Source organism: Struthio camelus, chromosome 2 (assembly GCF_040807025.1).
Source record: "Struthio camelus isolate bStrCam1 chromosome 2, bStrCam1.hap1, whole genome shotgun sequence".
Classification (NCBI taxonomy): Eukaryota; Metazoa; Chordata; class Aves; order Struthioniformes; family Struthionidae; genus Struthio; species Struthio camelus.
The window spans coordinates 115,116,372-115,257,530 of NC_090943.1; positions in this window are offsets into that span (position 1 = coordinate 115,116,372).

The following is a 141,159-nucleotide window of genomic DNA, read 5'->3' on the forward strand; positions in this document are numbered from 1 at the left end:
CCAACGGGGACCCTAATGTGAGGCGGGGCCTGTACCAGAAGCCTGGGGCATGCTTGTTGTCGGAAAGGCCCAAGTGGTGTTGGGAGGAATGTTGTTGTAGTTCCACATGTGCTTTGGCATGGCCTTTGCAGCCCCACACCACACAGGGCTCCACGCTTATTCTCTTTCCTAACCCTAACCCTAACCCTAACCCAAATGGGGTCCCTAATGTGAGGCGGGGCCTGTACCAGAGGACTGGAGCATGCTTGTTGTCGGAAAGGCCCAAGCGGTGTTGGAAATAATGTTGTTGGAGCGCCGCATGTGCTTTGGCATGGCCTTTGCAGCCCCACTCCACATGGGGCTCCACGCTTTCTCCCTTTCCTAACCCTAACCCTAGGCCTAATGCCAACGGGGACCCTAATGGGAGGGGAGGCCTGCACGGGAGCCATACAGCGCCCTTGTTTTTGGAGAGGCCCAAGCGGTGTTGGGAGGAGTGTTGTTGCAGCGCCGCATGTGCTTTGGCATGGCCCTTGCAGCCCCACTCCACATGGGGCTCCACGCTTTCTCCCTTTCCTAACCCTAACCCTAGGCCTAATGCCAACGGGGACCCTAATGTGAGGGGTGGCCGGCATGGAAGCCATACATCGCCCTTGTTTTCGGAAAGGCCCTAGTGGTGTTGGGAGGAGTGTTGTTGCAGTGCCGCATGTGCTTTGGCATGGCCCTTGCAGCCCCACTCCACATGGAGCTCCATGCTTTCTCCCTTTCCTAACCCTAACCCTAGGCCCTAACACCAACGGGGACCCTAATGTGAGGCGGGGCCTGTACCAGAAGCCTGGAGCATGCTTGTTGTCGGAAAGGCCCAAGTGGTGTTGGGAGGAGTGTTGTTGCAGCGCCGCATGTGCTTTGGCATGGCCTTTGCAGCCCCACTCCACATGGGGCTCTCCGCTTTCTCCCTTTCCTAACCCTAACCCTAGGCCTAATGCCAACGGGGACCCTAATGGGAGGGGAGGCCTGCACGGGAGCTATACAGCGCCCTTAAGGTCGGAGAGGCCCAAGTGGTGTTGGGAGGAGTGTTGTTGCAGCGCCGCATGTGCTTTGGCATGGCCTTTGCAGCCCCACTCCACATGGGGCTCCACGCTTTCTCCCTTTCCTAACCCTAACCCTAGGCCTAATGCCAACGGGGACCCTAATGTGAGGGGAGGCCTGCACGGGAGCCATACAGCGCCCTTGAGGTCGGAGAGGCCCAAGTAGTGTTGGGAGGAGTGTTGTTGCAGCGCCGCATGTGCTTTGGCATGGCCTTTGCAGCCCCACTCTACATAGGGCTCAACTCTTTCTCCCTTTCCTAACCCTAACCCTAGGCCTAATGCCAACGGGGTCCCTAATGTGAGGCGGGGCCTGTACCAGAAGCCTGGGGCATGCTTGTTGTCGGAAAGGCCCAAGTGGTGTTGGGAGGAATGTTGTTGTAGTTCCACATGTGCTTTGGCATGGCCTTTGCAGCCCCACACCACACAGGGCTCCACGCTTATTCTCTTTCCTAACCCTAACCCTAACCCTAACCCAAATGGGGTCCCTAATGTGATGCGGGGCCTGTACCAGAGGACTGGAGCATACTTGTTGTCGGATAGGCCCAAGCGGTGTTGGAAATAATGTTGTTGGAGCGCCGCATGTGCTTTGGCATGGCCTTTGCAGCCCCACTCCACATGGGGCTCCACGCTTTCTCCCTTTCCTAACCCTAACCCTAGGCCTAATGCCAACGGGGTCCCTAATGTGAGGTGGGGCCTGTACCAGAAGCCTGGAGCATGCTTGTTGTCGGAAAGGCCCAAGCGGTGTTGGGAGGAATGTTGTTGCAGCGCCGCATGTGCTTTGGCATGGCCTTTGCAGCCCCACTCCACATGGGGCTCCACGCTTTCTCCCTTTCCTAACCCTAACCCTAGGCCTAATGCCAACGGGGACCCTAATGTGAGGGGAGGCCTGCACGGGAGCCATACAGCGCCCTTGAGGTTGGAGAGGCCCAAGTAGTGTTGGGAGGAGTGTTGTTGCAGCGCCGCATGTGCTTTGGCATGGCCTTTGCAGCCCCACTCTACATAGGGCTCAACTCTTTCTCCCTTTCCTAACCCGAACCCTAGACCTAATGCCAACGGGGTCCCTAATGTGAGGCGGGGCCTGTACCAGAAGCCTGGGGCATGCTTGTTGTCGGAAAGGCCCAAGTGGTGTTGGGAGGAATGTTGTTGTAGTTCCACATGTGCTTTGGCATGGCCTTTGCAGCCCCACACCACACAGGGCTCCACGCTTATTCTCTTTCCTAAACCTAACCCTAACCCTAACCCAAATGGGGTCCCTAATGTGAGGCGGGGCCTGTACCAGAGGACTGGAGCATGCTTGTTGTCGGAAAGGCCCAAGCGGTGTTGGAAATAATGTTGTTGGAGCGCCGCGTGTGCTTTGGCATGGCCTTTGCAGCCCCACTCCACATGGGGCTCCACGCTTTCTCCCTTTCCTAACCCTAACCCTAGGCCTAATGCCAACGCGGACACTAATGTGAGGGGAGGCCTGCACGGGAGCCATACAGCGCCCTTGTTTTTGGAGAGGCCCAAGCGGTGTTGGGAGGAGTGTTGTTGCAGCGCCGCATGTGCTTTGGCATGGCCCTTGCAGCCCCACTCCACATGGGGCTCCACGCTTTCTCCCTTTCCTAACCCTAACCCTAGGCCTAATGCCAACGGGGACCCTCATGTGAGGGGTGGCCGGCATGGAAGCCATACATCGCCCTTGTTTTCGGAAAGGCCCTAGTGGTGTTGGGAGGAGTGTTGTTGCAGTGCCGCATGTGCTTTGGCATGGCCCTTGCAGCCCCACTCCACATGGGGCTCCACGCTTTCTCCCTTTCCTAACCCTAACCCTAGGCACTAACACCAACGGGGACCCTAATGTGAGGCGGGGCCTGTACCGGAAGCCTGGAGCATGCTTGTTGTCGGAAAGGCCCAAGTGGTGTTGGGAGGAGTGTTGTTGCAGCGCCGCATGTGCTTTGGCATGGCCTTTGCAGCCCCACTCCACATGGGGCTCCACGCTTTCTCCCTTTCCTAACCCTAACCCTAGGCCTAATGCCAACGGGGACCCTAATGGGAGGGGAGGCCTGCACGGGAGCCATACAGCGCCCTTGAGGTCGGAGAGGCCCAAGTGGTGTTGGGAGGAGTGTTGTTGCAGCGCCGCATGTGCTTTGGCATGGCCTTTGCAGCCCCACTCCACATGGGGCTCCACGCTTTCTCCCTTTCCTAACCCTAACCCTAGGCCTAATGCCAACGGGGTCCCTAATGTGAGGTGGGGCCTGTACCAGAAGCCTGGAGCATGCTTGTTGTCGGAAAGGCCCAAGTGGTGTTGGGAGGAGTGTTGTTGCAGCGCCGCATGTGCTTTGGCATGGCCTTTGCAGCCCCACTCCACATGGGGCTCCACGCTTTCTCCCTTTCCTAACCCTAACCCTAGGCCTAATGCCAACGGGGACCCTAATGGGAGGGGAGGCCTGCACGGGAGCCATACAGCGCCCTTGAGGTCGGAGAGGCCCAAGTAGTGTTGGGAGGAGTGTTGTTGCAGCGCCGCATGTGCTTTGGCATGGCCTTTGCAGCCCCACTCCACATGGGGCTCAACTCTTTCTCCCTTTCCTAACCCTAACCCTAGGCCTAATGCCAACGGGGACCCTAATGTGAGGCGGGGCCTGTACCGGAAGCCTGGAGCATGCTTGTTGTCGGAAAGGCCCAAGTGGTGTTGGGAGGAGTGTTGTTTGAGCGCCGCATGTGCTTTGGCATGGCCTTTGCAGCCCCACTCCACATGGGGCTCTCCGCTTTCTCCCTTTCCTAACCCTAACCCTAGGCCTAATGCCAACGGGGACCCTAATGGGAGGGGAGGCCTGCACGGGAGCCATACAGCGCCCTTGAGGTCGGAGAGGCCCAAGTGGTGTTGGGAGGAGTGTTGTTGCAGCGCCGCATGTGCTTTGGCATGGCCTTTGCAGCCCCACTCCACATGGGGCTCCACGCTTTCTCCCTTTCCTAACCCTAACCCTAGGCCTAATGCCAACGGGGTCCCTAATGTGAGGTGGGGCCTGTACCAGAAGCCTGGAGCATGCTTGTTGTCGTAAAGGCCCAAGTGGTGTTGGGAGGAATGTTGTTGCAGCGCCGCATGTGCTTTGGCATGGCCTTTGCAGCCCCACTCCACATGGGGCTCCACGCTTTCTCCCTTTCCTAACCCTAACCCTAGGCCTAATGCCAACGGGGACCCTAATGGGAGGGGAGGCCTGCACGGGAGCCATACAGCGCCCTTGAGGTCGGAGAGGCCCAAGTAGTGTTGGGAGGAGTGTTGTTGCAGCGCCGCATGTGCTTTGGCATGGCCTTTGCAGCCCCACTCTACATAGGGCTCAACTCTTTCTCCCTTTCCTAACCCTAACCCTAGGCCTAATGCCAACGGGGTCCCTAATGTGAGGCGGGGCCTGTACCAGAAGCCTGGGGCATGCTTGTTGTCGGAAAGGCCCAAGTGGTGTTGGAAATAATGTTGTTGGAGCGCCTCATGTGCTTTGGCATGGCCTTTGCAGCCCCACACCACACAGGGCTCCACGCTTATTCTCTTTCCTAACCCTAACCCTAACCCTAACCCAAATGGGGTCCCTAATGTGAGGTGGGGCCTGTACCAGAGGACTGGCGCATGCTTGTTGTCGGATAGGCCCAAGCGGTGTTGGAAATAATGTTGTTGGAGCGCCGCATGTGCTTTGGCATGGCCTTTGCAGCCCCACTCCACATGGGGCCCCACGCTTTCTCCCTTTCCTAACCCTACCCTAGGCCTAATGCCAACGGGGACCCTAATGGGAGGGGAGGCCTGCACGGGAGCCATACAGCGCCCTTGAGGTCGGAGAGGCCGAAGTGGTGTTGGGAGGAGTGTTGTTGCAGCGCCCCATGTGCTTTGGCATGGCCTTTGCAGCCCCACTCCACATGGGGCTCCACGCTTTCTCCCTTTCCTAACCCTAACCCTAGGCCTAATGCCAATGGGGACCCTAATGTGAGGGGAGGCCTGTACGGGAGCCATAAAGCACCCTTGAGGTCGGAGAGGCCCAAGTGGTGTTGGGAGGAGTGTTGTTGCAGCGCCGCGTGTGCTTTGGCATGGCCTTTGCAGCCCCACACCATACAGGGCTCCACGCTTATTCTCTTTCCTAACCCTAACCCTAATCCTAACCCAAATGGGGTCCCTAATGTGAGGCGGGGCCTGTACCAGAGGACTGGAGCATGCTTGTTGTCGGAGAGGCCCAAGTGGTGTTGGGAGGAGTGTTGTTGCAGCGCCGCATGTGCTTTGGCATGGCCTTTGCAGCCCCACTCCACATGGGGCTCTCCGCTTTCTCCCTTTCCTAACCCTAACCCTAGGCCTAATACCAACGGGGACCCTAATGGGAGGGGAGGCCTGCACGGGAGCCACACAGCGCCCTTGAGGTCGGAGAGGCCCAAGTAGTGTTGGGAGGAGTGTTGTTGCAGCGCCGCATGTGCTTTGGCATGGCCTTTGCAGCCCCACTCTATATAGGGCTCAACTCTTTCTCCCTTTCCTAACCCTAACCCTAGGCCTAATGCCAACGGGGTCCCTAATGTGAGGTGGGGCCTGTACCAGAAGCCTGGGGCATGCTTGTTGTCGGAGAGGCCCAAGTGGTGTTGGGAGGAGTGTTGTTGCAGCGCCGCATGTGCTTTGGCATGGCCTTTGCAGCCCCACTCCACATGGGGCTCAACTCTTTCTCCCTTTCCTAACTCTAACCCTAGGCCTAATGCCAACGGGGTCCCTAATGTGAGGCGGGGCCTGTACCAGAAGCCTGGGGCATGCTTGTTGTCGGAAAGGCCCAAGTGGTGTTGGGAGGAATGTTGTTGTATTTCCACATGTGCTTTGGCATGGCCTTTGCAGCCCCACACCACACAGGGCTCCACGCTTATTCTCTTTCCTAACCCTAACCCTAACCCTAACCCAAATGGGGTCCCTAATGTGAGGCGGGGCCTGTACCAGAAGCCTGGAGCATGCTTGTTGTCGGAAAGGCCCATGTGGTGTTGGGAGGACTGTTCTTCAAGGGCGGCATGTGCTTTGGCATGGCCTTTGCAGCCCCACTCCACATGGGGCTCCACGCTTTCTCCCTTTCCTAACCCTAACCCTAGGCCTAATGCCAACGGGGACCCTAACGGGAGGGGAGGCCTGCACGGGAGCCATACAGCGCCCTTGAGGTCGGAGAGGCCGAAGTGGTGTTGGGAGGAGTGTTGTTGCAGCGCCCCATGTGCTTTGGCATGGCCTTTGCAGCCCCACTCCACATGGGGCTCCACGCTTTCTCCCTTTCCTAACCCTAACCCTAGGCCTAATGCCAACGGGGACCCTAATGGGAGGGGAGGCCTGCACGGGAGGCATACAGCGCCCTTGAGGTCGGAAAGGCCCAAGTGGTGTTGGGAGGAGTGTTGTTGCAGCGCCGCATGTGCTTTGGCATGGTCCTTGCAGCCCCACACCACATGGGGCTCCACGCTTTCTCTCTTTCCTAACCCTAACCCTAGGCCCTATCACCAACGGGGACCCTAATGTGAGGCGGGGCCTGTACCAGAAGCCTGGAGCATGCTTGTTGTCGGAAAGGCCCAAGTGGTGTTGGGAGGAGTGTTGTTGGAGCGCCGCATGTGCTTTGGCATGGCGTTTGCAGCCCCACTCCACATGGGGCTCCACGCTTTCTCCCTTTCCTAACCCTAACCCTAACCCTAACAGCAACGGGGACCCTAATGTGAGGTGGGGCCTGTACCAGAAGCCTGGAGCATGCTTGTTGTCGGAAAGGCCCAAGTGGTGTTGGGAGGAATGTTGTTGCAGCGCCGCATGTGCTTTGGCATGGCCTTTGCAGCCCCACTCCACATGGGGCTCCACGCTTTCTCCCTTTCCTAACCCTAACCCTAGGCCTAATGCCAACGGGGACCCTAATGGGAGGGGAGGCCTTCACGGGAGCCATACAGCGCCCTTGAGGTTGGAGAGGCCCAAGTAGTGTTGGGAGGAGTGTTGTTGCAGCGCCGCATGTGCTTTGGCATGGCCTTTGCAGCCCCACTCTACATAGGGCTCAACTCTTTCTCCCTTTCCTAACCTGAACCCTAGACCTAATGCCAACGGGGACCCTAATGTGAGGCGGGGCCTGTACCAGAAGCCTGGGGCATGCTTGTTGTCGGAAAGGCCCAAGTGGTGTTGGGAGGAATGTTGTTGTAGTTCCACATGTGCTTTGGCATGGCCTTTGCAGCCCCACACCACACAGGGCTACACGCTTATTCTCTTTCCTAACCCTAACCCTAACCCTAACCCAAATGGGGTCCCTAATGTGAGGCGGGGCCTGTACCAGAGGACTGGAGCATGCTTGTTGTCGGAAAGGCCCAAGCGGTGTTGGAAATAATGTTGTTGGAGCGCCGCATGTGCTTTGGCATGGCCTTTGCAGCCCCACTCCACATGGGGCTCCACGCTTTCTCCCTTTCCTAACCCTAACCCTAGGCCTAATGCCAACGGGGACACTAATGGGAGGGGAGGCCTGCACGGGAGCCATACAGCGCCCTTGTTTTTGGAGAGGCCCAAGCGCTGTTGGGAGGAGTGTTGTTGCAGCGCCGCATGTGCTTTGGCATGGCCCTTGCAGCCCCACTCCACATGGGGCTCCACGCTTTCTCCCTTTCCTAACCCTAACCCTAGGCCTAATGCCAACGGGGACCCTAATGTGAGGGGTGGCCGGCATGGAAGCCATACATCGCCCTTGTTTTCGGAAAGGCCCTAGTGGTGTTGGGAGGAGTGTTGTTGCAGTGCCGCATGTGCTTTGTCATGGCCCTTGCAGTCCCACTCCACATGGGGCTCCACGCTTTCTCCCTTTCCTAACCCTAACCCTCGGCCCTAACACCAACGGGGACCCTAATGTGAGGCGGGGCCTGTACCAGAAGCCTGGAGCATGCTTGTTGTCGGAAAGGCTCAAGTGGTGTTGGGAGGAGTGTTGTTGCAGCGCCGCATGTGCTTTGGCATGGCCTTTGCAGCCCCACTCCACATGGGGCTCTCCGCTTTCTCCCTTTCCTAACCCTAACCCTAGGCCTAATGCCAACGGGGACCCTAATGGGAGGGGAGGCCTGCACAGGAGCCATACAGCGCCCTTGAGGTTGGAGAGGCCCAAGTGGTGTTGGGAGGAGTGTTGTTGCAGCGCCGCATGTGCTTTGGCATGGCCTTTGCAGCCCCACTCTACATAGGGCTCAACTCTTTCTCCCTTTCCTAACCCTAACCCTAGGCCTAATGCCAACGGGGTCCCTAATGTGAGGCGGGGCCTGTACCAGAAGCCTGGGGCATGCTTGTTGTCGGAAAGGCCCAAGTGGTGTTGGGAGAAATGTTGTTGTAGTTCCACATGTGCTTTGGCATGGCCTTTGCAGCCCCACACCACACAGGGCTCCACGCTTATTCTCTTTCCTAACCCTAACCCTAACCCTAACCCAAATGGGGTCCCTAATGTGAGGCGGGGCCTGTACCAGAGGACTGGAGCATACTTGTTGTCGGATAGGCCCAAGCGGTGTTGGAAATAATGTTGTTGGAGCGCCGCATGTGCTTTGGCATGGCCTTTGCAGCCCCACTCCACATGGGGCTCCACGCTTTCTCCCTTTCCTAACCCTAACCCTAGGCCTAATGCCAACGGGGTCCCTAATGTGAGGTGGGGCCTGTACCAGAAGCCTGGAGCATGCTTGTTGTCGGAAAGGCCCAAGTGGTGTTGGGAGGAATGTTGTTGCAGCGCCGCATGTGCTTTGGCATGGCCTTTGCAGCCCCACTCCACATGGGGCTCCACGCTTTCTCCCTTTCCTAACCCTAACCCTAGGCCTAATGCCAACGGGGACCCTAATGGGAGGGGAGGCCTGCACGGGAGCCATACAGCGCCCTTGAGGTTGGAGAGGCCCAAGTAGTGTTGGGAGGAGTGTTGTTGCAGCGCCGCATGTGCTTTGGCATGGCCTTTGCAGCCCCACTCTACATAGGGCTCAACTCTTTCTCCCTTTCCTAACCTGAACCCTAGACCTAATGCCAACGGGGACCCTAATGTGAGGCGGGGCCTGTACCAGAAGCCTGGGGCATGCTTGTTGTCGGAAAGGCCCAAGTGGTGTTGGGAGGAATGTTGTTGTAGTTCCACATGTGCTTTGGCATGGCCTTTGCAGCCCCACACCACACAGGGCTCCACGCTTATTCTCTTTCCTAACCCTAACCCTAACCCTAACCCAAATGGGGTCCCTAATGTGAGGCGGGGCCTGTACCAGAGGACTGGAGCATGCTTGTTGTCGGAAAGGCCCAAGCGGTGTTGGAAATAATGTTGTTGGAGCGCCGCGTGTGCTTTGGCATGGCCTTTGCAGCCCCACTCCACATGGGGCTCCACGCTTTCTCCCTTTCCTAACCCTAACCCTAGGCCTAATGCCAACGGGGACCCTAATGGGAGGGGAGGCCTGCACGGGAGGCATACAGCGCCCTTGAGGTCGGAAAGGCCCAAGTGGTGTTGGGAGGAGTGTTGTTGCAGCGCCGCATGTGCTTTGGCATGGTCCTTGCAGCCCCACACCACATGGGGCTCCACGCTTTCTCTCTTTCCTAACCCTAACCCTAGGCCCTATCACCAACGGGGACCCTAATGTGAGGCGGGGCCTGTACCAGAAGCCTGGAGCATGCTTGTTGTCGGAAAGGCCCAAGTGGTGTTGGGAGGAGTGTTGTTGGAGCGCCGCATGTGCTTTGGCATGGCGTTTGCAGCCCCACTCCACATGGGGCTCCACGCTTTCTCCCTTTCCTAACCCTAACCCTAACCCTAACAGCAACGGGGACCCTAATGTGAGGTGGGGCCTGTACCAGAAGCCTGGAGCATGCTTGTTGTCGGAAAGGCCCAAGTGGTGTTGGGAGGAATGTTGTTGCAGCGCCGCATGTGCTTTGGCATGGCCTTTGCAGCCCCACTCCACATGGGGCTCCACGCTTTCTCCCTTTCCTAACCCTAACCCTAGGCCTAATGCCAACGGGGACCCTAATGGGAGGGGAGGCCTTCACGGGAGCCATACAGCGCCCTTGAGGTTGGAGAGGCCCAAGTAGTGTTGGGAGGAGTGTTGTTGCAGCGCCGCATGTGCTTTGGCATGGCCTTTGCAGCCCCACTCTACATAGGGCTCAACTCTTTCTCCCTTTCCTAACCTGAACCCTAGACCTAATGCCAACGGGGACCCTAATGTGAGGCGGGGCCTGTACCAGAAGCCTGGGGCATGCTTGTTGTCGGAAAGGCCCAAGTGGTGTTGGGAGGAATGTTGTTGTAGTTCCACATGTGCTTTGGCATGGCCTTTGCAGCCCCACACCACACAGGGCTCCACGCTTATTCTCTTTCCTAACCCTAACCCTAACCCTAACCCAAATGGGGTCCCTAATGTGAGGCGGGGCCTGTACCAGAGGACTGGAGCATGCTTGTTGTCGGAAAGGCCCAAGCGGTGTTGGAAATAATGTTGTTGGAGCGCCGCATGTGCTTTGGCATGGCCTTTGCAGCCCCACTCCACATGGGGCTCCACGCTTTCTCCCTTTCCTAACCCTAACCCTAGGCCTAATGCCAACGGGGACACTAATGGGAGGGGAGGCCTGCACGGGAGCCATACAGCGCCCTTGTTTTTGGAGAGGCCCAAGCGCTGTTGGGAGGAGTGTTGTTGCAGCGCCGCATGTGCTTTGGCATGGCCCTTGCAGCCCCACTCCACATGGGGCTCCACGCTTTCTCCCTTTCCTAACCCTAACCCTAGGCCTAATGCCAACGGGGACCCTAATGGGAGGGGTGGCCGGCATGGAAGCCATACATCGCCCTTGTTTTCGGAAAGGCCCTAGTGGTGTTGGGAGGAGTGTTGTTGCAGTGCCGCATGTGCTTTGTCATGGCCCTTGCAGCCCCACTCCACATGGGGCTCCACGCTTTCTCCCTTTCCTAACCCTAACCCTCGGCCCTAACACCAACGGGGACCCTAATGTGAGGCGGGGCCTGTACCAGAAGCCTGGAGCATGCTTGTTGTCGGAAAGGCCCAAGTGGTGTTGGGAGGAGTGTTGTTGCAGCGCCGCATGTGCTTTGGCATGGCCTTTGCAGCCCCACTCCACATGGGGCTCTCCGCTTTCTCCCTTTCCTAACCCTAACCCTAGGCCTAATGCCAACGGGGACCCTAATGGGAGGGGAGGCCTGCACGGGAGCCATACAGCGCCCTTGAGGTCGGAGAGGCCCAAGTAGTGTTGGGAGGAGTGTTGTTGCAGCGCCGCATGTGCTTTGGCATGGCCTTTGCAGCCCCACTCTACATAGGGCTCAACTCTTTCTCCCTTTCCTAACCCTAACCCTAGGCCTAATGCCAACGGGGTCCCTAATGTGAGGCGGGGCCTGTACCAGAAGCCTGGGGCATGCTTGTTGTCGGAAAGGCCCAAGTGGTGTTGGGAGGAATGTTGTTGTAGTTCCACATGTGCTTTGGCATGGCCTTTGCAGCCCCACACCACACAGGGCTCCACGCTTATTCTCTTTCCTAACCCTAACCCTAACCCTAACCCAAATGGGGTCCCTAATGTGAGGCGGGGCCTGTACCAGAGGACTGGAGCATACTTGTTGTCGGATAGGCCCAAGCGGTGTTGGAAATAATGTTGTTGGAGCGCCGCATGTGCTTTGGCATGGCCTTTGCAGCCCCACTCCACATGGGGCTCCACGCTTTCTCCCTTTCCTAACCCTAACCCTAGGCCTAATGCCAACGGGGTCCCTAATGTGAGGTGGGGCCTGTACCAGAAGCCTGGAGCATGCTTGTTGTCGGAAAGGCCCAAGTGGTGTTGGGAGGAATGTTGTTGCAGCGCCGCATGTGCTTTGGCATGGCCTTTGCAGCCCCACTCCACATGGGGCTCCACGCTTTCTCCCTTTCCTAACCCTAACCCTAGGCCTAATGCCAACGGGGACCCTAATGGGAGGGGAGGCCTGCACGGGAGCCATACAGCGCCCTTGAGGTTGGAGAGGCCCAAGTAGTGTTGGGAGGAGTGTTGTTGCAGCGCCGCATGTGCTTTGGCATGGCCTTTGCAGCCCCACTCTACATAGGGCTCAACTCTTTCTCCCTTTCCTAACCTGAACCCTAGACCTAATGCCAACGGGGACCCTAATGTGAGGCGGGGCCTGTACCAGAAGCCTGGAGCATGCTTGTTGTCGGAAAGGCCCAAGTGGTGTTGGGAGGAATGTTGTTGTAGTTCCACATGTGCTTTGGCATGGCCTTTGCAGCCCCACACCACACAGGGCTCCACGCTTATTCTCTTTCCTAACCCTAACCCTAACCCTAACCCAAATGGGGTCCCTAATGTGAGGCGGGGCCTGTACCAGAGCACTGGAGCATGCTTGTTGTCGGAAAGGCCCAAGCGGTGTTGGAAATAATGTTGTTGGAGCGCCGCGTGTGCTTTGGCATGGCCTTTGCAGCCCCACTCCACATGGGGCTCCACGCTTTCTCCCTTTCCTAACCCTAACCCTAGGCCTAATGCCAACGGGGACACTAATGTGAGGGGAGGCCTGCACGGGAGCCATACAGCGCCCTTGTTTTTGGAGAGGCCCAAGCGGTGTTGGGAGGAGTGTTGTTGCAGCGCCGCATGTGCTTTGGCATGGCCCTTGCAGCCCCACTCCACATGGGGCTCCACGCTTTCTCCCTTTCCTAACCCTAACCCTAGGCCTAATGCCAACGGGGACCCTCATGTGAGGGGTGGCCGGCATGGAAGCCATACATCGCCCTTGTTTTCGGAAAGGCCCTAGTGGTGTTGGGAGGAGTGTTGTTGCAGTGCCGCATGTGCTTTGGCATGGCCCTTGCAGCCCCACTCCACATGGGGCTCCACGCTTATTCTCTCTCCTAACCCTAACCCTAGGCCTAACCCAAATGGGGTCCGTAATGTGAGGCGGGGCCTGTACCAGAGGACTGGAGCATGCTTGTTGTCGGAAAGGCCCAAGTGGTGTTGGGAGGAGTGTTGTTGGAGCGCCGCATGTGCTTTGGCATGGCCTTTGCAGCCCCACTCCACATGGGGCTCTCCGCTTTCTCCCTTTCCTTACCCTAACCCTAGGCCTAATGCCAACGGGGACCCTAATGGGAGGGGAGGCCTGCACGGGAGCCATACAGCGCCCTTGAGGTCGGAGAGGCCCAAGTGGTGTTGGGAGGAGTGTTGTTGCAGCGCCGCATGTGCTTTGGCATGGCCTTTGCAGCCCCACTCCACATGGGGCTCCACGCTTTCTCCCTTTCCTAACCCTAACCCTAGGCCTAATGCCAACGGGGTCCCTAATGTGAGGTGGGGCATGTACCAGAAGCCTGGAGCATGCTTGTTGTCGGAAAGGCCCAAGTGGTGTTGGGAGGAATGTTGTTGCAGCGCCGCATGTGCTTTGGCATGGCCTTTGCAGCCCCACTCCACATGGGGCTCCACGCTTTCTCCCTTTCCTAACCCTAACCCTAGGCCTAATGCCAACGGGGACCCTAATGGGAGGGGAGGCCTGCACGGGAGCCATACAGCGCCCTTGAGGTCGGAGAGGCCCAAGTAGTGTTGGGAGGAGTGTTGTTGCAGCGCCGCATGTGCTTTGGCATGGCCTTTGCAGCCCCACTCTACATAGGGCTCAACTCTTTCTCCCTTTCCTAACCCTAACCCTAGGCCTAATGCCAACGGGGTCCCTAATGTGAGGCGGGGCCTGTACCAGAAGCCTGGGGCATGCTTGTTGTCGGAAAGGCCCAAGTGGTGTTGGGAGGAATGTTGTTGTAGTTCCACATGTGCTTTGGCATGGCCTTTGCAGCCCCACACCACACAGGGCTCCACGCTTATTCTCTTTCCTAACCCTAACCCTAACCCTAACACAAATGGGGTCCCTAATGTGAGGCGGGGCCTGTACCAGAGGACTGGAGCATACTTGTTGTCGGATAGGCCCAAGCGGTGTTGGAAATAATGTTGTTGGAGCGCCGCATGTGCTTTGGCATGGCCTTTGCAGCCCCACTCCACATGGGGCTCCACGCTTTCTCCCTTTCCTAACCCTAACCCTAGGCCTAATGCCAACTGGGTCCCTAATGTGAGGTGGGGCCTGTACCAGAAGCCTGGAGCATGCTTGTTGTCGGAAAGGCCCAAGTGGTGTTGGGAGGAATGTTGTTGCAGCGCCGCATGTGCTTTGGCATGGCCTTTGCAGCCCCACTCCACATGGGGCTCCACGCTTTCTCCCTTTCCTAACCCTAACCCTAGGCCTAATGCCAACGGGGACCCTAATGGGAGGGGAGGCCTGCACGGGAGCCATACAGCGCCCTTGAGGTTGGAGAGGCCCAAGTAGTGTTGGGAGGAGTGTTGTTGCAGCGCCGCATGTGCTTTGGCATGGCCTTTGCAGCCCCACTCTACATAGGGCTCAACTCTTTCTCCCTTTCCTAACCTGAACCCTAGACCTAATGCCAACGGGGACCCTAATGTGAGGCGGGGCCTGTACCAGAAGCCTCGGGCATGCTTGTTGTCGGAAAGGCCCAAGTGGTGTTGGGAGGAATGTTGTTGTAGTTCCACATGTGCTTTGGCATGGCGTTTGCAGCCCCACACCACACAGGGCTCCACGCTTATTCTCTTTCCTAACCCTAACCCTAACCCTAACCCAAATGGGGTCCCTAATGTGAGGCGGGGCCTGTACCAGAGGACTGGAGCATGCTTGTTGTCGGAAAGGCCCAAGCGGTGTTGGAAATAATGTTGTTGGAGCGCCGCATGTGCTTTGGCATGGCCTTTGCAGCCCCACTCCACATGGGGCTCCACGCTTTCTCCCTTTCCTAACCCTAACCCTAGGCCTAATGCCAACGGGGACACTAATGTGAGGGGAGGCCTGCACTGGAGCCATACAGCGCCCTTGTTTTTGGAGAGGCCCAAGCGGTGTTGGGAGGAGTGTTGTTGCAGCGCCGCATGTGCTTTGGCATGGCCCTTGCAGCCCCACTCCACATGGGGCTCCACGCTTTCTCCCTTTCCTAACCCTAACCCTAGGCCTAATGCCAACGGGGACCCTAATGTGAGGGGTGGCCGGCATGGAAGCCATACATCGCCCTTGTTTTCGGAAAGGCCCTAGTGGTGTTGGGAGGAGTGTTGTTGCAGTGCCGCATGTGCTTTGGCATGGCCTTTGCAGCCCCACTCCACATGGGGCTCCACGCTTTCTCCCTTTCCTAACCCTAACCCTAGGCCCTAACACCAACGGGGACCCTAATGTGAGGCGGGGCCTGTACCAGAAGCCTGGAGCATGCTTGTTGTCGGAAAGGCCCAAGTGGTGTTGGGAGGAGTGTTGTTGCAGCGCCGCATGTGCTTTGGCATGGCCTTTGCAGCCCCACTCCACATGGGGCTCTCCGCTTTCTCCCTTTCCTAACCCTAACCCTAGGCCTAATGCCAACGGGGACCCTAATGGGAGGGGAGGCCTGCACGGGAGCCATACAGCGCCCTTGAGGTCGGAGAGGCCCAAGTGGTGTTGGGAGGAGTGTTGTTGCAGCGCCGCATGTGCTTTGGCATGGCCTTTGCAGCCCCACTCCACATGGGGCTCCACGCTTTCTCCCTTTCCTAACCCTAACCCTAGGCCTAATGCCAACGGGGTCCCTAATGTGAGGTGGGGCCTGTACCAGAAGCCTGGAGCATGCTTGTTGTCGGAAAGGCCCAAGTGGTGTTGGGAGGAATGTTGTTGCAGCGCCGCATGTGCTTTGGCATGGCCTTTGCAGCCCCACTCCACATGGGGCTCCACGCTTTCTCCCTTTCCTAACCCTAACCCTAGGCCTAATGCCAACGGGGACCCTAATGGGAGGGGAGGCCTGCATGGGAGCCATACAGCGCCCTTGTTTTCGGAAAGGCCCTAGTTGTGTTGGGAGGAGTGTTGTTGCAGTGCCGCATGTGCTTTGGCATGGCCCTTGCAGCCCCACTCCACATGGGGCTCCACGCTTTCTCCCTTTCCTAACCCTAACCCTAGGCCTAATGCCAACGGGGTCCCTAATGTGAGGCGGGGCCTGTACCAGAAGCCTGGGGCATGCTTGTTGTCGGAAAGGCCCAAGTGGTGTTGGGAGGAATGTTGTTGTAGTTCCACATGTGCTTTGGCATGGCCTTTGCAGCCCCACACCACACAGGGCTCCACGCTTATTCTCTTTCCTAACCCTAACCCTAACCCTAACCCAAATGGGGTCCCTAATGTGAGGCGGGGCCTGTACCAGAGGACTGGAGCATACTTGTTGTCGGATAGGCCCAAGCGGTGTTGGAAATAATGTTGTTGGAGCGCCGCATGTGCTTTGGCATGGCCTTTGCAGCCCCACTCCACATGGGGCTCCACGCTTTCTCCCTTTCCTAACCCTAACCCTAGGCCTAATGCCAACGGGGACCCTAATGGGAGGGGAGGCCTGCACGGGAGCCATACAGCGCCCTTGAGGTCGGAGAGGCCGAAGTGGTGTTGGGAGGAGTGTTGTTGCAGCGCCCCATGTGCTTTGGCATGGCCCTTGCAGCCCCACACCACATGGGGCTCCACGCTTTCTCTCTTTCCTAACCCTAACCCTAGGCCCTATCACCAACGGGGACCCTAATGTGAGGCGGGGCCTGTACCAGAAGCCTGGAGCATGCTTGTTGTCGGAAAGGCCCAAGTGGTGTTGGGAGGAGTGTTGTTGCAGCGCCGCATGTGCTTTGGCATGGCCTTTGCAGCCCCACTCCACATGGGGCTCCACGCTTTCTCCCTTTCCTAACCCTAACCCTAGGCCTAATGCCAACGGGGTCCCTAATGTGAGGTGGGGCCTGTACCAGAAGCCTGGAGCATGCTTGTTGTCGGAAAGGCCCAAGTGGTGTTGGGAGGAATGTTGTTGCAGCGCCGCATGTGCTTTGGCATGGCCTTTGCAGCCCCACTCCACATGGGGCTCCACGCTTTCTCCCTTTCCTAACCCTAACCCTAGGCCTAATGCCAACAGGGACCCTAATGGGAGGGGAGGCCTGCACGGGAGCCATACAGTGCCCTTGAGGTTGGAGAGGCCCAAGTAGTGTTGGGAGGAGTGTTGTTGCAGCGCCGCATGTGCTTTGGCATGGCCTTTGCAGCCCCACTCTACATAGGGCTCAACTCTTTCTCCCTTTCCTAACCTGAACCCTAGACCTAATGCCAACGGGGTCCCTAATGTGAGGCGGGGCCTGTACCAGAAGCCTGGGGCATGCTTATTGTCGGAAAGGCCCAAGTGGTGTTGGGAGGAATGTTGTTGTAGTTCCACATGTGCTTTGGCATGGCCTTTGCAGCCCCACACCATACAGGGCTCCACGCTTATTCTCTTTCCTAACCCTAACCCTAACCCTAACCCAAATGGGGTCCCTAATGTGAGGCGGGGCCTGTACCAGAGGACTGGAGCATGCTTGTTGTCGGAAAGGCCCAAGCGGTGTTGGAAATAATGTTGTTGGAGCGCCGCATGTGCTTTGGCATGGCCTTTGCAGCCCCACTCCACATGGGGCTCCACGCTTTCTCCCTTTCCTAACCCTAACCCTAGGCCTAATGCCAACGGGGACCCTAATGGGAGGGGAGGCCTGCACGGGAGCCATACAGCGCCCTTGTTTTTGGAGAGGCCCAAGCGGTGTTGGGAGGAGTGTTGTTGCAGCGCCGCATGTGCTTTGGCATGGCCCTTGCAGCCCCACTCCACATGGGGCTCCACGCTTTCTCCCTTTCCTAACCCTAACCCTAGGCCTAATGCCAACGGGGACCCTAATGTGAGGGGTGGCCGGCATGGAAGCCATACATCGCCCTTGTTTTCGGAAAGGCCCTAGTGGTGTTGGGAGGAGTGTTGTTGCAGTGCCGCATGTGCTTTGGCATGGCCCTTGCAGCCCCACTCCACATGGGGCTCCACGCTTTCTCCCTTTCCTAACCCTAACCCTAGGCCCTAACACCAACGGGGACCCTAATGTGAGGCGGGGCCTGTACCAGAAGCCTGGAGCATGCTTGTTGTCGGAAAGGCCCAAGTGGTGTTGGGAGGAATGTTGTTGCAGCGCCGCATGTGCTTTGGCATGGCCTTTGCAGCCCCACTCCACATGGGGCTCCACGCTTTCTCCCTTTCCTAACCCTAACCCTAGGCCTAATGCCAACGGGGACACTAATGTGAGGGGAGGCCTGCACGGGAGGCATACAGCGCCCTTGAGGTCGGAGAGGCCCAAGTGGTGTTGGGAGGAGTGTTGTTGCAGCGCGGCATGTGCTTTGGCATGGCCCTTGCAGCCCCACACCACACAGGGCTCCACGCTTATTCTCTTTCCTAACCCTAACCCTAACCCTAACCCAAATGGGGTCCCTAATGTGAGGCGGGGCCTGTACCAGAGGACTGGAGCATGCTTGTTGTCGGAAAGGCCCAAGCGGTGTTGGAAATAATGTTGTTGGAGCGCCGCATGTGCTTTGGCATGGCCTTTGCAGCCCCACTCCACATGGGGCTCCACGCTTTCTCCCTTTCCTAACCCTAACCCTAGGCCTAATGCCAACGGGGACACTAATGTGAGGGGAGGCCTGCACTGGAGCCATACAGCGCCCTTGTTTTTGGAGAGGCCCAAGCGGTGTTGGGAGGAGTGTTGTTGCAGCGCCGCATGTGCTTTGGCATGGCCTTTGCAGCCCCACTCCACATGGGGCTCCACGCTTTCTCCCTTTCCTAACCCTAACCCTAGGCCTAATGCCAACGGGGTCCCTAATGTGAGGTGGGGCCTGTACCAGAAGCCTGGAGCATGCTTGTTGTCGGAAAGGCCCAAGTGGTGTTGGGAGGAATGTTGTTGCAGCGCCGCATGTGCTTTGGCATGGCCTTTGCAGCCCCACTCCACATGGGGCTCCACGCTTTCTCCCTTTCCTAACCCTAACCCTAGGCCTAATGCCAACGGGGACCCTAATGGGAGGGGAGGCCTGCACGGGAGCCATACAGCGCCCTTGTTTTCGGAAAGGCCCTAGTTGTGTTGGGAGGAGTGTTGTTGCAGCGCCGCATGTGCTTTGGCATGGCCTTTGCAGCCCAACTCCACATGGGGCTCCACGCTTTCTCCCTTTCCTAACCCTAACCCTAGGCCTAATGCCAACGGGGTCCCTAATGTGAGGCGGGGCCTGTACCAGAAGCCTGGGGCATGCTTGTTGTCGGAAAGGCCCAAGTGGTGTTGGGAGGAATGTTGTTGTAGTTCCACATGTGCTTTGGCATGGCCTTTGCAGCCCCACACCACACAGGGCTCCACGCTTATTCTCTTTCCTAACCCTAACCCTAATCCTAACCCAAATGGGGTCCCTAATGTGAGGCGGGGCCTGTACCAGAGGACTGGAGCATACTTGTTGTCGGATAGGCCCAAGCGGTGTTGGAAATAATGTTGTTGGAGCGCCGCATGTGCTTTGGCATGGCCTTTGCAGCCCCACTCCACATGGGGCTCCACGCTTTCTCCCTTTCCTAACCCTAACCCTAGGCCTAATGCCAACGGGGACCCTAATGGGAGGGGAGGCCTGCACGGGAGCCATACAGCGCCCTTGAGGTCGGAGAGGCCGAAGTGGTGTTGGGAGGAGTGTTGTTGCACCGCCGCATGTGCTTTGGCATGGCCCTTGCAGCCCCACACCACATGGGGCTCCACGCTTTCTCTCTTTCCTAACCCTAACCCTAGGCCCTATCACCAACGGGGACCCTAATGTGAGGCGGGGCCTGTACCAGAAGCCTGGAGCATGCTTGTTGTCGGAAAGGCCCAAGTGGTGTTGGGAGGAGTGTTGTTGCAGCGCCGCATGTGCTTTGGCATGGCCTTTGCAGCCCCACTCCACATGGGGCTCCACGCTTTCTCCCTTTCCTAACCCTAACCCTAGGCCTAATGCCAACGGGGTCCCTAATGTGAGGTGGGGCCTGTACCAGAAGCCTGGAGCATGCTTGTTGTCGGAAAGGCCCAAGTGGTGTTGGGAGGAATGTTGTTGCAGCGCCGCATGTGCTTTGGCATGGCCTTTGCAGCCCCACTCCACATGGGGCTCCACGCTTTCTCCCTTTCCTAACCCTAACCCTAGGCCTAATGCCAACGGGGACCCTAATGGGAGGGGAGGCCTGCACGGGAGCCATACAGTGCCCTTGAGGTTGGAGAGGCCCAAGTAGTGTTGGGAGGAGTGTTGTTGCAGCGCCGCATGTGCTTTGGCATGGCCTTTGCAGCCCCACTCTACATAGGGCTCAACTCTTTCTCCCTTTCCTAACCCTAACCCTAGACCTAATGCCAACGGGGTCCCTAATGTGAGGCGGGGCCTGTACCAGAAGCCTGGGGCATGCTTATTGTCGGAAAGGCCCAAGTGGTGTTGGGAGGAATGTTGTTGTAGTTCCACATGTGCTTTGGCATGGCCTTTGCAGCCCCACACCATACAGGGCTCCACGCTTATTCTCTTTCCTAACCCTAACCCTAACCCTAACCCAAATGGGGTCCCTAATGTGAGGCGGGGCCTGTACCAGAGGACTGGAGCATGCTTGTTGTCGGAAAGGCCCAAGCGGTGTTGGAAATAATGTTGTTGGAGCGCCGCATGTGCTTTGGCATGGCCCTTGCAGCCCCACTCCACATGGGGCTCCACGCTTTCTCCCTTTCCTAACCCTAACCCTAGGCCTAATGCCAACGGGGACCCTAATGTGAGGGGTGGCCGGCATGGAAGCCATACATCGCCCTTGTTTTCGGAAAGGCCCTAGTGGTGTTGGGAGGAGTGTTGTTGCAGTGCCGCATGTGCTTTGGCATGGCCCTTGCAGCCCCACTCCACATGGGGCTCCACGCTTTCTCCCTTTCCTAACCCTAACCCTAGGCCCTAACACCAACGGGGACCCTAATGTGAGGCGGGGCCTGTACCAGAAGCCTGGAGCATGCTTGTTGTCGGAAAGGCCCAAGTGGTGTTGGGAGGAATGTTGTTGCAGCGCCGCATGTGCTTTGGCATGGCCTTTGCAGCCCCACTCCACATGGGGCTCCACGCTTTCTCCCTTTCCTAACCCTAACCCTAGGCCTAATGCCAACGGGTACCCTAATGTGAGGGGAGGCCTGCACGGGAGGCATACAGCGCCCTTGAGGTCGGAGAGGCCCAAGTGGTGTTGGGAGGAGTGTTGTTGCAGCGCGGCATGTGCTTTGGCATGGCCCTTGCAGCCCCACACCACATGGGGCTCCACGCTTTCTCTCTTTCCTAACCCTAACCCTAACCCTAACACCAACGGGGACCCTAATGTGAGGCGGGGCCTGTACCAGAAGCCTGGAGCATGCTTGTTGTCGGAAAGGCCCAAGTGGTGTTGAGAGGAGTGTTGTTGCAGCACCGCATGTGCTTTGGCATGGCCTTTGCAGCCCCACTCCACATGGGGCTCGACGCTTTCTCCCTTTCCTAACCCTAACCCTAGGCCTAATGCCAACGGGGACCCTAATGGGAGGGGAGGCCTGCACGGGAGCCATACAGCGCCCTTGAGGTCGGAGAGGCCCAAGTGGTGTTGGGAGGAGTGTTGTTGCAGCGCCGCATGTGCTTTGGCATGGCCTTTGCAGCCCCACTCCACATGGGGCTCCACGCTTTCTCCCTTTCCTAACCCTAACCCTAGGCCTAATGCCAACGGGGTCCCTAATGTGAGGTGGGGCCTGTACCAGAAGCCTGGAGCATGCTTGTTGTCGGAAAGCCCCAAGTGGTGTTGGGAGGAATGTTGTTGCAGCGCCGCATGTGCTTTGGCATGGCCTTTGCAGCCCCACTCCACATGGGGCTCCACGCTTTCTCCCTTTCCTAACCCTAACCCTAGGCCTAATGCCAACGGGGACCCTAATGGGAGGGGAGGCCTGCACGGGAGCCATACAGCGCCCTTGAGGTCGGAGAGGCCCAAGTGGTGTTGGGAGGAGTGTTGTTGCAGCGCCCCATGTGCTTTGGCATGGCCTTTGCAGCCCCACTCCACATGGGGCTCCACGCTTTCTCCCTTTCCTAACCCTAACCCTAGGCCTAATGCCAACGGGGACCCTAATGGGAGGGGAGGCCTGCACGGGAGCCATACAGCGCCCTTGTTTTTGGAGAGGCCCAAGTAGTGTTGGGAGGAGTGTTGTTGCAGCGCCGCATGTGCTTTGGCATGGCCTTTGCAGCCCCACTCCACATGGGGCTCCACGCTTTCTCCCTTTCCTAACCCTAACCCTAGGCCTAATGCCAACGGGGACCCTAATGGGAGGGGAGGCCTGCACGGGAGCCATACAGCGCCCTTGAGGTTGGAGAGGCCCAAGTAGTGTTGGGAGGAGTGTTGTTGCAGCGCCGCATGTGCTTTGGCATGGCCTTTGCAGCCCCACTCTACATAGGGCTCAACTCTTTCTCCCTTTCCTAACCTGAACCCTAGACCTAATGCCAACGGGGACCCTAATGTGAGGCGGGGCCTGTACCAGAAGCCTGGGGCATGCTTGTTGTCGGAAAGGCCCAAGTGGTGTTGGGAGGAATGTTGTTGTAGTTCCACATGTGCTTTGGCATGGCCTTTGCAGCCCCACACCACACAGGGCTCCACGCTTATTCTCTTTCCTAACCCTAACCCTAACCCTAACCCAAATGGGGTCCCTAATGTGAGGCGGGGCCTGTACCAGAGGACTGGAGCATGCTTGTTGTCGGAAAGGCCCAAGCGGTGTTGGAAATAATGTTGTTGGAGCGCCGCATGTGCTTTGGCATGGCCTTTGCAGCCCCACTCCACATGGGGCTCCACGCTTTCTCCCTTTCCTAACCCTAACCCTAGGCCTAATGCCAACGGGGACACTAATGTGAGGGGAGGCCTGCACGGGAGCCATACAGCGCCCTTGTTTTTGGAGAGGCCCAAGCGGTGTTGGGAGGAGTGTTGTTGCAGCGCCGCATGTGCTTTGGCATGGCCCTTGCAGCCCCACTCCACATGGGGCTCCACGCTTTCTCCCTTTCCTAACCCTAACCCTAGGCCTAATGCCAACGGGGACCCTAATGTGAGGGGTGGCCGGCATGGAAGCCATACATCGCCCTTGTTTTCGGAAAGGCCCTAGTGGTGTTGGGAGGAGTGTTGTTGCAGTGCCGCATGTGCTTTGGCATGGCCCTTGCAGCCCCACTCCACATGGGGCTCCACGCTTTCTCCCTTTCCTAACCCTAACCCTAGGCCCTAACACCAACGGGGACCCTAATGTGAGGCGGGGCCTGTACCAGAAGCCTGGAGCATGCTTGTTGTCGGAAAGGCCCACGTGGTGTTGGGAGGAGTGTTGTTGCAGCGCCGCATGTGCTTTGGCATGGCCTTTGCAGCCCCACTCCACATGGGGCTCTCCGCTTTCTCCCTTTCCTAACCCTAACCCTAGGCCTAATGCCAACGGGGACCCTAATGGGAGGGGAGGCCTGCACGGGAGCCATACAGCGCCCTTGAGGTCGGAGAGGCCCAAGTGGTGTTGGGAGGAGTGTTGTTGCAGCGCCCCATGTGCTTTGGCATGGCCTTTGCAGCCCCACTCCACATGGGGCTCCACGCTTTCTCCCTTTCCTAACCCTAACCCTAGGCCTAATGCCAACGGGGTCCCTAATGTGAGGTGGGGCCTGTACCAGAAGCCTGGAGCATGCTTGTTGTCGGAAAGGCCCAAGTGGTGTTGGGAGGAATGTTGTTGCAGCGCCGCATGTGCTTTGGCATGGCCTTTGCAGCCCCACTCCACATGGGGCTCCACGCTTTCTCCCTTTCCTAACCCTAACCCTAGGCCTAATGCCAACGGGGACCCTAATGGGAGGGGAGGCCTGCACGGGAGCCATACAGCGCCCTTGTTTTTGGAGAGGCCCAAGTAGTGTTGGGAGGAGTGTTGTTGCAGCGCCGCATGTGCTTTGGCATGGCCTTTGCAGCCCCACTCTACATAGGGCTCAACTCTTTCTCCCTTTCCTAACCCTAACCCTAGGCCTAATGCCAACGGGGTCCCTAATGTGAGGCGGGGCCTGTACCAGAAGCCTGGGGCATGCTTGTTGTCGGAAAGGCCCAAGTGGTGTTGGGAGGAATGTTGTTGTAGTTCCACATGTGCTTTGGCATGGCCTTTGCAGCCCCACACCACACAGGGCTCCACGCTTATTCTCTTTCCTAACCCTAACCCTAACCCTAACCCAAATGGGGTCCCTAATGTGAGGCGGGGCCTGTACCAGAGGACTGGAGCATACTTGTTGTCGGAAAGGCCCAAGCGGTGTTGGAAATAATGTTGTTGGAGCGCCGCATGTGCTTTGGCATGGCCTTTGCAGCCCCACTCCACATGGGGCTCCACGCTTTCTCCCTTTCCTAACCCTAACCCTAGGCCTAATGCCAACGGGGACCCTAATGGGAGGGGAGGCCTGCACGGGAGCCATACAGCGCCCTTGTTTTTGGAGAGGCCCAAGCGGTGTTGGGAGGAGTGTTGTTGCAGCGCCGCATGTGCTTTGGCATGGCCCTTGCAGCCCCACTCCACATGGGGCTCCACGCTTTCTCCCTTTCCTAACCCTAACCCTAGGCCTAATGCCAACGGGGACCCTAATGTGAGGGGTGGCCGGCATGGAAGCCATACATCGCCCTTGTTTTCGGAAAGGCCCTAGTTGTGTTGGGAGGAGTGTTGTTGCAGTGCCGCATGTGCTTTGGCATGGCCCTTGCAGCCCCACTCCACATGGGGCTCCACGCTTTCTCCCTTTCCTAACCCTAACCCTAGGCCCTAACACCAACGGGGACCCTAATGTGAGGCGGGGCCTGTACCAGAAGCCTGGAGCATGCTTGTTGTCGGAAAGGCCCAAGTGGTGTTGGGAGGAGTGTTGTTGCAGCGCCGCATGTGCTTTGGCATGGCCTTTGCAGCCCCACTCCACATGGGGCTCCACGCTTTCTCCCTTTCCTAAGCCTAACCTTAGGCCTAATACCAACGGGGACCCTAATGTGAGGGGAGGCCTGCACGGGAGCCATACAGCGCCCTTGAGGTCGGAGAGGCCCAAGTGGTGTTGGGAGGAGTGTTGTTGCAGCGCGGCATGTGCTTTGGCATGGCCCTTGCAGCCCCACACCACATGGGGCTCCACGCTTTCTCTCTTTCCTAACCCTAACCCTAACCCTAACACCAACGGGGACCCTAATGTGAGGCGGGGCCTGTACCAGAAGCCTGGAGCATGCTTGTTGTCGGAAAGGCCCAAGTGGTGTTGAGAGGAGTGTTGTTGCAGCGCGGCATGTGCTTTGGCATGGCCTTTGCAGCCCCACTCCACATGGGGCTCGACGCTTTCTCCCTTTCCTAACCCTAACCCTAGGCCTAATGCCAACGGGGACCCTAATGGGAGGGGAGGCCTGCACGGGAGCCATACAGCGCCCTTGAGGTCGGAGAGGCCCAAGTGGTGTTCTGAGGAGTGTTGTTGCAGCGCCGCATGTGCTTTGGCATGGCCTTTGCAGCCCCACTCCACATGGGGCTCCACGCTTTCTCCCTTTCCTAACCCTAACCCTAGGCCTAATGCCAACGGGGTCCCTAATGTGAGGTGGGGCCTGTACCAGAAGCCTGGAGCATGCTTGTTGTCGGAAAGCCCCAAGTGGTGTTGGGAGTAATGTTGTTGCAGCGCCGCATGTGCTTTGGCATGGCCTTTGCAGCCCCACTCCACATGGGGCTCCACGCTTTCTCCCTTTCCTAACCCTAACCCTAGGCCTAATGCCAACGGGGACCCTAATGTGAGGGGAGGCCTGCACGGGAGCCATACAGCGCCCTTGAGGTCGGAGAGGCCCAAGTGGTGTTGGAAGGAGTGTTGTTGCAGCGCCGCATGTGCTTTGGCATGGCCTTTGCAGCCCCACTCCACATGGGGCTCCACGCTGTCTCCCTTTCCTAACCCTAACCCTAGGCCTAATGCCAACGGGGTCCCTAATGTGAGGTGGGGCCTGTACCAGAAGCCTGGAGCATGCTTGTTGTCGGAAAGGCCCAAGTGGTGTTGGGAGGAATGTTGTTGCAGCGCCGCATGTGCTTTGGCATGGCCTTTGCAGCCCCACTCCACATGGGGCTCCACGCTTTCTCCCTTTCCTAACCCTAACCCTAGGCCTAATGCCAACGGGGACCCTAATGGGAGGGGAGGCCTGCACGGGAGCCATACAGCGCCCTTGAGGTCGGAGAGGCCCAAGTGGTGTTGGAAGGAGTGTTGTTGCAGCGCCGCATGTGCTTTGGCATGGCCTTTGCAGCCCCACTCCACATGGGGCTCCACGCTGTCTCCCTTTCCTAACCCTAACCCTAGGCCTAATGCCAACGGGGTCCCTAATGTGAGGTGGGGCCTGTACCAGAAGCCTGGAGCATGCTTGTTGTCGGAAAGGCCCAAGTGGTGTTGGGAGGAATGTTGTTGCAGCGCCGCATGTGCTTTGGCATGGCCTTTGCAGCCCCACTCCACATGGGGCTCCACGCTTTCTCCCTTTCCTAACCCTAACCCTAGGCCTAATGCCAACGGGGACCCTAATGGGAGGGGAGGCCTGCACGGGAGCCATACAGCGCCCTTGAGGTCGGAGAGGCCCAAGTAGTGTTGGGAGGAGTGTTGTTGCAGCGCCGCATGTGCTTTGGCATGGCCTTTGCAGCCCCACTCTACATAGGGCTCAACTCTTTCTCCCTTTCCTAACCCTAACCCTAGGCCTAATGCCAACGGGGTCCCTAATGTGAGGCGGGGCCTGTACCAGAAGCCTGGGGCATGCTTGTTGTCGGAAAGGCCCAAGTGGTGTTGGGAGGAATGTTGTTGTAGTTCCACATGTGCTTTGGCATGGCCTTTGCAGCCCCACACCACACAGGGCTCCACGCTTATTCTCTTTCCTAACCCTAACCCTAACCCTAACCCAAATGGGGTCCCTAATGTGAGGCGGGGCCTGTACCAGAGGACTGGAGCATACTTGTTGTCGGATAGGCCCAAGCGGTGTTGGAAATAATGTTGTTGGAGCGCCGCATGTGCTTTGGCATGGCCTTTGCAGCCCCACTCCACATGGGGCTCCACGCTTTCTCCCTTTCCTAACCCTAACCCTAGGCCTAATGCCAACGGGGACCCTAATGTGAGGGGAGGCCTGCACGGGAGCCATACAGCGCCCTTGTTGTCGGAGAGGCCCAAGTGGTGTTGGGAGGAGTGTTGTTGCAGCGCCCCATGTGCTTTGGCATGGCCTTTGCAGCCCCACTCCACATGGGGCTCCACGCTTTCTCCCTTTCCTAACCCTAACCCTAGGCCCTAACACCAACGGGGACCCTAATGTGAGGCGGGGCCTGTACCAGAAGCCTGGAGCATGCTTGTTGTCGGAAAGGCCCAAGTGGTGTTGGGAGGAATGTTGTTGCAGCGCCGCATGTGCTTTGGCATGGCCTTTGCAGCCCCACTCCACATGGGGCTCCACGCTTTCTCCCTTTCCTAACCCTAACCCTAGGCCTAATGCCAACGGGGACACTAATGTGAGGGGAGGCCTGCACGGGAGGCATACAGCGCCCTTGAGGTCGGAGAGGCCCAAGTGGTGTTGGGAGGAGTGTTGTTGCAGCGCGGCATGTGCTTTGGCATGGCCCTTGCAGCCCCACACCACACAGGGCTCCACGCTTATTCTCTTTCCTAACCCTAACCCTAACCCTAACCCAAATGGGGTCCCTAATGTGAGGCGGGGCCTGTACCAGAGGACTGGAGCATGCTTGTTGTCGGAAAGGCCCAAGCGGTGTTGGAAATAATGTTGTTGGAGCGCCGCATGTGCTTTGGCATGGCCTTTGCAGCCCCACTCCACATGGGGCTCCACGCTTTCTCCCTTTCCTAACCCTAACCCTAGGCCTAATGCCAACGGGGACACTAATGTGAGGGGAGGCCTGCACTGGAGCCATACAGCGCCCTTGTTTTTGGAGAGGCCCAAGCGGTGTTGGGAGGAGTGCTGTTGCAGCGCCGCATGTGCTTTGGCATGGCCTTTGCAGCCCCACTCCACATGGGGCTCCACGCTTTCTCCCTTTCCTAACCCTAACCCTAGGCCTAATGCCAACGGGGTCCCTAATGTGAGGTGGGGCCTGTACCAGAAGCCTGGAGCATGCTTGTTGTCGGAAAGGCCCAAGTGGTGTTGGGAGGAATGTTGTTGCAGCGCCGCATGTGCTTTGGCATGGCCTTTGCAGCCCCACTCCACATGGGGCTCCACGCTTTCTCCCTTTCCTAACCCTAACCCTAGGCCTAATGCCAACGGGGACCCTAATGGGAGGGGAGGCCTGCACGGGAGCCATACAGCGCCCTTGTTTTCGGAAAGGCCCTAGTTGTGTTGGGAGGAGTGTTGTTGCAGCGCCGCATGTGCTTTGGCATGGCCTTTGCAGCCCAACTCCACATGGGGCTCCACGCTTTCTCCCTTTCCTAACCCTAACCCTAGGCCTAATGCCAACGGGGTCCCTAATGTGAGGCGGGGCCTGTACCAGAAGCCTGGGGCATGCTTGTTGTCGGAAAGGCCCAAGTGGTGTTGGGAGGAGTGTTGTTGTAGTTCCACATGTGCTTTGGCATGGCCTTTGCAGCCCCACACCACACAGGGCTCCACGCTTATTCTCTTTCCTAACCCTAACCCTAATCCTAACCCAAATGGGGTCCCTAATGTGAGGCGGGGCCTGTACCAGAGGACTGGAGCATACTTGTTGTCGGATAGGCCCAAGCGGTGTTGGAAATAATGTTGTTGGAGCGCCGCATGTGCTTTGGCATGGCCTTTGCAGCCCCACTCCACATGGGGCTCCACGCTTTCTCCCTTTCCTAACCCTAACCCTAGGCCTAATGCCAACGGGGACCCTAATGGGAGGGGAGGCCTGCACGGGAGCCATACAGCGCCCTTGAGGTCGGAGAGGCCGAAGTGGTGTTGGGAGGAGTGTTGTTGCACCGCCGCATGTGCTTTGGCATGGCCCTTGCAGCCCCACACCACATGGGGCTCCACGCTTTCTCTCTTTCCTAACCCTAACCCTAGGCCCTATCACCAACGGGGACCCTAATGTGAGGCGGGGCCTGTACCAGAAGCCTGGAGCATGCTTGTTGTCGGAAAGGCCCAAGTGGTGTTGGGAGGAGTGTTGTTGCAGCGCCGCATGTGCTTTGGCATGGCCTTTGCAGCCCCACTCCACATGGGGCTCCACGCTTTCTCCCTTTCCTAACCCTAACCCTAGGCCTAATGCCAACGGGGTCCCTAATGTGAGGTGGGGCCTGTACCAGAAGCCTGGAGCATGCTTGTTGTCGGAAAGGCCCAAGTGGTGTTGGGAGGAATGTTGTTGCAGCGCCGCATGTGCTTTGGCATGGCCTTTGCAGCCCCACTCCACATGGGGCTCCACGCTTTCTCCCTTTCCTAACCCTAACCCTAGGCCTAATGCCAACGGGGACCCTAATGGGAGGGGAGGCCTGCACGGGAGCCATACAGTGCCCTTGAGGTTGGAGAGGCCCAAGTAGTGTTGGGAGGAGTGTTGTTGCAGCGCCGCATGTGCTTTGGCATGGCCTTTGCAGCCCCACTCTACATAGGGCTCAACTCTTTCTCCCTTTCCTAACCTGAACCCTAGACCTAATGCCAACGGGGTCCCTAATGTGAGGCGGGGCCTGTACCAGAAGCCTGGGGCATGCTTATTGTCGGAAAGGCCCAAGTGGTGTTGGGAGGAATGTTGTTGTAGTTCCACATGTGCTTTGGCATGGCCTTTGCAGCCCCACACCATACAGGGCTCCACGCTTATTCTCTTTCCTAACCCTAACCCTAACCCTAACCCAAATGGGGTCCCTAATGTGAGGCGGGGCCTGTACCAGAGGACTGGAGCATGCTTGTTGTCGGAAAGGCCCAAGCGGTGTTGGAAATAATGTTGTTGGAGCGCCGCATGTGCTTTGGCATGGCCCTTGCAGCCCCACTCCACATGGGGCTCCACGCTTTCTCCCTTTCCTAACCCTAACCCTAGGCCTAATGCCAACGGGGACCCTAATGTGAGGGGTGGCCGGCATGGAAGCCATACAGCGCCCTTGTTGTCGGAGAGGCCCAAGTGGTGTTGGGAGGAGTGTTGTTGCAGTGCCGCATGTGCTTTGGCATGGCCCTTGCAGCCCCACTCCACATGGGGCTCCACGCTTTCTCCCTTTCCTAACCCTAACCCTAGGCCCTAACACCAACGGGGACCCTAATGTGAGGCGGGGCCTGTACCAGAAGCCTGGAGCATGCTTGTTGTCGGAAAGGCCCAAGTGGTGTTGGGAGGAATGTTGTTGCAGCGCCGCATGTGCTTTGGCATGGCCTTTGCAGCCCCACTCCACATGGGGCTCCACGCTTTCTCCCTTTCCTAACCCTAACCCTAGGCCTAATGCCAACGGGGACACTAATGTGAGGGGAGGCCTGCACGGGAGGCATACAGCGCCCTTGAGGTCGGAGAGGCCCAAGTGGTGTTGGGAGGAGTGTTGTTGCAGCGCGGCATGTGCTTTGGCATGGCCCTTGCAGCCCCACACCACATGGGGCTCCACGCTTTCTCTCTTTCCTAACCCTAACCCTAACCCTAACACCAACGGGGACCCTAATGTGAGGCGGGGCCTGTACCAGAAGCCTGGAGCATGCTTGTTGTCGGAAAGGCCCAAGTGGTGTTGAGAGGAGTGTTGTTGCAGCACCGCATGTGCTTTGGCATGGCCTTTGCAGCCCCACTCCACATGGGGCTCGACGCTTTCTCCCTTTCCTAACCCTAACCCTAGGCCTAATGCCAACGGGGACCCTAATGGGAGGGGAGGCCTGCACGGGAGCCATACAGCGCCCTTGAGGTCGGAGAGGCCCAAGTGGTGTTCTGAGGAGTGTTGTTGCAGCGCCGCATGTGCTTTGGCATGGCCTTTGCAGCCCCACTCCACATGGGGCTCCACGCTTTCTCCCTTTCCTAACCCTAACCCTAGGCCTAATGCCAACGGGGTCCCTAATGTGAGGTGGGGCCTGTACCAGAAGCCTGGAGCATGCTTGTTGTCGGAAAGCCCCAAGTGGTGTTGGGAGGAATGTTGTTGCAGCGCCGCATGTGCTTTGGCATGGCCTTTGCAGCCCCACTCCACATGGGGCTCCACGCTTTCTCCCTTTCCTAACCCTAACCCTAGGCCTAATGCCAACGGGGACCCTAATGGGAGGGGAGGCCTGCACGGGAGCCATACAGCGCCCTTGAGGTCGGAGAGGCCCAAGTGGTGTTGGGAGGAGTGTTGTTGCAGCGCCCCATGTGCTTTGGCATGGCCTTTGCAGCCCCACTCCACATGGGGCTCCACGCTTTCTCCCTTTCCTAACCCTAACCCTAGGCCTAATGCCAACGGGGTCCCTAATGTGAGGTGGGGCCTGTACCAGAAGCCTGGAGCATGCTTGTTGTCGGAAAGGCCCAAGTGGTGTTGGGAGGAGTGTTGTTGCAGCGCCGCATGTGCTTTGGCATGGCCTTTGCAGCCCCACTCCACATGGGGCTCCACGCTTTCTCCCTTTCCTAACCCTAACCCTAGGCCTAATGCCAACGGGGACCCTAATGGGAGGGGAGGCCTGCACGGGAGCCATACAGCGCCCTTGTTTTTGGAGAGGCCCAAGTAGTGTTGGGAGGAGTGTTGTTGCAGCGCCGCATGTGCTTTGGCATGGCCTTTGCAGCCCCACTCCACATGGGGCTCCACGCTTTCTCCCTTTCCTAACCCTAACCCTAGGCCTAATGCCAACGGGGACCCTAATGGGAGGGGAGGCCTGCACGGGAGCCATACAGCGCCCTTGAGGTTGGAGAGGCCCAAGTAGTGTTGGGAGGAGTGTTGTTGCAGCGCCGCATGTGCTTTGGCATGGCCTTTGCAGCCCCACTCTACATAGGGCTCAACTCTTTCTCCCTTTCCTAACCTGAACCCTAGACCTAATGCCAACGGGGACCCTAATGTGAGGCGGGGCCTGTACCAGAAGCCTGGGGCATGCTTGTTGTCGGAAAGGCCCAAGTGGTGTTTGGAGGAATGTTGTTGTAGTTCCACATGTGCTTTGGCATGGCCTTTGCAGCCCCACACCACACAGGGCTCCACGCTTATTCTCTTTCCTAACCCTAACCCTAACCCTAACCCAAATGGGGTCCCTAATGTGAGGCGGGGCCTGTACCAGAGGACTGGAGCATGCTTGTTGTCGGAAAGGCCCAAGCGGTGTTGGAAATAATGTTGTTGGAGCGCCGCATGTGCTTTGGCATGGCCTTTGCAGCCCCACTCCACATGGGGCTCCACGCTTTCTCCCTTTCCTAACCCTAACCCTAGGCCTAATGCCAACGGGGACACTAATGTGAGGGGAGGCCTGCACGGGAGCCATACAGCGCCCTTGTTTTTGGAGAGGCCCAAGCGGTGTTGGGAGGAGTGTTGTTGCAGCGCCGCATGTGCTTTGGCATGGCCCTTGCAGCCCCACTCCACATGGGGCTCCACGCTTTCTCCCTTTCCTAACCCTAACCCTAGGCCTAATGCCAACGGGGACCCTAATGTGAGGGGTGGCCGGCATGGAAGCCATACATCGCCCTTGTTTTCGGAAAGGCCCTAGTGGTGTTGGGAGGAGTGTTGTTGCAGTGCCGCATGTGCTTTGGCATGGCCCTTGCAGCCCCACTCCACATGGGGCTCCACGCTTTCTCCCTTTCCTAACCCTAACCCTAGGCCCTAACACCAACGGGGACCCTAATGTGAGGCGGGGCCTGTACCAGAAGCCTGGAGCATGCTTGTTGTCGGAAAGGCCCACGTGGTGTTGGGAGGAGTGTTGTTGCAGCGCCGCATGTGCTTTGGCATGGCCTTTGCAGCCCCACTCCACATGGGGCTCTCCGCTTTCTCCCTTTCCTAACCCTAACCCTAGGCCTAATGCCAACGGGGACCCTAATGGGAGGGGAGGCCTGCACGGGAGCCATACAGCGCCCTTGAGGTCGGAGAGGCCCAAGTGGTGTTGGGAGGAGTGTTGTTGCAGCGCCCCATGTGCTTTGGCATGGCCTTTGCAGCCCCACTCCACATGGGGCTCCACGCTTTCTCCCTTTCCTAACCCTAACCCTAGGCCTAATGCCAACGGGGTCCCTAATGTGAGGTGGGGCCTGTACCAGAAGCCTGGAGCATGCTTGTTGTCGGAAAGGCCCAAGTGGTGTTGGGAGGAATGTTGTTGCAGCGCCGCATGTGCTTTGGCATGGCCTTTGCAGCCCCACTCCACATGGGGCTCCACGCTTTCTCCCTTTCCTAACCCTAACCCTAGGCCTAATGCCAACGGGGACCCTAATGGGAGGGGAGGCCTGCACGGGAGCCATACAGCGCCCTTGTTTTTGGAGAGGCCCAAGTAGTGTTGGGAGGAGTGTTGTTGCAGCGCCGCATGTGCTTTGGCATGGCCTTTGCAGCCCCACTCTACATAGGGCTCAACTCTTTCTCCCTTTCCTAACCCTAACCCTAGGCCTAATGCCAACGGGGTCCCTAATGTGAGGCGGGGCCTGTACCAGAAGCCTGGGGCATGCTTGTTGTCGGAAAGGCCCAAGTGGTGTTGGGAGGAATGTTGTTGTAGTTCCACATGTGCTTTGGCATGGCCTTTGCAGCCCCACACCACACAGGGCTCCACGCTTATTCTCTTTCCTAACCCTAACCCTAACCCTAACCCAAATGGGGTCCCTAATGTGAGGCGGGGCCTGTACCAGAGGACTGGAGCATACTTGTTGTCGGAAAGGCCCAAGCGGTGTTGGAAATAATGTTGTTGGAGCGCCGCATGTGCTTTGGCATGGCCTTTGCAGCCCCACTCCACATGGGGCTCCACGCTTTCTCCCTTTCCTAACCCTAACCCTAGGCCTAATGCCAACGGGGACCCTAATGGGAGGGGAGGCCTGCACGGGAGCCATACAGCGCCCTTGTTTTTGGAGAGGCCCAAGCGGTGTTGGAAATAATGTTGTTGGAGCGCCGCATGTGCTTTGGCATGGCCCTTGCAGCCCCACTCCACATGGGGCTCCACGCTTTCTCCCTTTCCTAACCCTAACCCTAGGCCTAATGCCAACGGGGACCCTAATGTGAGGGGTGGCCGGCATGGAAGCCATACATCGCCCTTGTTTTCGGAAAGGCCCTAGTTGTGTTGGGAGGAGTGTTGTTGCAGTGCCGCATGTGCTTTGGCATGGCCCTTGCAGCCCCACTCCACATGGGGCTCCACGCTTTCTCCCTTTCCTAACCCTAACCCTAGGCCCTAACACCAACGGGGACCCTAATGTGAGGCGGGGCCTGTACCAGAAGCCTGGAGCATGCTTGTTGTCGGAAAGGCCCAAGTGGTGTTGGGAGGAGTGTTGTTGCAGCGCCGCATGTGCTTTGGCATGGCCTTTGCAGCCCCACTCCACATGGGGCTCCACGCTTTCTCCCTTTCCTAAGCCTAACCTTAGGCCTAATACCAACGGGGACCCTAATGTGAGGGGAGGCCTGCACGGGAGCCATACAGCGCCCTTGAGGTCGGAGAGGCCCAAGTGGTGTTGGGAGGAGTGTTGTTGCAGCGCGGCATGTGCTTTGGCATGGCCCTTGCAGCCCCACACCACATGGGGCTCCACGCTTTCTCTCTTTCCTAACCCTAACCCTAACCCTAACACCAACGGGGACCCTAATGTGAGGCGGGGCCTGTACCAGAAGCCTGGAGCATGCTTGTTGTCGGAAAGGCCCAAGTGGTGTTGAGAGGAGTGTTGTTGCAGCGCGGCATGTGCTTTGGCATGGCCTTTGCAGCCCCACTCCACATGGGGCTCGACGCTTTCTCCCTTTCCTAACCCTAACCCTAGGCCTAATGCCAACGGGGACCCTAATGGGAGGGGAGGCCTGCACGGGAGCCATACAGCGCCCTTGAGGTCGGAGAGGCCCAAGTGGTGTTCTGAGGAGTGTTGTTGCAGCGCCGCATGTGCTTTGGCATGGCCTTTGCAGCCCCACTCCACATGGGGCTCGACGCTTTCTCCCTTTCCTAACCCTAACCCTAGGCCTAATGCCAACGGGGTCCCTAATGTGAGGTGGGGCCTGTACCAGAAGCCTGGAGCATGCTTGTTGTCGGAAAGCCCCAAGTGGTGTTGGGAGTAATGTTGTTGCAGCGCCGCATGTGCTTTGGCATGGCCTTTGCAGCCCCACTCCACATGGGGCTCCACGCTTTCTCCCTTTCCTAACCCTAACCCTAGGCCTAATGCCAACGGGGACCCTAATGGGAGGGGAGGCCTGCACGGGAGCCATACAGCGCCCTTGAGGTCGGAGAGGCCCAAGTGGTGTTGGAAGGAGTGTTGTTGCAGCGCCGCATGTGCTTTGGCATGGCCTTTGCAGCCCCACTCCACATGGGGCTCCACGCTGTCTCCCTTTCCTAACCCTAACCCTAGGCCTAATGCCAACGGGGTCCCTAATGTGAGGTGGGGCCTGTACCAGAAGCCTGGAGCATGCTTGTTGTCGGAAAGGCCCAAGTGGTGTTGGGAGGAATGTTGTTGCAGCGCCGCATGTGCTTTGGCATGGCCTTTGCAGCCCCACTCCACATGGGGCTCCACGCTTTCTCCCTTTCCTAACCCTAACCCTAGGCCTAATGCCAACGGGGACCCTAATGGGAGGGGAGGCCTGCACGGGAGCCATACAGCGCCCTTGAGGTCGGAGAGGCCCAAGTGGTGTTGGAAGGAGTGTTGTTGCAGCGCCGCATGTGCTTTGGCATGGCCTTTGCAGCCCCACTCCACATGGGGCTCCACGCTGTCTCCCTTTCCTAACCCTAACCCTAGGCCTAATGCCAACGGGGTCCCTAATGTGAGGTGGGGCCTGTACCAGAAGCCTGGAGCATGCTTGTTGTCGGAAAGGCCCAAGTGGTGTTGGGAGGAATGTTGTTGCAGCGCCGCATGTGCTTTGGCATGGCCTTTGCAGCCCCACTCCACATGGGGCTCCACGCTTTCTCCCTTTCCTAACCCTAACCCTAGGCCTAATGCCAACGGGGACCCTAATGGGAGGGGAGGCCTGCACGGGAGCCATACAGCGCCCTTGAGGTCGGAGAGGCCCAAGTAGTGTTGGGAGGAGTGTTGTTGCAGCGCCGCATGTGCTTTGGCATGGCCTTTGCAGCCCCACTCTACATAGGGCTCAACTCTTTCTCCCTTTCCTAACCCTAACCCTAGGCCTAATGCCAACGGGGTCCCTAATGTGAGGCGGGGCCTGTACCAGAAGCCTGGGGCATGCTTGTTGTCGGAAAGGCCCAAGTGGTGTTGGGAGGAATGTTGTTGTAGTTCCACATGTGCTTTGGCATGGCCTTTGCAGCCCCACACCACACAGGGCTCCACGCTTATTCTCTTTCCTAACCCTAACCCTAACCCTAACCCAAATGGGGTCCCTAATGTGAGGCGGGGCCTGTACCAGAGGACTGGAGCATACTTGTTGTCGGATAGGCCCAAGCGGTGTTGGAAATAATGTTGTTGGAGCGCCGCATGTGCTTTGGCATGGCCTTTGCAGCCCCACTCCACATGGGGCTCCACGCTTTCTCCCTTTCCTAACCCTAACCCTAGGCCTAATGCCAACGGGGACCCTAATGTGAGGGGAGGCCTGCACGGGAGCCATACAGCGCCCTTGTTGTCGGAGAGGCCCAAGTGGTGTTGGGAGGAGTGTTGTTGCAGCGCCCCATGTGCTTTGGCATGGCCTTTGCAGCCCCACTCCACATGGGGCTCCACGCTTTCTCCCTTTCCTAAGCCTAACCTTAGGCCTAATACCAACGGGGACCCTAATGTGAGGGGAGGCCTGCACGGGAGGCATACAGCGCCCTTGAGGTCGGAAAGGCCCAAGTGGTGTTGGGAGGAGTGTTGTTGCAGCGCCGCATGTGCTTTGGCATGGCCCTTGCAGCCCCACACCACATGGGGCTCCACGCTTTCTCTCTTTCCTAACCCTAACCCTAGGCCCTATCACCAACGGGGACCCTAATGTGAGGCGGGGCCTGTACCAGAAGCCTGGAGCATGCTTGTTGTCGGAAAGTCCCAAGTGGTGTTGGGAGGAGTGTTGTTGCAGCGCCGCATGTGCTTTGGCATGGCCTTTGCAGCCCCACTCCACATGGGGCTCCACGCTTTCTCCCTTTCCTAACCCTAACCCTAGGCCTAATGCCAACGGGGTCCCTAATGTGAGGTGGGGCCTGTACCAGAAGCCTGGAGCATGCTTGTTGTCGGAAAGGCCCAAGTGGTGTTGGGAGGAATGTTGTTGCAGCGCCGCATGTGCTTTGGCATGGCCTTTGCAGCCCCACTCCACACGGGGCTCCACGCTTTCTCCCTTTCCTAACCCTAACCCTAGACCTAATGCCAACGGGGACCCTAATGGGAGGGGAGGCCTGCACGGGAGCCATACAGTGCCCTTGAGGTTGGAGAGGCCCAAGTAGTGTTGGGAGGAGTGTTGTTGCAGCGCCGCATGTGCTTTGGCATGGCCTTTGCAGCCCCACTCTACATAGGGCTCAACTCTTTCTCCCTTTCCTAACCTGAACCCTAGACCTAATGCCAACGGGGTCCCTAATGTGAGGCGGGGCCTGTACCAGAAGCCTGGGGCATGCTTATTGTCGGAAAGGCCCAAGTGGTGTTGGGAGGAATGTTGTTGTAGTTCCACATGTGCTTTGGCATGGCCTTTGCAGCCCCACACCACACAGGGCTCCACGCTTATTCTCTTTCCTAACCCTAACCCTAACCCTAACCCAAATGGGGTCCCTAATGTGAGGCGGGGCCTGTACCAGAGGACTGGAGCATGCTTGTTCTCGGAAAGGCCCAAGCGGTGTTGGAAATAATGTTGTTGCAGCGCCGCATGTGCTTTGGCATGGCCTTTGCAGCCCCACTCCACATGGGGCTCCACGCTTTCTCCCTTTCCTAACCCTAACCCTAGGCCTAATGCCAACGGGGACCCTAATGGGAGGGGAGGCCTGCACGGGAGCCATACAGCGCCCTTGTTTTTGGAGAGGCCCAAGTGGTGTTGGGAGGAGTGTTGTTGCAGCGCCGCATGTGCTTTGGCATGGCCCTTGCAGCCCCACTCCACATGGGGCTCCACGCTTTCTCCCTTTCCTAACCCTAACCCTAGGCCTAATGCCAACGGGGACCCTAATGTGAGGGGTGGCCGGCATGGAAGCCATACATCGCCCTTGTTTTCGGAAAGGCCCTAGTTGTGTTGGGAGGAGTGTTGTTGCAGTGCCGCATGTGCTTTGGCATGGCCCTTGCAGCCCCACTCCACATGGGGCTCCACGCTTTCTCCCTTTCCTAACCCTAACCCTAGGCCCTAACACCAACGGGGACCCTAATGTGAGGCGGGGCCTGTACCAGAAGCCTGGAGCATGCTTGTTGTCGGAAAGGCCCAAGTGGTGTTGGGAGGAGTGTTGTTGCAGCGCCGCATGTGCTTTGGCATGGCCTTTGCAGCCCCACTCCACATGGGGCTCCACGCTTTCTCCCTTTCCTAACCCTAACCCTAGGCCTAATGCCAACGGGGACACTAATGTGAGGGGAGGCCTGCACGGGAGGCATACAGCGCCCTTGAGGTCGGAGAGGCCCAAGTGGTGTTGGGAGGAGTGTTGTTGCAGTGCGGCATGTGCTTTGGCATGGCCCTTGCAGCCCCACACCACATGGGGCTCCACGCTTTCTCTCTTTCCTAACCCTAACCCTAACCCTAACACCAACGGGGACCCTAATGTGAGGCGGGGCCTGTACCAGAAGCCTGGAGCATGCTTGTTGTCGGAAAGGCCCAAGTGGTGTTGAGAGGAGTGTTGTTGCAGCGCGGCATGTGCTTTGGCATGGCCTTTGCAGCCCCACTCCACATGGGGCTCGACGCTTTCTCCCTTTCCTAACCCTAACCCTAGGCCTAATGCCAACGGGGACCCTAATGGGAGGGGAGGCCTGCACGGGAGCCATACAGCGCCCTTGAGGTCGGAGAGGCCCAAGTGGTGTTCTGAGGAGTGTTGTTGCAGCGCCGCATGTGCTTTGGCATGGCCTTTGCAGCCCCACTCCACATGGGGCTCCACGCTTTCTCCCTTTCCTAACCCTAACCCTAGGCCTAATGCCAACGGGGTCCCTAATGTGAGGTGGGGCCTTTACCAGAAGCCTGGAGCATGCTTGTTGTCGGAAAGCCCCAAGTGGTGTTGGGAGTAATGTTGTTGCAGCGCCGCATGTGCTTTGGCATGGCCTTTGCAGCCCCACTCCACATGGGGCTCCACGCTTTCTCCCTTTCCTAACCCTAACCCTAGGCCTAATGCCAACGGGGACCCTAATGGGAGGGGAGGCCTGCACGGGAGCCATACAGCGCCCTTGAGGTCGGAGAGGCCCAAGTGGTGTTGGGAGGAGTGTTGTTGCAGCGCCGCATGTGCTTTGGCATGGCCTTTGCAGCCCCACTCCACATGGGGCTCCACGCTGTCTCCCTTTCCTAACCCTAACCCTAGGCCTAATGCCAACGGGGTCCCTAATGTGAGGTGGGGCCTGTACCAGAAGCCTGGAGCATGCTTGTTGTCGGAAAGGCCCAAGTGGTGTTGGGAGGAATGTTGTTGCAGCGCCGCATGTGCTTTGGCATGGCCTTTGCAGCCCCACTCCACATGGGGCTCGACGCTTTCTCCCTTTCCTAACCCTAACCCTAGGCCTAATGCCAACGGGGACCCTAATGGGAGGGGAGGCCTGCACGGGAGCCATACAGCGCCCTTGAGGTCGGAGAGGCCCAAGTGGTGTTCTGAGGAGTGTTGTTGCAGCGCCGCATGTGCTTTGGCATGGCCTTTGCAGCCCCACTCCACATGGGGCTCGACGCTTTCTCCCTTTCCTAACCCTAACCCTAGGCCTAATGCCAACGGGGTCCCTAATGTGAGGTGGGGCCTGTACCAGAAGCCTGGAGCATGCTTGTTGTCGGAAAGCCCCAAGTGGTGTTGGGAGTAATGTTGTTGCAGCGCCGCATGTGCTTTGGCATGGCCTTTGCAGCCCCACTCCACATGGGGCTCCACGCTTTCTCCCTTTCCTAACCCTAACCCTAGGCCTAATGCCAACGGGGACCCTAATGGGAGGGGAGGCCTGCACGGGAGCCATACAGCGCCCTTGAGGTCGGAGAGGCCCAAGTGGTGTTGGGAGGAGTGTTGTTGCAGCGCCGCATGTGCTTTGGCATGGCCTTTGCAGCCCCACTCCACATGGGGCTCCACGCTGTCTCCCTTTCCTAACCCTAACCCTAGGCCTAATGCCAACGGGGTCCCTAATGTGAGGCGGGGCCTGTACCAGAAGCCTGGAGCATGCTTGTTGTCGGAAAGGCCCAAGTGGTGTTGGGAGGAATGTTGTTGCAGCGCCGCATGTGCTTTGGCATGGCCTTTGCAGCCCCACTCCACATGGGGCTCCACGCTTTCTCCCTTTCCTAACCCTAACCCTAGGCCTAATGCCAACGGGGACCCTAATGGGAGGGGAGGCCTGCACAGGAGCCATACAGCGCCCTTGAGGTCAGAGAGGCCCAAGTAGTGTTGGGAGGAGTGTTGTTGCAGCGCCGCATGTGCTTTGGCATGGCCTTTGCAGCCCCACTCTACATAGGGCTCAACTCTTTCTCCCTTTCCTAACCCGAACCCTAGGCCTAATGCCAACGGGGTCCCTAATGTGAGGCGGGGCCTGTACCAGAAGCCTGGGGCATGCTTGTTGTCGGAAAGGCCCAAGTGGTGTTGGGAGGAATGTTGTTGTAGTTCCACATGTGCTTTGGCATGGCCTTTGCAGCCCCACACCACACAGGGCTCCACGCTTATTCTCTTTCCTAACCCTAACCCTAACCCTAACCCAAATGGGGTCCCTAATGTGAGGCGGGGCCTGTACCAGAGGACTGGAGCATACTTGTTGTCGGATAGGCCCAAGCGGTGTTGGAAATAATGTTGTTGGAGCGCCGCATGTGCTTTGGCATGGCCTTTGCAGCCCCACTCCACATGGGGCTCCACGCTTTCTCCCTTTCCTAACCCTAACCCTAGGCCTAATGCCAACGGGGACCCTAATGTGAGGGGAGGCCTGCACGGGAGGCATACAGCGCCCTTGAGGTCGGAGAGGCCGAAGTGGTGTTGGGAGGAGTGTTGTTGCAGCGCCCCATGTGCTTTGGCATGGCCTTTGCAGCCCCACTCCACATGGGGCTCCACGCTTTCTCCCTTTCCTAAGCCTAACCTTAGGCCTAATACCAACGGGGACCCTAATGTGAGGGGAGGCCTGCACGGGAGGCATACAGCGCCCTTGAGGTCGGAAAGGCCCAAGTGGTGTTGGGAGGAGTGTTGTTGCAGTGCCGCATGTGCTTTGGCATGGCCCTTGCAGCCCCACTCCACATGGGGCTCCACGCTTTCTCCCTTTCCTAACCCTAACCCTAGGCCCTAACACCAACGGGGACCCTAATGTGAGGCGGGGCCTGTACCAGAAGCCTGGAGCATGCTTGTTGTCGGAAAGGCCCAAGTGGTGTTGGGAGGAGTGTTGTTGCAGCGCCGCATGTGCTTTGGCATGGCCTTTGCAGCCCCACTCCACATGGGGCTCCACGCTTTCTCCCTTTCCTAACCCTAACCCTAGGCCTAATGCCAACGGGGTCCCTAATGTGAGGTGGGGCCTGTACCAGAAGCCTGGAGCATGCTTGTTGTCGGAAAGGCCCAAGTGGTGTTGGGAGGAATGTTGTTGCAGCGCCGCATGTGCTTTGGCATGGCCTTTGCAGCCCCACTCCACATGGGGCTCCACGCTTTCTCCCTTTCCTAACCCTAACCCTAGGCCTAATGCCAACGGGGACCCTAATGTGAGGGGAGGCCTGCACGGGAGCCATACAGTGCCCTTGAGGTTGGAGAGGCCCAAGTAGTGTTGGGAGGAGTGTTGTTGCAGCGCCGCATGTGCTTTGGCATGGCCTTTGCAGCCCCACTCTACATAGGGCTCAACTCTTTCTCCCTTTCCTAACCTGAACCCTAGACCTAATGCCAACGGGGTCCCTAATGTGAGGCGGGGCCTGTACCAGAAGCCTGGGGCATGCTTATTGTCGGAAAGGCCCAAGTGGTGTTGGGAGGAATGTTGTTGTAGTTCCACATGTGCTTTGGCATGGCCTTTGCAGCCCCACACCACACAGGGCTCCACGCTTATTCTCTTTCCTAACCCTAACCCTAACCCTAACCCAAATGGGGTCCCTAATGTGAGGCGGGGCCTGTACCAGAGGACTGGAGCATGCTTGTTGTCGGAGAGGCCCAAGCGGTGTTGGAAATAATGTTGTTGGAGCGCCGCATGTGCTTTGGCATGGCCTTTGCAGCCCCACTCCACATGGGGCTCCACGCTTTCTCCCTTTCCTAACCCTAACCCTAGGCCTAATGCCAACGGGGACCCTAATGTGAGGGGAGGCCTGCACGGGAGCCATACAGCGCCCTTGTTGTCGGAGAGGCCCAAGTGGTGTTGGGAGGAGTGTTGTTGCAGCGCCCCATGTGCTTTGGCATGGCCTTTGCAGCCCCACTCCACATGGGGCTCCACGCTTTCTCCCTTTCCTAAGCCTAACCTTAGGCCTAATACCAACGGGGACCCTAATGTGAGGGGAGGCCTGCACGGGAGGCATACAGCGCCCTTGAGGTCGGAAAGGCCCAAGTGGTGTTGGGAGGAGTGTTGTTGCAGCGCCGCATGTGCTTTGGCATGGCCCTTGCAGCCCCACTCCACATGGGGCTCCACGCTTTCTCTCTTTCCTAACCCTAACCCTAGGCCCTATCACCAACGGGGACCCTAATGTGAGGCGGGGCCTGTACCAGAAGCCTGGAGCATGCTTGTTGTCGGAAAGGCCCAAGTGGTGTTGGGAGGAGTGTTGTTGCAGCGCCGCATGTGCTTTGGCATGGCCTTTGCAGCCCCACTCCACATGGGGCTCCACGCTTTCTCCCTTTCCTAACCCTAACCCTAGGCCTAATGCCAACGGGGTCCCTAATGTGAGGTGGGGCCTGTACCAGAAGCCTGGAGCATGCTTGTTGTCGGAAAGGCCCAAGTGGTGTTGGGAGGAATGTTGTTGCAGCGCCGCATGTGCTTTGGCATGGCCTTTGCAGCCCCACTCCACACGGGGCTCCACGCTTTCTCCCTTTCCTAACCCTAACCCTAGGCCTAATGCCAACGGGGACCCTAATGGGAGGGGAGGCCTGCACGGGAGCCATACAGTGCCCTTGAGGTTGGAGAGGCCCAAGTAGTGTTGGGAGGAGTGTTGTTGCAGCGCCGCATGTGCTTTGGCATGGCCTTTGCAGCCCCACTCTACATAGGGCTCAACTCTTTCTCCCTTTCCTAACCTGAACCCTAGACCTAATGCCAACGGGGTCCCTAATGTGAGGCGGGGCCTGTACCAGAAGCCTGGGGCATGCTTATTGTCGGAAAGGCCCAAGTGGTGTTGGGAGGAATGTTGTTGTAGTTCCACATGTGCTTTGGCATGGCCTTTGCAGCCCCACACCACACAGGGCTCCACGCTTATTCTCTTTCCTAACCCTAACCCTAACCCTAACCCAAATGGGGTCCCTAATGTGAGGCGGGGCCTGTACCAGAGGACTGGAGCATGCTTGTTCTCGGAAAGGCCCAAGCGGTGTTGGAAATAATGTTGTTGCAGCGCCGCATGTGCTTTGGCATGGCCTTTGCAGCCCCACTCCACATGGGGCTCCACGCTTTCTCCCTTTCCTAACCCTAACCCTAGGCCTAATGCCAACGGGGACCCTAATGGGAGGGGAGGCCTGCACGGGAGCCATACAGCGCCCTTGTTTTTGGAGAGGCCCAAGTGGTGTTGGGAGGAGTGTTGTTGCAGCGCCGCATGTGCTTTGGCATGGCCCTTGCAGCCCCACTCCACATGGGGCTCCACGCTTTCTCCCTTTCCTAACCCTAACCCTAGGCCTAATGCCAACGGGGACCCTAATGTGAGGGGTGGCCGGCATGGAAGCCATACATCGCCCTTGTTTTCGGAAAGGCCCTAGTTGTGTTGGGAGGAGTGTTGTTGCAGTGCCGCATGTGCTTTGGCATGGCCCTTGCAGCCCCACTCCACATGGGGCTCCACGCTTTCTCCCTTTCCTAACCCTAACCCTAGGCCCTAACACCAACGGGGACCCTAATGTGAGGCGGGGCCTGTACCAGAAGCCTGGAGCATGCTTGTTGTCGGAAAGGCCCAAGTGGTGTTGGGAGGAGTGTTGTTGCAGCGCCGCATGTGCTTTGGCATGGCCTTTGCAGCCCCACTCCACATGGGGCTCCACGCTTTCTCCCTTTCCTAACCCTAACCCTAGGCCTAATGCCAACGGGGACACTAATGTGAGGGGAGGCCTGCACGGGAGGCATACAGCGCCCTTGAGGTCGGAGAGGCCCAAGTGGTGTTGGGAGGAGTGTTGTTGCAGTGCGGCATGTGCTTTGGCATGGCCCTTGCAGCCCCACACCACATGGGGCTCCACGCTTTCTCTCTTTCCTAACCCTAACCCTAACCCTAACACCAACGGGGACCCTAATGTGAGGCGGGGCCTGTACCAGAAGCCTGGAGCATGCTTGTTGTCGGAAAGGCCCAAGTGGTGTTGAGAGGAGTGTTGTTGCAGCGCGGCATGTGCTTTGGCATGGCCTTTGCAGCCCCACTCCACATGGGGCTCGACGCTTTCTCCCTTTCCTAACCCTAACCCTAGGCCTAATGCCAACGGGGACCCTAATGGGAGGGGAGGCCTGCACGGGAGCCATACAGCGCCCTTGAGGTCGGAGAGGCCCAAGTGGTGTTCTGAGGAGTGTTGTTGCAGCGCCGCATGTGCTTTGGCATGGCCTTTGCAGCCCCACTCCACATGGGGCTCGACGCTTTCTCCCTTTCCTAACCCTAACCCTAGGCCTAATGCCAACGGGGACCCTAATGTGAGGTGGGGCCTGTACCAGAAGCCTGGAGCATGCTTGTTGTCGGAAAGCCCCAAGTGGTGTTGGGAGTAATGTTGTTGCAGCGCCGCATGTGCTTTGGCATGGCCTTTGCAGCCCCACTCCACATGGGGCTCCACGCTTTCTCCCTTTCCTAACCCTAACCCTAGGCCTAATGCCAACGGGGACCCTAATGTGAGGGGAGGCCTGCACGGGAGCCATACAGCGCCCTTGAGGTCGGAGAGGCCCAAGTGGTGTTGGAAGGAGTGTTGTTGCAGCGCCGCATGTGCTTTGGCATGGCCTTTGCAGCCCCACTCCACATGGGGCTCCACGCTGTCTCCCTTTCCTAACCCTAACCCTAGGCCTAATGCCAACGGGGTCCCTAATGTGAGGTGGGGCCTGTACCAGAAGCCTGGAGCATGCTTGTTGTCGGAAAGGCCCAAGTGGTGTTGGGAGGAATGTTGTTGCAGCGCCGCATGTGCTTTGGCATGGCCTTTGCAGCCCCACTCCACATGGGGCTCCACGCTTTCTCCCTTTCCTAACCCTAACCCTAGGCCTAATGCCAACGGGGACCCTAATGGGAGGGGAGGCCTGCACGGGAGCCATACAGCGCCCTTGAGGTCGGAGAGGCCCAAGTGGTGTTGGAAGGAGTGTTGTTGCAGCGCCGCATGTGCTTTGGCATGGCCTTTGCAGCCCCACTCCACATGGGGCTCCACGCTGTCTCCCTTTCCTAACCCTAACCCTAGGCCTAATGCCAACGGGGTCCCTAATGTGAGGTGGGGCCTGTACCAGAAGCCTGGAGCATGCTTGTTGTCGGAAAGGCCCAAGTGGTGTTGGGAGGAATGTTGTTGCAGCGCCGCATGTGCTTTGGCATGGCCTTTGCAGCCCCACTCCACATGGGGCTCGACGCTTTCTCCCTTTCCTAACCCTAACCCTAGGCCTAATGCCAACGGGGACCCTAATGGGAGGGGAGGCCTGCACGGGAGCCATACAGCGCCCTTGAGGTCGGAGAGGCCCAAGTAGTGTTGGGAGGAGTGTTGTTGCAGCGCCGCATGTGCTTTGGCATGGCCTTTGCAGCCCCACTCTACATAGGGCTCAACTCTTTCTCCCTTTCCTAACCCGAACCCTAGGCCTAATGCCAACGGGGTCCCTAATGTGAGGCGGGGCCTGTACCAGAAGCCTGGGGCATGCTTGTTGTCGGAAAGGCCCAAGTGGTGTTGGGAGGAATGTTGTTGTAGTTCCACATGTGCTTTGGCATGGCCTTTGCAGCCCCACACCACACAGGGCTCCACGCTTATTCTCTTTCCTAACCCTAACCCTAACCCTAACCCAAATGGGGTCCCTAATGTGAGGCGGGGCCTGTACCAGAGGACTGGAGCATGCTTGTTGTCGGAAAGGCCCAAGCGGTGTTGGAAATAATGTTGTTGCAGCGCCGCATGTGCTTTGGCATGGCCTTTGCAGCCCCACTCCACATGGGGCTCCACGCTTTCTCCCTTTCCTAACCCTAACCCTAGGCCTAATGCCAACGGGGACCCTAATGTGAGGGGAGGCCTGCACGGGAGCCATACAGCGCCCTTGTTGTCGGAGAGGCCCAAGTGGTGTTGGGAGGAGTGTTGTTGCAGCGCCCCATGTGCTTTGGCATGGCCTTTGCAGCCCCACTCCACATGGGGCTCCACGCTTTCTCCCTTTCCTAAGCCTAACCTTAGGCCTAATACCAACGGGGACCCTAATGTGAGGGGAGGCCTGCACGGGAGGCATACAGCGCCCTTGAGGTCGGAAAGGCCCAAGTGGTGTTGGGAGGAGTGTTGTTGCAGCGCCGCATGTGCTTTGGCATGGCCCTTGCAGCCCCACACCACATGGGGCTCCACGCTTTCTCTCTTTCCTAACCCTAACCCTAGGCCCTATCACCAACGGGGACCCTAATGTGAGGCGGGGCCTGTACCAGAAGCCTGGAGCATGCTTGTTGTCGGAAAGGCCCAAGTGGTGTTGGGAGGAGTGTTGTTGCAGCGCCGCATGTGCTTTGGCATGGCCTTTGCAGCCCCACTCCACATGGGGCTCCACGCTTTCTCCCTTTCCTAACCCTAACCCTAGGCCTAATGCCAACGGGGTCCCTAATGTGAGGTGGGGCCTGTACCAGAAGCCTGGAGCATGCTTGTTGTCGGAAAGGCCCAAGTGGTGTTGGGAGGAATGTTGTTGCAGCGCCGCATGTGCTTTGGCATGGCCTTTGCAGCCCCACTCCACACGGGGCTCCACGCTTTCTCCCTTTCCTAACCCTAACCCTAGACCTAATGCCAACGGGGACCCTAATGGGAGGGGAGGCCTGCACGGGAGCCATACAGTGCCCTTGAGGTTGGAGAGGCCCAAGTAGTGTTGGGAGGAGTGTTGTTGCAGCGCCGCATGTGCTTTGGCATGGCCTTTGCAGCCCCACTCTACATAGGGCTCAACTCTTTCTCCCTTTCCTAACCTGAACCCTAGACCTAATGCCAACGGGGTCCCTAATGTGAGGCGGGGCCTGTACCAGAAGCCTGGGGCATGCTTATTGTCGGAAAGGCCCAAGTGGTGTTGGGAGGAATGTTGTTGTAGTTCCACATGTGCTTTGGCATGGCCTTTGCAGCCCCACACCACACAGGGCTCCACGCTTATTCTCTTTCCTAACCCTAACCCTAACCCTAACCCAAATGGGGTCCCTAATGTGAGGCGGGGCCTGTACCAGAGGACTGGAGCATGCTTGTTCTCGGAAAGGCCCAAGCGGTGTTGGAAATAATGTTGTTGCAGCGCCGCATGTGCTTTGGCATGGCCTTTGCAGCCCCACTCCACATGGGGCTCCACGCTTTCTCCCTTTCCTAACCCTAACCCTAGGCCTAATGCCAACGGGGACCCTAATGGGAGGGGAGGCCTGCACGGGAGCCATACAGCGCCCTTGTTTTTGGAGAGGCCCAAGTGGTGTTGGGAGGAGTGTTGTTGCAGCGCCGCATGTGCTTTGGCATGGCCCTTGCAGCCCCACTCCACATGGGGCTCCACGCTTTCTCCCTTTCCTAACCCTAACCCTAGGCCTAATGCCAACGGGGACCCTAATGTGAGGGGTGGCCGGCATGGAAGCCATACATCGCCCTTGTTTTCGGAAAGGCCCTAGTTGTGTTGGGAGGAGTGTTGTTGCAGTGCCGCATGTGCTTTGGCATGGCCCTTGCAGCCCCACTCCACATGGGGCTCCACGCTTTCTCCCTTTCCTAACCCTAACCCTAGGCCCTAACACCAACGGGGACCCTAATGTGAGGCGGGGCCTGTACCAGAAGCCTGGAGCATGCTTGTTGTCGGAAAGGCCCAAGTGGTGTTGGGAGGAGTGTTGTTGCAGCGCCGCATGTGCTTTGGCATGGCCTTTGCAGCCCCACTCCACATGGGGCTCCACGCTTTCTCCCTTTCCTAACCCTAACCCTAGGCCTAATGCCAACGGGGACACTAATGTGAGGGGAGGCCTGCACGGGAGGCATACAGCGCCCTTGAGGTCGGAGAGGCCCAAGTGGTGTTGGGAGGAGTGTTGTTGCAGTGCGGCATGTGCTTTGGCATGGCCCTTGCAGCCCCACACCACATGGGGCTCCACGCTTTCTCTCTTTCCTAACCCTAACCCTAACCCTAACACCAACGGGGACCCTAATGTGAGGCGGGGCCTGTACCAGAAGCCTGGAGCATGCTTGTTGTCGGAAAGGCCCAAGTGGTGTTGAGAGGAGTGTTGTTGCAGCGCGGCATGTGCTTTGGCATGGCCTTTGCAGCCCCACTCCACATGGGGCTCGACGCTTTCTCCCTTTCCTAACCCTAACCCTAGGCCTAATGCCAACGGGGACCCTAATGGGAGGGGAGGCCTGCACGGGAGCCATACAGCGCCCTTGAGGTCGGAGAGGCCCAAGTGGTGTTCTGAGGAGTGTTGTTGCAGCGCCGCATGTGCTTTGGCATGGCCTTTGCAGCCCCACTCCACATGGGGCTCCACGCTTTCTCCCTTTCCTAACCCTAACCCTAGGCCTAATGCCAACGGGGTCCCTAATGTGAGGTGGGGCCTTTACCAGAAGCCTGGAGCATGCTTGTTGTCGGAAAGCCCCAAGTGGTGTTGGGAGTAATGTTGTTGCAGCGCCGCATGTGCTTTGGCATGGCCTTTGCAGCCCCACTCCACATGGGGCTCCACGCTTTCTCCCTTTCCTAACCCTAACCCTAGGCCTAATGCCAACGGGGACCCTAATGGGAGGGGAGGCCTGCACGGGAGCCATACAGCGCCCTTGAGGTCGGAGAGGCCCAAGTGGTGTTGGGAGGAGTGTTGTTGCAGCGCCGCATGTGCTTTGGCATGGCCTTTGCAGCCCCACTCCACATGGGGCTCCACGCTGTCTCCCTTTCCTAACCCTAACCCTAGGCCTAATGCCAACGGGGTCCCTAATGTGAGGTGGGGCCTGTACCAGAAGCCTGGAGCATGCTTGTTGTCGGAAAGGCCCAAGTGGTGTTGGGAGGAATGTTGTTGCAGCGCGGCATGTGCTTTGGCATGGCCTTTGCAGCCCCACTCCACATGGGGCTCGACGCTTTCTCCCTTTCCTAACCCTAACCCTAGGCCTAATGCCAACGGGGACCCTAATGGGAGGGGAGGCCTGCACGGGAGCCATACAGCGCCCTTGAGGTCGGAGAGGCCCAAGTGGTGTTCTGAGGAGTGTTGTTGCAGCGCCGCATGTGCTTTGGCATGGCCTTTGCAGCCCCACTCCACATGGGGCTCGACGCTTTCTCCCTTTCCTAACCCTAACCCTAGGCCTAATGCCAACGGGGTCCCTAATGTGAGGTGGGGCCTGTACCAGAAGCCTGGAGCATGCTTGTTGTCGGAAAGCCCCAAGTGGTGTTGGGAGTAATGTTGTTGCAGCGCCGCATGTGCTTTGGCATGGCCTTTGCAGCCCCACTCCACATGGGGCTCCACGCTTTCTCCCTTTCCTAACCCTAACCCTAGGCCTAATGCCAACGGGGACCCTAATGGGAGGGGAGGCCTGCACGGGAGCCATACAGCGCCCTTGAGGTCGGAGAGGCCCAAGTGGTGTTGGGAGGAGTGTTGTTGCAGCGCCGCATGTGCTTTGGCATGGCCTTTGCAGCCCCACTCCACATGGGGCTCCACGCTGTCTCCCTTTCCTAACCCTAACCCTAGGCCTAATGCCAACGGGGTCCCTAATGTGAGGCGGGGCCTGTACCAGAAGCCTGGAGCATGCTTGTTGTCGGAAAGGCCCAAGTGGTGTTGGGAGGAATGTTGTTGCAGCGCCGCATGTGCTTTGGCATGGCCTTTGCAGCCCCACTCCACATGGGGCTCCACGCTTTCTCCCTTTCCTAACCCTAACCCTAGGCCTAATGCCAACGGGGACCCTAATGGGAGGGGAGGCCTGCACAGGAGCCATACAGCGCCCTTGAGGTCGGAGAGGCCCAAGTAGTGTTGGGAGGAGTGTTGTTGCAGCGCCGCATGTGCTTTGGCATGGCCTTTGCAGCCCCACTCTACATAGGGCTCAACTCTTTCTCCCTTTCCTAACCCGAACCCTAGGCCTAATGCCAACGGGGTCCCTAATGTGAGGCGGGGCCTGTACCAGAAGCCTGGGGCATGCTTGTTGTCGGAAAGGCCCAAGTGGTGTTGGGAGGAATGTTGTTGTAGTTCCACATGTGCTTTGGCATGGCCTTTGCAGCCCCACACCACACAGGGCTCCACGCTTATTCTCTTTCCTAACCCTAACCCTAACCCTAACCCAAATGGGGTCCCTAATGTGAGGCGGGGCCTGTACCAGAGGACTGGAGCATACTTGTTGTCGGATAGGCCCAAGCGGTGTTGGAAATAATGTTGTTGGAGCGCCGCATGTGCTTTGGCATGGCCTTTGCAGCCCCACTCCACATGGGGCTCCACGCTTTCTCCCTTTCCTAACCCTAACCCTAGGCCTAATGCCAACGGGGACCCTAATGTGAGGGGAGGCCTGCACGGGAGCCATACAGCGCCCTTGAGGTCGGAGAGGCCGAAGTGGTGTTGGGAGGAGTGTTGTTGCAGCGCCCCATGTGCTTTGGCATGGCCTTTGCAGCCCCACTCCACATGGGGCTCCACGCTTTCTCCCTTTCCTAAGCCTAACCTTAGGCCTAATACCAACGGGGACCCTAATGTGAGGGGAGGCCTGCACGGGAGGCATACAGCGCCCTTGAGGTCGGAAAGGCCCAAGTGGTGTTGGGAGGAGTGTTGTTGCAGTGCCGCATGTGCTTTGGCATGGCCTTTGCAGCCCCACTCCACATGGGGCTCGACGCTTTCTCCCTTTCCTAACCCTAACCCTAGGCCTAATGCCAACGGGGACCCTAATGGGAGGGGAGGCCTGCACGGGAGCCATACAGCGCCCTTGAGGTCGGAGAGGCCCAAGTGGTGTTCTGAGGAGTGTTGTTGCAGCGCCGCATGTGCTTTGGCATGGCCTTTGCAGCCCCACTCCACATGGGGCTCGACGCTTTCTCCCTTTCCTAACCCTAACCCTAGGCCTAATGCCAACGGGGTCCCTAATGTGAGGTGGGGCCTGTACCAGAAGCCTGGAGCATGCTTGTTGTCGGAAAGCCCCAAGTGGTGTTGGGAGTAATGTTGTTGCAGCGCCGCATGTGCTTTGGCATGGCCTTTGCAGCCCCACTCCACATGGGGCTCCACGCTTTCTCCCTTTCCTAACCCTAACCCTAGGCCTAATGCCAACGGGGACCCTAATGGGAGGGGAGGCCTGCACGGGAGCCATACAGCGCCCTTGAGGTCGGAGAGGCCCAAGTGGTGTTGGGAGGAGTGTTGTTGCAGCGCCGCATGTGCTTTGGCATGGCCTTTGCAGCCCCACTCCACATGGGGCTCCACGCTGTCTCCCTTTCCTAACCCTAACCCTAGGCCTAATGCCAACGGGGTCCCTAATGTGAGGCGGGGCCTGTACCAGAAGCCTGGAGCATGCTTGTTGTCGGAAAGGCCCAAGTGGTGTTGGGAGGAATGTTGTTGCAGCGCCGCATGTGCTTTGGCATGGCCTTTGCAGCCCCACTCCACATGGGGCTCCACGCTTTCTCCCTTTCCTAACCCTAACCCTAGGCCTAATGCCAACGGGGACCCTAATGGGAGGGGAGGCCTGCACAGGAGCCATACAGCGCCCTTGAGGTCGGAGAGGCCCAAGTAGTGTTGGGAGGAGTGTTGTTGCAGCGCCGCATGTGCTTTGGCATGGCCTTTGCAGCCCCACTCTACATAGGGCTCAACTCTTTCTCCCTTTCCTAACCCGAACCCTAGGCCTAATGCCAACGGGGTCCCTAATGTGAGGCGGGGCCTGTACCAGAAGCCTGGGGCATGCTTGTTGTCGGAAAGGCCCAAGTGGTGTTGGGAGGAATGTTGTTGTAGTTCCACATGTGCTTTGGCATGGCCTTTGCAGCCCCACACCACACAGGGCTCCACGCTTATTCTCTTTCCTAACCCTAACCCTAACCCTAACCCAAATGGGGTCCCTAATGTGAGGCGGGGCCTGTACCAGAGGACTGGAGCATACTTGTTGTCGGATAGGCCCAAGCGGTGTTGGAAATAATGTTGTTGGAGCGCCGCATGTGCTTTGGCATGGCCTTTGCAGCCCCACTCCACATGGGGCTCCACGCTTTCTCCCTTTCCTAACCCTAACCCTAGGCCTAATGCCAACGGGGACCCTAATGTGAGGGGAGGCCTGCACGGGAGCCATACAGCGCCCTTGAGGTCGGAGAGGCCGAAGTGGTGTTGGGAGGAGTGTTGTTGCAGCGCCCCATGTGCTTTGGCATGGCCTTTGCAGCCCCACTCCACATGGGGCTCCACGCTTTCTCCCTTTCCTAAGCCTAACCTTAGGCCTAATACCAACGGGGACCCTAATGTGAGGGGAGGCCTGCACGGGAGGCATACAGCGCCCTTGAGGTCGGAAAGGCCCAAGTGGTGTTGGGAGGAGTGTTGTTGCAGTGCCGCATGTGCTTTGGCATGGCCCTTGCAGCCCCACTCCACATGGGGCTCCACGCTTTCTCCCTTTCCTAACCCTAACCCTAGGCCCTAACACCAACGGGGACCCTAATGTGAGGCGGGGCCTGTACCAGAAGCCTGGAGCATGCTTGTTGTCGGAAAGGCCCAAGTGGTGTTGGGAGGAGTGTTGTTGCAGCGCCGCATGTGCTTTGGCATGGCCTTTGCAGCCCCACTCCACATGGGGCTCCACGCTTTCTCCCTTTCCTAACCCTAACCCTAGGCCTAATGCCAACGGGGTCCCTAATGTGAGGTGGGGCCTGTACCAGAAGCCTGGAGCATGCTTGTTGTCGGAAAGGCCCAAGTGGTGTTGGGAGGAATGTTGTTGCAGCGCCGCATGTGCTTTGGCATGGCCTTTGCAGCCCCACTCCACATGGGGCTCCACGCTTTCTCCCTTTCCTAACCCTAACCCTAGGCCTAATGCCAACGGGGACCCTAATGTGAGGGGAGGCCTGCACGGGAGCCATACAGTGCCCTTGAGGTTGGAGAGGCCCAAGTAGTGTTGGGAGGAGTGTTGTTGCAGCGCCGCATGTGCTTTGGCATGGCCTTTGCAGCCCCACTCTACATAGGGCTCAACTCTTTCTCCCTTTCCTAACCTGAACCCTAGACCTAATGCCAACGGGGTCCCTAATGTGAGGCGGGGCCTGTACCAGAAGCCTGGGGCATGCTTATTGTCGGAAAGGCCCAAGTGGTGTTGGGAGGAATGTTGTTGTAGTTCCACATGTGCTTTGGCATGGCCTTTGCAGCCCCACACCACACAGGGCTCCACGCTTATTCTCTTTCCTAACCCTAACCCTAACCCTAACCCAAATGGGGTCCCTAATGTGAGGCGGGGCCTGTACCAGAGGACTGGAGCATGCTTGTTGTCGGAGAGGCCCAAGCGGTGTTGGAAATAATGTTGTTGGAGCGCCGCATGTGCTTTGGCATGGCCTTTGCAGCCCCACTCCACATGGGGCTCCACGCTTTCTCCCTTTCCTAACCCTAACCCTAGGCCTAATGCCAACGGGGACCCTAATGTGAGGGGAGGCCTGCACGGGAGCCATACAGCGCCCTTGTTGTCGGAGAGGCCCAAGTGGTGTTGGGAGGAGTGTTGTTGCAGCGCCCCATGTGCTTTGGCATGGCCTTTGCAGCCCCACTCCACATGGGGCTCCACGCTTTCTCCCTTTCCTAAGCCTAACCTTAGGCCTAATACCAACGGGGACCCTAATGTGAGGGGAGGCCTGCACGGGAGGCATACAGCGCCCTTGAGGTCGGAAAGGCCCAAGTGGTGTTGGGAGGAGTGTTGTTGCAGCGCCGCATGTGCTTTGGCATGGCCCTTGCAGCCCCACACCACATGGGGCTCCACGCTTTCTCTCTTTCCTAACCCTAACCCTAGGCCCTATCACCAACGGGGACCCTAATGTGAGGCGGGGCCTGTACCAGAAGCCTGGAGCATGCTTGTTGTCGGAAAGGCCCAAGTGGTGTTGGGAGGAGTGTTGTTGCAGCGCCGCATGTGCTTTGGCATGGCCTTTGCAGCCCCACTCCACATGGGGCTCCACGCTTTCTCCCTTTCCTAACCCTAACCCTAGGCCTAATGCCAACGGGGTCCCTAATGTGAGGTGGGGCCTGTACCAGAAGCCTGGAGCATGCTTGTTGTCGGAAAGGCCCAAGTGGTGTTGGGAGGAATGTTGTTGCAGCGCCGCATGTGCTTTGGCATGGCCTTTGCAGCCCCACTCCACACGGGGCTCCACGCTTTCTCCCTTTCCTAACCCTAACCCTAGGCCTAATGCCAACGGGGACCCTAATGGGAGGGGAGGCCTGCACGGGAGCCATACAGTGCCCTTGAGGTTGGAGAGGCCCAAGTAGTGTTGGGAGGAGTGTTGTTGCAGCGCCGCATGTGCTTTGGCATGGCCTTTGCAGCCCCACTCTACATAGGGCTCAACTCTTTCTCCCTTTCCTAACCTGAACCCTAGACCTAATGCCAACGGGGTCCCTAATGTGAGGCGGGGCCTGTACCAGAAGCCTGGGGCATGCTTATTGTCGGAAAGGCCCAAGTGGTGTTGGGAGGAATGTTGTTGTAGTTCCACATGTGCTTTGGCATGGCCTTTGCAGCCCCACACCACACAGGGCTCCACGCTTATTCTCTTTCCTAACCCTAACCCTAACCCTAACCCAAATGGGGTCCCTAATGTGAGGCGGGGCCTGTACCAGAGGACTGGAGCATGCTTGTTCTCGGAAAGGCCCAAGCGGTGTTGGAAATAATGTTGTTGCAGCGCCGCATGTGCTTTGGCATGGCCTTTGCAGCCCCACTCCACATGGGGCTCCACGCTTTCTCCCTTTCCTAACCCTAACCCTAGGCCTAATGCCAACGGGGACCCTAATGGGAGGGGAGGCCTGCACGGGAGCCATACAGCGCCCTTGTTTTTGGAGAGGCCCAAGTGGTGTTGGGAGGAGTGTTGTTGCAGCGCCGCATGTGCTTTGGCATGGCCCTTGCAGCCCCACTCCACATGGGGCTCCACGCTTTCTCCCTTTCCTAACCCTAACCCTAGGCCTAATGCCAACGGGGACCCTAATGTGAGGGGTGGCCGGCATGGAAGCCATACATCGCCCTTGTTTTCGGAAAGGCCCTAGTTGTGTTGGGAGGAGTGTTGTTGCAGTGCCGCATGTGCTTTGGCATGGCCCTTGCAGCCCCACTCCACATGGGGCTCCACGCTTTCTCCCTTTCCTAACCCTAACCCTAGGCCCTAACACCAACGGGGACCCTAATGTGAGGCGGGGCCTGTACCAGAAGCCTGGAGCATGCTTGTTGTCGGAAAGGCCCAAGTGGTGTTGGGAGGAGTGTTGTTGCAGCGCCGCATGTGCTTTGGCATGGCCTTTGCAGCCCCACTCCACATGGGGCTCCACGCTTTCTCCCTTTCCTAACCCTAACCCTAGGCCTAATGCCAACGGGGACACTAATGTGAGGGGAGGCCTGCACGGGAGGCATACAGCGCCCTTGAGGTCGGAGAGGCCCAAGTGGTGTTGGGAGGAGTGTTGTTGCAGTGCGGCATGTGCTTTGGCATGGCCCTTGCAGCCCCACACCACATGGGGCTCCACGCTTTCTCTCTTTCCTAACCCTAACCCTAACCCTAACACCAACGGGGACCCTAATGTGAGGCGGGGCCTGTACCAGAAGCCTGGAGCATGCTTGTTGTCGGAAAGGCCCAAGTGGTGTTGAGAGGAGTGTTGTTGCAGCGCGGCATGTGCTTTGGCATGGCCTTTGCAGCCCCACTCCACATGGGGCTCGACGCTTTCTCCCTTTCCTAACCCTAACCCTAGGCCTAATGCCAACGGGGACCCTAATGGGAGGGGAGGCCTGCACGGGAGCCATACAGCGCCCTTGAGGTCGGAGAGGCCCAAGTGGTGTTCTGAGGAGTGTTGTTGCAGCGCCGCATGTGCTTTGGCATGGCCTTTGCAGCCCCACTCCACATGGGGCTCGACGCTTTCTCCCTTTCCTAACCCTAACCCTAGGCCTAATGCCAACGGGGTCCCTAATGTGAGGTGGGGCCTTTACCAGAAGCCTGGAGCATGCTTGTTGTCGGAAAGCCCCAAGTGGTGTTGGGAGTAATGTTGTTGCAGCGCCGCATGTGCTTTGGCATGGCCTTTGCAGCCCCACTCCACATGGGGCTCCACGCTTTCTCCCTTTCCTAACCCTAACCCTAGGCCTAATGCCAACGGGGACCCTAATGGGAGGGGAGGCCTGCACGGGAGCCATACAGCGCCCTTGAGGTCAGAGAGGCCCAAGTGGTGTTGGGAGGAGTGTTGTTGCAGCGCCGCATGTGCTTTGGCATGGCCTTTGCAGCCCCACTCCACATGGGGCTCCACGCTGTCTCCCTTTCCTAACCCTAACCCTAGGCCTAATGCCAACGGGGTCCCTAATGTGAGGTGGGGCCTGTACCAGAAGCCTGGAGCATGCTTGTTGTCGGAAAGGCCCAAGTGGTGTTGGGAGGAATGTTGTTGCAGCGCCGCATGTGCTTTGGCATGGCCTTTGCAGCCCCACTCCACATGGGGCTCGACGCTTTCTCCCTTTCCTAACCCTAACCCTAGGCCTAATGCCAACGGGGACCCTAATGGGAGGGGAGGCCTGCACGGGAGCCATACAGCGCCCTTGAGGTCGGAGAGGCCCAAGTGGTGTTCTGAGGAGTGTTGTTGCAGCGCCGCATGTGCTTTGGCATGGCCTTTGCAGCCCCACTCCACATGGGGCTCGACGCTTTCTCCCTTTCCTAACCCTAACCCTAGGCCTAATGCCAACGGGGTCCCTAATGTGAGGTGGGGCCTGTACCAGAAGCCTGGAGCATGCTTGTTGTCGGAAAGCCCCAAGTGGTGTTGGGAGTAATGTTGTTGCAGCGCCGCATGTGCTTTGGCATGGCCTTTGCAGCCCCACTCCACATGGGGCTCCACGCTTTCTCCCTTTCCTAACCCTAACCCTAGGCCTAATGCCAACGGGGACCCTAATGGGAGGGGAGGCCTGCACGGGAGCCATACAGCGCCCTTGAGGTCGGAGAGGCCCAAGTGGTGTTGGGAGGAGTGTTGTTGCAGCGCCGCATGTGCTTTGGCATGGCCTTTGCAGCCCCACTCCACATGGGGCTCCACGCTGTCTCCCTTTCCTAACCCTAACCCTAGGCCTAATGCCAACGGGGTCCCTAATGTGAGGCGGGGCCTGTACCAGAAGCCTGGAGCATGCTTGTTGTCGGAAAGGCCCAAGTGGTGTTGGGAGGAATGTTGTTGCAGCGCCGCATGTGCTTTGGCATGGCCTTTGCAGCCCCACTCCACATGGGGCTCCACGCTTTCTCCCTTTCCTAACCCTAACCCTAGGCCTAATGCCAACGGGGACCCTAATGGGAGGGGAGGCCTGCACAGGAGCCATACAGCGCCCTTGAGGTCGGAGAGGCCCAAGTAGTGTTGGGAGGAGTGTTGTTGCAGCGCCGCATGTGCTTTGGCATGGCCTTTGCAGCCCCACTCTACATAGGGCTCAACTCTTTCTCCCTTTCCTAACCCGAACCCTAGGCCTAATGCCAACGGGGTCCCTAATGTGAGGCGGGGCCTGTACCAGAAGCCTGGGGCATGCTTGTTGTCGGAAAGGCCCAAGTGGTGTTGGGAGGAATGTTGTTGTAGTTCCACATGTGCTTTGGCATGGCCTTTGCAGCCCCACACCACACAGGGCTCCACGCTTATTCTCTTTCCTAACCCTAACCCTAACCCTAACCCAAATGGGGTCCCTAATGTGAGGCGGGGCCTGTACCAGAGGACTGGAGCATACTTGTTGTCGGATAGGCCCAAGCGGTGTTGGAAATAATGTTGTTGGAGCGCCGCATGTGCTTTGGCATGGCCTTTGCAGCCCCACTCCACATGGGGCTCCACGCTTTCTCCCTTTCCTAACCCTAACCCTAGGCCTAATGCCAACGGGGACCCTAATGTGAGGGGAGGCCTGCACGGGAGCCATACAGCGCCCTTGAGGTCGGAGAGGCCGAAGTGGTGTTGGGAGGAGTGTTGTTGCAGCGCCCCATGTGCTTTGGCATGGCCTTTGCAGCCCCACTCCACATGGGGCTCCACGCTTTCTCCCTTTCCTAAGCCTAACCTTAGGCCTAATACCAACGGGGACCCTAATGTGAGGGGAGGCCTGCACGGGAGGCATACAGCGCCCTTGAGGTCGGAAAGGCCCAAGTGGTGTTGGGAGGAGTGTTGTTGCAGTGCCGCATGTGCTTTGGCATGGCCCTTGCAGCCCCACTCCACATGGGGCTCCACGCTTTCTCCCTTTCCTAACCCTAACCCTAGGCCCTAACACCAACGGGGACCCTAATGTGAGGCGGGGCCTGTACCAGAAGCCTGGAGCATGCTTGTTGTCGGAAAGGCCCAAGTGGTGTTGGGAGGAGTGTTGTTGCAGCGCCGCATGTGCTTTGGCATGGCCTTTGCAGCCCCACTCCACATGGGGCTCCACGCTTTCTCCCTTTCCTAACCCTAACCCTAGGCCTAATGCCAACGGGGTCCCTAATATGAGGTGGGGCCTGTACCAGAAGCCTGGAGCATGCTTGTTGTCGGAAAGGCCCAAGTGGTGTTGGGAGGAATGTTGTTGCAGCGCCGCATGTGCTTTGGCATGGCCTTTGCAGCCCCACTCCACATGGGGCTCCACGCTTTCTCCCTTTCCTAACCCTAACCCTAGGCCTAATGCCAACGGGGACCCTAATGTGAGGGGAGGCCTGCACGGGAGCCATACAGTGCCCTTGAGGTTGGAGAGGCCCAAGTAGTGTTGGGAGGAGTGTTGTTGCAGCGCCGCATGTGCTTTGGCATGGCCTTTGCAGCCCCACTCTACATAGGGCTCAACTCTTTCTCCCTTTCCTAACCTGAACCCTAGACCTAATGCCAACGGGGTCCCTAATGTGAGGCGGGGCCTGTACCAGAAGCCTGGGGCATGCTTATTGTCGGAAAGGCCCAAGTGGTGTTGGGAGGAATGTTGTTGTAGTTCCACATGTGCTTTGGCATGGCCTTTGCAGCCCCACACCACACAGGGCTCCACGCTTATTCTCTTTCCTAACCCTAACCCTAACCCTAACCCAAATGGGGTCCCTAATGTGAGGCGGGGCCTGTACCAGAGGACTGGAGCATGCTTGTTGTCGGAGAGGCCCAAGTGGTGTTGGGAGCAGTGTTGTTGCAGCGCCGCATGTGCTTTGGCATGGCCTTTGCAGCCCCACTCCACATGGGGCTCCACGCTTTCTCCCTTTCCTAACCCTAACCCTAGGCCTAATGCCAACGGGGACCCTAATGGGAGGGGAGGCCTGCACGGGAGCCATACAGTGCCCTTGAGGTTGGAGAGGCCCAAGTAGTGTTGGGAGGAGTGTTGTTGCAGCGCCGCATGTGCTTTGGCATGGCCTTTGCAGCCCCACTCTACATAGGGCTCAACTCTTTCTCCCTTTCCTAACCTGAACCCTAGACCTAATGCCAACGGGGTCCCTAATGTGAGGCGGGGCCTGTACCAGAAGCCTGGGGCATGCTTATTGTCGGAAAGGCCCAAGTGGTGTTGGGAGGAATGTTGTTGTAGTTCCACATGTGCTTTGGCATGGCCTTTGCAGCCCCACACCACACAGGGCTCCACGCTTATTCTCTTTCCTAACCCTAACCCTAACCCTAACCCAAATGGGGTCCCTAATGTGAGGCGGGGCCTGTACCAGAGGACTGGAGCATACTTGTTGTCGGAAAGGCCCAAGCGGTGTTGGAAATAATGTTGTTGGAGCGCCGCATGTGCTTTGGCATGGCCTTTGCAGCCCCACTCCACATGGGGCTCCACGCTTTCTCCCTTTCCTAACCCTAACCCTAGGCCTAATGCCAACGGGGACCCTAATGGGAGGGGAGGCCTGCACGGGAGCCATACAGCGCCCTTGAGGTCGGAGAGGCCGAAGTGGTGTTGGGAGGAGTGTTGTTGCAGCGCCGCATGTGCTTTGGCATGGCCCTTGCAGCCCCACTCCACATGGGGCTCCACGCTTTCTCCCTTTCCTAACCCTAACCCTAGGCCTAATGCCAACGGGGACCCTAATGTGAGGGGTGGCCGGCATGGAAGCCATACATCGCCCTTGTTTTCGGAAAGGCCCTAGTTGTGTTGGGAGGAGTGTTGTTGCAGTGCCGCATGTGCTTTGGCATGGCCCTTGCAGCCCCACTCCACATGGGGCTCCACGCTGTCTCCCTTTCCTAACCCTAACCCTAGGCCCTAACACCAACGGGGACCCTAATGTGAGGCGGGGCCTGTACCAGAAGCCTGGAGCATGCTTGTTGTCGGAAAGGCCCAAGTGGTGTTGGGAGGAGTGTTGTTGCAGCGCCGCATGTGCTTTGGCATGGCCTTTGCAGCCCCACTCCACATGGGGCTCCACGCTTTCTCCCTTTCCTAAGCCTAACCTTAGGCCTAATACCAACGGGGACCCTAATGTGAGGGGAGGCCTGCACGGGAGGCATACAGCGCCCTTGAGGTCGGAGAGGCCCAAGTGGTGTTGGGAGGAGTGTTGTTGCAGCGCGGCATGTGCTTTGGCATGGCCCTTGCAGCCCCACACCACATGGGGCTCCACGCTTTCTCCCTTTCCTAACCCTAACCCTAGGCCTAATGCCAACGGGGTCCCTAATATGAGGCGGGGCCTGTACCAGAAGCCTGGAGCATGCTTGTTGTCGGAAAGGCCCAAGTGGTGTTGAGAGGAGTGTTGTTGCAGCGCGGCATGTGCTTTGGCATGGCCTTTGCAGCCCCACTCCACATGGGGCTCGACGCTTTCTCCCTTTCCTAACCCTAACCCTAGGCCTAATGCCAACGGGGACCCTAATGGGAGGGGAGGCCTGCACGGGAGCCATACAGCGCCCTTGAGGTCGGAGAGGCCCAAGTGGTGTTCTGAGGAGTGTTGTTGCAGCGCCGCATGTGCTTTGGCATGGCCTTTGCAGCCCCACTCCACATGGGGCTCGACGCTTTCTCCCTTTCCTAACCCTAACCCTAGGCCTAATGCCAACGGGGTCCCTAATGTGAGGTGGGGCCTGTACCAGAAGCCTGGAGCATGCTTGTTGTCGGAAAGCCCCAAGTGGTGTTGGGAGTAATGTTGTTGCAGCGCCGCATGTGCTTTGGCATGGCCTTTGCAGCCCCACTCCACATGGGGCTCCACGCTTTCTCCCTTTCCTAACCCTAACCCTAGGCCTAATGCCAACGGGGACCCTAATGGGAGGGGAGGCCTGCACGGGAGCCATACAGCGCCCTTGAGGTCGGAGAGGCCCAAGTGGTGTTGGGAGGAGTGTTGTTGCAGCGCCGCATGTGCTTTGGCATGGCCTTTGCAGCCCCACTCCACATGGGGCTCCACGCTGTCTCCCTTTCCTAACCCTAACCCTAGGCCTAATGCCAACGGGGTCCCTAATGTGAGGTGGGGCCTGTACCAGAAGCCTGGAGCATGCTTGTTGTCGGAAAGGCCCAAGTGGTGTTGGGAGGAATGTTGTTGCAGCGCCGCATGTGCTTTGGCATGGCCTTTGCAGCCCCACTCCACATGGGGCTCCACGCTTTCTCCCTTTCCTAACCCTAACCCTAGGCCTAATGCCAACGGGGACCCTAATGGGAGGGGAGGCCTGCACGGGAGCCATACAGCGCCCTTGAGGTCGGAGAGGCCCAAGTAGTGTTGGGAGGAGTGTTGTTGCAGCGCCGCATGTGCTTTGGCATGGCCTTTGCAGCCCCACTCTACATAGGGCTCAACTCTTTCTCCCTTTCCTAACCCGAACCCTAGGCCTAATGCCAACGGGGTCCCTAATGTGAGGCGGGGCCTGTACCAGAAGCCTGGGGCATGCTTATTGTCGGAAAGGCCCAAGTGGTGTTGGGAGGAATGTTGTTGTAGTTCCACATGTGCTTTGGCATGGCCTTTGCAGCCCCACACCACACAGGGCTCCACGCTTATTCTCTTTCCTAACCCTAACCCTAACCCTAACCCAAATGGGGTCCCTAATGTGAGGTGGGGCCTGTACCAGAGGACTGGAGCATACTTGTTGTCGGATAGGCCCAAGCGGTGTTGGAAATAATGTTGTTGGAGCGCCGCATGTGCTTTGGCATGGCCTTTGCAGCCCCACTCCACATGGGGCTCCACGCTTTCTCCCTTTCCTAACCCTAACCCTAGGCCTAATGCCAACGGGGACCCTAATGGGAGGGGAGGCCTGCACGGGAGCCATACAGCGCCCTTGTTTTTGGAGAGGCCCAAGCGGTGTTGGGAGGAGTGTTGTTGCAGCGCCGCATGTGCTTTGGCATGGCCCTTGCAGCCCCACTCCACATGGGGCTCCACGCTTTCTCCCTTTCCTAACCCTAACCCTAGGCCTAATGCCAACGGGGACCCTAATGTGAGGGGTGGCCGGCATGGAAGCCATACATCGCCCTTGTTTTCGGAAAGGCCCTAGTTGTGTTGGGAGGAGTGTTGTTGCAGTGCCGCATGTGCTTTGGCATGGCCCTTGCAGCCCCACTCCACATGGGGCTCCACGCTTTCTCCCTTTCCTAACCCTAACCCTAGGCCCTAACACCAACGGGGACCCTAATGTGAGGCGGGGCCTGTACCAGAAGCCTGGAGCATGCTTGTTGTCGGAAAGGCCCAAGTGGTGTTGGGAGGAGTGTTGTTGCAGCGCCGCATGTGCTTTGGCATGGCCTTTGCAGCCCCACTCCACATGGGGCTCCACGCTTTCTCCCTTTCCTAACCCTAACCCTAGGCCTAATGCCAACGGGGACACTAATGTGAGGGGAGGCCTGCACGGGAGGCATACAGCGCCCTTGAGGTCGGAGAGGCCCAAGTGGTGTTGGGAGGAGTGTTGTTGCAGCGCGGCATGTGCTTTGGCATGGCCCTTGCAGCCCCACACCACATGGGGCTCCACGCTTTCTCTCTTTCCTAACCCTAACCCTAACCCTAACACCAACGGGGACCATAATGTGAGGCGGGGCCTGTACCAGAAGCCTGGAGCATGCTTGTTGTCGGAAAGGCCCAAGTGGTGTTGAGAGGAGTGTTGTTGCAGCGCGGCATGTGCTTTGGCATGGCCTTTGCAGCCCCACTCCACATGGGGCTCGACGCTTTCTCCCTTTCCTAACCCTAACCCTAGGCCTAATGCCAACGGGGACCCTAATGGGAGGGGAGGCCTGCACGGGAGCCATACAGCGCCCTTGAGGTCGGAGAGGCCCAAGTGGTGTTCTGAGGAGTGTTGTTGCAGCGCCGCATGTGCTTTGGCATGGCCTTTGCAGCCCCACTCCACATGGGGCTCGACGCTTTCTCCCTTTCCTAACCCTAACCCTAGGCCTAATGCCAACGGGGTCCCTAATGTGAGGTGGGGCCTTTACCAGAAGCCTGGAGCATGCTTGTTGTCGGAAAGCCCCAAGTGGTGTTGGGAGTAATGTTGTTGCAGCGCCGCATGTGCTTTGGCATGGCCCTTGCAGCCCCACTCCACATGGGGCTCCACGCTTTCTCCCTTTCCTAACCCTAACCCTAGGCCTAATGCCAACGGGGACCCTAATGGGAGGGGAGGCCTGCACGGGAGCCATACAGCGCCCTTGAGGTCGGAGAGGCCCAAGTGGTGTTGGGAGGAGTGTTGTTGCAGCGCCGCATGTGCTTTGGCATGGCCTTTGCAGCCCCACTCCACATGGGGCTCCACGCTGTCTCCCTTTCCTAACCCTAACCCTAGGCCTAATGCCAACGGGGTCCCTAATGTGAGGTGGGGCCTGTACCAGAAGCCTGGAGCATGCTTGTTGTCGGAAAGGCCCAAGTGGTGTTGGGAGGAATGTTGTTGCAGCGCCGCATGTGCTTTGGCATGGCCTTTGCAGCCCCACTCCACATGGGGCTCCACGCTTTCTCCCTTTCCTAACCCTAACCCTAGGCCTAATGCCAACGGGGACCCTAATGGGAGGGGAGGCCTGCACGGGAGCCATACAGCGCCCTTGAGGTCGGAGAGGCCCAAGTGGTGTTCTGAGGAGTGTTGTTGCAGCGCCGCATGTGCTTTGGCATGGCCTTTGCAGCCCCACTCCACATGGGGCTCGACGCTTTCTCCCTTTCCTAACCCTAACCCTAGGCCTAATGCCAACGGGGTCCCTAATGTGAGGTGGGGCCTGTACCAGAAGCCTGGAGCATGCTTGTTGTCGGAAAGCCCCAAGTGGTGTTGGGAGTAATGTTGTTGCAGCGCCGCATGTGCTTTGGCATGGCCTTTGCAGCCCCACTCCACATGGGGCTCCACGCTTTCTCCCTTTCCTAACCCTAACCCTAGGCCTAATGCCAACGGGGACCCTAATGGGAGGGGAGGCCTGCACGGGAGCCATACAGCGCCCTTGTTTTTGGAGAGGACCAAGTGGTATTGGGAGGAGTGTTGTTGCAGCGCCGCATGTGCTTTGGCATGGCCTTTGCAGCCCCACTCCACATGGGGCTCCACGCTGTCTCCCTTTCCTAACCCTAACCCTAGGCCTAATGCCAACGGGGTCCCTAATGTGAGGTGGGGCCTGTACCAGAAGCCTGGAGCATGCTTGTTGTCGGAAAGGCCCAAGTGGTGTTGGGAGGAATGTTGTTGCAGCGCCGCATGTGCTTTGGCATGGCCTTTGCAGCCCCACTCCACATGGGGCTCCACGCTTTCTCCCTTTCCTAACCCTAACCCTAGGCCTAATGCCAACGGGGACCCTAATGGGAGGGGAGGCCTGCACGGGAGCCATACAGCGCCCTTGAGGTCGGAGAGGCCCAAGTAGTGTTGGGAGGAGTGTTGTTGCAGCGCCGCATGTGCTTTGGCATGGCCTTTGCAGCCCCACTCTACATAGGGCTCAACTCTTTCTCCCTTTCCTAACCCGAACCCTAGGCCTAATGCCAACGGGGTCCCTAATGTGAGGCGGGGCCTGTACCAGAAGCCTGGGGCATGCTTGTTGTCGGAAAGGCCCAAGTGGTGTTGGGAGGAATGTTGTTGTAGTTCCACATGTGCTTTGGCATGGCCTTTGCAGCCCCACACCACACAGGGCTCCACGCTTATTCTCTTTCCTAACCCTAACCCTAACCCTAACCCAAATGGGGTCCCTAATGTGAGGCGGGGCCTGTACCAGAGGACTGGAGCATACTTGTTGTCGGATAGGCCCAAGCGGTGTTGGAAATAATGTTGTTGGAGCGCCGCATGTGCTTTGGCATGGCCTTTGCAGCCCCACTCCACATGGGGCTCCACGCTTTCTCCCTTTCCTAACCCTAACCCTAGGCCTAATGCCAACGGGGACCCTAATGTGAGGGGAGGCCTGCACGGGAGCCATACAGCGCCCTTGAGGTCGGAGAGGCCGAAGTGGTGTTGGGAGGAGTGTTGTTGCAGCGCCCCATGTGCTTTGGCATGGCCTTTGCAGCCCCACTCCACATGGGGCTCCACGCTTTCTCCCTTTCCTAACCCTAACCTTAGGCCTAATACCAACGGGGACCCTAATGTGAGGGGAGGCCTGCACGGGAGGCATACAGCGCCCTTGAGGTCGGAAAGGCCCAAGTGGTGTTGGGAGGAGTGTTGTTGCAGCGCCGCATGTGCTTTGGCATGGCCCTTGCAGCCCCACACCACATGGGGCTCCACGCTTTCTCTCTTTCCTAACCCTAACCCTAGGCCCTATCACCAACGGGGACCCTAATGTGAGGCGGGGCCTGTACCAGAAGCCTGGAGCATGCTTGTTGTCGGAAAGGCCCAAGTGGTGTTGGGAGGAGTGTTGTTGCAGCGCCGCATGTGCTTTGGCATGGCCTTTGCAGCCCCACTCCACATGGGGCTCCACGCTTTCTCCCTTTCCTAACCCTAACCCTAGGCCTAATGCCAACGGGGTCCCTAATGTCAGGTGGGGCCTGTACCAGAAGCCTGGAGCATGCTTGTTGTCGGAAAGGCCCAAGTGGTGTTGGGAGGAATGTTGTTGCAGCGCCGCATGTGCTTTGGCATGGCCTTTGCAGCCCCACTCCACATGGGGCTCCACGCTTTCTCCCTTTCCTAACCCTAACCCTAGGCCTAATGCCAACGGGGACCCTAATGGGAGGGGAGGCCTGCACGGGAGCCATACAGTGCCCTTGAGGTTGGAGAGGCCCAAGTAGTGTTGGGAGGAGTGTTGTTGCAGCGCCGCATGTGCTTTGGCATGGCCTTTGCAGCCCCACTCCACATGGGGCTCCACGCTTTCTCCCTTTCCTAACCTGAACCCTAGACCTAATGCCAACGGGGTCCCTAATGTGAGGCGGGGCATGTACCAGAAGCCTGGAGCATGATTGTTGTCGGAAAGGCCCAAGTGGTGTTGGGAGGAATGTTGTTGTAGTTCCACATGTGCTTTGGCATGGCCTTTGCAGCCCCACACCACACAGGGCTCCACGCTTATTCTCTTTCCTAACCCTAACCCTAACCCTAACCCAAATGGGGTCCCTAATGTGAGGCGGGGCCTGTACCAGAGGACTGGAGCATGCTTGTTGTCGGAAAGGCCCAAGCGGTGTTGGAAATAATGTTGTTGGAGCGCCGCATGTGCTTTGGCATGGCCTTTGCAGCCCCACTCCACATGGGGCTCCACGCTTTCTCCCTTTCCTAACCCTAACCCTAGGCCTAATGCCAACGGGGACCCTAATGGGAGGGGAGGCCTGCACGGGAGCCATACAGCGCCCTTGTTTTTGGAGAGGCCCAAGCGGTGTTGGGAGGAGTGTTGTTGCAGCGCCGCATGTGCTTTGGCATGGCCTTTGCAGCCCCACTCCACATGGGGCTCCACGCTTTCTCCCTTTCCTAACCCTAACCCTAGGCCTAATGCCAACGGGGACCCTAATGTGAGGGGTGGCTGGCATGGAAGCCATACATCGCCCTTGTTTTCGGAAAGGCCCTAGTTGTGTTGGGAGGAGTGTTGTTGCAGTGCCGCATGTGCTTTGGCATGGCCCTTGCAGCCCCACTCCACATGGGGCTCCACGCTTTCTCCCTTTCCTAACCCTAACCCTAGGCCCTAACACCAACGGGGACCCTAATGTGAGGCGGGGCCTGTACCAGAAGCCTGGAGCATGCTTGTTGTCGGAAAGGCCCAAGTGGTGTTGGGAGGAGTGTTGTTGCAGCGCCGCATGTGCTTTGGCATGGCCTTTGCAGCCCCACTCCACATGGGGCTCCACGCTTTCTCCCTTTCCTAACCCTAACCCTAGGCCTAATGCCAACGGGGACACTAATGTGAGGGGAGGCCTGCACGGGAGCCATACAGCGCCCTTGAGGTCGGAGAGGCCCAAGTGGTGTTGGGAGGAGTGTTGTTGCAGCGCCGCATGTGCTTTGGCATGGCCCTTGCAGCCCCACACCACATGGGGCTCCACGCTTTCTCTCTTTCCTAACCCTAACCCTAACCCTAACACCAACGGGGACCCTAATGTGAGGCGGGGCCTGTACCAGAAGCCTGGAGCATGCTTGTTGTCGGAAAGGCCCAAGTGGTGTTGAGAGGAGTGTTGTTGCAGCGCGGCATGTGCTTTGGCATGGCCTTTGCAGCCCCACTCCACATGGGGCTCGACGCTTTCTCCCTTTCCTAACCCTAACCCTAGGCCCTAACACCAACGGGGACCCTAATGTGAGGCGGGGCCTGTACCAGAAGCCTGGAGCATGCTTGTTGTCGGAAAGGCCCAAGTGGTGTTGGGAGGAGTGTTGTTGCAGCGCCGCATGTGCTTTGGCATGGCCTTTGCAGCCCCACTCCACATGGGGCTCCACGCTTTCTCCCTTTCCTAACCCTAACCCTAGGCCTAATGCCAACGGGGACCCTAATGTGAGGGGAGGCCTGCACGGGAGCCATACAGCGCCCTTGAGGTCGGAGAGGCCCAAGTGGTGTTGGGAGGAGTGTTGTTGCAGCGCGGCATGTGCTTTGGCATGGCCCTTGCAGCCCCACACCACATGGGGCTCCACGCTTTCTCTCTTTCCTAACCCTAACCCTAACCCTAACACCAACGGGGACCCTAATGTGAGGCGGGGCCTGTACCAGAAGCCTGGAGCATGCTTGTTGTCGGAAAGGCCCAAGTGGTGTTGAGAGGAGTGTTGTTGCAGCGCGGCATGTGCTTTGGCATGGCCTTTGCAGCCCCACTCCACATGGGGCTCGACGCTTTCTCCCTTTCCTAACCCTAACCCTAGGCCCTAACACCAACGGGGACCCTAATGTGAGGCGGGGCCTGTACCAGAAGCCTGGAGCATGCTTGTTGTCGGAAAGGCCCAAGTGGTGTTGGGAGGAGTGTTGTTGCAGCGCCGCATGTGCTTTGGCATGGCCTTTGCAGCCCCACTCCACATGGGGCTCCACGCTTTCTCCCTTTCCTAACCCTAACCCTAGGCCTAATGCCAACGGGGACCCTAATGTGAGGGGAGGCCTGCACGGGAGCCATACAGCGCCCTTGAGGTCGGAGAGGCCCAAGTGGTGTTGGGAGGAGTGTTGTTGCAGCGCGGCATGTGCTTTGGCATGGCCCTTGCAGCCCCACACCACATGGGGCTCCACGCTTTCTCTCTTTCCTAACCCTAACCCTAACCCTAACACCAACGGGGACCCTAATGTGAGGCGGGGCCTGTACCAGAAGCCTGGAGCATGCTTGTTGTCGGAAAGGCCCAAGTGGTGTTGAGAGGAGTGTTGTTGCAGCGCGGCATGTGCTTTGGCATGGCCTTTGCAGCCCCACTCCACATGGGGCTCGACGCTTTCTCCCTTTCCTAACCCTAACCCTAGGCCTAATGCCAACGGGGTCCCTAATGTGAGGTGGGGCCTTTACCAGAAGCCTGGAGCATGCTTGTTGTCGGAAAGCCCCAAGTGGTGTTGGGAGTAATGTTGTTGCAGCGCCGCATGTGCTTTGGCATGGCCTTTGCAGCCCCACTCCACATGGGGCTCCACGCTTTCTCCCTTTCCTAACCCTAACCCTAGGCCTAATGCCAACGGGGACCCTAATGGGAGGGGAGGCCTGCACGGGAGCCATACAGCGCCCTTGAGGTCGGAGAGGCCCAAGTGGTGTTGGGAGGAGTGTTGTTGCAGCGCGGCATGTGCTTTGGCATGGCCTTTGCAGCCCCACTCCACATGGGGCTCCACGCTGTCTCCCTTTCCTAACCCTAACCCTAGGCCTAATGCCAACGGGGTCCCTAATGTGAGGTGGGGCCTGTACCAGAAGCCTGGAGCATGCTTGTTGTCGGAAAGGCCCAAGTGGTGTTGGGAGGAATGTTGTTGCAGCGCCGCATGTGCTTTGGCATGGCCTTTGCAGCCCCACTCCACATGGGGCTCCACGCTTTCTCCCTTTCCTAACCCTAACCCTAGGCCTAATGCCAACGGGGACCCTAATGGGAGGGGAGGCCTGCACGGGAGCCATACAGCGCCCTTGTTTTTGGAGAGGCCCAAGTAGTGTTGGGAGGAGTGTTGTTGCAGCGCCGCATGTGCTTTGGCATGGCCTTTGCAGCCCCACTCTACATAGGGCTCAACTCTTTCTCCCTTTCCTAACCCGAACCCTAGGCCTAATGCCAACGGGGTCCCTAATGTGAGGCGGGGCCTGTACCAGAAGCCTGGGGCATGCTTGTTGTCGGAAAGGCCCAAGTGGTGTTGGGAGGAATGTTGTTGTAGTTCCACATGTGCTTTGGCATGGCCTTTGCAGCCCCACACCACACAGGGCTCCACGCTTATTCTCTTTCCTAACCCTAACCCTAACCCTAACCCAAATGGGGTCCCTAATGTGAGGCGGGGCCTGTACCAGAGGACTGGAGCATACTTGTTGTCGGATAGGCCCAAGCGGTGTTGGAAATAATGTTGTTGGAGCGCCGCATGTGCTTTGGCATGGCCTTTGCAGCCCCACTCCACATGGGGCTCCACGCTTTCTCCCTTTCCTAACCCTAACCCTAGGCCTAATGCCAACGGGGACCCTAATGGGAGGGGAGGCCTGCATGGAAGCCATACATCGCCCTTGTTTTTGGAGAGGCCCAAGCGGTGTTGGGAGGAGTGTTGTTGCAGCGCCGCATGTGCTTTGGCATGGCCCTTGCAGCCCCACTCCACATGGGGCTCCACGCTTTCTCCCTTTCCTAACCCTAACCCTAGGCCTAATGCCAACGGGGTCCCTAATGTGAGGTGGGGCCTGTACCAGAAGCCTGGAGCATGCTTGTTGTCGGAAAGGCCCATGTGGTGTTGGGAGGAATGTTGTTGCAGCGCCGCATGTGCTTTGGCATGGCCTTTGCAGCCCCACTCCACATGGGGCTCCACGCTTTCTCCCTTTCCTAACCCTAACCCTAGGCCTAATGCCAACGGGGACCCTAATGGGAGGGGAGGCCTGCACGGGAGCCATACAGTGCCCTTGAGGTTGGAGAGGCCCAAGTAGTGTTGGGAGGAGTGTTGTTGCAGCGCCGCATGTGCTTTGGCATGGCCTTTGCAGCCCCACTCTACATAGGGCTCAACTCTTTCTCCCTTTCCTAACCTGAACCCTAGACCTAATGCCAACGGGGTCCCTAATGTGAGGCGGGGCCTGTACCAGAAGCCTGGAGCATGCTTGTTGTCGGAAAGGCCCAAGTGGTGTTGGGAGGAATGTTGTTGTAGTTCCACATGTGCTTTGGCATGGCCTTTGCAGCCCCACACCACACAGGGCTCCACGCTTATTCTCTTTCCTAACCCTAACCCTAACCCTAACCCAAATGGGGTCCCTAATGTGAGGCGGGGCCTGTACCAGAGGACTGGAGCATACTTGTTGTCGGAAAGGCCCAAGCGGTGTTGGAAATAATGTTGTTGGAGCGCCGCATGTGCTTTGGCATGGCCTTTGCAGCCCCACTCCACATGGGGCTCCACGCTTTCTCCCTTTCCTAACCCTAACCCTAGGCCTAATGCCAACGGGGACCCTAATGGGAGGGGAGGCCTGCACGGGAGCCATACAGCGCCCTTGTTTTTGGAGAGGCCCAAGCGGTGTTGGGAGGAGTGTTGTTGCAGCGCCGCATGTGCTTTGGCATGGCCCTTGCAGCCCCACTCCACATGGGGCTCCACGCTTTCTCCCTTTCCTAACCCTAACCCTAGGCCTAATGCCAACGGGGACCCTAATGTGAGGGGTGGCCGGCATGGAAGCCATACATCGCCCTTGTTTTCGGAAAGGCCCTAGTTGTGTTGGGAGGAGTGTTGTTGCAGTGCCGCATGTGCTTTGGCATGGCCCTTGCAGCCCCACTCCACATGGGGCTCCACGCTTTCTCCCTTTCCTAACCCTAACCCTAGGCCCTAACACCAACGGGGACCCTAATGTGAGGCGGGGCCTGTACCAGAAGCCTGGAGCATGCTTGTTGTCGGAAAGGCCCAAGTGGTGTTGGGAGGAGTGTTGTTGCAGCGCCGCATGTGCTTTGGCATGGCCTTTGCAGCCCCACTCCACATGGGGCTCCACGCTTTCTCCCTTTCCTAACCCTAACCCTAGGCCTAATGCCAACGGGGACACTAATGTGAGGGGAGGCCTGCACGGGAGCCATACAGCGCCCTTGAGGTCGGAGAGGCCCAAGTGGTGTTGGGAGGAGTGTTGTTGCAGCGCGGCATGTGCTTTGGCATGGCCCTTGCAGCCCCACACCACATGGGGCTCCACGCTTTCTCTCTTTCCTAACCCTAACCCTAACCCTAACACCAACGGGGACCCTAATGTGAGGCGGGGCCTGTACCAGAAGCCTGGAGCATGCTTGTTGTCGGAAAGGCCCAAGTGGTGTTGAGAGGAGTGTTGTTGCAGCGCGGCATGTGCTTTGGCATGGCCTTTGCAGCCCCACTCCACATGGGGCTCGACGCTTTCTCCCTTTCCTAACCCTAACCCTAGGCCTAATGCCAACGGGGACCCTAATGGGAGGGGAGGCCTGCACGGGAGCCATACAGCGCCCTTGAGGTCGGAGAGGCCCAAGTGGTGTTCTGAGGAGTGTTGTTGCAGCGCCGCATGTGCTTTGGCATGGCCTTTGCAGCCCCACTCCACATGGGGCTCGACGCTTTCTCCCTTTCCTAACCCTAACCCTAGGCCTAATGCCAACGGGGTCCCTAATGTGAGGTGGGGCCTTTACCAGAAGCCTGGAGCATGCTTGTTGTCGGAAAGCCCCAAGTGGTGTTGGGAGTAATGTTGTTGCAGCGCCGCATGTGCTTTGGCATGGCCTTTGCAGCCCCACTCCACATGGGGCTCCACGCTTTCTCCCTTTCCTAACCCTAACCCTAGGCCTAATGCCAACGGGGACCCTAATGGGAGGGGAGGCCTGCACGGGAGCCATACAGCGCCCTTGAGGTCGGAGAGGCCCAAGTAGTGTTGGGAGGAGTGTTGTTGCAGCGCCGCATGTGCTTTGGCACGGCCTTTGCAGCCCCACTCCACATGGGGCTCCACGCTGTCTCCCTTTCCTAACCCTAACCCTAGGCCTAATGCCAACGGGGTCCCTAATGTGAGGTGGGGCCTGTACCAGAAGCCTGGAGCATGCTTGTTGTCGGAAAGGCCCAAGTGGTGTTGGGAGGAATGTTGTTGCAGCGCCGCATGTGCTTTGGCATGGCCTTTGCAGCCCCACTCCACATGGGGCTCCACGCTTTCTCCCTTTCCTAACCCTAACCCTAGGCCTAATGCCAACGGGGACCCTAATGGGAGGGGAGGCCTGCACGGGAGCCATACAGCGCCCTTGAGGTCGGAGAGGCCCAAGTAGTGTTGGGAGGAGTGTTGTTGCAGCGCCGCATGTGCTTTGGCATGGCCTTTGCAGCCCCACTCTACATAGGGCTCAACTCTTTCTCCCTTTCCTAACCCGAACCCTAGGCCTAATGCCAACGGGGTCCCTAATGTGAGGCGGGGCCTGTACCAGAAGCCTGGGGCATGCTTGTTGTCGGAAAGGCCCAAGTGGTGTTGGGAGGAATGTTGTTGTAGTTCCACATGTGCTTTGGCATGGCCTTTGCAGCCCCACACCACACAGGGCTCCACGCTTATTCTCTTTCCTAACCCTAACCCTAACCCTAACCCAAATGGGGTCCCTAATGTGAGGCGGGGCCTGTACCAGAGGACTGGAGCATACTTGTTGTCGGATAGGCCCAAGCGGTGTTGGAAATAATGTTGTTGGAGCGCCGCATGTGCTTTGGCATGGCCTTTGCAGCCCCACTCCACATGGGGCTCCACGCTTTCTCCCTTTCCTAACCCTAACCCTAGGCCTAATGCCAACGGGGACCCTAATGGGAGGGGAGGCCTGCATGGAAGCCATACATCGCCCTTGTTGTCGGAGAGGCCCAAGTGGTGTTGGGAGGAGTGTTGTTGCAGCGCCGCATGTGCTTTGGCATGGCCCTTGCAGCCCCACTCCACATGGGGCTCCACGCTTTCTCCCTTTCCTAACCCTAACCCTAGGCCTAATGCCAACGGGGTCCCTAATGTGAGGTGGGGCCTGTACCAGAAGCCTGGAGCATGCTTGTTGTCGGAAAGGCCCAAGTGGTGTTGGGAGGAATGTTGTTGCAGCGCCGCATGTGCTTTGGCATGGCCTTTGCAGCCCCACTCCACATGGGGCTCCACGCTTTCTCCCTTTCCTAACCCTAACCCTAGGCCTAATGCCAACGGGGACCCTAATGGGAGGGGAGGCCTGCACGGGAGCCATACAGTGCCCTTGAGGTTGGAGAGGCCCAAGTAGTGTTGGGAGGAGTGTTGTTGCAGCGCCGCATGTGCTTTGGCATGGCCTTTGCAGCCCCACTCTACATAGGGCTCAACTCTTTCTCCCTTTCCTAACCTGAACCCTAGACCTAATGCCAACGGGGTCCCTAATGTGAGGCGGGGCCTGTACCAGAAGCCTGGGGCATGCTTATTGTCGGAAAGGCCCAAGTGGTGTTGGGAGGAATGTTGTTGTAGTTCCACATGTGCTTTGGCATGGCCTTTGCAGCCCCACACCACACAGGGCTCCACGCTTATTCTCTTTCCTAACCCTAACCCTAACCCTAACCCAAATGGGGTCCCTAATGTGAGGCGGGGCCTGTACCAGAGGACTGGAGCATGCTTGTTGTCGGAAAGGCCCAAGCGGTGTTGGAAATAATGTTGTTGGAGCGCCGCATGTGCTTTGGCATGGCCTTTGCAGCCCCACTCCACATGGGGCTCGACGCTTTCTCCCTTTCCTAACCCTAACCCTAGGCCTAATGCCAACGGGGACCCTAATGGGAGGGGAGGCCTGCACGGGAGCCATACAGCGCCCTTGTTTTTGGAGAGGCCCAAGCGGTGTTGGGAGGAGTGTTGTTGCAGCGCCGCATGTGCTTTGGCATGGCCCTTGCAGCCCCACTCCACATGGGGCTCCACGCTTTCTCCCTTTCCTAACCCTAACCCTAGGCCTAATGCCAACGGGGACCCTAATGTGAGGGGTGGCCGGCATGGAAGCCATACATCGCCCTTGTTTTCGGAAAGGCCCTAGTGGTGTTGGGAGGAGTGTTGTTGCAGTGCCGCATGTGCTTTGGCATGGCCCTTGCAGCCCCACTCCACATGGGGCTCCACGCTTTCTCCCTTTCCTAACCCTAACCCTAGGCCCTAACACCAACGGGGACCCTAATGTGAGGCGGGGCCTGTACCAGAAGCCTGGAGCATGCTTGTTGTCGGAAAGGCCCAAGTGGTGTTGGGAGGAGTGTTGTTGCAGCGCCGCATGTGCTTTGGCATGGCCTTTGCAGCCCCACTCCACATGGGGCTCCACGCTTTCTCCCTTTCCTAACCCTAACCCTAGGCCTAATGCCAACGGGGACACTAATGTGAGGGGAGGCCTGCACGGGAGCCATACAGCGCCCTTGAGGTCGGAGAGGCCCAAGTGGTGTTGGGAGGAGTGTTGTTGCAGCGCGGCATGTGCTTTGGCATGGCCCTTGCAGCCCCACACCACATGGGGCTCCACGCTTTCTCTCTTTCCTAACCCTAACCCTAACCCTAACACCAACGGGGACCCTAATGTGAGGCGGGGCCTGTACCAGAAGCCTGGAGCATGCTTGTTGTCGGAAAGGCCCAAGTGGTGTTGAGAGGAGTGTTGTTGCAGCGCGGCATGTGCTTTGGCATGGCCTTTGCAGCCCCACTCCACATGGGGCTCTCCGCTTTCTCCCTTTCCTAACCCTAACCCTAGGCCTAATGCCAACGGGGACCCTAATGGGAGGGGAGGCCTGCACGGGAGCCATACAGCGCCCTTGAGGTCGGAGAGGCCCAAGTGGTGTTCTGAGGAGTGTTGTTGCAGCGCCGCATGTGCTTTGGCATGGCCTTTGCAGCCCCACTCCACATGGGGCTCGACGCTTTCTCCCTTTCCTAACCCTAACCCTAGGCCTAATGCCAACGGGGTCCCTAATGTGAGGTGGGGCCTGTACCAGAAGCCTGGAGCATGCTTGTTGTCGGAAAGGCCCAAGTGGTGTTGGGAGGAATGTTGTTGCAGCGCCGCATGTGCTTTGGCATGGCCTTTGCAGCCCCACTCCACATGGGGCTCCACGCTTTCTCCCTTTCCTAACCCTAACCCTAGGCCTAATGCCAACGGGGACCCTAATGGGAGGGGAGGCCTGCACGGGAGCCATACAGCGCCCTTGAGGTCGGAGAGGCCCAAGTGGTGTTGGGAGGAGTGTTGTTGCAGCGCCGCATGTGCTTTGGCATGGCCTTTGCAGCCCCACTCCACATGGGGCTCCACGCTTTCTCCCTTTCCTAACCCTAACCCTAGGCCTAATGCCAACGGGGTCCCTAATGTGAGGTGGGGCCTGTACCAGAAGCCTGGAGCATGCTTGTTGTCGGAAAGGCCCAAGTGGTGTTGGGAGGAATGTTGTTGCAGCGCCGCATGTGCTTTGGCATGGCCTTTGCAGCCCCACTCCACATGGGGCTCCACGCTTTCTCCCTTTCCTAACCCTAACCCTAGGCCTAATGCCAACGGGGACCCTAATGGGAGGGGAGGCCTGCACGGGAGCCATACAGCGCCCTTGAGGTCGGAGAGGCCCAAGTAGTGTTGGGAGGAGTGTTGTTGCAGCGCCGCATGTGCTTTGGCATGGCCTTTGCAGCCCCACTCTACATAGGGCTCAACTCTTTCTCCCTTTCCTAACCCGAACCCTAGGCCTAATGCCAACGGGGTCCCTAATGTGAGGCGGGGCCTGTACCAGAAGCCTGGGGCATGCTTGTTGTCGGAAAGGCCCAAGTGGTGTTGGGAGGAATGTTGTTGTAGTTCCACATGTGCTTTGGCATGGCCTTTGCAGCCCCACACCACACAGGGCTCCACGCTTATTCTCTTTCCTAACCCTAACCCTAACCCTAACCCAAATGGGGTCCCTAATGTGAGGCGGGGCCTGTACCAGAGGACTGGAGCATACTTGTTGTCGGATAGGCCCAAGCGGTGTTGGAAATAATGTTGTTGGAGCGCCGCATGTGCTTTGGCATGGCCTTTGCAGCCCCACTCCACATGGGGCTCCACGCTTTCTCCCTTTCCTAACCCTAACCCTAGGCCTAATGCCAACGGGGACCCTAATGGGAGGGGAGGCCTGCACGGGAGCCATACAGCGCCCTTGAGGTCGGAGAGGCCGAAGTGGTGTTGGGAGGAGTGTTGTTGCAGCGCTGCATGTGCTTTGGCATGGCCTTTGCAGCCCCACTCCACATGGGGCTCCACGCTTTCTCCCTTTCCTAACCCTAACCCTAGGCCTAATGCCAATGGGGACCCTAATGTGAGGGGAGGCCTGTACGGGAGCCATAAAGCACCCTTGAGGTCGGAGAGGCCCAAGTGGTGTTGGGAGGAGTGTTGTTGTAGTTCCACATGTGCTTTGGCATGGCCTTTGCAGCCCCACACAATACAGGGCTCCACGCTTATTCTCTTTCCTAACCCTAACCCTAATCCTAACCCAAATGGGGTCCCTAATGTGAGGCGGGGCCTGTACCAGACGACTGGAGCATGCTTGTTGTCGGAGAGGCCCAAGTGGTGTTGGGAGCAGTGTTGTTGCAGCGCCGCATGTGCTTTGGCATGGCCTTTGCAGCCCCACTCCACATGGGGCTCCACGCTTTCTCCCTTTCCTAACCCTAACCCTAGGCCTAATACCAACGGGGACACTAATGTGAGGGGAGGCCTGCACGGGAGGCATACAGCGCCCTTGAGGTCGGAGAGGCCCAAGTGGTGTTGGGAGGAGTGTTGTTGCAGCGCCGCATGTGCTTTGGCATGGCCCTTGCAGCCCCACTCCACATGGGGCTCCACACTTTCTATCTTTCCTAACCCTAACCCTAACCCTAACACCAACGGGGTCCCTAATGTGAGGCGGGGCCTGTACCAGAAGCCTGGAGCATGCTTGTTGTCGGAAAGGCCCAAGTGGTGTTGAGAGGAGTGCTGTTGCAGCACTGCATGTGCTTTGGCATGGCCTTTGCAGCCCCACTCCACATGGGGCTCCACGCTTTCTCCCTTTCCTAACCCTAACCCTAGGCCTAATGCCAACGGGGACCCTAATGGGAGGGGAGGCCTGCATGGAAGCCATACAGCGCCCTTGAGGTCGGAGAGGCCCAAGTGGTGTTGGGAGGAGTGTTGTTGCAGCGCCGCATGTGCTTTGGCATGGCCTTTGCAGCCCCACTCCACATGGGGCTCGACGCTTTCTCCCTTTCCTAACCCTAACCCTAGGCCTAATGCCAACGGGGTCCCTAATGTGAGGTGGGGCCTGTACCAGAAGCCTGGAGCATGCTTGTTGTCGGAAAGGCCCAAGTGGTGTTGGGAGGAATGTTGGTGTAGTTCCACATGTGCTTTGGCATGGCCTTTGCAGCCCCACTCCACATGGGGCTCCACGCTTATTCTCTTTCCTAACCCTAACCCTAATCCTAACCCAAATGGGGTCCCTAATGTGAGGCGGGGCCTGTACCAGAAGCCTGGAGCATGCTTGTTGTCGGAAAGGCCCAAGCGGTGTTGGAAATAATGTTGTTGGAGCGCCGCATGTGCTTTGGCATGGCCTTTGCAGCCCCACTCCACATGGGGCTCCACGCTTTCTCCCTTTCCTAACCCTAACCCTAGGCCTAATGCCAACGGGGACCCTAATGGGAGGGGAGGCCTGCACGGGAGCCATACAGCGCCCTTGAGGTCGGAGAGGCCCAAGTGGTGTTGGGAGGAGTGTTGTTGCAGCGCCGCATGTGCTTTGGCATGGCCTTTGCAGCCCCACTCCACATGGGGCTCGACGCTTTCTCCCTTTCCTAACCCTAACCCTAGGCCTAATGCCAACGGGTCCCTAATGTGAGGTGGGGCCTGTACCAGAAGCCTGGAGCATGCTTGTTGTCGGAAAGCCCCAAGTGGTGTTGGGAGGAATGTTGTTGCAGCGCCGCATGTGCTTTGGCATGGCCTTTGCAGCCCCACTCCACATGGGGCTCCACGCTTTCTCCCTTTCCTAACCCTAACCCTAGGCCTAATGCCAACGGGGTCCCTAATGTGAGGTGGGGCCTGTACCAGAAGCCTGGAGCATGCTTGTTGTCGGAAAGGCCCAAGTGGTGTTGGGAGGAATGTTGTTGCAGCGCCGCATGTGCTTTGGCATGGCCTTTGCAGCCCCACTCCACATGGGGCTCCACGCTTTCTCCCTTTCCTAACCCTAACCCTAGGCCTAATGCCAACGGGGACCCTAATGGGAGGGGAGGCCTGCACGGGAGCCATACAGCGCCCTTGAGGTCGGAGAGGCCCAAGTAGTGTTGGGAGGAGTGTTGTTGCAGCGCCGCATGTGCTTTGGCATGGCCTTTGCAGCCCCACTCTACATAGGGCTCAACTCTTTCTCCCTTTCCTAACCCTAACCCTAGGCCTAATGCCAACGGGGTCCCTAATGTGAGGTGGGGCCTGTACCAGAAGCCTGGAGCATGCTTGTTGTCGGAAAGGCCCAAGTGGTGTTGGGAGGAATGTTGTTGCAGCGCCGCATGTGCTTTGGCATGGCCTTTGCAGCCCCACTCCACATGGGGCTCCACGCTTTCTCCCTTTCCTAACCCTAACCCTAGGCCTAATGCCAACGGGGACCCTAATGGGAGGGGAGGCCTGCACGGGAGCCATACAGCGCCCTTGAGGTCGGAGAGGCCCAAGTAGTGTTGGGAGGAGTGTTGTTGCAGCGCCGCATGTGCTTTGGCATGGCCTTTGCAGCCCCACTCTACATAGGGCTCAACTCTTTCTCCCTTTCCTAACCCGAACCCTAGGCCTAATGCCAACGGGGTCCCTAATGTGAGGCGGGGCCTGTACCAGAAGCCTGGGGCATGCTTGTTGTCGGAAAGGCCCAAGTGGTGTTGGGAGGAATGTTGTTGTAGTTCCACATGTGCTTTGGCATGGCCTTTGCAGCCCCACACCACACAGGGCTCCACGCTTATTCTCTTTCCTAACCCTAACCCTAACCCTAACCCAAATGGGGTCCCTAATGTGAGGCGGGGCCTGTACCAGAGGACTGGAGCATACTTGTTGTCGGATAGGCCCAAGCGGTGTTGGAAATAATGTTGTCGGAGCGCCGCATGTGCTTTGGCATGGCCTTTGCAGCCCCACTCCACATGGGGCTCCACGCTTTCTCCCTTTCCTAACCCTAACCCTAGGCCTAATGCCAACGGGGACCCTAATGGGAGGGGAGGCCTGCACGGGAGCCATACAGCGCCCTTGAGGTCGGAGAGGCCGAAGTGGTGTTGGGAGGAGTGTTGTTGCAGCGCCCCATGTGCTTTGGCATGGCCTTTGCAGCCCCACTCCACATGGGGCTCCACGCTTTCTCCCTTTCCTAACCCTAACCCTAGGCCTAATGCCAATGGGGACCCTAATGTGAGGGGAGGCCTGTACGGGAGCCATAAAGCACCCTTGAGGTCGGAGAGGCCCAAGTGGTGTTGGGAGGAGTGTTGTTGTAGTTCCACATGTGCTTTGGCATGGCCTTTGCAGCCCCACACAATACAGGGCTCCACGCTTATTCTCTTTCCTAACCCTAACCCTAATCCTAACCCAAATGGGGTCCCTAATGTGAGGCGGGGCCTGTACCAGAGGACTGGAGCATGCTTGTTGTCGGAGAGGCCCAAGTGGTGTTGGGAGCAGTGTTGTTGCAGCGCCGCATGTGCTTTGGCATGGCCTTTGCAGCCCCACTCCACATGGGGCTCCACGCTTTCTCCCTTTCCTAACCCTAACCCTAGGCCTAATACCAACGGGGACACTAATGTGAGGGGAGGCCTGCACGGGAGGCATACAGCGCCCTTGAGGTCGGAGAGGCCCAAGTGGTGTTGGGAGGAGTGTTGTTGCAGCGCCGCATGTGCTTTGGCATGGCCCTTGCAGCCCCACTCCACATGGGGCTCCACACTTTCTCTCTTTCCTAACCCTAACCCTAACCCTAACACCAACGGGGTCCCTAATGTGAGGCGGGGCCTGTACCAGAAGCCTGGAGCATGCTTGTTGTCGGAAAGGCCCAAGTGGTGTTGAGAGGAGTGTTGTTGCAGCGCCGCATGTGCTTTGGCATGGCCTTTGCAGCCCCACTCCACATGGGGCTCCACGCTTTCTCCCTTTCCTAACCCTAACCCTAGGCCTAATGCCAACGGGGACCCTAATGGGAGGGGAGGCCTGCACGGGAGCCATACAGCGCCCTTGAGGTCGGAGAGGCCCAAGTGGTGTTGGGAGGAGTGTTGTTGCAGCGCCGCATGTGCTTTGGCATGGCCTTTGCAGCCCCACTCCACATGGGGCTCGACGCTTTCTCCCTTTCCTAACCCTAACCCTAGGCCTAATGCCAACGGGTCCCTAATGTGAGGTGGGGCCTGTACCAGAAGCCTGGAGCATGCTTGTTGTCGGAAAGCCCCAAGTGGTGTTGGGAGGAATGTTGTTGCAGCGCCGCATGTGCTTTGGCATGGCCTTTGCAGCCCCACTCCACATGGGGCTCCACGCTTTCTCCCTTTCCTAACCCTAACCCTAGGCCTAATGCCAACGGGGACCCTAATGGGAGGGGAGGCCTGCACGGGAGCCATACAGCGCCCTTGAGGTCGGAGAGGCCCAAGTGGTGTTGGGAGGAGTGTTGTTGCAGCGCCGCATGTGCTTTGGCATGGCCTTTGCAGCCCCACTCCACATGGGGCTCCACGCTTTCTCCCTTTCCTAACCCTAACCCTAGGCCTAATGCCAACGGGGTCCCTAATGTGAGGTGGGGCCTGTACCAGAAGCCTGGAGCATGCTTGTTGTCGGAAAGGCCCAAGTGGTGTTGGGAGGAATGTTGTTGCAGCGCCGCATGTGCTTTGGCATGGCCTTTGCAGCCCCACTCCACATGGGGCTCCACGCTTTCTCCCTTTCCTAACCCTAACCCTAGGCCTAATGCCAACGGGGACCCTAATGGGAGGGGAGGCCTGCACGGGAGCCATACAGCGCCCTTGAGGTCGGAGAGGCCCAAGTGGTGTTGGGAGGAGTGTTGTTGCAGCGCCGCATGTGCTTTGGCATGGCCTTTGCAGCCCCACTCTACATAGGGCTCAACTCTTTCTCCCTTTCCTAACCCGAACCCTAGGCCTAATGCCAACGGGGTCCCTAATGTGAGGCGGGGCCTGTACCAGAAGCCTGGGGCATGCTTGTTGTCGGAAAGGCCCAAGTGGTGTTGGGAGGAATGTTGTTGTAGTTCCACATGTGCTTTGGCAAGGCCTTTGCAGCCCCACACCACACAGGGCTCCACGCTTATTCTCTTTCCTAACCCTAACCCTAACCCTAACCCAAATGGGGTCCCTAATGTGAGGCGGGGCCTGTACCAGAGGACTGGAGCATACTTGTTGTCGGATAGGCCCAAGCGGTGTTGGAAATAATGTTGTCGGAGCGCCGCATGTGCTTTGGCATGGCCTTTGCAGCCCCACTCCACATGGGGCTCCACGCTTTCTCCCTTTCCTAACCCTAACCCTAGGCCTAATGCCAACGGGGACCCTAATGGGAGGGGAGGCCTGCACGGGAGCCATACAGCGCCCTTGAGGTCGGAGAGGCCGAAGTGGTGTTGGGAGGAGTGTTGTTGCAGCGCCCCATGTGCTTTGGCATGGCCTTTGCAGCCCCACTCCACATGGGGCTCCACGCTTTCTCCCTTTCCTAACCCTAACCCTAGGCCTAATGCCAATGGGGACCCTAATGTGAGGGGAGGCCTGTACGGGAGCCATAAAGCACCCTTGAGGTCGGAGAGGCCCAAGTGGTGTTGGGAGGAGTGTTGTTGTAGTTCCACATGTGCTTTGGCATGGCCTTTGCAGCCCCACACAATACAGGGCTCCACGCTTATTCTCTTTCCTAACCCTAACCCTAATCCTAACCCAAATGGGGTCCCTAATGTGAGGCGGGGCCTGTACCAGAGGACTGGAGCATGCTTGTTGTCGGAGAGGCCCAAGTGGTGTTGGGAGCAGTGTTGTTGCAGCGCCGCATGTGCTTTGGCATGGCCTTTGCAGCCCCACTCCACATGGGGCTCCACGCTTTCTCCCTTTCCTAACCCTAACCCTAGGCCTAATGCCAACGGGGACCCTAATGTGAGGGGAGGCCTGCACGGGAGCCATACAGCGCCCTTGAGGTCGGAGAGGCCCAAGTGGTGTTGGGAGGAGTGTTGTTGCAGCGCCGCATGTGCTTTGGCATGGCCTTTGCAGCCCCACTCCACATGGGGCTCCACGCTTTCTCCCTTTCCTAACCCTAACCCTAGGCCTAATGCCAACGGGGTCCCTAATGTGAGGTGGGGCCTGTACCAGAAGCCTGGAGCATGCTTGTTGTCGGAAAGGCCCAAGTGGTGTTGGGAGGAATGTTGTTGCAGCGCCGCATGTGCTTTGGCATGGCCTTTGCAGCCCCACTCCACATGGGGCTCCACGCTTTCTCCCTTTCCTAACCCTAACCCTAGGCCTAATGCCAACGGGGACCCTAATGGGAGGGGAGGCCTGCACGGGAGCCATACAGCGCCCTTGAGGTCGGAGAGGCCCAAGTAGTGTTGGGAGGAGTGTTGGGAGGAGTGTTGTTGCAGCGCCGCATGTGCTTTGGCATGGCCCTTGCAGCCCCACTCCACATGGGGCTCCACGCTTTCTCCCTTTCCTAACCCTAACCCTATGCCTAATGCCAACGGGGTCCCTAATGTGAGGCGGGGCCTGTACCAGAAGCCTGGGGCATGCTTGTTGTTGGAAAGGCCCAAGTGGTGTTGAGAGGAGTGTTGTTGCAGCACCGCATGTGCTTTGGCATGGCCCTTGCAGCCCCACTCCACATGGGCCTAACCCTAACCCTAGGCCTAATGCCAACGGGGACCCTAATGGGAGGGGAGGCCTACACGGGAGCCATACAGCGCCCTTGTTGTCGGAGAGGCCCAAGTGGTGTTGGGAGGAGTGTTGTTGCAACGCCGCATGTGCTTTGGCATGGCCTTTGCAGCCCCACTCCACATGGGGCTCCACCCTTTCTCCCTTTCCTAACCCTAACCCTAGGCCTCATACAAACGGGGACCCTAATGTGAGGGGAGGCCTGCACGGGAGGCATACAGCGCCCTTGAGGTCGGAGAGGCCCAAGTGGTGTTGGGAGGAGTGTTGTTGCAGCGCCGCATGTGCTTTGGCATGGCCCTTGCAGCCCCACACCACATGGGGCTCCACGCTTTCTCTCTTTCCTAACCCTAACCCTAACCCTAACACCAACGGGGTCCCTAATGTGAGGCGGGGCCTGTACCAGAAGCCTGGAGCATGCTTGTTGTCGGAAAGGCCCAAGTGGTGTTGAGAGGAGTGTTGTTGCAGCACCGCATGTGCTTTGGCATGGCCCTTGCAGCCCCACTCCACATGGGGCTCCACGCTTTCTCCCTTTCCTAACCCTAACCCTAGGCCTAATGCCAACGGGGACCCTAATGTGAGGGGAGGCCTGCATGGAAGCCATACAGCGCCCTTGTTTTTGGAGAGGACAAAGTGGTGTTGGGAGGAGTGTTGTTGCAGCGCCGCATGTGCTTTGGCATGGCCTTTGCAGCCCCACTCCACATGGGGCTCCACGCTTTCTCCCTTTCCTAACCCTAACCCTAGGCCTAATGCCAACGGGGTCCCTAATGTGAGGTGGGGCCTGTACCAGAAGCCTGGAGCATGCTTGTTGTCGGAAAGGCCCAAGTGGTGTTGGGAGGAATGTTGTTGCAGCGCCGCATGTGCTTTGGCATGGCCCTTGCAGCCCCACTCCACATGGGGCTCCACGCTTTCTCCCTTTCCTAACCCTAACCCTAGGCCTAATGCCAACGGGGACCCTAATGGGAGGGGAGGCCTGCACGGGAGCCATACAGCGCCCTTGAGGTCGGAGAGGCCCAAGTAGTTTTGGGAGGAGTGTTGTTGCAGCGCGGCATGTGCTTTGGCATGGCCCTTGCAGCCCCACTCCACATGGGGCTCCACGCTTTCTCCCTTTCCTAACCCTAACCCTAGGCCCTAACACCAACGGGGACCCTAATGTGAGGCGGGGCCTGTACCAGAAGCCTGGAGCATGCTTGTTGTCGGAAAGGCCCATGTGGTGTTCGGAGGAATGTTGTTGTAGTTCCACATGTGCTTTGGCATGGCCTTTGCAGCCCCACACCATACAGGGCTCCACGCTTATTCTCTTTCCTAACCCTAACCCTAATCCTAACCCAAATGGGGTCCCTAATGTGAGGCGGGGCCTGTACCAGAAGCCTGGAGCATGCTTGTTCTCGGAAAGGCCCAAGCGGTGTTGGAAATAATGTTGTTGGAGCGCCGCATGTGCTTTGGCATGGCCTTTGCAGCCCCACTCCACATGGGGCTCCACGCTTTCTCCCTTTCCTAACCCTAACCCTAGGCCTAATGCCAACGGGGACCCTAATGTGAGGGGAGGCCTGCATGGAAGCCATACAGCGCCCTTGTTGTCGGAGAGGCCCAAGTGGTGTTGGGAGGAGTGTTGTTGCAACGCCACATGTGCTTTGGCATGGCCTTTGCAGCCCCACTCCACATGGGGCTCCACGCTTTCTCCCTTTCCTAACCCCAACCCTAGGCCTAACACCAACGGGGACCCTAATGTGAGGCGGGGCCTGTACCAGAAGCCTGGAGCATGCTTGTTGTCGGAAAGGCCCAAGTGGTGTTGGGAGGAATGTTGTTGCAGCGCCGCATGTGCTTTGGCATGGCCTTTGCAGCCCCACTCCACATGGGGCTCCACGCTTTCTCCCTTTCCTAACCCTAACCCTAGGCCTAATGCCAACGGGGACCCTAATGGGAGGGGAGGCCTGCACGGGAGCCATACAGCGCCCTTGAGGTCGGAGAGGCCCAAGTGGTGTTGGGAGGAGTGTTGTTGCAGCGCCGCATGTGCTTTGGCATGGCCTTTGCAGCCCCACTCTACATAGGGCTCAACTCTTTCTCCCTTTCCTAACCCGAACCCTAGGCCTAATGCCAACGGGGTCCCTAATGTGAGGCGGGGCCTGTACCAGAAGCCTGGGGCATGCTTGTTGTCGGAAAGGCCCAAGTGGTGTTGGGAGGAATGTTGTTGTAGTTCCACATGTGCTTTGGCATGGCCTTTGCAGCCCCACACCACACAGGGCTCCACGCTTATTCTCTTTCCTAACCCTAACCCTAACCCTAACCCAAATGGGGTCCCTAATGTGAGGCGGGGCCTGTACCAGAGGACTGGAGCATACTTGTTGTCGGATAGGCCCAAGCGGTGTTGGAAATAATGTTGTTGGAGCGCCGCATGTGCTTTGGCATGGCCTTTGCAGCCCCACTCCACATGGGGCTCCACGCTTTCTCCCTTTCCTAACCCTAACCCTAGGCCTAATGCCAACGGGGACCCTAATGTGAGGGGAGGCCTGCACGGGAGCCATACAGCGCCCTTGAGGTCGGAGAGGCCGAAGTGGTGTTGGGAGGAGTGTTGTTGCAGCGCCGCATGTGCTTTGGCATGGCCTTTGCAGCCCCACTCCACATGGGGCTCCACGCTTTCTCCCTTTCCTAACCCTAACCCTAGGCCTAATGCCAATGGGGACCCTAATGTGAGGGGAGGCCTGTACGGGAGCCATAAAGCACCCTTGAGGTCGGAGAGGCCCAAGTGGTGTTGGGAGGAGTGTTGTTGTAGTTCCACATGTGCTTTGGCATGGCCTTTGCAGCCCCACACAATACAGGGCACCACGCTTATTCTCTTTCCTAACCCTAACCCTAACCCTAACCCAAATGGGGTCCCTAATGTGAGGCGGGGCCTGTACCAGAGGACTGGAGCATGCTTGTTGTCGGAGAGGCCCAAGTGGTGTTGGGAGCAGTGTTGTTGCAGCGCCGCATGTGCTTTGGCATGGCCTTTGCAGCCCCACTCCACATGGGGCTCCACGCTTTCTCCCTTTCCTAACCCTAACCCTAGGCCTAATACCAACGGGGACACTAATGTGAGGGGAGGCCTGCACGGGAGGCATACAGCGCCCTTGAGGTCGGAGAGGCCCAAGTGGTGTTGGGAGGAGTGTTGTTGCAGCGCCGCATGTGCTTTGGCATGGCCCTTGCAGCCCCACTCCACATGGGGCTCCACACTTTCTCTCTTTCCTAACCCTAACCCTAACCCTAACACCAACGGGGTCCCTAATGTGAGGCGGGGCCTGTACCAGAAGCCTGGAGCATGCTTGTTGTCGGAAAGGCCCAAGTGGTGTTGAGAGGAGTGTTGTTGCAGCACTGCATGTGCTTTGGCATGGCCTTTGCAGCCCCACTCCACATGGGGCTCCACGCTTTCTCCCTTTCCTAACCCTAACCCTAGGCCTAATGCCAACGGGGACCCTAATGGGAGGGGAGGCCTGCATGGAAGCCATACAGCGCCCTTGAGGTCGGAGAGGCCCAAGTGGTGTTGGGAGGAGTGTTGTTGCAGCGCCGCATGTGCTTTGGCATGGCCTTTGCAGCCCCACTCCACATGGGGCTCGACGCTTTCTCCCTTTCCTAACCCTAACCCTAGGCCTAATGCCAACGGGGTCCCTAATGTGAGGTGGGGCCTGTACCAGAAGCCTGGAGCATGCTTGTTGTCGGAAAGGCCCAAGTGGTGTTGGGAGGAGTGTTGTTGCAGCGCCGCATGTGCTTTGGCATGGCCCTTGCAGCCCCACTCCACATGGGGCTCCACGCTTTCTCCCTTTCCTAACCCTAACCCTAGGCCTAATGCCAACGGGGACCCTAATGGGAGGGGAGGCCTGCACGGGAGCCATACAGCGCCCTTGAGGTCGGAGAGGCCCAAGTGGTGTTGGGAGGAGTGTTGTTGCAGCGCCGCAGGTGCTTTGGCATGGCCTTTGCAGCCCCACTCTACATAGGGCTCAACTCTTTCTCCCTTTCCTAACCCTAACCCTAGGCCTAATGCCAACGGGGTCCCTAATGTGAGGCGGGGCCTGTACCAGAAGCCTGGGGCATGCTTGTTGTTGGAAAGGCCCAAGTGGTGTTGGGAGGAATGTTGTTGTAGTTCCACATGTGCTTTGGCATGGCCTTTGCAGCCCCACACCACACAGGGCTCCACGCTTATTCTCTTTCCTAACCCTAACCCTAATCCTAACCCAAATGGGGTCCCTAATGTGAGGCGGGGCCTGTACCAGAGGACTGGAGCATGCTTGTTCTCGGAAAGGCCCAAGCGGTGTTGGAAATAATGTTGTTGCAGCGCCGCATGTGCTTTGGCATGGCCTTTGCAGCCCCACTCCACATGGGGCTCCACGCTTTCTCCCTTTCCTAACCCTAACCCTAGGCCTAATGCCAACGGGGACACTAATGTGAGGGGAGGCCTGCACGGGAGCCATACAGTGCCCTTGAGGTCGGAGAGGCCCAAGTGGTGTTGGGAGGAGTGTTGTTGCAGCGCCGCATGTGCTTTGGCATGGCCTTTGCAGCCCCACTCCACATGGGGCTCCACGCTTTCTCCCTTTCCTAACCCTAACCCTAGGCCTAATGCCAACGGGGTCCCTAATGTGAGGTGGGGCCTGTACCAGAAGCCTGGAGCATGCTTGTTGTCGGAAAGGCCCAAGTGGTGTTGGGAGGAATGTTGTTGCAGCGCCGCATGTGCTTTGGCATGGCCTTTGCAGCCCCACTCCACATGGGGCTCCACGCTTTCTCCCTTTCCTAACCCTAACCCTAGGCCTAATGCCAACGGGGACCCTAATGGGAGGGGAGGCCTGCACGGGAGCCATACAGCGCCCTTGAGGTCGGAGAGGCCCAAGTAGTGTTGGGAGGAGTGTTGGGAGGAGTGTTGTTGCAGCGCCGCATGTGCTTTGGCATGGCCCTTGCAGCCCCACTCCACATGGGGCTCCACGCTTTCTCCCTTTCCTAACCCTAACCCTAGGCCTAATGCCAACGGGGTCCCTAATGTGAGGCGGGGCCTGTACCAGAAGCCTGGGGCATGCTTGTTGTTGGAAAGGCCCAAGTGGTGTTGAGAGGAGTGTTGTTGCAGCACCGCATGTGCTTTGGCATGGCCCTTGCAGCCCCACTCCACATGGGCCTAACCCTAACCCTAGGCCTAATGCCAACGGGGACCCTAATGGGAGGGGAGGCCTACACGGGAGCCATACAGCGCCCTTGTTGTCGGAGAGGCCCAAGTGGTGTTGGGAGGAGTGTTGTTGCAACGCCGCATGTGCTTTGGCATGGCCTTTGCAGCCCCACTCCACATGGGGCTCCACGCTTTCTCCCTTTCCTAACCCTAACCCTAGGCCTAATACCAACGGGGACCCTAATGGGAGGGGAGGCCTGCACGGGAGCCATACAGCGCCCTTGAGGTCGGAGAGGCCCAAGTGGTGTTGGGAGGAGTGTTGTTGCAGCGCGGCATGTGCTTTGGCATGGCCCTTGCAGCCCCACACCACATGGGGCTCCACGCTTTCTCTCTTTCCTAACCCTAACCCTAACCCTAACACCAACGGGGTCCCTAATGTGAGGCGGGGCCTGTACCAGAAGCCTGGAGCATGCTTGTTGTCGGAAAGGCCCAAGTGGTGTTGAGAGGAGTGTTGTTGCAGCACCGCATGTGCTTTGGCATGGCCCTTGCAGCCCCACTCCACATGGGGCTCCACGCTTTCTCCCTTTCCTAACCCTAACCCTAGGCCTAATGCCAACGGGGACCCTAATGGGAGGGGAGGCCTGCATGGAAGCCATACAGCGCCCTTGTTTTTGGAGAGGACCAAGTGGTGTTGGGAGGAGTGTTGTTGCAGCGCCGCATGTGCTTTGGCATGGCCTTTGCAGCCCCACTCCACATGGGGCTCCACGCTTTCTCCCTTTCCTAACCCTAACCCTAGGCCTAATGCCAACGGGGTCCCTAATGTGAGGTGGGGCCTGTACCAGAAGCCTGGAGCATGCTTGTTGTCGGAAAGGCCCAAGTGGTGTTGGGAGGAATGTTGTTGCAGCGCCGCATGTGCTTTGGCATGGCCCTTGCAGCCCCACTCCACATGGGGCTCCACGCTTTCTCCCTTTCCTAACCCTAACCCTAGGCCTAATGCCAACGGGGACCCTAATGGGAGGGGAGGCCTGCACGGGAGCCATACAGCGCCCTTGAGGTCGGAGAGGCCCAAGTAGTTTTGGGAGGAGTGTTGTTGCAGCGCGGCATGTGCTTTGGCATGGCCCTTGCAGCCCCACTCCACATGGGGCTCCACGCTTTCTCCCTTTCCTAACCCTAACCCTAACCCTAACACCAACGGGGACCCTAATGTGAGGCGGGGCCTGTACCAGAAGCCTGGAGCATGCTTGTTGTCGGAAAGGCCCATGTGGTGTTCGGAGGAATGTTGTTGTAGTTCCACATGTGCTTTGGCATGGCCTTTGCAGCCCCACACCATACAGGGCTCCACGCTTATTCTCTTTCCTAACCCTAACCCTAATCCTAACCCAAATGGGGTCCCTAATGTGAGGCGGGGCCTGTACCAGAAGCGTGGAGCATGCTTGTTCTCGGAAAGGCCCAAGCGGTGTTGGAAATAATGTTGTTGGAGCGCCGCATGTGCTTTGGCATGGCCTTTGCAGCCCCACTCCACATGGGGCTCCACGCTTTCTCCCTTTCCTAACCCTAACCCTATGCCTAATGCCAACGGGGACCCTAATGTGAGGGGAGGCCTGCATGGAAGCCATACAGCGCCCTTGTTGTCGGAAAGGCCCTAGTGGTGTTGGGAGGAGTGTTGTTGCAACGCCACATGTGCTTTGGCATGGCCTTTGCAGCCCCACTCCACATGGGGCTCCACGCTTTCTCCCTTTCCTAACCCCAACCCTAGGCCTAACACCAACGGGGACCCTAATGTGAGGCGGGGCCTGTACCAGAAGCCTGGAGCATGCTTGTTGTCGGAAAGGCCCATGTGGTGTTCGGTGGAATGTTGTTGTAGTTCCACATGTGCTTTGGCATGGCCTTTGCAGCCCCACTCCACACAGGGCTCCACGCTTATTCTCTTTCATAACCCTAACCCTAATCCTAACCCAAATGGGGTCCCTAATGTGAGGCGGGGCCTGTACCAGAGGACTGGAGCATGCTTGTTCTCGGAAAGGCCCAAGCGGTGTTGGAAATAATGTTGTTGCAGCGCGGCATGTGCTTTGGCATGGCCCTTGCAGCCCCACTCCACATGGGGCTCCACGCTTCCTCCCTTTCCTAACCCTAACCCTAACCCTAACACCAACGGGGACCCTAATGTGAGGCGGGGCCTGTACCAGAAGCCTGGAGCATGCTTGTTGTCGGAAAGGCCCAAGTGGTGTTGGGAGGAGTGTTCTTCCAGGGCGGCATGTGCTTTGGCATGGCCTTTGCAGCCCCACTCCACATGGGGCTCCACGCTTTCTCCCTTTCCTAACCCTAACCCTAGGCCTAATGCCAACGGGGACCCTAATGGGAGGGGAGGCCTGCACGGGAGCCATACAGCGCCCTTGAGGTCGGAGAGGCCCAAGTGGTGTTGGGAGGAGTGTTGTTGCAGCGCCGCATGTGCTTTGGCATGGCCCTTGCAGCCCCACACCACATGGGGCTCCACGCTTTCTCCCTTTCCTAACCCTAACCCTAGGCCTAATGCCAACGGGGACCCTAATGTGAGGCGGGGCCTGTACCAGAAGCCTGGAGCATGCTTGTTGTCGGAAAGGCCCAAGTGGTGTTGGGAGGAATGTTGTTGCAGCGCGGCATGTGCTTTGGCATGGCCCTTGCAGCCCCACTCCACATGGGGCTCCATGCTTTCTCTCTTTCCTAACCCTAACCGTAACCCTAACACCAACGGGGACCCTAATGTGAGGCGGGGCCTGTACCAGAAGCCTGGAGCATGCTTGTTGTTGGAAAGGCCCAAGTGGTGTTGGGAGGAATGTTGTTGTAGTTCCACATGTGCTTTGGCATGGCCTTTGCAGCCCCACACCACATAGGGCTCCACGCTTATTTTCTTTCCTAACCCTAACCCTAATCCTAACCCACATGGGGTCCCTAATGTGAGGCGGGGCCTGTACCAGAGGACTGGAGAATGCTTGTTGTCGGAAAGGCCCAAGCGGTGTTGGAAATAATGTTGTTGCAGCGCGTCATGTGCTTTGGCATGGCCTTTGCAGCCCCACTCCACATGGGGCTCCACGTTTTCTCCCTTTCCTAACCCTAACCCTAGGCCTAATACCAACGGGGACCCTAATGTGAGGCGGGGCCTGTACCAGAAGCCTGGAGCATGCTTGTTGTCGGAAAGGCCCAAGTGGTGTTGGGAGGAGTGTTGTTGCAGCGCCGCATGTGCTTTGGCATGGCCCATGCAGCCCCACTCCACATGGGGCTCCACGCTTTCTCCCTTTCCTAACCCTAACCCTAGGCCTAATGGCAACGGGGTCCCTAATGTGAGGCGGGGCCTGTACCAGAAGCCTGGAGCATGCTTGTTGTCGGAAAGGCCCATGTGGTGTTCGGTGGAATGTTGTTGTAGTTCCACATGTGCTTTGGCATGGCCTTTGCAGCCCCACACCACACAGGGCTCCACGCTTATTCTCTTTCCTAACCCTAACCCTAATCCTAACCCAAATGGGGTCCCTAATGTGAGGCGGGGCCTGTACCAGAAGCCTGGAGCATGCTTGTTCTCGGAAAGGCCCAAGCGGTGTTGGAAATAATGTTGTTGGAGCGCCGCATGTGCTTTGGCATGGCCTTTGCAGCCCCACTCCACATGGGGCTCCACGCTTTCTCCCTTTCCTAACCCTAACCCTAGGCCTAATGCCAACGGGGACCCTAATGGGAGGGGAGGCCTGCACGGGAGCCATACAGCGCCCTTGAGGTCGGAGAGGCCCAAGTGGTGTTGGGAGGAGTGTTGTTGCAGCGCCGCATGTGCTTTGGCATGGTCCTTGCAGCCCCACACCACATGGGGCTCCACGCTTTCTCTCTTTCCTAACCCTAACCCTAACCCTAACACCAACGGGGTCCCTAATGTGAGGCGGGGCCTGTACCAGAAGCCTGGAGCATGCTTGTTGTCGGAAAGGCCCAAGTGGTGTTGAGAGGAGTGTTGTTGCAGCACCGCATGTGCTTTGGCATGGCCTTTGCAGCCCCACTCCACATGGGGCTCCACGCTTTCTCCCTTTCCTAACCCTAACCCTAGGCCTAATGCCAACGGGGACCCTAATGGGAGGGGAGGCCTGCATGGAAGCCATACAGCGCCCTTGTTTTTGGAGAGGCCCAAGTGGTGTTGGGAGGAGTGTTGTTGCAGCGCCGCATGTGCTTTGGCATGGCCTTTGCAGCCCCACTCCACACAGGGCTCCACGCTTATTCTCTTTCATAACCCTAACCCTAATCCTAACCCAAATGGGGTCCCTAATGTGAGGCGGGGCCTGTACCAGAAGCCTGGAGTATGCTTGTTCTCGGAAAGGCCCAAGCGGTGTTGGAAATAATGTTGTTGGAGCGCCGCATGTGCTTTGGCATGGCCTTTGCAGCCCCACTCCACATGGGGCTCCACGTTTTCTCCCTTTCCTAACCCTAACCCTAGGCCTAATACCAACGGGGACCCTAATGTGAGGCGGGGCCTGTACCAGAAGCCTGGAGCATGCTAGTTGTCGGAGAGGCCCAAGCGGTGTTGGGAGGAATGTTGTTGCAGCGCCGCATGTGCTTTGCCATGGCCTTTGCAGCCCCACTCCACATGGGGCTCCACGCTTTCTCCCTTTCCTAACCCTAACCCTAGGCCTAATACCAACGGGGACACTAATGTGAGGGGAGGCCTGCACGGGAGGCATACAGCGCCCTTGAGGTCGGAGAGGCCCAAGTGGTGTTGGGAGGAGTGTTGTTGCAGCGCCGCATGTGCTTTGGCATGGTCCTTGCAGCCCCACACCACATGGGGCTCCACGCTTTCTCTCTTTCCTAACCCTAACCCTAACCCTAACACCAACGGGGTCCCTAATGTGAGGCGGGGCCTGTACCAGAAGCCTGGAGCATGCTTGTTGTCGGAAAGGCCCAAGTGGTGTTGAGAGGAGTGTTGTTGCAGCACCGCATGTGCTTTGGCATGGCCTTTGCAGCCCCACTCCACATGGGGCTCCACGCTTTCTCCCTTTCCTAACCCTAACCCTAGGCCTAATGCCAACGGGGACCCTAATGGGAGGGGAGGCCTGCATGGAAGCCATACATCGCCCTTGTTTTTGGAGAGGCCCAAGTGGTGTTGGGAGGAGTGTTCTGGCAGCGCCGCATGTGCTTTGGCATGGCCTTTGCAGCCCCACTCCACATGGGGCTCCACGCTTTCTCCCTTTCCTAACCCTAACCCTAGGCCTAATGCCAACGGGGACCCTAATGGGAGGGGAGACCTGCACGGGAGCCATACAGCGCCCTTGAGGTCGGAGAGGCCCAAGTGGTGTTGGGAGGAGTGTTGTTGCAGCGCCGCATGTGCTTTGGCATGGCCCTTGCAGCCCCACTCCACATGGGGCTCGACGCTTTCTCCCTTTCCTAACCCTAACCCTAGGCCTAATGCCAACGGGGTCCCTAATGTGAGGCGGGGCCTGTACCAGAAGCCTGGGGCATGCTTGTTGTTGGAAAGGCCCAAGTGGTGTTGGGAGGAATGTTGTTGTAGTTCCACATGTGCTTTGGCATGGCCTTTGCAGCCCCACACCACATGGGGCTCCACGCTTTCTCCCTTTCCTAACCCTAACCCTAGGCCTAATGCCAACGGGGACCCTAATGGGAGGGGAGGCCTGCACGGGAGCCATACAGCGCCCTTGAGGTCGGAGAGGCCGAAGTGGTGTTGGGAGGAGTGTTGTTGCAGCGCCGCATGTGCTTTGGCATGGCCTTTGCAGCCCCACTCCACATGGGGCTCCACGCTTTCTCCCTTTCCTAACCCTAACCCTAGGCCTAATGCCAACGGGGTCCCTAATGTGAGGTGGGGCCTGTACCAGAAGCCTGGAGCATGCTTGTTGTCGGAAAGGCCCAAGTGGTGTTGGGAGGAATGTTGTTGCAGCGCCGCATGTGCTTTGGCATGGCCTTTGCAGCCCCACTCCACATGGGGCTCCACGCTTTCTCCCTTTCCTAACCCTAACCCTAGGCCTAATGCCAACGGGGACCCTAATGGGAGGGGAGGCCTGCACGGGAGCCATACAGCGCCCTTGAGGTCGGAGAGGCCCAAGTAGTGTTGGGAGGAGTGTTGTTGCAGCGCCGCATGTGCTTTGGCATGGCCTTTGCAGCCCCACTCTACATAGGGCTCAACTCTTTCTCCCTTTCCTAACCCGAACCCTAGGCCTAATGCCAACGGGGTCCCTAATGTGAGGCGGGGCCTGTACCAGAAGCCTGGGGCATGCTTGTTGTCGGAAAGGCCCAAGTGGTGTTGGGAGGAATGTTGTTGTAGTTCCACATGTGCTTTGGCATGGCCTTTGCAGCCCCACACCACACAGGGCTCCACGCTTATTCTCTTTCCTAACCCTAACCCTAACCCTAACCCAAATGGGGTCCCTAATGTGAGGCGGGGCCTGTACCAGAGGACTGGAGCATACTTGTTGTCGGATAGGCCCAAGCGGTGTTGGAAATAATGTTGTTGGAGCGCCGCATGTGCTTTGGCATGGCCTTTGCAGCCCCACTCCACATGGGGCTCCACGCTTTCTCCCTTTCCTAACCCTAACCCTAGGCCTAATGCCAACGGGGACCCTAATGGGAGGGGAGGCCTGCACGGGAGCCATACAGCGCCCTTGAGGTCGGAGAGGCCGAAGTGGTGTTGGGAGGAGTGTTGTTGCAGCGCCGCATGTGCTTTGGCATGGCCTTTGCAGCCCCACTCCACATGGGGCTCCACGCTTTCTCCCTTTCCTAACCCTAACCCTAGGCCTAATGCCAATGGGGACCCTAATGTGAGGGGAGGCCTGTACGGGAGCCATAAAGCACCCTTGAGGTCGGAGAGGCCCAAGTGGTGTTGGGAGGAGTGTTGTTGCAGCGCCGCATGTGCTTTGGCATGGCCCTTGCAGCCCCACTCCACATGGGGCTCCACACTTTCTCTCTTTCCTAACCCTAACCCTAACCCTAACACCAACGGGGTCCCTAATGTGAGGCGGGGCCTGTACCAGAAGCCTGGAGCATGCTTGTTGTCGGAAAGGCCCAAGTGGTGTTGAGAGGAGTGTTGTTGCAGCAGTGCATGTGCTTTGGCATGGCCTTTGCAGCCCCACTCCACATGGGGCTCCACGCTTTCTCCCTTTCCTAACCCTAACCCTAGGCCTAATGCCAACGGGGACCCTAATGGGAGGGGAGGCCTGCATGGAAGCCATACAGCGCCCTTGAGGTCGGAGAGGCCCAAGTGGTGTTGGGAGGAGTGTTGTTGCAGCGCCGCATGTGCTTTGGCATGGCCTTTGCAGCCCCACTCCACATGGGGCTCGACGCTTTCTCCCTTTCCTAACCCTAACCCTAGGCCTAATGCCAACGGGGTCCCTAATGTGAGGTGGGGCCTGTACCAGAAGCCTGGAGCATGCTTGTTGTCGGAAAGGCCCAAGTGGTGTTGGGAGGAGTGTTGTTGCAGCGCCGCATGTGCTTTGGCATGGCCCTTGCAGCCCCACTCCACATGGGGCTCCACGCTTTCTCCCTTTCCTAACCCTAACCCTAGGCCTAATGCCAACGGGGACCCTAATGGGAGGGGAGGCCTGCACGGGAGCCATACAGCGCCCTTGAGGTCGGAGAGGCCCAAGTGGTGTTGGAAGGAGTGTTGTTGCAGCGCCGCATGTGCTTTGGCATGGCCTTTGCAGCCCCACTCTACATAGGGCTCAACTCTTTCTCCCTTTCCTAACCCTAACCCTAGGCCTAATGCCAACGGGGTCCCTAATGTGAGGCGGGGCCTGTACCAGAAGCCTGGGGCATGCTTGTTGTTGGAAAGGCCCAAGTGGTGTTGGGAGGAATGTTGTTGTAGTTCCACATGTGCTTTGGCATGGCCTTTGCAGCCCCACACCACACAGGGCTCCACGCTTATTCTCTTTCCTAACCCTAACCCTAATCCTAACCCAAATGGGGTCCCTAATGTGAGGCGGGGCCTGTACCAGAGGACTGGAGCATGCTTGTTCTCGGAAAGGCCCAAGCGGTGTTGGAAATAATGTTGTTGCAGCGCCGCATGTGCTTTGGCATGGCCTTTGCAGCCCCACTCCACATGGGGCTCCACGCTTTCTCCCTTTCCTAACCCTAACCCTAGGCCTAATGCCAACGGGGACCCTAATGGGAGGGGAGGCCTGCACGAGAGCCATACAGCGCCCTTGAGGTCGGAGAGGCCCAAGTAGTGTTGGGAGGAGTGTTGGGAGGAGTGTTGTTGCAGCGCCGCATGTGCTTTGGCATGGCCCTTGCAGCCCCACTCCACATGGGGCTCCACGCTTTCTCCCTTTCCTAACCCTAACCCTATGCCTAATGCCAACGGGGTCCCTAATGTGAGGCGGGGCCTGTACCAGAAGCCTGGGGCATGCTTGTTGTTGGAAAGGCCCAAGTGGTGTTGAGAGGAGTGTTGTTGCAGCACCGCATGTGCTTTGGCATGGCCCTTGCAGCCCCACTCCACATGGGCCTAACCCTAACCCTAGGCCTAATGCCAACGGGGACCCTAATGGGAGGGGAGGCCTACACGGGAGCCATACAGCGCCCTTGTTGTCGGAGAGGCCCAAGTGGTGTTGGGAGGAGTGTTGTTGCAACGCCGCATGTGCTTTGGCATGGCCTTTGCAGCCCCACTCCACATGGGGCTCCACCCTTTCTCCCTTTCCTAACCCTAACCCTAGGCCTAATACAAACGGGGACACTAATGTGAGGGGAGGCCTGCACGGGAGGCATACAGCGCCCTTGAGGTCGGAGAGGCCCAAGTGGTGTTGGGAGGAGTGTTGTTGCAGCGCCGCATGTGCTTTGGCATGGCCCTTGCAGCCCCACACCACATGGGGCTCCACGCTTTCTCTCTTTCCTAACCCTAACCCTAACCCTAACACCAACGGGGTCCCTAATGTGAGGTGGGGCCTGTACCAGAAGCCTGGAGCATGCTTGTTGTCGGAAAGGCCCAAGTGGTGTTGAGAGGAGTGTTGTTGCAGCACCGCATGTGCTTTGGCATGGCCCTTGCAGCCCCACTCCACATGGGGCTCCACGCTTTCTCCCTTTCCTAACCCTAACCCTAGGCCTAATGCCAACGGGGACCCTAATGGGAGGGGAGGCCTGCATGGAAGCCATACAGCGCCCTTGTTTTTGGAGAGGACCAAGTGGTGTTGGGAGGAGTGTTGTTGCAGCGCCGCATGTGCTTTGGCATGGCCTTTGCAGCCCCACTCCACATGGGGCTCCACGCTTTCTCCCTTTCCTAACCCTAACCCTAGGCCTAATGCCAACGGGGTCCCTAATGTGAGGTGGGGCCTGTACCAGAAGCCTGGAGCATGCTTGTTGTCGGAAAGGCCCAAGTGGTGTTGGGAGGAATGTTGTTGCAGCGCCGCATGTGCTTTGGCATGGCCCTTGCAGCCCCACTCCACATGGGGCTCCACGCTTTCTCCCTTTCCTAACCCTAACCCTAGGCCTAATGCCAACGGGGACCCTAATGGGAGGGGAGGCCTGCACGGGAGCCATACAGCGCCCTTGAGGTCGGAGAGGCCCAAGTGGTGTTGGGAGGAGTGTTGTTGCAGCGCGGCATGTGCTTTGGCATGGCCCTTGCAGCCCCACTCCACATGGGGCTCCACGCTTTCTCCCTTTCCTAACCCTAACCCTAACCCTAACACCAACGGGGACCCTAATGTGAGGCGGGGCCTGTACCAGAAGCCTGGAGCATGCTTGTTGTCGGAAAGGCCCATGTGGTGTTCGGAGGAATGTTGTTGTAGTTCCACATGTGCTTTGGCATGGCCTTTGCAGCCCCACACCATACAGGGCTCCACGCTTATTCTCTTTCCTAACCCTAACCCTAATCCTAACCCAAATGGGGTCCCTAATGTGAGGCGGGGCCTGTACCAGAAGCCTGGAGCATGCTTGTTCTCGGAAAGGCCCAAGCGGTGTTGGAAATAATGTTGTTGGAGCGCCGCATGTGCTTTGGCATGGCCTTTGCAGCCCCACTCCACATGGGGCTCCACGCTTTCTCCCTTTCCTAACCCTAACCCTATGCCTAATGCCAACGGGGACCCTAATGTGAGGGGAGGCCTGCATGGAAGCCATACAGCGCCCTTGTTGTCGGAGAGGCCCAAGTGGTGTTGGGAGGAGTGTTGTTGCAGCGCCGCATGTGCTTTGGCATGGCCTTTGCAGCCCCACTCCACATGGGGCTCCACGCTTTCTCCCTTTCCTAACCCCAACCCTAGGCCTAACACCAACGGGGACCCTAATGTGAGGCGGGGCCTGTACCAGAAGCCTGGAGCATGCTTGTTGTCGGAAATGCCCATGTGGTGTTCGGTGGAATGTTGTTGTAGTTCCACATGTGCTTTGGCATGGCCTTTGCAGCCCCACTCCACACAGGGCTCCACGCTTATTCTCTTTCATAACCCTAACCCTAATCCTAACCCAAATGGGGTCCCTAATGTGAGGCGGGGCCTGTACCAGAAGCCTGGAGTATGCTTGTTCTCAGAAAGGCCCAAGCGGTGTTGGAAATAATGTTGTTGCAGCGCCGCATGTGCTTTGGCATGGCCCTTGCAGCCCCACTCCACATGGGGCTCCACGCTTCCTCCCTTTCCTAACCCTAACCCTAACCCTAACACCAACGGGGACCCTAATGTGAGGCGGGGCCTGTACCAGAAGCCTGGAGCATGCTTGTTGTCGGAAAGGCCCAAGTGGTGTTGGGAGGAGTGTTCTTCCAGGGCGGCATGTGCTTTGGCATGGCCTTTGCAGCCCCACTCCACATGGGGCTCCACGCTTTCTCCCTTTCCTAACCCTAACCCTAGGCCTAATGCCAACGGGGACCCTAATGGGAGGGGAGGCCTGCACGGGAGCCATACAGCGCCCTTGAGGTCGGAGAGGCCCAAGTGGTGTTGGGAGGAGTGTTGTTGCAGCGCCGCATGTGCTTTGGCATGGCCCTTGCAGCCCCACACCACATGGGGCTCCACGCTTTCTCCCTTTCCTAACCCTAACCCTAGGCCTAATGCCAACGGGGACCCTAATGTGAGGCGGGGCCTGTACCAGAAGCCTGGAGCATGCTTGTTGTCGGAAAGGCCCAAGTGGTGTTGGGAGGAATGTTGTTGCAGCGCGGCATGTGCTTTGGCATGGCCCTTGCAGCCCCACTCCACATGGGGCTCCATGCTTTCTCTCTTTCCTAACCCTAACCGTAACCCTAACACCAACGGGGACCCTAATGTGAGGCGGGGCCTGTACCAGAAGCCTGGAGCATGCTTGTTGTTGGAAAGGCCCAAGTGGTGTTGGGAGGAATGTTGTTGTAGTTCCACATGTGCTTTGGCATGGCCTTTGCAGCCCCACACCACATAGGGCTCCACGCTTATTTTCTTTCCTAACCCTAACCCTAATCCTAACCCACATGGGGTCCCTAATGTGAGGCGGGGCCTGTACCAGAGGACTGGAGAATGCTTGTTGTCGGAAAGGCCCAAGCGGTGTTGGAAATAATGTTGTTGCAGCGCGTCATGTGCTTTGGCATGGCCTTTGCAGCCCCACTCCACATGGGGCTCCACGTTTTCTCCCTTTCCTAACCCTAACCCTAGGCCTAATACCAACGGGGACCCTAATGTGAGGCGGGGCCTGTACCAGAAGCCTGGAGCATGCTTGTTGTCGGAAAGGCCCAAGTGGTGTTGGGAGGAGTGTTGTTGCAGCGCCGCATGTGCTTTGGCATGGCCCATGCAGCCCCACTCCACATGGGGCTCCACGCTTTCTCCCTTTCCTAACCCTAACCCTAGGCCTAATGGCAACGGGGTCCCTAATGTGAGGCGGGGCCTGTACCAGAAGCCTGGAGCATGCTTGTTGTCGGAAAGGCCCATGTGGTGTTCGGTGGAATGTTGTTGTAGTTCCACATGTGCTTTGGCATGGCCTTTGCAGCCCCACACCACACAGGGCTCCACGCTTATTCTCTTTCCTAACCCTAACCCTAACCCTAACCCAAATGGGGTCCCTAATGTGAGGCGGGGCCTGTACCAGAAGCCTGGAGCATGCTTGTTCTCGGAAAGGCCCAAGCGGTGTTGGAAATAATGTTGTTGGAGCGCCGCATGTGCTTTGGCATGGCCTTTGCAGCCCCACTCCACATGGGGCTCCACGCTTTCTCCCTTTCCTAACCCTAACCCTAGGCCTAATGCCAACGGGGACCCTAATGGGAGGGGAGGCCTGCACGGGAGCCATACAGCGCCCTTGAGGTCGGAGAGGCCCAAGTGGTGTTGGGAGGAGTGTTGTTGCAGCGCCGCATGTGCTTTGGCATGGTCCTTGCAGCCCCACACCACATGGGGCTCCACGCTTTCTCTCTTTCCTAACCCTAACCCTAACACCAACGGGGTCCCTAATGTGAGGCGGGGCCTGTACCAGAAGCCTGGAGCATGCTTGTTGTCGGAAAGGCCCAAGTGGTGTTGAGAGGAGTGTTGTTGCAGCACCGCATGTGCTTTGGCATGGCCTTTGCAGCCCCACTCCACATGGGGCTCCACGCTTTCTCCCTTTCCTAACCCTAACCCTAGGCCTAATGCCAACGGGGACCCTAATGGGAGGGGAGGCCTGCATGGAAGCCATACATCGCCCTTGTTGTCGGAAAGGCCCTAGTGGTGTTGGGAGGAGTGTTGTTGCAGCGCCGCATGTGCTTTGGCATGGCCTTTGCAGCCCCACTCCACATGGGGCTCCACGCTTTCTCCCTTTCCTAACCCTAACCCTAGGCCTAATGCCAACGGGGACCCTAATGGGAGGGGAGACCTGCACGGGAGCCATACAGCGCCCTTGAGGTCGGAGAGGCCCAAGTGGTGTTGGGAGGAGTGTTGTTGCAGCGCCGCATGTGCTTTGGCATGGCCCTTGCAGCCCCACTCCACATGGGGCTCCACGCTTTCTCCCTTTCCTAACCCTAACCCTAGGCCTAATGCCAACGGGGTCCCTAATGTGAGGCGGGGCCTGTACCAGAAGCCTGGGGCATGCTTGTTGTTGGAAAGGCCCAAGTGGTGTTGGGAGGAATGTTGTTGTAGTTCCACATGTGCTTTGGCATGGCCTTTGCAGCCCCACACCACACAGGGCTCCACGCTTATTCTCTTTCCTAACCCTAACCCTAACCCTAACCCAAATGGGGTCCCTAATGTGAGGCGGGGCCTGTACCAGAGGACTGGAGCATGCTTGTTGTCGGAAAGGCCCAAGCGGTGTTGGAAATAATGTTGTTGGAGCGCCGCATGTGCTTTGGCATGGCCTTTGCAGCCCCACTCCACATGGGGCTCCACGCTTTCTCCCTTTCCTAACCCTAACCCTAGGCCTAATGCCAACGGGGTCCCTAATGTGAGGTGGGGCCTGTACCAGAAGCCTGGAGCATGCTTGTTGTCGGAAAGGCCCAAGTGGTGTTGGGAGGAATGTTGTTGCAGCGCCGCATGTGCTTTGGCATGGCCCTTGCAGCCCCACTCCACATGGGGCTCCACGCTTTCTCCCTTTCCTAACCCTAACCCTAGGCCTAATGCCAACGGGGACCCTAATGGGAGGGGAGGCCTGCACGGGAGCCATACAGCGCCCTTGAGGTCGGAGAGGCCCAAGTAGTTTTGGGAGGAGTGTTGTTGCAGCGCGGCATGTGCTTTGGCATGGCCTTTGCAGCCCCACTCCACATGGGGCTCCACGCTTTCTCCCTTTCCTAACCCCAACCCTAGGCCTAACACCAATGGGGACCCTAATGTGAGGCGGGGCCTGTACCAGAAGCCTGGAGCATGCTTGTTGTCGGAAAGGCCCATGTGGTGTTCGGTGGAATGTTGTTGTAGTTCCACATGTGCTTTGGCATGGCCTTTGCAGCCCCACTCCACACAGGGCTCCACGCTTATTCTCTTTCATAACCCTAACCCTAATCCTAACCCAAATGGGGTCCCTAATGTGAGGCGGGGCCTGTACCAGAAGCCTGGAGTATGCTTGTTCTCGGAAAGGCCCAAGCGGTGTTGGAAATAATGTTGTTGCAGCGCCGCATGTGCTTTGGCATGGCCTTTGCAGCCCCACTCCACATGGGGCTCCACGTTTTCTCCCTTTCCTAACCCTAACCCTAGGCCTAATACCAACGGGGACCCTAATGTGAGGCGGGGCCTGTACCAGAAGCCTGGAGCATGCTAGTTGTCGGAGAGGCCCAAGCGGTGTTGGGAGGAATGTTGTTGCAGCGCCGCATGTGCTTTGGCATGGCCTTTGCAGCCCCACTCCACATGGGGCTCCACGCTTTCTCCCTTTCCTAACCCTAACCCTAGGCCTAATACCAACGGGGACACTAATGTGAGGGGAGGCCTGCACGGGAGGCATACAGCGCCCTTGAGGTCGGAGAGGCCCAAGTGGTGTTGGGAGGAGTGTTGTTGCAGCGCCGCATGTGCTTTGGCATGGTCCTTGCAGCCCCACACCACATGGGGCTCCACGCTTTCTCTCTTTCCTAACCCTAACCCTAACCCTAACACCAACGGGGTCCCTAATGTGAGGCGGGGCCTGTACCAGAAGCCTGGAGCATGCTTGTTGTCGGAAAGGCCCAAGTGGTGTTGAGAGGAGTGTTGTTGCAGCACCGCATGTGCTTTGGCATGGCCTTTGCAGCCCCACTCCACATGGGGCTCCACGCTTTCTCCCTTTCCTAACCCTAACCCTAGGCCTAATGCCAACGGGGACCCTAATGTGAGGGGAGGCCTGCATGGAAGCCATACATCGCCCTTGTTTTTGGAGAGGCCCAAGTGGTGTTGGGAGGAGTGTTGTTGCAGCGCCGCATGTGCTTTGGCATGGCCTTTGCAGCCCCACTCCACATGGGGCTCCACGCTTTCTCCCTTTCCTAACCCTAACCCTAGGCCTAATGCCAACGGGGACCCTAATGGGAGGGGAGACCTGCACGGGAGCCATACAGCGCCCTTGAGGTCGGAGAGGCCCAAGTGGTGTTGGGAGGAGTGTTGTTGCAGCGCCGCATGTGCTTTGGCATGGCCCTTGCAGCCCCACTCCACATGGGGCTCCACGCTTTCTCCCTTTCCTAACCCTAACCCTAGGCCTAATGCCAACGGGGTCCCTAATGTGAGGCGGGGCCTGTACCAGAAGCCTGGGGCATGCTTGTTGTTGGAAAGGCCCAAGTGGTGTTGGGAGGAATGTTGTTGTAGTTCCACATGTGCTTTGGCATGGCCTTTGCAGCCCCACACCACACAGGGCTCCACGCTTATTCTCTTTCCTAACCCTAACCCTAACCCTAACCCAAATGGGGTCCCTAATGTGAGGCGGGGCCTGTACCAGAGGACTGGAGCATGCTTGTTGTCGGAAAGGCCCAAGCGGTGTTGGAAATAATGTTGTTGGAGCGCCGCATGTGCTTTGGCATGGCCTTTGCAGCCCCACTCCACATGGGGCTCCACGCTTTCTCCCTTTCCTAACCCTAACCCTAGGCCTAATGCCAACGGGGACCCTAATGGGAGGGGAGGCCTGCACGGGAGCCATACAGCGCCCTTGAGGTCGGAGAGGCCCAAGTGGTGTTGGGAGGAGTGTTGTTGCAGCGCCCCATGTGCTTTGGCATGGCCTTTGCAGCCCCACTCCACATGGGGCTCCACGCTTTCTCCCTTTCCTAACCCTAACCCTAGGCCTAATGCCAACGGGGACCCTAATGGGAGGGGAGGCCTGTACAGGAGCCATAAAGCACCCTTGAGGTCGGAGAGTCCCAAGTGGTGTTGGGAGGAGTGTTGTTGTAGTTCCACATGTGCTTTGGCATGGCCTTTGCAGCCCCACACCATACAGGGCTCCACGCTTATTCTCTTTCCTAAACCTAACCCTAATCCTAACCCAAATTGGGTCCCTAATGTGAGGCGGGGCCTGTACCAGAGGACTGGAGCATACTTGTTGTCGGAAAGGCCCAAGCGGTGTTGGAAATAATGTTGTTGGAGCGCCGCATGTGCTTTGGCATGGCCTTTGCAGCCCCACTCCACATGGGGCTCCACGCTTTCTCCCTTTCCTAACCCTAACCCTAGGCCTAATGCCAACGGGGACCCTAATGTGAGGGGAGGCCTGCATGGAAGCCATACATCGCCCTTGTTGTCGGAGAGGCCCAAGTGGTGTTGGGAGGAGTGTTGTTGCAACGCCGCATGTGCTTTGGCATGGCCTTTGCAGCCCCACTCCACATGGGGCTCCACGCTTTCTCCCTTTCCTAACCCTAACCCTAGGCCTAATACCAACGGGGACCCTAATGTGAGGGGAGGCCTGCACGGGAGGCATACAGCGCCCTTGAGGTCGGAGAGGCCCAAGTGGTGTTGGGAGGAGTGTTGTTGCAGCGCCGCATGTGCTTTGGCATGGTCCTTGCAGCCCCACACCACATGGGGCTCCACGCTTTCTCTCTTTCCTAACCCTAACCCTAGGCCTAATGCCAACGGGGACCCTAATGTGAGGCGGGGCCTGTACCAGAAGCCTGGAGCATGCTTGTTGTCGGAAAGACCCAAGTGGTGTTGAGAGGAGTGTTGTTGCAGCACCGCATGTGCTTTGGCATGGCCTTTGCAGCCCCACTCCACATGGGGCTCCACGCTTTCTCCCTTTCCTAACCCTAACCCTAGGCCTAATGCCAACGGGGACCCTAATGGGAGGGGAGGCCTGCATGGAAGCCATACAGCGCCCTTGTTTTTGGAGAGGACCAAGTGGTATTGGGAGGAGTGTTGTTGCAGCGCCGCATGTGCTTTGGCATGGCCTTTGCAGCCCCACTCCACATGGGGCTCCACGCTTTCTCCCTTTCCTAACCCTAACCCTAGGCCTAATGCCAACGGGGTCCCTAATGTGAGGTGGGGCCTGTACCAGAAGCCTGGAGCATGCTTGTTGTCGGAAAGGCCCAAGTGGTGTTGGGAGGAATGTTGTTGCAGCGCCGCATGTGCTTTGGCATGGCCCTTGCAGCCCCACTCCACATGGGGCTCCACGCTTTCTCCCTTTCCTAACCCTAACCCTAGGCCTAATGCCAACGGGGTCCCTAATGTGAGGTGGGGCCTGCACGGGAGCCATACAGCGCCCTTGAGGTCGGAGAGGCCCAAGTAGTTTTGGGAGGAGTGTTGTTGCAGCGCGGCATGTGCTTTGGCATGGCCCTTGCAGCCCCACTCCACATGGGGCTCCACGCTTTCTCCCTTTCCTAACCCTAACCCTAACCCTAACACCAACGGGGACCCTAATGTGAGGCGGGGCCTGTACCAGAAGCCTGGAGCATGCTTGTTGTCGGAAAGGCCCATGTGGTGTTCGGAGGAATGTTGTTGTAGTTCCACATGTGCTTTGGCATGGCCCTTGCAGCCCCACACCATACAGGGCTCCACGCTTATTCTCTTTCCTAACCCTAACCCTAATCCTAACCCAAATGGGGTCCCTAATGTGAGGCGGGGCCTGTACCAGAGGACTGGAGCATGCTTGTTCTCGGAAAGGCCCAAGCGGTGTTGGAAATAATGTTGTTGCAGCGCCGCATGTGCTTTGGCATGGCCTTTGCAGCCCCACTCCACATGGGGCTCCACGCTTTCTCCCTTTCCTAACCCTAACCCTATGCCTAATGCCAACGGGGACCCTAATGGGAGGGGAGGCCTGCATGGAAGCCATACATCGCCCTTGTTGTCGGAGAGGCCCAAGTGGTGTTGGGAGGAGTGTTGTTGCAGCGCGGCATGTGCTTTGGCATGGCCTTTGCAGCCCCACTCCACATGGGGCTCCACGCTTTCTCCCTTTCCTAACCCTAACCCTAGGCCTAACACCAACGGGGACCCTAATGTGAGGCGGGGCCTGTACCAGAAGCCTGGAGCATGCTTGTTGTCGGAAAGGCCCATGTGGTGTTCGGTGGAATATTGTTGTAGTTCCACATGTGCTTTGGCATGGCCTTTGCAGCCCCACTCCACACAGGGCTCCACGCTTATTCTCTTTCATAACCCTAACCCTAATCCTAACCCAAATGGGGTCCCTAATGTGAGGCGGGGCCTGTACCAGAAGCCTGGAGTATGCTTGTTCTCGGAAAGGCCCAAGCGGTGTTGGAAATAATGTTGTTGCAGCGCCGCATGTGCTTTGGCATGGCCTTTGCAGCCCCACTCCACATGGGGCTCCACGCTTTCTCCCTTTCCTAACCCTAACCCTAGGCCTAATGCCAACGGGGACCCTAATGGGAGGGGAGCCCTGCATGGAAGCCATACATCGCCCTTGTTGTCGGAGAGGCCCAACTGGTGTTGGGAGGAATGTTGTTGCAACGACGCATGTGCTTTGGCATGGCCTTTGCAGCCCCACTCCACATGGGGCTCCACGCTTTCTCCCTTTCCTAACCCTAACCCTAGGCCTAATACCAACGGGGACACTAATGTGAGGGGAGGCCTGCACGGGAGGCATACAGCGCCCTTGAGGTCGGAGAGGCCCAAGTGGTGTTGGGAGGAGTGTTGTTGCAGCGCCGCATGTGCTTTGGCATGGCCCTTGCAGCCCCACTCCACATGGGGCTCCACGCTTTCTCCCTTTCCTAACCCTAACCCTAACCCTAACACCAACGGGGACCCTAATGTGAGGCGGGGCCTGTACCAGAAGCCTGGAGCATGCTTGTTGTCGGAAAGGCCCAAGTGGTGTTGGGAGGAGTGTTCTTCCAGGGCGGCATGTGCTTTGGCATGGCCTTTGCAGCCCCACTCCACATGGGGCTCCACGCTTTCTCCCTTTCCTAACCCTAACCCTAGGCCTAATGCCAACGGGGACCCTAATGTGAGGGGAGGCCTGCACAGGAGCCATACAGCGCCCTTGAGGTCGGAGAGGCCCAAGTGGTGTTGGGAGGAGTGTTGTTGCAGCGCGGCATATGCTTTGGCATGGCCCTTGCAGCCCCACTCCACATGGGGCTCCACGCTTTCTCTCTTTCCTAACCCTAACCCTAGGCCCTAACACCAACGGGGACCCTAATGTGAGGGGAGGCCTGTACCAGAAGCCTGGAGCATGCTTGTTGTCGGAAAGGCCCAAGTGGTGTTGGGAGGAATGTTGTTGCAGCGCCGCATGTGCTTTGGCATGGCCCTTGCAGCCCCACTCCACATGGGGCTCCACGCTTTCTCTCTTTCCTAACCCTAACCCTAGGCCCTAACACCAACGGGGACCCTAATGTGAGGTGGGGCCTGTACCAGAAGCCTGGAGCATGCTTGTTGTCGGAAAGGCCCAAGTGGTGTTGGGAGGAATGTTGTTGCAGCGCCGCATGTGCTTTGGCATGGCCCTTGCAGCCCCACTCCACATGGGGCTCCATGCTTTCTCTCTTTCCTAACCCTAACCCTAGGCCCTAACACCAACGGGGACCCTAATGTGAGGGGAGGCCTGTACCAGAAGCCTGGAGCATGCTTGTTGTCGGAGAGGCCCAAGTGGTGTTGGGAGGAGTGTTGTTGCAGCTCCGCATGTGCTTTGGCATGGCCTTTGCAGCCCCACTCCACACGGGGCTCCACGCTTTCTCTCTTTCCTAACCCTAACCGTAACCCTAACACCAACGGGGACCCTAATGTGAGGCGGGGCCTGTACCAGAAGCCTGGAGCATGCTTGTTGTCGGAAAGGCCCTAGTGGTGTTGGGAGGAATGTTGTTGTAGTTCCACATGTGCTTTGGCATGGCCTTTGCAGCCCCACACCACATAGGGCTCCACGCTTATTTTCTTTCCTAACCCTAACCCTAATCCTAACCCACATGGGGTCCCTAATGTGAGGCGGGGCCTGTACCAGAGGACTGGAGAATGCTTGTTCTCGGAAAGGCCCAAGCGGTGTTGGAAATAATGTTGTTGCAGCGCGGCATGTGCTTTGGCATGGCCCTTGCAGCCCCACTCCACATGGGGCTCCATGCTTTCTCTCTTTCCTAACCCTAACCCTAGGCCCTAACACCAACGGGGACCCTAATGTGAGGGGAGGCCTGTACCAGAAGCCTGGAGCATGCTTGTTGTCGGAGAGGCCCAAGTGGTGTTGGGAGGAGTGTTGTTGCAGCTCCGCATGTGCTTTGGCATGGCCTTTGCAGCCCCACTCCACACGGGGCTCCACGCTTTCTCTCTTTCCTAACCCTAACCGTAACCCTAACACCAACGGGGACCCTAATGTGAGGCGGGGCCTGTACCAGAAGCCTGGAGCATGCTTGTTGTCGGAAAGGCCCTAGTGGTGTTGGGAGGAATGTTGTTGTAGTTCCACATGTGCTTTGGCATGGCCTTTGCAGCCCCACACCACATAGGGCTCCACGCTTATTTTCTTTCCTAACCCTAACCCTAATCCTAACCCACATGGGGTCCCTAATGTGAGGCGGGGCCTGTACCAGAGGACTGGAGAATGCTTGTTCTCGGAAAGGCCCAAGCGGTGTTGGAAATAATGTTGTTGCAGCGCGGCATGTGCTTTGGCATGGCCTTTGCAGCCCCACTCCACATGGGGCTCCACGTTTTCTCCCTTTCCTAACCCTAACCCTAGGCCTAATACCAACGGGGACCCTAATGTGAGGTGGGGCCTGTACCAGAAGCCTGGAGCATGCTTGTTGTCGGAAAGGCCCAAGTGGTGTTGGGAGGAGTGTTGTTGCAGCGCCGCATGTGCTTTGGCATGGCCTTTGCAGCCCCACTCCACATGGGGCTCCACGCTTTCTCCCTTTCTTAACCCTAACCCTAGGCCTAATGCCAACGGGGACCCTAATGTGAGGGGTGGCCTGCATGGAAGCCATACATCGCCCTTGTTGTCGGAAAGGCCCATGTGGTGTTGGGAGGAGTGTTGTTGCAACACCGCATGTGCTTTGGCATGGCCTTTGCAGCCCCACTCCACATGGGGCTCCACGCTTACTCCCTTTCCTAACCCTAACCCAAGGCCTAATACCAAGGGAACACTAATGTGAGGGGAGGCCTGCACGGAAGGCATACAGCGCCCTTGAGGTCGGAGAGGCCCAAGTGGTTTTGGGAGGAGTGTTGTTGCAGCGCCGCATGTGCTTTGGCATGGCCCTTGCAGCCCCACACCACATGGGGCTCCACGCTTTCTCCCTTTCCTAACCCTAACCCTAGGCCTAATGCCAACGGGGACCCTAATGGGAGGGGAGGCCTGCACGGGAGCCATACATCGCCCTTGTTGTCGGAAAGGCCCATGTGGTGTTCGGTGGAATGTTGTTGTAGTTCCACATGTGCTTTGGCATGGCCTTTGCAGCCCCACTCCACATAGGGCTCCACGCTTATTCTCTTTCCTAACCCTAACCCTAATCCTAACCCAAATGGGGTCCCTAATGTGAGGCGGGGCCTGTACCAGAAGCCTGGAGCATGCTTGTTCTCGGAAAGGCCCAAGCGGTGTTGGAAATAATGTTGTTGGAGCACCGCATGTGCTTTGGCATGGCCTTTGCAGCCCCACTCCACATGGGGCTCCACGCTTTCTCCCTTTCCTAACCCTAACCCTAGGCCTAATGCCAACGGGGACCCTAATGGGAGGGGAGTCCTGCACGGGAGCCATACATTGCCCTTGAGGTCGGAGAGGCCCAAGCGGTGTTGGGAGGAGTGTTGTTGCAGCGCCGCATGTGCTTTGGAATGGCCCTTGCAGCCCCACTCCACATGGGGCTCCACGCTTTCTCTCTTTCCTAACCCTAACCCTAGGCCCTAACACCAACGGGGACCCTAATGTGAGGCGGGGCCTGTACCAGAAGCCTGGAGCATGCTTGTTGTCGGAGAGGCCCTAGTGGTGTTGGGAGGAGTGTTGTTGCAGCGCCGCATGTGCTTTGGCATGGCCTTTGCAGCCCCACTCCACATGGGGCTCCACGCTTTCTCCCTTTCCTAACCCTAACCCTAGGCCTAATGCCAACGGGGACCCTAATGGGAGGGGAGGCCTGCACGGGAGCCATACAGCGCCCTTGAAGTCGGAGAGGCCCAAGTGGTGTTGGGAGGAGTGTTGTTGCAGCGCCGCATGTGCTTTGGCATAGCCTTTGCAGCCCTACTCTACATGGGGCTCCACGCTTTCTCACTTTCCTAACCCTAACCCTAAGCCTAATGCCAACGGGGTCCCTAATGTGAGGTGCGGCCTGTACCAGAAGCCTGGAGCATGCTTGTTGTCGGAAAGGCCCAAGTGGTGTTGGGAGAAATGTTGTTGTAGTTCCACATGTGCTTTGGCATGGCCTTTGCAGCCCCACACCACACAGGGCTCCACGCTTATTCTCTTTCCTAACCCTAACCCTAATCCTAACCCAAATGGGGTCCCTAATGTGAGGCGGGGCCTGTACCAGAGGACTGGAGAATGCTTGTTCTCGGAAAGGCCCAAGCGGTGTTGGAAATAATGTTGTTGCAGCGCGGCATGTGCTTTGGCATGGCCTTTGCAGCCCCACTCCACATGGGGCTCGACGCTTTCTCCCTTTCCTAACCCTAACCCTAGGCCTAATACCAACGGGGACCCTAATGTGAGGCAGGGCCTGTACCAGAAGCCTGGAGCATGCTTGTTGTCGGAAAGGCCCAAGCGGTGTTGGGAGGAATGTTGTTGCAGCGCCGCATGTGCTTTGGCATGGCCTTTGCAGCCCCACTCCACATGGGGCTCCACGCTTTCTCCCTTTCCTAACCCTAACCCTAGGCCTAATGCCAACGGGGACCCTAATGTGAGGAGTGGCCTGCATGGAAGCCATACATCGCCCTTGAGGTCGGAAAGGCCCAAGTGGTGTTGGGAGGAGTGTTGTTGCAACACCGCATGTGCTTTGGTATGGCCTTTGCAGCCCCACTCCACATGGGGCTCCACGCTTTCTCCCTTTCCTAACCCTAACCCTAGGCCTAATACCAAGGGGACACTAATGTGAGGGGAGGCCTGCACGGGAGGCATACAGCGCCCTTGAGGTCGGAGAGGCCCAAGTGGTGTTGGGAGGAGTGTTGTTGCAGCGCCGCATGTGCTTTGGCATGGCCCTTGCAGCCCCACACCACATGGGGCTCCACGCTTTCTCCCTTTCCTAACCCTAACCCTAGGCCTAATGCCAACGGGGACCCTAATGGGAGGGGAGGCCTGCACGGGAGCCATACAGCGCCCTTGAGGTCGGAGAGGCCGAAGTGGTGTTGGGAGGAGTGTTGTTGCAGCGCGGCATGTGCTTTGGCATGGCCTTTGCAGCCCCACACCATACAGGGCTCCACGCTTATTCTCTTTCCTAACCCTAACCCTAATCCTAACCCAAATGGGGTCCCTAATGTGAGGCGGGGCCTGTACCAGAGGACTGGAGCATGCTTGTTCTTGGAAAGGCCCAAGCGGTGTTGGAAATAATGTTGTTGCAGCGCCGCATGTGCTTTGGCATGGCCTTTGCAGCCCCACTCCACATGGGGCTCCACGCTTTCTCTCTTTCCTAACCCTAACCCTAGGCCTAATGCCAACGGGGACCCTAATGGGAGGGGTGCCTACATGGAAGCCATACAGCGCCCTTGTTGTCGGAGAGGCCCAAGTGGTGTTGGGAGGAATGTTGTTGTAGTTCCACATGTGCTTTGGCATGGCCTTTGCAGCCCCACTCCACATGGGGCTCCACGCTTTCTCCCTTTCCTAACCCTAACCCTAGGCCTAATGCCAACGGGGACCCTAATGGGAGGGGAGGCCTGCACGGGAGCCATACATCGCCCTTGTTTTCGGAAAGGCCCTAGTGGTGTTGGGAGGAGTGTTGTTGCAGCGCCGCATGTGCTTTGGCATGGCCCTTGCAGCCCCACTCCACATGGGGCTCCACGCTTTCTCCCTTTCCTAACCCTAACCCTAGGCCCTAACACCAACGGGGACCCTAATGTGAGGCGGGGCCTGTACCAGAAGCCTGGAGCATGCTTGTTGTCGGAAAGGCCCAAGTGGTGTTGGGAGGAGTGTTGTTGCAGCGCTGCATGTGCTTTGGCATGGCCTTTGCAGCCCCACTCCACATGGGGCTCCACGCTTTCTCCCTTTCCTAACCCTAACCCTAGGCCTAATGCCAACGGGGACCCTAATGGGAGGGGAGGCCTGCACGGGAGCCATACAGCGCCCTTGAGGTCGGAGAGGCCCAAGTGGTGTTGGGAGGAGTGTTGTTGCAGCGCCCCATGTGCTTTGGCATGGCCTTTGCAGCCCCACTCCACATGGGGCTCCACGCTTTCTCCCTTTGCTAACCCTAACCCTAGGCCTAATGCCAATGGGGACCCTAATTTGAGGGGAGGCCTGTACGGGAGCCATAAAGCACCCTTGAGGTCGGAGAGGCCCAAGTGGTGTTGGGAGGAGTGTTGTTGTAGTTCCACATGTGCTTTGGCATGGCCTTTGCAGCCCCACACCATACAGGGCTCCACGCTTATTCTGTTTCCTAACCCTAACCCTAATCCTAACCCAAATGGGGTCCCTAATGTGAGGCGGGGCCTGTACCAGAGGACTGGAGCATGCTTGTTCTCGGAAAGGCCCAAGCGGTGTCGGAAATAATGTTGTTGCAGCGCCGCATGTGCTTTGGCATGGCCCTTGCAGCCCCACTCCACATGGGGCTCCACGCTTTCTCCCTTTCCTAACCCTAACCCTAGGCCTAATGCCAACGGGGACCCTAATGGGAGGGGTGGCCTGCATGGAAGCCATACATCGCCCTTGTTTTCGGAAAGGCCCTAGTGGTGTTGGGAGGAGTGTTGTTGCAGCGCCGCATGTGCTTTGGCATGGCCCTTGCAGCCCCACTCCACATGGGGCTCCACGATTTTCTCCCTTTCCTAACCCTAACCCTAGGCCCTAACACCAACGGGGACCCTAATGTGAGGCGGGGCCTGTACCAGAAGCCTGGAGCATGCTTGTTGTCGGAAAGGCCCATGTGGTGTTGGGAGGACTGTTCTTCCAGGGCGGCATGTGCTTTGGCATGGCCTTTGCAGCCCCACTCCACATGGGGCTCCACGCTTTCTCCCTTTGCTAACCCTAACCCTAGGCCTAATGCCAACGGGGACCCTAATGGGAGGGGAGGCCTGCACGGGAGCCATACAGCGCCCTTGAGGTCGGAGAGGCCCAAGTGGTGTTGGGAGGAGTGTTGTTGCAGCGCCGCATGTGCTTTGGCATGGCCTTTGCAGCCCCACACCATACAGGGCTCCACGCTTATTCTCTTTCCTAACCCTAACCCTAATCCTAACCCACATGGGGTCCCTAATGTGAGGCGGGGCCTGTACCAGAGGACTGGAGCATGCTTGTTCTCGGAAAGGCCCAAGCGGTGTTGGAAATAATGTTGTTGCAGCGCCGCATGTGCTTTGGCATGGCCCTTGCAGCCCCACTCCACATGGGGCTCCACGTTTTCTCCCTTTCCTAACCCTAACCCTAGGCCTAATGCCAACGGGGACCCTAATGTGAGGGGAGGCCTGCATGGAAGCCATACATCGCCCTTGTTGTCGGAGAGGCCCAAGTAGTGTTGGGAGGAGTGTTGTTGCAGTGCCCCATGTGCTTTGGCATGGCCCTTGCAGCCCCACTCCACATGGGGCTCCACGCTTTCTCTCTTTCCTAACCCTAACCCTAACCCTAACACCAACGGGGACCCTAATGTGAGGCGGGGCCTGTACCAGAAGCCTGGAGCATGCTTGTTGTCGGAAAGGCCCAAGTGGTGTTGGGAGGAGTGTTGTTGCAGCGCCGCATGTGCTTTGGCATGGCCTTTGCAGCCCCACTCCACATGGGGCTCCACGCTTTCTCCCTTTCCTAACCCTAACCCTAGGCCTAATGCCAACGGGGACCCTAATGGGAGGGGAGGCCTGCACGGGAGCCATACAGCGCCCTTGAGGTCGGAGAGGCCCAAGTGGTGTTGGGAGGAGTGTTGTTGCAGCGCCGCATGTGCTTTGGCATGACCTTTGCAGCCCCACACCACATGGGGCTCCACGCTTTCTCCCTTTCCTAACCCTAACCCTAGGCCTAATGCCAATGGGGACCCTAATGTGAGGGGAGGCCTGTACGGGAGCCATAAAGCACCCTTGAGGTGGGAGAGGCCCAAGTGGTGTTGGGAGGAGTTTTGTTGTAGTTCCACATGTGCTTTGGCATGGCCTTTGCAGCCCCACACCATACAGGGCTCCACGCTTATTCTCTTTCCTAACCCTAACCCTAATCCTAACCCAAATGGGGTCCCTAATGTGAGGCGGGGCCTGCACCAGAGGACTGGAGCATGCTTGTTCTCGGAAAGGCCCAAGCGGTGTTGGAAATAATGTTGTTGCAGCGCCGCATGTGCTTTGGCATGGCCTTTGCAGCCCCACTCCACATGGGGCTCCACGCTTTCTCCCTTTCCTAACCCTAACCCTAGGCCTAATGCCAACGGGGACCCTAATGTGAGGGGAGGCCTGCATGGAAGCCATACATCGCCCTTGTTGTCGGAGAGGCCCAAGTGGTGTTGGGAGGAATGTTGTTGTAGTTCCACATGTGCTTTGGCATGGCCTTTGCAGCCCCACTCCACATGGGGCTCCACGCTTTCTCCCTTTCCTAACCCTAACCCTAGGCCTAATGCCAACGGGGACCCTAATGGGAGGGGAGGCCTGCACGGGAGCCATACATCGCCCTTGTTTTCGGAAAGGCCCTAGTGGTGTTGGGAGGAGTGTTGTTGCAGCGCCGCATGTGCTTTGGCATGGCCCTTGCAGCCCCACTCCACATGGGGCTCCACGCTTTCTCCCTTTCCTAACCCTAACCCTAGGCCCTATCACCAACGGGGACCCTAATGTGAGGCGGGGCCTGTACCAGAAGCCTGGAGCATGCTTGTTGTCGGAAAGGCCCATGTGGTGTTGGGAGGACTGTTCTTCCAGGGCGGCATGTGCTTTGGCATGGCCCTTGCAGCCCCACTCCACATGGGGCTCCACGCTTTCTCCCTTTCCTAACCCTAACCCTAGGCCTAATGCCAACGGGGACCCTAATGGGAGGGGAGGCCTGCACGGGAGCCATACAGCGCCCTTGAGGTCGGAGAGGCCCAAGTGGTGTTGGGAGGAGTGTTGTTGCAGCGCCCCATGTGCTTTGGCATGGCCTTTGCAGCCCCACTCCACATGGGGCTCCACGCTTTCTCCCTTTCCTAACCCTAACCCTAGCCCTAATGCCAATGGGGACCCTAATGGGAGGGGAGGCCTGTACGGGAGCCATAAAGCACCCTTGAGGTCGGAGAGGCCCAAGTGGTGTTGGGAGGAGTGTTGTTGCAGCGCCGCATGTGCTTTGGCATGGCCCTTGCAGCCCCACACCACATGGGGCTCCACGCTTTCTCCCTTTCCTAACCCTAACCCTAGGCCTAATGCCAACGGGGACCCTAATGGGAGGGGAGGCCTGCACGGGAGCCATACAGCGCCCTTGAGGTCGGAGAGGCCGAAGTGGTGTTGGGAGGAGTGTTGTTGCAGCGCGGCATGTGCTTTGGCATGGCCTTTGCAGCCCCACACCATACAGGGCTCCACGCTTATTCTCTTTCCTAACCCTAACCCTAATCCTAACCCAAATGGGGTCCCTAATGTGAGGCGGGGCCTGTACCAGAGGACTGGAGCATGCTTGTTCTCGGAAAGGCCCAAGCGGTGTTGGAAATAATGTTGTTGCAGCGCCGCATGTGCTTTGGCATGGCCTTTGCAGCCCCACTCCACATGGGGCTCCACGCTTTCTCTCTTTCCTAACCCTAACCCTAGGCCTAATGCCAACGGGGACCCTAATGGGAGGGGTGCCTACATGGAAGCCATACAGCGCCCTTGTTGTCGGAGAGGCCCAAGTGGTGTTGGGAGGAATGTTGTTGTAGTTCCACATGTGCTTTGGCATGGCCCTTGCAGCCCCACACCACATGGGGCTCCACGCTTTCTCCCTTTCCTAACCCTAACCCTAGGCCTAATGCCAACGGGGACCCTAATGTGAGGGGAGGCCTGCACGGGAGCCATACATCGCCCTTGTTTTCGGAAAGGCCCTAGTGGTGTTGGGAGGAGTGTTGTTGCAGCGCCGCATGTGCTTTGGCATGGCCCTTGCAGCCCCACTCCACATGGGGCTCCACGCTTTCTCCCTTTCCTAACCCTAACCCTAGGCCCTAACACCAACGGGGACCCTAATGTGAGGCGGGGCCTGTACCAGAAGCCTGGAGCATGCTTGTTGTCGGAAAGGCCCATGTGGTGTTGGGAGGACTGTTCTTCCAGGGCGGCATGTGCTTTGGCATGGCCTTTGCAGCCCCACTCCACATGGGGCTCCACGCTTTCTCCCTTTCCTAACCCTAACCCTAGGCCTAATGCCAACGGGGACCCTAATGGGAGGGGAGGCCTGCACGGGAGCCATACAGCGCCCTTGAGGTCGGAGAGGCCCAAGTGGTGTTGGGAGGAGTGTTGTTGCAGCGCCCCATGTGCTTTGGCATGGCCTTTGCAGCCCCACTCCACATGGGGCTCCACGCTTTCTCCCTTTGCTAACCCTAACCCTAGGCCTAATGCCAATGGGGACCCTAATTTGAGGGGAGGCCTGTACGGGAGCCATAAAGCACCCTTGAGGTCGGAGAGGCCCAAGTGGTGTTGGGAGGAGTGTTGTTGTAGTTCCACATGTGCTTTGGCATGGCCTTTGCAGCCCCACACCATACAGGGCTCCACGCTTATTCTCTTTCCTAACCCTAACCCTAATCCTAACCCAAATGGGGTCCCTAATGTGAGGCGGGGCCTGTACCAGAGGACTGGAGCATGCTTGTTCTCGGAAAGGCCCAAGCGGTGTCGGAAATAATGTTGTTGCAGCGCCGCATGTGCTTTGGCATGGCCCTTGCAGCCCCACTCCACATGGGGCTCCACGCTTTCTCCCTTTCCTAACCCTAACCCTAGGCCTAATGCCAACGGGGACCCTAATGGGAGGGGTGGCCTGCATGGAAGCCATACATCGCCCTTGTTTTCGGAAAGGCCCTAGTGGTGTTGGGAGGAGTGTTGTTGCAGCGCCGCATGTGCTTTGGCATGGCCCTTGCAGCCCCACTCCACATGGGGCTCCACGATTTTCTCCCTTTCCTAACCCTAACCCTAGGCCCTAACACCAACGGGGACCCTAATGTGAGGCGGGGCCTGTACCAGAAGCCTGGAGCATGCTTGTTGTCGGAAAGGCCCATGTGGTGTTGGGAGGACTGTTCTTCCAGGGCGGCATGTGCTTTGGCATGGCCTTTGCAGCCCCACTCCACATGGGGCTCCACGCTTTCTCCCTTTGCTAACCCTAACCCTAGGCCTAATGCCAACGGGGACCCTAATGGGAGGGGAGGCCTGCACGGGAGCCATACAGCGCCCTTGAGGTCGGAGAGGCCCAAGTGGTGTTGGGAGGAGTGTTGTTGCAGCGCCGCATGTGCTTTGGCATGGCCTTTGCAGCCCCACACCATACAGGGCTCCACGCTTATTCTCTTTCCTAACCCTAACCCTAACCCTAACACCAACGGGGACCCTAATGTGAGGCGGGGCCTGTACCAGAAGCCTGGAGCATGCTTGTTGTCGGAAAGGCCCAAGTGGTGTTGGGAGGAGTGTTGTTGCAGCGCCGCATGTGCTTTGGCATGGCCTTTGCAGCCCCACTCCACATGGGGCTCCACGCTTTCTCCCTTTCCTAACCCTAACCCTAGGCCTAATGCCAACGGGGACCCTAATGGGAGGGGAGGCCTGCACGGGAGCCATACAGCGCCCTTGAGGTCGGAGAGGCCCAAGTGGTGTTGGGAGGAGTGTTGTTGCAGCGCCGCATGTGCTTTGGCATGACCTTTGCAGCCCCACTCCACATGGGGCTCCACGCTTTCTCCCTTTCCTAACCCTAACCCTAGGCCTAATGCCAACGGGGACCCTAATGTGAGGGGAGGCCTGTACGGGAGCCATAAAGCACCCTTGAGGTGGGAGAGGCCCAAGTGGTGTTGGGAGGAGTTTTGTTGTAGTTCCACATGTGCTTTGGCATGGCCTTTGCAGCCCCACACCATACAGGGCTCCACGCTTATTCTCTTTCCTAACCCTAACCCTAATCCTAACCCAAATGGGGTCCCTAATGTGAGGCGGGGCCTGTACCAGAGGACTGGAGCATGCTTGTTCTCGGAAAGGCCCAAGCGGTGTTGGAAATAATGTTGTTGCAGCGCCGCATGTGCTTTGGCATGGCCTTTGCAGCCCCACTCCACATGGGGCTCCACGCTTTCTCCCTTTCCTAACCCTAACCCTAGGCCTAATGCCAACGGGGACCCTAATGTGAGGGGAGGCCTGCATGGAAGCCATACATCGCCCTTGTTGTCGGAGAGGCCCAAGTGGTGTTGGGAGGAATGTTGTTGTAGTTCCACATGTGCTTTGGCATGGCCTTTGCAGCCCCACTCCACATGGGGCTCCACGCTTTCTCCCTTTCCTAACCCTAACCCTAGGCCTAATGCCAACGGGGACCCTAATGTGAGGGGAGGCCTGCACGGGAGCCATACATCGCCCTTGTTTTCGGAAAGGCCCTAGTGGTGTTGGGAGGAGTGTTGTTGCAGCGCCGCATGTGCTTTGGCATGGCCCTTGCAGCCCCACTCCACATGGGGCTCCACGCTTTCTCCCTTTCCTAACCCTAACCCTAGGCCCTATCACCAACGGGGACCCTAATGTGAGGCGGGGCCTGTACCAGAAGCCTGGAGCATGCTTGTTGTCGGAAAGGCCCATGTGGTGTTGGGAGGACAGTTCTTCCAGGGCGGCATGTGCTTTGGCATGGCCTTTGCAGCCCCACTCCACATGGGGCTCCACGCTTTCTCCCTTTCCTAACCCTAACCCTAGGCCTAATGCCAACGGGGACCCTAATGGGAGGGGAGGCCTGCACGGGAGCCATACAGCGCCCTTGAGGTCGGAGAGGCCCAAGTGGTGTTGGGAGGAGTGTTGTTGCAGCGCCCCATGTGCTTTGGCATGGCCTTTGCAGCCCCACTCCACATGGGGCTCCACGCTTTCTCCCTTTCCTAACCCTAACCCTAGGCCTAATGCCAATGGGGACCCTAATGGGAGGGGAGGCCTGTACGGGAGCCATAAAGCACCCTTGAGGTCGGAGAGGCCCAAGTGGTGTTGGGAGGAGTGTTGTTGTAGTTCCACATGTGCTTTGGCATGGCCTTTGCAGCCCCACACCATACAGGGCTCCACGCTTATTCTCTTTCCTAACCCTAACCCTAATCCTAACCCAAATGGGGTCCCTAATGTGAGGCGGGGCCTGTACCAGAGGACTGGAGCATGCTTGTTCTCGGAAAGGCCCAAGCGGTGTTGGAAATAATGTTGTTGCAGCGCCGCATGTGCTTTGGCATGGCCCTTGCAGCCCCACTCCACATGGGGCTCCACGCTTTCTCCCTTTCCTAACCCTAACCCTAGGCCTAATGCCAACGGGGACCCTAATGGGAGGGGTGGCCTGCATGGAAGCCATACATCGCCCTTGTTTTCGGAAAGGCCCTAGTGGTGTTGGGAGGAGTGTTGTTGCAGCGTCGCATGTGCTTTGGCATGGTCCTTGCAGCCCCACTCCACATGTTGCTCCACGCTTTCTCCCTTTCCTAACCCTAACCCTAGGCCCTAACACCAACGGGGACCCTAATGTGAGGCGGGGCCTGTACCAGAAGCCTGGAGCATGCTTGTTGTCGGAAAGGCCCATGTGGTGTTGGGAGGACTGTTCTTCCAGGGCGGCATGTGCTTTGGCATGGCCTTTGCAGCCCCACTCCACATGGGGCTCCACGCTTTCTCCCTTTGCTAACCCTAACCCTAGGCCTAATGCCAACGGGGACCCTAATGGGAGGGGAGGCCTGCACGGGAGCCATACAGCGCCCTTGAGGTCGGAGAGGCCCAAGTGGTGTTGGGAGGAGTGTTGTTGCAGCGCCGCATGTGCTTTGGCATGGCCTTTGCAGCCCCACACCATACAGGGCTCCACGCTTATTCTCTTTCCTAACCCTAACCCTAATCCTAACCCACATGGGGTCCCTAATGTGAGGCGGGGCCTGTACCAGAGGACTGGAGCATGCTTGTTGTCGGAAAGGCCCAAGCGGTGTTGGAAATAATGTTGTTGCAGCGCCGCATGTGCTTTGGCATGGCCCTTACAGCCCCACTCCACATGGGGCTCCACGCTTTCTCCCTTTCCTAACCCTAACCCTAGGCCTAATGCCAACGGGGACCCTAATGTGAGGGGAGGCCTGCATGGAAGCCATACATCGCCCTTGTTGTCGGAGAGGCCCAAGTAGTGTTGGGAGGAGTGTTGTTGCAGCGCCCCATGTGCTTTGGCATGGCCCTTGCAGCCCCACTCCACATGGGGCTCCACGCTTTCTCTCTTTCCTAACCCTAACCCTAACCCTAACACCAACGGGGACCCTAATGTGAGGCGGGGCCTGTACCAGAAGCCTGGAGCATGCTTGTTGTCGGAAAGGCCCAAGTGGTGTTGGGAGGAGTGTTGTTGCAGCGCCGCATGTGCTTTGGCATGGCCTTTGCAGCCCCACTCCACATGGGGCTCCACGCTTTCTCCCTTTCCTAACCCTAACCCTAGGCCTAATGCCAACGGGGACCCTAATGGGAAGGGAGGCCTGCACGGGAGCCATACAGCGCCCTTGAGGTCGGAGAGGCCCAAGTGGTGTTGGGAGGAGTGTTGTTGCAGCGCCTCATGTGCTTTGGCATGACCTTTGCAGCCCCACTCCACATGGGGCTCCACGCTTTCTCCCTTTCCTAACCCTAACCCTAGGCCTAATGCCAATGGGGACCCTAATGTGAGGGGAGGCCTGTACGGGAGCCATAAAGCACCCTTGAGGTCGGAGAGGCCCAAGTGGTGTTGGGAGGAGTGTTGTTGTAGTTCCACATGTGCTTTGGCATGGCCTTTGCAGCCCCACACCATACAGGGCTCCACGCTTATTCTCTTTCCTAACCCTAACCCTAATCCTAACCCAAATGGGGTCCCTAATGTGAGGCGGGGCCTGTACCAGAGGACTGGAGCATGCTTGTTCTCGGAAAGACCCAAGCGGTGTTGGAAATAATGTTGTTGCAGCGCGGCATGTGCTTTGGCATGGCCCTTGCAGCCCCACTCCACATGGGGCTCCACGCTTTCTCCCTTTCCTAACCCTAACCCTAGGCCTAATGCCAACGGGGACCCTAATGTGAGGGGAGGCCTGCATGGAAGCCATACATCGCCCTTGTTGTCGGAGAGGCCCAAGTAGTGTTGGGAGGAGTGTTGTTGCAGCGCCGCATGTGCTTTGGCATGGCCCTTGCAGCCCCACTCCACATGGGGCTCCACGCTTTCTCTCTTTCCTAACCCTAACCCTAGGCCTAATGCCAACGGGGACCGTAATGTGAGGTGGGGCCTGTACCAGAAGCCTGGAGCATGCTTGTTGTCGGAAAGGCCCAAGTGGTGTTGAGAGGAGTGTTGTTGCAGCACCGCATGTGCTTTGGCATGGCCTTTGCAGCCCCACTCCACATGGGGCTCCACGCTTTTTCTCTTTCCTAACCCTAACCCTAGGCCTAATGCCAACGGGGACCCTAATGTGAGGGGAGGCCTGCATGGAAGCCATACAGCGCCCTTGAGGTCGGAGAGGCCCAAGTGGTGTTGGGAGGAGTGTTGTTGCAGCGCCGCATGTGCTTTGGCATGGCCTTTGCAGCCCCACTCCACATGGGGCTCCACGCTTTCTCCCTTTCCTAACCCTAACCCTAGGCCTAATGCCAACGGGGTCCCTAATGTGAGGTGGGGCCTGTACCAGAAGCCTGGAGCATGCTTGTTGTCGGAAAGGCCCAAGTGGTGTTGGGAGGAATGTTGTTGCAGCGCCGCATGTGCTTTGGCATGGCCTTTGCAGCCCCACTCCACATGGGGCTCCACGCTTTCTCCCTTTCCTAACCCTAACCCTAGGCCTAATGCCAACGGGGACCCTAATGGGAGGGGAGGCCTGCACGGGAGCCATACAGCGCCCTTGAGGTCGGAGAGGCCCAAGTGGTGTTGGGAGGAGTGTTGTTGCAGCGCCGCATGTGCTTTGGAATGGCCCTTGCAGCCCCACTCCACATGGGGCTCCACGCTTTCTCTCTTTCCTAACCCTAACCCTAACCCTAACACCAACGGGGACCCTAATGTGAGGCGGGGCCTGTACCAGAAGCCTGGGGCATGCTTGTTCTCGGAAAGGCCCATGTGGTGTTCGGAGGAATGTTGTTGTAGTTCCACATGTGCTTTGGCATGGCCTTTGCAGCCCCACACCACATGGGGCTCCACGCTTATTCTCTTTCCTAACCCTAACCCTAATCCTAACCCACATGGGGTCCCTAATGTGAGGCGGGGCCTGTACCAGAGGACTGGAGAATGCTTGTTCTCGGAAAGGCCCAAGCGGTGTTGGAAATAATGTTGTTGCAGCGCCGCATGTGCTTTGGCATGGCCCTTGCAGCCCCACTCCACATGGGGCTCCACGCTTTCTCCCTTTCCTAACCCTAACCCTAGGCCTAATGCCAATGGGGACCCTAATGGGAGGGGAGGCCTGCACGGGAGCCATACAGCGCCCTTGAGGTCGGAGAGGCCCAAGTGGTGTTGGGAGGAGTGTTGTTGCAGCGCCCCATGTGCTTTGGCATGGCCTTTCCAGCCCCACTCCACATGGGGCTCGACGCTTTCTCCCTTTCCTAACCCTAACCCTAGGCCTAATGCCAACGGGGTCCCTAATGTGAGGTGGGGCCTGTACCAGAAGCCTGGAGCATGCTTGTTGTCGGAAAGGCCCATGTGGTGTTGGGAGGACTGTTCTTCCAGGGCGGCATGTGCTTTGGCATGGCCTTTGCAGCCCCACTCCACATGGGGCTCCACGCTTTCTCCCTTTCCTAACCCTAACCCTAGGCCTAATGCCAACGGGGACCCTAATGGGAGGGGAGGCCTGCACGGGAGCCATACAGCGCCCTTGAGGTCGGAGAGGCCGAAGTGGTGTTGGGAGGAGTGTTGTTGCAGCGCCCCATGTGCTTTGGCATGGCCTTTGCAGCCCCACTCCACATGGGGCTCCACGCTTTCTCCCTTTCCTAACCCTAACCCTAGGCCTAATGCCAATGGGGACCCTAATTTGAGGGGAGGCCTGTACGGGAGCCATAAAGCACCCTTGAGGTCGGAGAGGCCCAAGTGGTGTTGGGAGGAGTGTTGTTGTAGTTCCACATGTGCTTTGGCATGGCCTTTGCAGCCCCACACCATACAGGGCTCCACGCTTATTCTCTTTCCTAACCCTAACCCTAATCCTAACCCAAATGGGGTCCCTAATGTGAGGCGGGGCCTGTACCAGAGGACTGGAGCATGCTTGTTGTCGGAAAGGCCCAAGTGGTGTTGGAAATAATGTTGTTGCAGCGCCGCATGTGCTTTGGCATGGCCCTTGCAGCCCCACTCCACATGGGGCTCCACGCTTTCTCCCTTTCCTAACCCTAACCCTAGGCCTAATGCCAACGGGGACCCTAATGTGAGGGGTGGCCTGCATGGAAGCCATACATCGCCCTTGTTTTCGGAAAGGCCCTAGTGGTGTTGGGAGGAGTGTTGTTGCAGCGCCGCATGTGCTTTGGCATGGCCCTTGCAGCCCCACTCCACATGGGGCTCCACGCTTTCTCCCTTTCCTAACCCTAACCCTAGGCCCTAACACCAACGGGGACCCTAATGTGAGGCGGGGCCTGTACCAGAAGCCTGGAGCATGCTTGTTGTCAGAAAGGCCCATGTGGTGTTGGGAGGACTGTTCTTCAAGGGCGGCATGTGCTTTGGCATGGCCTTTGCAGCCCCACTCCACATGGGGCTCCACGCTTTCTCCCTTTCCTAACCCTAACCCTAGGCCTAATGCCAACGGGGACCCTAATGGGAGGGGAGGCCTGCATGGAAGCCATACAGCGCCCTTGTTTTTGGAGAGGCCCAAGTGGTGTTGGGAGGAGTGTTGTTGCAGCGCCGCATGTGCTTTGGCATGGCCTTTGCAGCCCCACTCCACATGGGGCTCCACGCTTTCTCCCTTTCCTAACCCTAACCCTAGGCCTAATGCCAACGGGGTCCCTAATGTGAGGTGGGGCCTGTACCAGAAGCCTGGAGCATGCTTGTTGTCGGAAAGGCCCAAGTGGTGTTGGGAGGAATGTTGTTGCAGCGCCGCATGTGCTTTGGCATGGCCCTTGCAGCCCCACTCCACATGGGGCTCCACGCTTTCTCCCTTTCCTAACCCTAACCCTAGGCCTAATGCCAACGGGGACCCTAATGGGAGGGGAGGCCTGCACGGGAGCCATACAGCGCCCTTGAGGTCGGAGAGGCCCAAGTAGTTTTGGGAGGAGTGTTGTTGCAGCGCGGCATGTGCTTTGGCATGGCCCTTGCAGCCCCACTCCACATGGGGCTCCACGCTTTCTCCCTTTCCTAACCCTAACCCTAACCCTAACACCAACGGGGACCCTAATGTGAGGCGGGGCCTGTACCAGAAGCCTGGAGCATGCTTGTTGTCGGAAAGGCCCATGTGGTGTTCGGAGGAATGTTGTTGTAGTTCCACATGTGCTTTGGCATGGCCTTTGCAGCCCCACACCATACAGGGCTCCACGCTTATTCTCTTTCCTAACCCTAACCCTAATCCTAACCCAAATGGGGTCCCTAATGTGAGGCGGGGCCTGTACCAGAGGACTGGAGCATGCTTGTTCTCGGAAAGGCCCAAGCGGTGTTGGAAATAATGTTGTTGGAGCGCCGCATGTGCTTTGGCATGGCCTTTGCAGCCCCACTCCACATGGGGCTCCACGCTTTCTCCCTTTCCTAACCCTAACCCTATGCCTAATGCAAACGGGGACCCTAATGTGAGGGGAGGCCTGCATGGAAGCCATACATCGCCCTTGTTGTCGGAGAGGCCCAAGTGGTGTTGGGAGGAGTGTTGTTGCAGCGCGGCATGTGCTTTGGCATGGCCTTTGCAGCCCCACTCCACATGGGGCTCCACGCTTTCTCCCTTTCCTAACCCCAACCCTAGGCCTAACACCAACGGGGACCCTAATGTGAGGCGGGGCCTGTACCAGAAGCCTGGAGCATGCTTGTTGTCGGAAAGGCCCATGTGGTGTTCGGTGGAATGTTGTTGTAGTTCCACATGTGCTTTGGCATGGCCTTTGCAGCCCCACTCCAAACAGGGCTCCACGCTTATTCTCTTTCATAACCCTAACCCTAATCCTAACCCAAATGGGGTCCCTAATGTGAGGCGGGGCCTGTACCAGAAGCCTGGAGTATGCTTGTTCTCGGAAAGGCCCAAGCGGTGTTGGAAATAATGTTGTTGCAGCGCCGCATGTGCTTTGGCATGGCCTTTGCAGCCCCACTCCACATGGGGCTCCACGCTTTCTCCCTTTCCTAACCCTAACCCTAGGCCTAATGCCAACGGGGACCCTAATGTGAGGCGGGGCCTGTACCAGAAGCCTGGAGCATGCTTGTTGTCGGAAAGGCCCAAGTGGTGTTGAGAGGAGTGTTGTTGCAGCACCGCATGTGCTTTGGCATGGCCTTTGCAGCCCCACACCACATAGGGCTCCACGCTTATTCTCTTTCCTAACCCTAACCCTAATCCTAACCCACATGGGGTCCCTAATGTGAGGCGGGGCCTGTACCAGAGGACTGGAGAATGCTTGTTCTCGGAAAGGCCCAAGCGGTGTTGGAAATAATGTTGTTGCAGCGCCGCATGTGCTTTGGCATGGCCCTTGCAGCCCCACTCCACATGGGGCTCCACGCTTTCTCCCTTTCCTAACCCTAACCCTAGGCCTAATGCCAATGGGGACCCTAATGTGAGGGGAGGCCTGTACGGGAGCCATAAAGCACCCTTGAGGTCGGAGAGGCCCAAGTGGTGTTGGGAGGAGTGTTGTTGTAGTGCCACATGTGCTTTGGCATGGCCTTTGCAGCCCCACACCATACAGGGCTCCACGCTTATTCTCTTTCCTAACCCTAACCCTAATCCTAACCCAAATGGGGTCCCTAATGTGAGGCGGGGCCTGTACCAGAGGACTGGAGCATGCTTGTTCTCGGAAAGGCCCAAGCGGTGTTGGGAGGAATGTTGTTGCAGCGCCGCATGTGCTTTGGCATGGCCTTTGCAGCCCCACTCCACATGGGGCTCCACGCTTTCTCCCTTTCCTAACCCTAACCCTAGGCCTAATGCCAACGGGGACCCTAATGTGAGGGGAGGCCTGCACGGGAGCCATACATCGCCCTTGTTGTCGGAGAGGCCCAAGTGGTGTTGGGAGGAGTGTTGTTGCAGCGCCGCATGTGCTTTGGCATGGCCCTTGCAGCCCCACTCCACATGGGGCTCCACGCTTTCTCCCTTTCCTAACCCTAACCCTAGGCCTAATGCCAACGGGGACCCTAATGGGAGGGGAGGCCTGCACGGGAGCCATACAGCGCCCTTGAGGTCGGAGAGGCCGAAGTGGTGTTGGGAGGAGTGTTGTTGCAGCGCCCCATGTGCTTTGGCATGGCCTTTGCAGCCCCACTCCACATGGGGCTCCACGCTTTCTCCCTTTGCTAACCCTAACCCTAGGCCTAATGCCAATGGGGACCCTAATTTGAGGGGAGGCCTGTACGGGAGCCATAAAGCACCCTTGAGGTCGGAGAGGCCCAAGTGGTGTTGGGAGGAGTGTTGTTGTAGTTCCACATGTGCTTTGGCATGGCCTTTGCAGCCCCACACCATACAGGGCTCCACGCTTATTCTCTTTCCTAAACCTAACCCTAATCCTAACCCAAATGGGGTCCCTAATGTGAGGCGGGGCCTGTACCAGAGGACTGGAGCATGCTTGTTGTCGGAAAGGCCCAAGCGGTGTTGGAAATAATGTTGTTGCAGCGCCGCATGTGCTTTGGCATGGCCCTTGCAGCCCCACTCCACATGGGGCTCCACGCTTTCTCCCTTTCCTAACCCTAACCCTAGGCCTAATGCCAACGGGGACCCTAATGGGAGGGGAGGCCTGCATGGAAGCCATACATCGCCCTTGTTTTCGGAAAGGCCCAAGTAGTGTTGGGAGGAGTGTTGTTGCAGCGCCGCATGTGCTTTGGCATGGCCCTTGCAGCCCCACTCCACATGGGGCTCCACGCTTTCTCCCTTTCCTAACCCTAACCCTAGGCCCTAACACCAACGGGGACCCTAATGTGAGGCGGGGCCTGTACCAGAAGCCTGGAGCATGCTTGTTGTCGGAAAGGCCCATGTGGTGTTGGGAGGACTGTTCTTCAAGGGCGGCATGTGCTTTGGCATGGCCTTTGCAGCCCCACTCCACATGGGGCTCCACGCTTTCTCCCTTTCCTAACCCTAACCCTAGGCCTAATGCCAACGGGGACCCTAATGGGAGGGGAGGCCTGCATGGAAGCCATACAGCGCCCTTGTTTTTGGAGAGGCCCAAGTGGTGTTGGGAGGAGTGTTGTTGCAGCGCCGCATGTGCTTTGGCATGGCCTTTGCAGCCCCACTCCACATGGGGCTCCACGCTTTCTCCCTTTCCTAACCCTAACCCTAGGCCTAATGCCAACGGGGTCCCTAATGTGAGGTGGGGCCTGTACCAGAAGCCTGGAGCATGCTTGTTGTCGGAAAGGCCCAAGTGGTGTTGGGAGGAATGTTGTTGCAGCGCCGCATGTGCTTTGGCATGGCCCTTGCAGCCCCACTCCACATGGGGCTCCACGCTTTCTCCCTTTCCTAACCCTAACCCTAGGCCTAATGCCAACGGGGACCCTAATGGGAGGGGAGGCCTGCACGGGAGCCATACAGCGCCCTTGAGGTCGGAGAGGCCCAAGTAGTTTTGGGAGGAGTGTTGTTGCAGCGCCGCATGTGCTTTGGCATGGCCTTTGCAGCCCCACTCCACATGGGGCTCCACGCTTTCTCCCTTTCCTAACCCTAACCCTAACCCTAACACCAACGGGGACCCTAATGTGAGGCGGGGCCTGTACCAGAAGCCTGGAGCATGCTTGTTGTCGGAAAGGCCCATGTGGTGTTCGGAGGAATGTTGTTGTAGTTCCACATGTGCTTTGGCATGGCCTTTGCAGCCCCACACCATACAGGGCTCCACGCTTATTCTCTTTCCTAACCCTAACCCTAATCCTAACCCAAATGGGGTCCCTAATGTGAGGCGGGGCCTGTACCAGAGGACTGGAGCATGCTTGTTCTCGGAAAGGCCCAAGCGGTGTTGGAAATAATGTTGTTGCAGCGCCGCATGTGCTTTGGCATGGCCTTTGCAGCCCCACTCCACATGGGGCTCCACGCTTTCTCCCTTTCCTAACCCTAACCCTAGGCCTAATGCCAACGGGGACCCTAATGTGAGGGGAGGCCTGCATGGAAGCCATACATCGCCCTTGTTGTCGGAGAGGCCCAAGTGGTGTTGGGAGGAGTGTTGTTGCAACGCCACATGTGCTTTGGCATGGCCTTTGCAGCCCCACTCCACATGGGGCTCCACGCTTTCTCCCTTTCCTAACCCCAACCCTAGGCCTAACACCAACGGGGACCCTAATGTGAGGCGGGGCCTGTACCAGAAGCCTGGAGCATGCTTGTTGTCGGAAAGGCCCATGTGGTGTTCGGTGGAATGTTGTTGTAGTTCCACATGTGCTTTGGCATGGCCTTTGCAGCCCCACTCCACACAGGGCTCCACGCTTATTCTCTTTCATAACCCTAACCCTAATCCTAACCCAAATGGGGTCCCTAATGTGAGGCGGGGCCTGTACCAGAAGCCTGGAGTATGCTTGTTCTCGGAAAGGCCCAAGCGGTGTTGGAAATAATGTTGTTGCAGCGCCGCATGTGCTTTGGCATGGCCTTTGCAGCCCCACTCCACATGGGGCTCCACGCTTTCTCCCTTTCCTAACCCTAACCCTAGGCCTAATGCCAACGGGGACCCTAATGTGAGGCGGGGCCTGTACCAGAAGCCTGGAGCATGCTTGTTGTCGGAAAGGCCCAAGTGGTGTTGAGAGGAGTGTTGTTGCAGCACCGCATGTGCTTTGGCATGGCCTTTGCAGCCCCACTCCACATGGGGCTCCACGCTTTCTCCCTTTCCTAACCCTAACCCTAGGCCTAATGCCAACGGGGACCCTAATGGGAGGGGAGGCCTGCATGGAAGCCATACATCGCCCTTGTTTTTGGAGAGGCCCAAGTGGTGTTGGGAGGAATGTTGTTGCAGCGCCGCATGTGCTTTGGCATGGCCTTTGCAGCCCCACTCCACATGGGGCTCCACGCTTTCTCCCTTTCCTAACCCTAACCCTAGGCCTAATGCCAACGGGGACCCTAATGGGAGGGGAGGCCTGCACGGGAGCCATACAGCGCCCTTGAGGTCGGAGAGGCCCAAGTGGTGTTGGGAGGAGTGTTGTTGCAGCGCCGCATGTGCTTTGGCATGGCCCTTGCAGCCCCACTCCACATGGGGCTCCACGCTTTCTCCCTTTCCTAACCCTAACCCTAACCCTAACACCAACGGGGACCCTAATGTGAGGCGGGGCCTGTACCAGAAGCCTGGAGCATGCTTGTTGTCGGAAAGGCCCAAGAGGTGTTGGGAGGAGTGTTCTTCCAGGGCGGCATGTGCTTTGGCAGGGCCTTTGCAGCCCCACTCCACACGGGGCTCCACGCTTTCTCCCTTTCCTAACCCTAACCCTAGGCCTAATGCCAACGGGGACCCTAATGTGAGGGGAGGCCTGCACGGGAGCCATACAGCGCCCTTGAGGTCGGAGAGGCCCAAGTGGTGTTGGGAGGAGTGTTGTTGCAGCGCGGCATATGCTTTGGCATGGCCCTTGCAGCCCCACTCCACATGGGGCTCCACGCTTTCTCCCTTTCCTAACCCTAACCCTAGGCCTAATGCCAACGGGGACCCTAATGGGAGGCGGGGCCTGTACCAGAAGCCTGGAGCATGCCTGTTCTCGGAAAGGCCCAAGTGGTGTTGGGAGGAATGTTGTTGCAGCGCCGCATGTGCTTTGGCATGGCCCTTGCAGCCCCACTCCACATGGGGCTCCATGCTTTCTCTCTTTCCTAAACTTAACCCTAGGCCCTAACACCAACGGGGACCCTAATGTGAGGCGGGGCCTGTACCAGAAGCCTGGAGCATGCTTGTTGTCGGAAAGGCCCATGTGGTGTTGGGAGGAATGTTGTTGTAGTTCCACATGTGCTTTGGCATGGCCTTTGCAGCCCCACACCACATAGGGCTCCACGCTTATTTTCTTTCCTAACCCTAACCCTAATCCTAACCCACATGGGGTCCCTAATGTGAGGCGGGGCCTGTACCAGAGGACTGGAGAATGCTTGTTCTCGGAAAGGCCCAAGCGGTGTTGGAAATAATGTTGTTGCAGCGCGTCATGTGCTTTGGCATGGCCTTTGCAGCCCCACTCCACATGGGGCTCCACGTTTTCTCCCTTTCCTAACCCTAACCCTAGGCCTAATACCAACGGGGACCCTAATGTGAGGCGGGGCCTGTACCAGAAGCCTGGAGCATGCTAGTTGTCGGAGAGGCCCAAGTGGTGTTGGGAGGAGTGTTGTTGCAGCGCCGCATGTGCTTTGGCATGGCCTTTGCAGCCCCACTCCACATGGGGCTCCACGCTTTCTCCCTTTCCTAACCCTAACCCTAGGCCTAATGCCAACGGGGACCCTAATGTGAGGGGAGGCCTGCACGGGAGCCATACATCGCCCTTGTTGTCGGAAAGGCCCTAGTGGTGTTGGGAGGAGTGTTGTTGCAACACCGCATGTGCTTTGGCATGGCCTTTGCAGCCCCACTCTACATGGGGCTCCACGCTTTCTCCCTTTCCTAACCCTAACCCAAGGCCTAATGCCAACGGGGTCCCTAATGTGAGGTGGGGCCTGTACCAGAAGCCTGGAGCATGCTTGTTGTCGGAAAGGCCCAAGTGGTGTTGGGAGGAATGTTGTTGCAGCGCCGCATGTGCTTTGGCATGGCCCTTGCAGCCCCACTCCACATGGGGCTCCACGCTTTCTCCCTTTCCTAACCCTAACCCTAGGCCTAATGCCAACGGGGACCCTAATGGGAGGGGAGGCCTGCACGGGAGCCATACAGCGCCCTTGAGGTCGGAGAGGCCCAAGTAGTTTTGGGAGGAGTGTTGTTGCAGCGCCGCATGTGCTTTGGCATGGCCTTTGCAGCCCCACTCCACATGGGGCTCCACGCTTTCTCCCTTTCCTAACCCTAACCCTAACCCTAACACCAACGGGGACCCTAATGTGAGGCGGGGCCTGTACCAGAAGCCTGGAGCATGCTTGTTGTCGGAAAGGCCCATGTGGTGTTCGGAGGAATGTTGTTGTAGTTCCACATGTGCTTTGGCATGGCCTTTGCAGCCCCACACCATACAGGGCTCCACGCTTATTCTCTTTCCTAACCCTAACCCTAATCCTAACCCAAATGGGGTCCCTAATGTGAGGCGGGGCCTGTACCAGAGGACTGGAGCATGCTTGTTCTCGGAAAGGCCCAAGCGGTGTTGGAAATAATGTTGTTGCAGCGCCGCATGTGCTTTGGCATGGCCTTTGCAGCCCCACTCCACATGGGGCTCCACGCTTTCTCCCTTTCCTAACCCTAACCCTAGGCCTAATGCCAACGGGGACCCTAATGTGAGGGGAGGCCTGCATGGAAGCCATACATCGCCCTTGTTGTCGGAGAGGCCCAAGTGGTGTTGGGAGGAGTGTTGTTGCAACGCCACATGTGCTTTGGCATGGCCTTTGCAGCCCCACTCCACATGGGGCTCCACGCTTTCTCCCTTTCCTAACCCCAACCCTAGGCCTAACACCAACGGGGACCCTAATGTGAGGCGGGGCCTGTACCAGAAGCCTGGAGCATGCTTGTTGTCGGAAAGGCCCATGTGGTGTTCGGTGGAATGTTGTTGTAGTTCCACATGTGCTTTGGCATGGCCTTTGCAGCCCCACTCCACACAGGGCTCCACGCTTATTCTCTTTCATAACCCTAACCCTAATCCTAACCCAAATGGGGTCCCTAATGTGAGGCGGGGCCTGTACCAGAAGCCTGGAGTATGCTTGTTCTCGGAAAGGCCCAAGCGGTGTTGGAAATAATGTTGTTGCAGCGCCGCATGTGCTTTGGCATGGCCTTTGCAGCCCCACTCCACATGGGGCTCCACGCTTTCTCCCTTTCCTAACCCTAACCCTAGGCCTAATGCCAACGGGGACCCTAATGTGAGGCGGGGCCTGTACCAGAAGCCTGGAGCATGCTTGTTGTCGGAAAGGCCCAAGTGGTGTTGAGAGGAGTGTTGTTGCAGCACCGCATGTGCTTTGGCATGGCCTTTGCAGCCCCACTCCACATGGGGCTCCACGCTTTCTCCCTTTCCTAACCCTAACCCTAGGCCTAATGCCAACGGGGACCCTAATGGGAGGGGAGGCCTGCATGGAAGCCATACATCGCCCTTGTTTTTGGAGAGGCCCAAGTGGTGTTGGGAGGAATGTTGTTGCAGCGCCGCATGTGCTTTGGCATGGCCTTTGCAGCCCCACTCCACATGGGGCTCCACGCTTTCTCCCTTTCCTAACCCTAACCCTAGGCCTAATGCCAACGGGGACCCTAATGGGAGGGGAGGCCTGCACGGGAGCCATACAGCGCCCTTGAGGTCGGAGAGGCCCAAGTGGTGTTGGGAGGAGTGTTGTTGCAGCGCCGCATGTGCTTTGGCATGGCCCTTGCAGCCCCACTCCACATGGGGCTCCACGCTTTCTCCCTTTCCTAACCCTAACCCTAACCCTAACACCAACGGGGACCCTAATGTGAGGCGGGGCCTGTACCAGAAGCCTGGAGCATGCTTGTTGTCGGAAAGGCCCAAGAGGTGTTGGGAGGAGTGTTCTTCCAGGGCGGCATGTGCTTTGGCAGGGCCTTTGCAGCCCCACTCCACACGGGGCTCCACGCTTTCTCCCTTTCCTAACCCTAACCCTAGGCCTAATGCCAACGGGGACCCTAATGTGAGGGGAGGCCTGCACGGGAGCCATACAGCGCCCTTGAGGTCGGAGAGGCCCAAGTGGTGTTGGGAGGAGTGTTGTTGCAGCGCGGCATATGCTTTGGCATGGCCCTTGCAGCCCCACTCCACATGGGGCTCCACGCTTTCTCCCTTTCCTAACCCTAACCCTAGGCCTAATGCCAACGGGGACCCTAATGGGAGGCGGGGCCTGTACCAGAAGCCTGGAGCATGCCTGTTCTCGGAAAGGCCCAAGTGGTGTTGGGAGGAATGTTGTTGCAGCGCCGCATGTGCTTTGGCATGGCCCTTGCAGCCCCACTCCACATGGGGCTCCATGCTTTCTCTCTTTCCTAAACTTAACCCTAGGCCCTAACACCAACGGGGACCCTAATGTGAGGCGGGGCCTGTACCAGAAGCCTGGAGCATGCTTGTTGTCGGAAAGGCCCATGTGGTGTTGGGAGGAATGTTGTTGTAGTTCCACATGTGCTTTGGCATGGCCTTTGCAGCCCCACACCACATAGGGCTCCACGCTTATTTTCTTTCCTAACCCTAACCCTAATCCTAACCCACATGGGGTCCCTAATGTGAGGCGGGGCCTGTACCAGAGGACTGGAGAATGCTTGTTCTCGGAAAGGCCCAAGCGGTGTTGGAAATAATGTTGTTGCAGCGCGTCATGTGCTTTGGCATGGCCTTTGCAGCCCCACTCCACATGGGGCTCCACGTTTTCTCCCTTTCCTAACCCTAACCCTAGGCCTAATACCAACGGGGACCCTAATGTGAGGCGGGGCCTGTACCAGAAGCCTGGAGCATGCTAGTTGTCGGAGAGGCCCAAGTGGTGTTGGGAGGAGTGTTGTTGCAGCGCCGCATGTGCTTTGGCATGGCCTTTGCAGCCCCACTCCACATGGGGCTCCACGCTTTCTCCCTTTCCTAACCCTAACCCTAGGCCTAATGCCAACGGGGACCCTAATGTGAGGGGAGGCCTGCACGGGAGCCATACATCGCCCTTGTTGTCGGAAAGGCCCTAGTGGTGTTGGGAGGAGTGTTGTTGCAACACCGCATGTGCTTTGGCATGGCCTTTGCAGCCCCACTCTACATGGGGCTCCACGCTTTCTCCCTTTCCTAACCCTAACCCAAGGCCTAATGCCAACGGGGTCCCTAATGTGAGGTGGGGCCTGTACCAGAAGCCTGGAGCATGCTTGTTGTCGGAAAGGCCCAAGTGGTGTTGGGAGGAATGTTGTTGCAGCGCCGCATGTGCTTTGGCATGGCCCTTGCAGCCCCACTCCACATGGGGCTCCACGCTTTCTCCCTTTCCTAACCCTAACCCTAGGCCTAATGCCAACGGGGACCCTAATGGGAGGGGAGGCCTGCACGGGAGCCATACAGCGCCCTTGAGGTCGGAGAGGCCCAAGTAGTTTTGGGAGGAGTGTTGTTGCAGCGCCGCATGTGCTTTGGCATGGCCTTTGCAGCCCCACTCCACATGGGGCTCCACGCTTTCTCCCTTTCCTAACCCTAACCCTAACCCTAACACCAACGGGGACCCTAATGTGAGGCGGGGCCTGTACCAGAAGCCTGGAGCATGCTTGTTGTCGGAAAGGCCCATGTGGTGTTCGGAGGAATGTTGTTGTAGTTCCACATGTGCTTTGGCATGGCCTTTGCAGCCCCACACCATACAGGGCTCCACGCTTATTCTCTTTCCTAACCCTAACCCTAATCCTAACCCAAATGGGGTCCCTAATGTGAGGCGGGGCCTGTACCAGAGGACTGGAGCATGCTTGTTCTCGGAAAGGCCCAAGCGGTGTTGGAAATAATGTTGTTGCAGCGCCGCATGTGCTTTGGCATGGCCTTTGCAGCCCCACTCCACATGGGGCTCCACGCTTTCTCCCTTTCCTAACCCTAACCCTAGGCCTAATGCCAACGGGGACCCTAATGTGAGGGGAGGCCTGCATGGAAGCCATACATCGCCCTTGTTGTCGGAGAGGCCCAAGTGGTGTTGGGAGGAGTGTTGTTGCAACGCCACATGTGCTTTGGCATGGCCTTTGCAGCCCCACTCCACATGGGGCTCCACGCTTTCTCCCTTTCCTAACCCCAACCCTAGGCCTAACACCAACGGGGACCCTAATGTGAGGCGGGGCCTGTACCAGAAGCCTGGAGCATGCTTGTTGTCGGAAAGGCCCATGTGGTGTTCGGTGGAATGTTGTTGTAGTTCCACATGTGCTTTGGCATGGCCTTTGCAGCCCCACTCCACACAGGGCTCCACGCTTATTCTCTTTCATAACCCTAACCCTAATCCTAACCCAAATGGGGTCCCTAATGTGAGGCGGGGCCTGTACCAGAAGCCTGGAGTATGCTTGTTCTCGGAAAGGCCCAAGCGGTGTTGGAAATAATGTTGTTGCAGCGCCGCATGTGCTTTGGCATGGCCTTTGCAGCCCCACTCCACATGGGGCTCCACGCTTTCTCCCTTTCCTAACCCTAACCCTAGGCCTAATGCCAACGGGGACCCTAATGTGAGGCGGGGCCTGTACCAGAAGCCTGGAGCATGCTTGTTGTCGGAAAGGCCCAAGTGGTGTTGAGAGGAGTGTTGTTGCAGCACCGCATGTGCTTTGGCATGGCCTTTGCAGCCCCACTCCACATGGGGCTCCACGCTTTCTCCCTTTCCTAACCCTAACCCTAGGCCTAATGCCAACGGGGACCCTAATGGGAGGGGAGGCCTGCATGGAAGCCATACATCGCCCTTGTTTTTGGAGAGGCCCAAGTGGTGTTGGGAGGAATGTTGTTGCAGCGCCGCATGTGCTTTGGCATGGCCTTTGCAGCCCCACTCCACATGGGGCTCCACGCTTTCTCCCTTTCCTAACCCTAACCCTAGGCCTAATGCCAACGGGGACCCTAATGGGAGGGGAGGCCTGCACGGGAGCCATACAGCGCCCTTGAGGTCGGAGAGGCCCAAGTGGTGTTGGGAGGAGTGTTGTTGCAGCGCCGCATGTGCTTTGGCATGGCCCTTGCAGCCCCACTCCACATGGGGCTCCACGCTTTCTCCCTTTCCTAACCCTAACCCTAACCCTAACACCAACGGGGACCCTAATGTGAGGCGGGGCCTGTACCAGAAGCCTGGAGCATGCTTGTTGTCGGAAAGGCCCAAGAGGTGTTGGGAGGAGTGTTCTTCCAGGGCGGCATGTGCTTTGGCAGGGCCTTTGCAGCCCCACTCCACACGGGGCTCCACGCTTTCTCCCTTTCCTAACCCTAACCCTAGGCCTAATGCCAACGGGGACCCTAATGTGAGGGGAGGCCTGCACGGGAGCCATACAGCGCCCTTGAGGTCGGAGAGGCCCAAGTGGTGTTGGGAGGAGTGTTGTTGCAGCGCGGCATATGCTTTGGCATGGCCCTTGCAGCCCCACTCCACATGGGGCTCCACGCTTTCTCCCTTTCCTAACCCTAACCCTAGGCCTAATGCCAACGGGGACCCTAATGGGAGGCGGGGCCTGTACCAGAAGCCTGGAGCATGCCTGTTCTCGGAAAGGCCCAAGTGGTGTTGGGAGGAATGTTGTTGCAGCGCCGCATGTGCTTTGGCATGGCCCTTGCAGCCCCACTCCACATGGGGCTCCATGCTTTCTCTCTTTCCTAAACTTAACCCTAGGCCCTAACACCAACGGGGACCCTAATGTGAGGCGGGGCCTGTACCAGAAGCCTGGAGCATGCTTGTTGTCGGAAAGGCCCATGTGGTGTTGGGAGGAATGTTGTTGTAGTTCCACATGTGCTTTGGCATGGCCTTTGCAGCCCCACACCACATAGGGCTCCACGCTTATTTTCTTTCCTAACCCTAACCCTAATCCTAACCCACATGGGGTCCCTAATGTGAGGCGGGGCCTGTACCAGAGGACTGGAGAATGCTTGTTCTCGGAAAGGCCCAAGCGGTGTTGGAAATAATGTTGTTGCAGCGCGTCATGTGCTTTGGCATGGCCTTTGCAGCCCCACTCCACATGGGGCTCCACGTTTTCTCCCTTTCCTAACCCTAACCCTAGGCCTAATACCAACGGGGACCCTAATGTGAGGCGGGGCCTGTACCAGAAGCCTGGAGCATGCTAGTTGTCGGAGAGGCCCAAGTGGTGTTGGGAGGAGTGTTGTTGCAGCGCCGCATGTGCTTTGGCATGGCCTTTGCAGCCCCACTCCACATGGGGCTCCACGCTTTCTCCCTTTCCTAACCCTAACCCTAGGCCTAATGCCAACGGGGACCCTAATGTGAGGGGAGGCCTGCACGGGAGCCATACATCGCCCTTGTTGTCGGAAAGGCCCTAGTGGTGTTGGGAGGAGTGTTGTTGCAACACCGCATGTGCTTTGGCATGGCCTTTGCAGCCCCACTCTACATGGGGCTCCACGCTTTCTCCCTTTCCTAACCCTAACCCAAGGCCTAATACCAAGGGAACACTAATGTGAGGGGAGGCCTGCACGGAAGGCATACAGCGCCCTTGAGGTCGGAGAGGCCCAAGTGGTTTTGGGAGGAGTGTTGTTGCAGCGCCGCATGTGCTTTGGCATGGCCCTTGCAGCCCCACTCCACATGGGGCTCCACGCTTTCTCCCTTTCCTAACCCTAACCCTAGGCCTAATGCCAACGGGGACCCTAATGGGAGGGGAGGCCTGCACGGGAGCCATACATCGCCCTTGTTGTCGGAAAGGCCCATGTGGTGCTCGGTGGAATGTTGTTGTAGTTCCACATGTGCTTTGGCATGGCCTTTGCAGCCCCACACCACATAGGGCTCCACGCTTATTCTCTTTCCTAACCCTAACCCTAATCCTAACCCAAATGGGGTCCCTAATGTGAGGCGGGGCCTGTACCAGAAGCCTGGAGCATGCTTGTTCTCGGAAAGGCCCAAGCGGTGTTGGAAATAATGTTGTTGGAGCGCCGCATGTGCTTTGGCATGGCCTTTGCAGCCCCACTCCACATGGGGCTCCACGCTTTCTCCCTTTCCTAACCCTAACCCTAGGCCTAATGCCAACGGGGACCCTAATGTGAGGGGAGGCCTGCATGGAAGCCATACATCGCCCTTGTTGTCGGAGAGGCCCAAGTGGTGTTGGGAGGAGTGTTGTTGCAACGCCACATGTGCTTTGGCATGGCCTTTGCAGCCCCACTCCACATGGGGCTCCACGCTTTCTCCCTTTCCTAACCCCAACCCTAGGCCTAACACCAACGGGGACCCTAATGTGAGGCGGGGCCTGTACCAGAAGCCTGGAGCATGCTTGTTGTCGGAAAGGCCCATGTGGTGTTCGGTGGAATGTTGTTGTAGTTCCACATGTGCTTTGGCATGGCCTTTGCAGCCCCACTCCACACAGGGCTCCACGCTTATTCTCTTTCATAACCCTAACCCTAATCCTAACCCAAATGGGGTCCCTAATGTGAGGCGGGGCCTGTACCAGAAGCCTGGAGTATGCTTGTTCTCGGAAAGGCCCAAGCGGTGTTGGAAATAATGTTGTTGCAGCGCCGCATGTGCTTTGGCATGGCCTTTGCAGCCCCACTCCACATGGGGCTCCACGCTTTCTCCCTTTCCTAACCCTAACCCTAGGCCTAATGCCAACGGGGACCCTAATGTGAGGCGGGGCCTGTACCAGAAGCCTGGAGCATGCTTGTTGTCGGAAAGGCCTAAGTGGTGTTGAGAGGAGTGTTGTTGCAGCACCGCATGTGCTTTGGCATGGCCTTTGCAGCCCCACTCCACATGGGGCTCCACGCTTTCTCCCTTTCCTAACCCTAACCCTAGGCCTAATGCCAACGGGGACCCTAATGGGAGGGGAGGCCTGCACGGGAGCCATACATCGCCCTTGTTTTTGGAGAGGCCCAAGTGGTGTTGGGAGGAATGTTGTTGCAGCGCCGCATGTGCTTTGGCATGGCCTTTGCAGCCCCACTCCACATGGGGCTCCACGCTTTCTCCCTTTCCTAACCCTAACCCTAGGCCTAATGCCAACGGGGACCCTAATGGGAGGGGAGGCCTGCACGGGAGCCATACAGCGCCCTTGAGGTCGGAGAGGCCCAAGTGGTGTTGGGAGGAGTGTTGTTGCAGCGCCGCATGTGCTTTGGCATGGCCCTTGCAGCCCCACTCCACATGGGGCTCCACGCTTTCTCCCTTTCCTAACCCTAACCCTAACCCTAACACCAACGGGGACCCTAATGTGAGGCGGGGCCTGTACCAGAAGCCTGGGGCATGCTTGTTGTCGGAAAGGCCCAAGAGGTGTTGGGAGGAGTGTTCTTCCAGGGCGGCATGTGCTTTGGCAGGGCCTTTGCAGCCCCACTCCACACGGGGCTCCACGCTTTCTCCCTTTCCTAACCCTAACCCTAGGCCTAATGCCAACGGGGACCCTAATGTGAGGGGAGGCCTGCACGGGAGCCATACAGCGCCCTTGAGGTCGGAGAGGCCCAAGTGGTGTTGGGAGGAGTGTTGTTGCAGCGCGGCATATGCTTTGGCATGGCCCTTGCAGCCCCACTCCACATGGGGCTCCACGCTTTCTCCCTTTCCTAACCCTAACCCTAGGCCTAATGCCAACGGGGACCCTAATGGGAGGCGGGGCCTGTACCAGAAGCCTGGAGCATGCTTGTTCTCGGAAAGGCCCAAGTGGTGTTGGGAGGAATGTTGTTGCAGCGCCGCATGTGCTTTGGCATGGTCCTTGCAGCCCCACTCCACATGGGGCTCCATGCTTTCTCTCTTTCCTAAACTTAACCCTAGGCCCTAACACCAACGGGGACCCTAATGTGAGGGGAGGCCTGTACCAGTAGCCTGGAGCATGCTTGTTGTCGGAGAGGCCCAAGTGGTGTTGGGAGGAGTGTTGTTGCAGCGCCGCATGTGCTTTGGCATGGCCTTTGCAGCCCCACTCCACACGGGGCTCCACGCTTTCTCTCTTTCCTAACCCTAACCGTAACCCTAACACCAACGGGGACCCTAATGTGAGGCGGGGCCTGTACCAGAAGCCTGGAGCATGCTTGTTGTCGGAAAGGCCCATGTGGTGTTGGGAGGAATGTTGTTGTAGTTCCACATGTGCTTTGGCATGGCCTTTGCAGCCCCACACCACATAGGGCTCCACGCTTATTTTCTTTCCTAACCCTAACCCTAATCCTAACCCACATGGGGTCCCTAATGTGAGGCGGGGCCTGTACCAGAGGACTGGAGAATGCTTGTTCTCGGAAAGGCCCAAGCGGTGTTGGAAATAATGTTGTTGCAGCGCGTCATGTGCTTTGGCATGGCCTTTGCAGCCCCACTCCACATGGGGCTCCACGTTTTCTCCCTTTCCTAACCCTAACCCTAGGCCTAATACCAACGGGGACCCTAATGTGAGGCGGGGCCTGTACCAGAAGCCTGGAGCATGCTAGTTGTCGGAGAGGCCCAAGTGGTGTAGGGAGGAGTGTTGTTGCAGCGCCGCATGTGCTTTGGCATGGCCTTTGCAGCCCCACTCCACATGGGGCTCCACGCTTTCTCCCTTTCCTAACCCTAACCCTAGGCCTAATGCCAACGGGGACCCTAATGTGAGGGGTGGCCTGCATGGAAGCCATACATCGCCCTTGTTGTCGGAAAGGCCCTAGTGGTGTTGGGAGGAGTGTTGTTGCAACACCGCATGTGCTTTGGCATGGCCTTTGCAGCCCCACTCCACATGGGGCTCCACGCTTTCTCCCTTTCCTAACCCTAACCCAAGGCCTAATACCAAGGGAACACTAATGTGAGGGGAGGCCTGCACGGAAGGCATACAGCGCCCTTGAGGTCGGAGAGTCCCAAGTGGTTTTCGGAGGAGTGTTGTTGCAGCGCCGCATGTGCTTTGGCATGGCCCTTGCAGCCCCACAGCACATGGGGCTCCACGCTTTCTCCCTTTCCTAACCCTAACCCTAGGCCTAATGCCAACGGGGACCCTAATGGGAGGGGAGGCCTGCACGGGAGCCATACATCGCCCTTGTTGTCGGAAAGGCCCATGTGGTGCTCGGTGGAATGTTGTTGTAGTTCCACATGTGCTTTGGCATGGCCTTTGCAGCCCCACACCACATAGGGCTCCACGCTTATTCTCTTTCCTAACCCTAACCCTAATCCTAACCCAAATGGGGTCCCTAATGTGAGGCGGGGCCTGTACCAGAGGACTGGAGCATGCTTGTTCTCGGAAAGGCCCAAGCGGTGTTGGAAATAATGTTGTTGGAGCGCCGCATGTGCTTTGGCATGGCCTTTGCAGCCCCACTCCACATGGGGCTCCACGCTTTCTCCCTTTCCTAACCCTAACCCAAGGCCTAATGCCAACGGGGACCCTAATGGG